Source organism: Pseudophryne corroboree, chromosome 6, assembly GCF_028390025.1.
Source record: "Pseudophryne corroboree isolate aPseCor3 chromosome 6, aPseCor3.hap2, whole genome shotgun sequence".
Taxonomy (NCBI): Eukaryota; Metazoa; Chordata; class Amphibia; order Anura; family Myobatrachidae; genus Pseudophryne; species Pseudophryne corroboree.
The window spans coordinates 685447933-685592111 of NC_086449.1; positions in this window are offsets into that span (position 1 = coordinate 685447933).

The window sequence follows — 144179 nt, forward strand, 5'->3', positions numbered from 1 at the left end:
TGGTTGCTTTCCCTTTCCCTTAGGAGGATAGAAAGAAATGGGAAAACTCACCCATAGTGGACGCGTCTGTATCCAGACTCTCAAAAAAGGTATTTTTACCTGTCCCAGGATCTACCGCCTTAAAGGAGCCGGCTGATCGCAAAATTAATACGCTCAAATCCATATACACGGCTTCAGGGGCGATACTACGTCCTACTATTGCCTGTGCATGGATTTCCAAAGCTATAGTAAAGTGGTCAGGCACATTACTTGAGGATTTGGATGCATTAGATAAAAGTTTTTACGTAACATTCAGGATTCTGCAGGTTTTATGGTGGAATCCATGAAAGACCTGGGTTCAATGGCTGCAGAAATGGCTGTGCGCTCCAGCAATTGGGTGGTCACAAGAGTGACCTCAATTAACTTGCAGTTAACCGCAGACCGCAAAGTTCCCATCATTGGTTACAATAGAGCGCCGCTACGCTACATTGTAACCAGTGCGCTCCTTTGACAGTGCAGGAGCGCAAAACCAATCAGGAGAGTGTCATGACGTGGCGCTCCCTGATTGGCTGGTGGGACCTTCACTGACAGCAGTCACGGGGGGTCCCTCCAGTCGGGGAAAGGGGTTCCATGTGCAAACATGGGACCCCTTTCAGTTCGTGGTTCGGGTTCTTCATTTTATTATTTTACACAAGTCCCTGGATTACAATGTTAAAGAAGAGGACCGATATACACCGGATTGTTTGTAAGTATATTTTTTATTTACAGATACCCCGTGGAGGACCGAGGGGCTCCATGTCAACATAGGTAAGTATGTATGTATGTAAGTGTGCATGTATGTAAATTAAAGTTGTAATATCACGATGTGTGTGTTGTGTTATTTTGGGGGTATTTTTTTTGTAGTAGAACTGCAGGTACCAGTGGGCCCGTTATTCTCCCGCATGCTGGTACTTGTGGTTCTCCAAGTACCAGCTTGCAGGGGAGGCTTTCTGGGACTTGTAGTTCTTCTAAAAAAAACAATATTCTTTAATTTTACACTATAGCTATCAGCCTCCCATCCACCACCCACGGATGGGCGGGACAGCCTCGGGCTTCACTCCTGGTCCTTGGGTGGCTGGAGGGGGGGAACACTTTATTTAAGGGGTCCCCACTCCTCCAGGGTACCCCGGCCATGGATGACTAGTAGGAGATGTATGCCAGGGCCGCAGGGACCAATATAAAAGTGTCCCCCGGCTGTGGCATTATCTCTCTGACTAGTGGAGCCCAGTGCTGGTTTAAAAAATACGGGGGGCCCCTACGTGTTTTGTCCACCGTATTTTTTGAACCAGGACCAGACACAGAGCCCGGTGCTGGTTGTATAAATATGGGGGACGCCTACACAATTTTTTCCCTGTATTTTTAAAACCAGGACCAGCTCAAAGAGCCCGAGGCTGGTTATGCCTAGGAAGGTGGACCCCACACAATTTTTATTTTTATTTTTAACCCTTTCAACACTTAGTAGAATGTACACAATGAAGCCCTGCACGGATCGCACTGAATCGGCCGGGCTTCATTGTGTTATGTCCGGCAGTGTTTTACTAATCATTCTCGTAAAACACTGCCCGACAATACGAATCACACTGACCTGCCCGACAATAGGAATCACACCGACATCGGAAAATACGAAACTAGAAAACTCGGCAGCTTAGTAAATTACCGTATATGGATTCAAAAAGTTGCAGTAAATTACGTCCAATAAAATTCGAGATCAAACTCCCTTAAAAATGGCACAAACATGAATATTAGTAAATAAACCCCAAGGTAATAGCATGCAAGTGAATGGGAGCCATAAATACTTTGTCTGGCTAATTAAATATTCTCACTGATAGTATGAGTCAATAATATCATCTTAACTATATTTGTCGTCTTAATCACTGAAAATGTATTTCTGAGGAGCACAATATTATGGATGTAATGCATACATGTCAACATGAATTTCTGAAGTTGCATCTTTAAATTGCAAGCTTGATTTCTCAATTGCTTGGTGGCTTTTTATCTCTTAACGTTAATATTTGGTGATGCAGTCAATCATGTCCAACATGTATATCGTGCTGTCAAATCAATTAATTTAAAGCTGAGATATATGTTACCACTACTAGCCAGTTTAATGCATCATCCTGTCATCTTCTTTTCTCTATTAGCTTAATCCATTTTTCATTAGGTTCTGGAATGACCCATAACACAACCACATAGGAAAAGTGCTGTATTTTAAATCTAATCTGAAGCTGATCCTATGAGTGCTGGATAAGAATGCCAAAGAACGCTGGTTTTTGCGCTCCAAGTGATTACATGACTTTCAATTTTAAGTTAATTATTTGTCTTTAGTCAAAGAACCATTCGTTGTGGGGACTTCATTATGCAAATACCTTGACTAATGTTGGCTTCAGCAATGGTTATATTATAAACACATGAATTATTATTTTGGCTCTAGTGTTAACCTGTTGGTGTACGAAAAAGGTAAATCTTTTAAAAATATTCCTTATGGTACACTCTCCTAGATGTTGATGTTGTGGCCAAGTAAAATGCACCCCCTGCATTACTTGGCAACACCCATTAAGCATGTACTCCTACCACTGCATTCCCTGGTGAGCACTTCATTCTCCAGTCTCACAGTGGAAGGAAAGAATAGTATATAAAGTGTTAGGGGACTAGACAGAGGAGGTTAGGTGGTTGTGTAAGGTTATACAGTTACATTGCAGTGTTAAATATGTCTTTAGGATTTCTTTGCATTGGTTAAACTTTGGAAAATAATAATAGACTACAATGGGATATGTTTCATTTGGCGGCTTTCGGGATCCCGGCGGTCAGAATACCGATGGCAGAATCCCAACAGCCAGAAATGCCGCCAGCTGGAATACCGGCGCTACAGGACTATTCCCACTCATGGGTGTGTTGCATATCCATGCCCTTTCATGCTTCTTGATGACATTTACATCATCAAATAAGCCCTGCAACCATAGTCAGATTAAGGGGGGTCACAGGGCATACCGTAACCCGGGGCCCCCTTTGTTAGAGGCCACAACACACCAACATTGCTAGCTTTCCCTCTAATACAGTAGCAGAACCAGACAGCCAAAATGTGAGCAGGGCAGTATGCATTGCAGGCAGAGTATCAGGTTTTATGAGCTTACCGACCAGAGGAGAGGTAGGAGGGTGACACAGGGATCCCAGCTTCTGCTCCTCCCCGACTGGGTGTCTGAGTCCTGTGTAATCTGTTATCTAATGAGGGCCTAGAGAGAGACACACACACACACACACACACACACACACACACACACACACACACACACACACATAGGGGTACATTTACTAAGGTGGGAGTTTTTAGAACTGTTGATGTTGCCCATAGCAACCAATCAGATTCTATCTATTATCTTCTAGAATAAACTAGATAAATGTTAAGTAGAATCTGATTGGTTGCTATGAGAAACATCACCAGTTCTAAAAAACTTCCACCTTACTAAATTTACCTCACAGAGTCCTCCTGAGTCCTGTACCAGTGTGTAAGTAGTACATAGGCTGCTGTTGCTATTCTTGCATGTGACAAGATAAATTATAGATTTTGTTTCTATATGTATTCTAAGGTTGTTTAAATTGTCTTTGTTCCACTACTAGAAAATTTTATAAAACAGTTTAGGTGGAGCTATAAACAGTAAACAGGCATTATTAAACTATTAGTTTAAATCTAATATACCACATTGGGTTCAATTTAATATACACAATCCATACATCCTAACATGACCCAGTCCTTGAGGAATAACATGCTGTCTTAAGTTATGATTGCAATCACTTGTGTTGAAATACCTTTCTTACAGTATCTAATAAATAGTTCAAACACAGGTGACACCAATTAGTGTTCATTCTAGCACCCTGCACCTTTCAAATCCTATGCAGTTCCTCTTTCCTGCCTGGGGTGTCACTCTCTGCTCTGGTGCTTCTCAGTACACACAGGTCTGTATCACAGCACTGAGTGATAGATCAGAGTGTGCTGAGAAGCATCACAGCAGAGAGTGACACCCCAGGCAGGAAAGAGAAACTGCACAGATTTTGAAAGGTGCAGGGTGCTAGAATGAACACTAACCATTCATATATTAAGAGGGATGTCCAGATAGAGAGCATTTTGTCCCACCTGGAATGGGTCATGTTGGAAAGTATTCACAATCTAAAATGCACTTCCCCACCCACCTTCCATCGGGGGCACCCTTGTCTTAAGTGCCCCGGACACCCCCAAGACTTAATCCGGCCCTGCCTGCAGTGTATGATGGTGCAATTTGCACGGGATGTCACTTCCCTCTGTGCAAGCCGGTAAGCACTCATCTAGGAGATGATTCTGCTCTCCAGGAAGCAGGATTTCTCTTTAGGGCCCAGATTTTTCAAGCCTTGGGGGGTCTATTTATTAACATTATTTTTACTAAAATAATGCGAAAAAGGGGTGTTTTCACACCCTTTTCACATTATTTTAGTATCACCTGAATGTATTAAAGGCCATTTGGTGCAGTTTTCATGATAAACTGCTCCAAACCCTTTAATTCACTTTATTTTTAGTAACCCACATCGCATTCCCCATACTTATAATGGGAAATGTGATGTGGGAAAATTTACTAAAAATTTTTTTAAAAACTACTGCAGTGTGCCCAGTGATAATCTCACCAGCTCAGGCTGGTGAGTTCACAGGGCAAAACTGCTGAGCGGGGACTGGGCAGAGTGATCAGCTATGTGTGTCCAATGAACACACAAGCTGATCACAGTGTAAAAAGAAAAGAAAAAGAAAAAACCCAAAAACTATATTCACCTGTCCAGGGAGCTGGTGTCTGCTGCTATGGTGAGCGCTGCCTGGCGCCAGGTCGCCCATATGCTGCAAAGTGACCCCGGTGCAGTAAAGTGATGTTGCAAAGCGGCAGCGCACTTTACAGCACCGGGGGTCACCACAGCACACAGGATCCGGCGCCGGGCAGCCCAGCAGAAGCAGCGTGGACCGCAGGGCCGGCTCCAGGCATGTTCGAATAGAGTGGCCGCGCGGAGCGCCACCCTTATTGGGCGCCGCATGCTGGCGCCGCCATATTCGTGCCTGGAGCCAGCCTGCATTGTCCCGGCCCCGGCCTAAACTCTTGTGTGCGTTCTATGCGGCGCGCTGTGTGGTGCCGGCGTCTGACGTTAAACGCCGGCATCGCGCAGCGTGCATAGCGCACACACAAGAGTTTTTAAGAGTCTGCCCGCGCCCTCAACAGCACTCCCACTCCCGGCTCCCAGCACCGCAGGTATTGGGCATTTATGGATCGGGCACTGGGGGCATTTATGTATCTGTCACTGTGGGGGCATATCTGCACTGTGGGGGCATTTATGTATCTTGAACTGTGGGGGCATTTATGTATCTGGCACTGTGGGGGCATATCTGGCACTGGGGGCATTTATGTATCTGGCACTGTGGGGGCATTTATGTATCTGGCACTGTGGGGGCATTTATGTATCTGGCACTATGGGGGCATTTATGTATCTGACACTGTGGGGGCATTTGTGTATCTGGCACTGTGGGGGCATTTATGTATCTGGCACTGTGGGGGCATTTATGTATCTGGCACTGTGGGGGCATTTATGTATATGGCACTGTGGGGGCACTTATGTATCTTGCACTGTGGGGGGCATTTATGTATCTGTCACTGTGGGGGCACTTATGTATCTGGCACTGTGGGGGCATTTATGTATCTGGCACTGTGGGGGCATTTATGTATCTGGCATTGTAGGGGCATATCTGCACTGTGGGGGCATTTATGTATCTGGCACTGTAGGGACATTTATGTATCTGGAACTGTGGGGACATATCTGGCACTGTGTGGCCATTTATTTATCTGGCACTGCTGGGGGGCATGTCATGTGTATCTGGCACTGCTGGGGGGCATGTCATGTGTAGCTGGCACTGCTCGGGGGCATGTCATGTAGTGTTCCCGCTAGGCGTCTGGCTAGGCAATGTGTCTCAGTGCTCTACCTGGCACAAAGTGTCTCAGTGCTCTACTTGGCGCAAAGTGTCTCGGTGCTCTACCTGGCGCAAAGTGTCTAACGTGCTCGGCCTGGCGCAAAGTGTCTAACATTCTCTGCTGGCGCAAAGTGGCTAACGTGCTCTGCCTGGCACAAAGTGTCTAGGAGGTTCTACCTGGTGCAATGTGTATTAGCTGCACTACTGTGTGGTGTAATGTGAAATGCCACAATTATGTGGCCACGCACCTTCCCCACGAAGCAACGCAACTAAATTTTTGCTGCGCGCCTTCGGTGCGCACTGTCCATGCTTTGGCATGTAGGTAGGGGAGCACCAAGCATTACAGTATGTACATAATTTTGCTCTCCTAACTTAAAAATGTGCCCTCCCTGTGATCAACACCCTGCCCTAAAAAGTGAACACTATCATGTGTAGCTGGCACTGCTGGGGGGCATATTGTGTGTAGCTGGCACTGCTGGGGGGCATGTCATGTGTAGCTGCCACTGCTGCAGGGGATGTCATGTGTAGCTGGCACTGCTGTGGGGCATGTCAAGTGTAGCTGGCACTGCTGGGGGGCATATCATGTCTATCTGGCATTGCACATTATGTGTATCTGGCACTATACTGGAGACATTATGTGTATCTGACACTATACTGTAGACATTGTGTGTAAGGAACACTACTGTGGCTGTTATGTGTAAGGCTGCTAATTGTCTGCGTAGAGGGTGTGTGAAAATATATATATTTATAGCGTGATAATATGAAGCTATGAGGGTACGCCCACTTTTCCAGGAGTCCACGTCCACTTTTCCAGGAGTCCACGCCCACTTTTCCAGGAGTGCGCGCCATAAAGTGGTGGTGGGGGGGGGGGGGGGCGGCACTTTTACATTTTCTCGCTCAGGGTGCTAGTAGGTCTGGAGACGGCCCTGGCGGACCGGCTCCCTGGACTAGTGAGTATCATCGCAGGGACAGAACTTGACCGCAAGCTCTGTCCCTGCATGCGATAATTGATACATCCCTGCAATGTAATCAATTATCGCAGTGCGAGTTTGGGTGATTTGTTCACCTGTCATCCACATCCTGGATGTGGATGGTGATAAATAGGCCCCTTGGAGAGTGATAAATTGCATGGTGATAAAGTACCAACTAGTCAACTCCTGTCATTTTTCAAACACAGGCTGTGACATGAAAGTTAGGAGCTGATTGGTTGGTACTTTATCACCATGCTATTTATCACTCTCCCAGACTTGATAAATGGGGGCCTTTGTAAAAACAATAGTACATGGATGCAACAATTGTGGTGAATCCAGACTCCAGATAGCTAGGAACAATAGAGTTCCACCTGTCATGCTGCAAGGTTTATTCAAAACATTTAATGCACAGCTTACTGTGTAAACTTACTGTGAAAACTATGCACCTTTCTGGAAACAGACTGATTTTCTAGATATATAGTAACATGTGGGTGTTGGGTAGCTATTTTTGTAATTATTAACTTCTGTTTTCCTTATTAAGATGCTGTACTGCCTCTTGCTTATCATGTCATATCTATATTGAGAAATATTTGAAACGATATACAGAACATAAAAAAACAGACACTTCATTAATGGATTGTCATAACACCGGTCTGGGGCTGTCATTCATTAGCCTCTAGCACTAAAAAAAAATATAGTGCCAGATAAAGTGAAAGGTTGCAGGATGTTTCCTACTGGGAACAGATATTACATTTAGCGAGATATCTTCCCAGTGGGAAATGCATTTCTACAAAAAATAGTATATATATATATATATATTGATACCCAGTCGCTTTAAAAACATAGGTGGAAGCAGTGGCATAACTACCATTGGTGCAGCTGCTATGGGGCCCCACCTGCCTCTAACACCTGCAGCTCCCCTGCACCCAGTCATACCGCACTCTAATCCACAGAAGGGACCCTGACGCACCCCGCTAGTAGCCACTGAAGCCAAACACACATATCCTGGCAGGGTTCAGTATGGTATGCCGGCGGTCGGGCTACCGGCGACCAGCATACCGGCGCCGGGAGCCCCACCGCCGGCTTAACGACAGTGTGGCGAGCGCAATTGAGCCCCTTGCGGGCTCGCTGCACTCGCCACGCTATGGGCACGGTGGCGCGCTACGCCAGTGTGGAGTTGTCATGATAACAGAGGGAGTTATCATGGCAAATTTCTGGGACACAATTAGAGCAGATACTTACTGTGCTATAAAGCATCATCGTTAGATTACTTACTAGTCCATAAGCTTGCCCATAAATTGGTCCATGATGTCAGAAAATAATATTTGTGCTTTGGGATTGTAAATTTACACTTTCAGAATTGGGCTTTGTTACTGTATGTAGTCTATAGGACTAGCTCAGAAAGTCTTATACTGTACTTATACTACATGACAGTGCATTTATGGTGTGGGCGAGAATGTTAACTATAGTGAGATGGTATTGAGTGGGTCTTGCAATGAACTTTGGTGAAGGCAGTGTAACACATAAAAGTGTTCCAGAGAGGATAGTAAATGGTCAGACACATAATATAGTAAAGTGTAGCTATGGGTAAACAGCCTAGCGTAAAAAAAAACACCCAGGATCAAAATCAATCACTTCATAGAAAAACAGCATGGCTTGACTCATGTACAATTGTATATGTTATGACTGCAGCAGTTATTAAACTATAATTATCACAATATTCTGACGTGGCAATATCTATATATTAATTCTGTACGTTTTTTTTGGGGGGGAGAGCTCTATTTCGAGAGAATGTCTGAACGTAAAAATATAGAGGTATCAAAATAAAGGTATTACCATGTAGATGGACCAGTCAAAGAGAAAACTGAGCTTGGAGCAAGGGTTCAGGTGTTGCTGAGTGTCAAAGTTCCCGTGTAAAGTCTATGGGAGAATCATGCACCAGCAATGTAAACATTTGCTCTACCACTAGATCCAAAATATCCACTTTAATTGTTTACCTTGCGAAGGGGATTATTGCACTTATCTACATAAGGCACTAAGTTCAGTGTCAGACTTGGTGTGTGCATGGTGTTCTATGATCATTCCTAAAGTAAGTACAACCTCTCCCCCCAAAAATAAATAAATACTTAAATAAGAGCCTTACTGGAAGGTGTGAGCCGATTTCGATGGGTTTCCACTACAGATATATAAACAAAATAGCTATAAAAAAAAAAGTCTGTAAAATCATACAACTTCTCAAGCAATGAATTATAATAATAATGATAGTATCTAATGTAACAAATTAAATAACACAACCTAATGGTAGGTAAATGTGTGTTTGGCAGAGAACTTATAGGGCTTAGCCTTAATCCAATTACTTGTGAAGGGGGTGAGTTGCTGTTGAAGTGGCGTGTAAATGTTGGCAGTGGCACCGCAACTCACTCCCTTCGCAGCCCAATCTCACTCCGGACTCGCAGATTTTTTGTATGCAGCGCTATAGGGCTGCAAAAAAAAATATATCTGTGAATCTGGAAGTACTGTAAATGCGGCGTACAGCGAGTAATTGCATTGGGGGTAATTCAGAGTTGATCACAACAGTAAATTTGTTAGCAGTTGGGCAAAACCATGTGCACTGCAGGTGTGGCAGATATAATATGTGCAGAAAGAGTAAGATTTGGGTGGGTTATATTGTTTCTGTGCAGGGCAAACACTGGCTGCTTTATTTTTACACTGCAACTTAGATTTCAATTTGAACACACCCCACCCAAATCTAACTCTCTCTGCACATGTTATATCTGGACCCCCCCCCCTCCTGCAGTGCACATGGTTTTGCCCAACTGCTAACAAATTTGCTGCTGCAATCAACTCTGAATTAGGCCCATTGTCCGCTTAGACTGTATGTAGAGAATGATTAAAACATTATATTAAGTATAAATAAATCTGATCAGAATAAACATAATGAAAACATGTATAATAACAAAACACTATAGAGCAAAAGAAATGTTACAAAGGTCAATACTCAGTTACAGTTTAAAAAGTAAATGGCATTGTGAAATGAAGGTTTATGTAACATGTCTCTAGCTCTTCATGCTTTTTTATTGCTATAATCTGAGGGAACAGAAAAGCTCAGGACCTCTCCAGTAATGCACAGTACGAGAGTGCTACTTGTATAAATACCACTTGTATAACACTATAAGTGTGATTTCTCTTTTGTAACAGATGTTAACTCATTATTTATTGGCTGTCACAGTTCAAGTGTTATATGTAACTTGAAAGTCTTAAATACAGTAATGCTTGATTGGTGCCTTTGAAACATTAAAAATTGATTTGTCTAATACATTCGCTCTACTCCCTAAATATATACCTGGGCTTTTTTTTTTTCTCTAACTACCAGAATCAACTTTTCTCCTCTACCCAACTGCAATGTATTTTAATTTCACTTGAGGATTATACTTATTTTAAATATTTATATATTATAGGTAGCTCAATTTTTTTTTTTTTTTTTAGAAAAAAAGAAACCTCACCTACCATACTCTGTAATGTATTTAATGTTTATCTATTTTGCATATGTTTCTCCTGTGTCTTTATTAAAATCCTGATTCCAAATTACATGGTATTACACAGCCACAGAGAAGCAGCTGACATCTATAGTGGGGGAAATACTAGAAGGTATATTAAGGGATAGCATTCTAGAGTACTTGGATACCTCCAAGGTTATTACTAGGAATCAACATGGATTTGTGAAGGACAGGTCATGTCAAACTAACTTAATAAGCTTCTACGAGAAAGTGAGCGATAATATTGATAAGGGTCAAGCAGTGGATGTGATCTTTTTAGACTTCTCTAAGGCTTTTGACAAAGTTCCACACAGGAGACTAATCCTCAAACTAAGAGAGCTTGGGGTCGGAAATACTATCTGTACTTGGGTGAGTAATTGGCTGTTTAATAGGGAACAGCGAGTGAATGGGCTTCAGTACTCAGTGGAATACCGCAGGGCTCAGTACTCGGGCCATTGCTGTTTAGTATATTCATTAATGACCTAGGAGAGGGACTGGAAAACACAGTGTCAATTTTTGCAGATGACACTAAATTATGTAGAATAATTCAGACAAGGATGTTGAGTCTCTACAGAATGACTTAACTGGACTGGAGGCCTGGGCAGACAAATGAGGAATGAGGTTCAATATAGACAAATGTAAAGTTATGCACCTTGGGACTAAGAACAATCAGGCAGCCTATAAACTAAATGGGGAAAATGTAGGGATAACGGTAGTTGAAAAGGATCTGGGTGTGCTCATCAATAATAAACTTGGTAGCAGTTTGCAATGTCAAAATGCAGCAGCAAAGGCTAATAAGGTGTTATCATGCATAAAATGGGGTATGGAGACAAGGGGGTAAATTTACTAAGGTGGGAGATTTTTAGAACTGGTGATATTGCCCATAGCAACCAATCAGATTATATTTATTATCTGCTAGAAGAAGCTAGATAAATGGTAAGTAGAATCTGATTGGTTGCCATGGGCAACATCACCAGTTCTAAAATATCCCACCTTAGTAAATTTACCCCAAGGGATGAGAGTGTAATCCTGCCACTGTATAAATCATTGGTGCGACCACACCTTTAATATTGTGTACAGTTTTGGGCACCATACTATAAAAAAGATATCTTGGAACTCGAAAGGGTTCAGAGGCGAGCCACCAAACTGGTTAAGAGGTTAGAGGCATTGGACTATGAGGAAAGGCTTAAAAGGCTCGATATGTTAAAACTGGAAAAGAGGCAACTGAGAGGGGACATCATTAATATTTATAAATACATTAAGAGGCAATACAAGGATCTATCAAACGATTTGTTTACCAAAAAAACACTACATAGGACACGAGGACACCCACTGAGGTTAGGGGAGAAAAAATTCCATACACAACGGAGAAAAGGATTCTTCACAGTAAGAGCAGTAAGGATTTGGAATTCTTTTCCAGAGAAGGTAGTAATGGTGAACACAATCAATAAGTTTAAAAATGGATTAGATAAATTCCTAGCTGAAAAAAATATCCAGGGATACAGCATTTAATTAATATTTAAAGAAAAAATAATGAAATAAAATAATGTAATGTACAATAGGTTGAACTCGATGGACATCTTTTTTCAACCTCAACAACTATGTAACTATGTAGCTGTACAATACCGTACAACTAAAATGCAAATGCTGCAGGATGTGTCTGTATTATATAGACAGCTCCTGCATGCATCTGTGATCCGATTGCTGCATCCGAAGATGTAGCATCGGATCACCATCGTGACCACCTTCACTATAGTTGCAGCCCTCGGCCATTCTATTTAAGATGAAGCTTACTCAGACTGGTCATGAGAACTGGTCAGCTGGGTCCAGGTACTCTTTAACTGATGTGTTACCCCTGTTTTTTTTAAAACTCTTTATTTGTGCAGAGTAATGTACAAAATAGACGTAAGTGCACAATAAAAGGTACAAACAGTTCTCTTTGGTGTTTTTCATTTTTAACAATAGACAGAGATGTCCCACGGAAGGGGGGGGGGAGGGGGAGGAGAAACACAATACAGGGGCAAGAGAGAAATAGAGAGAAACAGAGGACAAGGGAAAGTGGGGAAAGAAGAAAGAGCAAAGACAAACGAAAAGAACAGGGTCGGTCTAAGTTATGGGATGTAGAAGGTACACAGTGTACAGGGCCGGCGCTACCACTAGGCAGCTTTAGGCAGCTGCCTATGGGCGGCGACCACTGGAGGACGGCACCGCACAGTCAGTTCATGAGAGAACGCTTTCTTTATCATCCTGCCGTCCCCCCACCTCCGCGATAACAGCACCCGGCATAGATATATCGCCGCCCCGCATTGTGGAATGTTCAGTCAGCTGCCGCATGTGCCCACGGTTCCCCTGCGATTGACTCCAGCATCATGATGCCGCTCCCCCCCACAACCCCCCCAGCGATTGGGCCTCCGAGTCCTGTCACTTACTCGCTTCGCTGCTGCCCGCATCTCGTTATCCCCCCCCCCCCCCGCGCGCGCGATCGCCTTCCACCCGCAATTCGGCTCTCGCTCCAGAGTGTTGGCAGATGCTGCCGCCTCCCCCCGTCCTTGCATCTTGGTACTAGCTCCGCCTAAGGCACGGACTTCTGCTATCAGGGATAGCAGAAATGGAAAGTGTCTCTCTCCCTGCACTCTCGTTTCTCCCTCTACATGCACGGGATCTCCACTGTGCTCAGGGCTTGGTGAGTCAAGTCTCTGAAACCCATCTTAGCCCTAATACCCTAACCCCAACCCCGAAACTAACCATAATACCCAAACCACAAAATTATCAGGCGGTGGCTTTGAAACTTGTAAGAGATGCCGTGTCTGAACATTTTCTCCTGAGGGGCTCCATATTTTGCTGAGTAGTGTGTAGGGGGGGGTTTGCTGTTGATTTGCCTAGGGTGCTGATAAACCTTGCACCGGCCCTGACAGTGTAATATTATGTACTGTATGATATAATCATAACAGTGTAAATATAGAGCAAAGGACAATATTTCAATAAAACTGAAGGATAACAGGAGGTTAGGAGGTCATCCGGAGGGAAGGCCCAAGGACGACATCTTCAACAAGTCCAAAGGATTTAGGACAGATACTAATTGAAAATCAGTGTGAGGGAGACCTTTCAAGCAACCAGGGACCCCAAACCAGTTCAAATTTGTGGGGACAGTTATGTAGATAATAAGTAATTTTCTCCATATTCGCGACAAACCAAACATAATTATTCAGTGCGGGGATACTTCCAATTAGAGCAGCGGGAGACTTCCAATTCCCAGCAATTAAGGATTTAGTGGCCACTAAGATATGGGAAAACAATTTAGTCAGGAGTGGGTCTAGATTCTGGAAATGGACCGGCTAATAAAAATATCCACGGGTCCATCGTGAGTTGGAGGTCGGAAAGGGATTTAAATATATTGAGGACCTTATTCCAAAAGTGATCTACAGTATAGTTGGACAAGTTCACTATATATGGAAAAGAGTTCCCCTTTGGCCATATCCACGCCAACAAACAGGAGTAGCAGAAGGGAATATCCTAGACAGTTTGTCCGGGGTGTAGTACCACCTATAATATAATTTATAAGATGTTTCCTTGAGTTGGGTGGATATAGAACTTTTGGCTATGCCCTCTCGCACTTCCTCCCAACAAGAATACCTCTGCCACTCCCGTTCATGGCGTGTCTGCTCCAACTAACATAGGATATGTTAGCGAGATGAGCTTATTAAGTAAGGTATTTTTGGTACATAAGAGTTCAAAGGGAGTAAGATCCCGCTTAACATCATTCTGAGTAAATAGAGGAGGTTGTGGCGTATCTGAAAGTATTCAAAGAAGGGCGTGGATAAGGAGGAGAACTTGCGTTTAAGATCATCGTCATCCAGGAGCCTTGGAAGCATAAATCATGTACTAAACGGACCCCCGCTCTGTGCCAAAGTATAAATCAAAGGGGAGAAACACCAGCAGGAAAAGCAAGGTTGTCCCAAAGGGGGGTGAGGTGAGAGTAGGAGGAGGACAGTTTATATTTCACTAGAGAGTTAGCCCAGATGGAAAGATGGAATTTAAGAGAAGGAAAGGAATTAGTCAGAGTGAGTTAATAAGGTTTGCCCAGACTCCACAGAAAAGCCATTGAACGAAGGCCCAAGGAAAAGGCTTTCAAGTCCACCCAGGCAATAGAGCCCTGGGGTGCAAAAGATGCAACAATTTGGCTCAAATGACAAGTCAGATAATAAAGTTTCACATCTGGATAACCCCAACCACCCTCTAATCGAGGGAGCCTAAGTACAATAAAAGCTATTCTTGGGGGTTTATCGTTTCATACAAACTTCACAAAAGAGGTCTGGGTGTCCCTAAAAACTCTCTCTGGAACTCTGATAGGTAGTGTCAAGAATCGACTTACCACAGCTGCATCTGTCCGTCGGTGCGGTCTCCGTCCGGGGTCCCTACGTTTTGCTGTCGCTAGTCTCCCTGTCGCTGGATGTCATCCTGGGCCTAGGAACGCTCCTGTTGTCAGCGGGCGTGCAAGCATGCCGCGTTCCCGCCGGGCCGCGGAATGGGCGACGCCATGACAGTTTTCCTCAGACTAGTGTGGCAGCCAATCCGGAGCTTGGCCGCACCTCCTCGTTTCCACTTCAGCCAATGCCTGCAGACCAAGAGGTATATCAGGAGCAGCAGGGTGAGTCAGTCCTTGTCCTGGACTTTGTGTCACTCCTGCGACTCGTGTGTCTGGATCCGCTCTCCAGTTCCCCTGTGTTCCTGTTTGCCTTCCAGCCTGTTCCGATACCACCGTGGAACTACAAGCACCAGCAATCCCTGCATCTGTTATCATGCTCCACACCTTTTACAGCTACAGTATGCTCCAGCCCTCTGCAGTAGAGACTCTCTCTCCAGGTGCATCTCATCATCTCCACCTGTGCATCAGCCTGCAAGCTGCCAGTGTATTTCCAACAGCACTGTGAACTTTACACCTGTCTCCTGCATTTGCTACCAGGCTTGCTACCATTATTACCATCTCTGCTGGCTCCACGGTCTAACTATCTCTGGTTCCCATACCAACATATCGATCCCTTGATCGATTATACAGCCATACTGTTATTGCCATAGACTCTCAGCTTCCACGCTGCACCATACCCATTGCATTTATTGTTTATTATTGCAAGTATTCCTGCTGCCATATTGTTTAACCTTTCGCTTAATAAAACAACATTGCGCACATGCGCAGAAATCCAATCCAGCCTCCTCATTTCTTCCATCCTACCTCCACTGACCCACTAGCGCCCCCTCCGGGGACACAAACCAAACCAAACCTGACAGGTAGAGTCTGAAAGAGGTAAATAAGTTGTGGCATAAGTGTCATTTTGATAGCAATGATACTACCCAGCCAGGAAAGGATGCAGGCCCTCCATTTTGCTAGTTCAGATTTAATCTTATTACAAAGGCATGGAAAATTCTCAGAGTACAAAGAGCTATAGTGGGATGTAATATAGACCCCTAAGTACTTAATCTTATTGAAAGAATGCAAGGAGCGTTGTATGTCGTCTGAGCTATGTAATATCATGGTTTCGGATTTAGTAAAATTGATTTTATAGCCCGAGAGGGAGCCATATTATCTATCATTATTATTATTACCGATTATCTGATACAAGACTGGAAGAGAAGATTGCGGCTGAGTAAGGGATATCAATACATCGTCTGCAAATAGCGAGATCTTAAATTCCTGCGGGCCTACTTTCACCCCCCTTATCCTGTCATAATGTCTTATCATAGCAGCCAAAGGTTCTATGACCCAAACACCAGGGGGAAGAGAGGGCATCCCTGTCTCGTACCATTAGATAATGGGAAGGGGGTGGATAGGATCCTATTAGTAAGAACTTTAGCTATGAGGGAGGAATATAGAGCTGAGACTCCCGTTAGGAATTCTGCTGATAGACCAAACGCCTGCAAGGTTTGAAATAAGAAGGGCCGTGAGATGCGGTCAAATACCTTTTCGGCATAGAGCGAGAGCATAATAGATGGCGTATGTCTGCGGTTCAAAATTTTAATAAGATCTAATGGAGACAGATTATCGGACGTAAAAGTGGGTGAAAACCTGGGATCCAGTGATCATCAAGCAGTATGGTTCAGCATTAAGACAGAGACTGACTCGTCCCATACAAAAACAAAGGTGTTGGATTTTAGGAAGGCTGATTTTGTAGGGATGGGAAAATGTGTAAGCAATTCTTTGGCAGTGGAGGATCTTGGAAGCAGTGCAGGAGAGGTGGGAAACATTAAAATGTGCAATCTTGAAGGCAACAGACCTTTGTATCAAAACTGTTAGGAAAAACACAAGGAAAAGGAAGCCAGTGTGGTTTGCAAAAGAAGTAGCAAATATTGTGAGAGCAAAAAAGATAGCTTTTAGGGAATATAAGCAGACACAAAACAATGGAGACAAAGAGATATATCTTGTTAGACAGAAGGAGACTAAGAAGGTAATCAGATGTGCAAAGGCACAAGCTGAGGAGAAAATGGCCCAGTCAGTGGGTAAAGGAGGCAAAACTTTTTTAGGTATATAAGCGAAAGGAGAAAAACAAAAAGCGGAATTATAAAACTAAAGACGGACACTGGGAGTCTTGTTGAAGGAAACAATTTAATAGCAGATCATCTTAATGATTATTTTTGCTCAGTATTTACTCCTGAAAGAGAGGGGAAGGGGCCACAGTTAAGTTGCAGGGATATTCAGGAAAATGAAACAAGTACATTTACAGAGGAGAAGGTCCTAACAGAACTCTCAAAGCTGAAAGTGGACAAATCTATGGGGCCAGATGGGATACATCCAAGGATACTAAAATAACTTAAAGAGGTGCTGGTAGCACCATTGACAGAATTATTCAACCAGTCATTAGCTACAGAAGTAATTCCAGAGGACTGGAAAAGAGCAAACGTAGTCCCACTGCACAAAAGTGGAAGCAAAGAAGAGGCAAACAACTACAGACCAGTGAGTCTTACATCAGTAGTAGGGAAATTGATGGAAACACTCTTAAAAGAAAGAGTTGTAGATTATCTAAAATCCGGCAATTTACAGGATCCCAAACAGCATGGATTCACTGGGGGGAGATCATGTCAAACAAATCTTATTGACTTTTTTGATTGTGTGACTAAAGTGATGGATAAAGGTGGAGCCATGGATATAGCTTATCTAGACTTTAGTAAGGCTTTTGACACTGTTCCACATCGCAGACTGCTAAATAAACTTGAAAGTTTGGGATTGGATATTAGGATTATTGAATGGATAAGATCTTGGTGAAGGATAGAAAACAGAGAGTTGTGGTAAATGGAGTGCATTCACAGGAGGGAAATGTTACCAGTGGAGTACCCCAGGGATCTGTACTTGGACCAGTGCTTTTTAATATCTTTATTGGTGACATTGAAAATGGCATTAAAGGAAAAGTATGCCTTTTTGCAGATGACACAAAGGTATGCAACAGGGTAGACACACCAGGTGGGGTAAAACAAATGATTGAGGATCTAGGTAGACTAGAGGAATGGTCAAGAGTCTGGCAATTACAGTTTAATGGCAAAAAATGCAAAATCATGCACTTGGGTCTCAAAAATCCAAAAGCTAAACATAGTATTAATGGCACTATACTGGAAACTACTGAGAAGGAAAGGGATCTAGGAGTCACTATTTCAGATGACTTAAAGGCAGGTAAGAAATGTAACAAGGCAATGAGGAAGGCTAGTCAGATGCTTGGCTGCATTGGGAGAGGAATCAGCAGCAGAAAGAAAGAAGTAATAATGCCACTGTATAGGTCATTGGTACGGCCTCATCTAGAATACTGTATTCAGTTCTGAAGGCCATATCTTCAAAAGGATATTAATACATTAGAAACTGTACAAAGGAGGGCAACTAAAATGGTGCATGGCCTACATCACAAAACATACCCAGAAAGACTAAGAAATCTCAATATGTATAGTTTGGAGCAGAGAAGGGAAAGGGGGGACATGATAGAAACTTTCAAATATATCAAGGGTTTTAACAAAGTCCAGGAGGGAAACATTCTCCAAATGAAGAGAAGCAATAGGACACGAGGACATGCACTGAGACTGGAGGGAGGGAGGTTCAGGGGAAATTTGCGGAAAAATTATTTTGCAGAAAGGGTAGTGGACAAGTGGAATAGCCTCCCATTAGAGGTGGTAGAGGCTAAGACAGCAGAGCAATTTAAACATGCATGGGATAGACATAAGGATATCCTTACAAAGAAATAAGGATCAAATAAGGTTAGAGATAAAAATAATGTAAAAAAAAAAGCGGCAGACTAGATGGGCCAAGTGGTTCTTATCTGTTGACAAATTCTATCTATTGCTCTTCTAGTGTTGTCCCTGGTCTGATGTCCAGGCATAAAACCAACCTAATCATAATGTATTAGACCAGGGTGTACACTTGTAAGACGAGTAGCTAGAATTTTTGCGTAAAGTTTAATATCCAAATTCAATAGGGATATTGGCCTGTAATTAGCGCAATCTCGGGGGTTTCTGCCTTCCTTGTGTATTACGATCACTCTAGCCTCCAGCATAGTGCTGGGGAATGGGGTGCCATGAATTACAGCGTTAAACAATATTCTGAGATGAGGGATCAAGATAGAAGTGAATTTCTTATAGTATGAAGCTGAAAAGCCATCAGGGCCCAGAGCTTTGGAGGACTTAAAGTTCTTCAATACCGCAGCAATTTCCTCATCTGTGATATCGCTATTCAACTCTGAAGAGGCGGGTTCAGACAGTCTAGAGAGGAGAGCTTGTTATAATAATTCTACAAACAAAATAGCTGGGGGACCAGGACTCAAATTAGTAGAGTTTAAATTATAAAGTTTAGTATAGTAGTCCTGGAACGCCCTATTTATGACATTGGGAGCATAAGTCACCTCACCGGAGTCAGTATGCACAGCAAAAATATTGTTCTGAGAGCGATGTGCCCTAAGGCGGGATGCCAGAATTCTATCTGCTTTGTCCCCCCTCTCATAGAAAGTCTATTTAAGCCTCTGAATAGTCTTCGCTGTGCATTCCGAAAAAAAAAGCGAAGTCTCGAATTTCGCCTTAAGCAAAAGTTCTAAGTTTGTAGGGGTGTGGGAAAGTTTATGTTGCCTTTCAAGTGTATGAAGTCTAGTAGATAAAGAGAGGAAGTGGGATTCCTTTGATTTTTTGAACCTGGAGGCCTAACATATCAAATGGCCGCGTAGAACAGCCTTATGAGCTTCCCATAAAGTAATAGGAGATATCTCTGGGAGATCATTAAGTAAGAAATAGTCAGTGAGACATTGTTTCAATTGTTCAGTAAGTTCTGGACTATGAAAAAAGGAGTCATTTAACCTCCAAGAGGCAGGAGGGAAATGAGGGACTATAGAAAGGAGATCAACAGTGACCGGGCAATGGTTGGACCATATCATAGAGAGTATACATGTAGAGGCAAGTTTAGAGGATAGGTCTCGGCTGAGCAGGATCATATCAATCCTAGAGTAGGAAGTATGGACAGAGGAGTAGAACATATAGTCCCTAGTCAGAGGTTCCGTTAATCTATATGAGTCATATTGCTGCTGGTGTTTCAAGAGACTGAGCAAGGCCAAAGATGCAGAAGATGGAGGTTTGGCAGTAGAAGGGAGAGGAAAGGAAGTGGATGATCTATCTAGGGAGGCGTCAAAGACTTTGTTAAAGTCACCTGCTACAATGAGTTCCCCTTTTTGGAGTCTAGTCACACGGGAATTCAGAGTCCTAAAAAAGGAGGCCTGGTTTTGGTTCGGAGCATATATATTAACCAGGGTATATAGGGTGTCATTGAGTTTCCCAACAAGAATGAGCCATCTACCTGACCTGTCCACATGACTGTCTACTATTAGGTCAAATGTAAGGTGAGCAGCCAACAAAATGGAACCCCCCCATTTTTTATGTGTGACATCACAGGCATGAAATGTGAGCAGGTAGGATTTAAATTTTAGGTCAGGGTGAATGGATTTCTTAAAATGGATTTCTTGTAAAATGACTATATTGCTCCTGGCCCATTTAAGTGAGAGAAAGAGCTTGGTGCGTTTGGAAGGGCTGTTCAAACCTTTAACGTTGTGTGAATATAGCCTAAGAGCCATGACATTCGACTCTTCGGGTCACCTCATGTCCTCCCTCCATACTCCACACCTCTTTAACAAACCAAACGAGAAAAATTATAAACGGAAATAGCAGTTCGCATACATCTTTACACATTTTACTGAGAGAAGAAGGAAAGAAGAACAAAGGAAACAGAATTTGGGGAAAGTGGGGTAGAAGGAAATGTTGGGGACCAGAAGAAAGCACATCTCGTCTAACTTGCCGGTCAGAAAACGGCATAAAAGAGTCACTGACAGCAACCCGACTCAAGTATAAGACCCTACTAAAGGGACGTGGCCTAGTCGGCCCAGGGGCATCAGGTATAGTGGATACCTAACATTGTGAGTCCTAAGTCTAGGGACCAGTATCAATGGGAGAGAGAAAGGAACTAAGTGCTCCAATCCCTACTACCTTGTAAGGTAGGCAGTATTTAACATGGAATCTCCCGAGGTCCAACCAGAGATTGTATGGAACTGGTGAGGACCATAATAGGTGAGAAAGTGGGGAGTGCCAGTGCTATAACATGAGAGTATATTACCATTAGGGGGAACTGCAACTATGAACAAACCTAACAGGTATTCAAACAGTGCAAAGAACTTAATGTCGGCACATATAAGTATGGTGATGAGAGACGAAGGCTAGAAGACAACATGTAAATAAGAAAATATTACATTACCAAATCATATAAGTATTCCAAAATGGAAGACAACAGGATCAAACAGCCTAAATACACATAAAACATCAGGACGGAGGACCGCCCAAAGCAGATTTCCTTGCAGAGGGTACTCTTGTCCAATCTCGATTTAGGGAGCGTTGAGGCATAACATTCACTTCCGAGGATGCATCAACATGCACCCGCTGTGGTGAATCAGAAGAGGACAGCGGAAGAGAGAGAACCAAGGTGTCCAGGAGTCGGTGAGCTTCAACCATGTCTTTAGCCAAATTAAGTCGGTTATGGTGCCAAACCAGGATGCAGAAGGGGAAACTCCATCTGTAGTGTATGCCATTGTCTCTAAGAACTGAGGTAATAGGCCTGAAGCCCTTTCTCTTGAGCAAGGTCGCAGGTGCAGTGTCCTGGAATATTTGGAGTGAATGACCTTGAACCTATACGTTGGTGGTCTTCCTAGCTTTCCTGAATATATCTTCTTTGGCCGTGTAGTAACGCCAGCGCAGAATAACATCTCTAGGCTGAGCAAAATCCTATAAACGAGGACGGAGATCCTTATGGGCCCTATCTAACAATAGGCGGTCCTCCGGCGTTGTCTGTGAAAGGTGCAAAACAGTTTTTTAAGGTAGTCAACTAGAGACATCATATCAACGGGTACGGGTCGTTGGGTCGACTCAACTTAGATCGACAGTCATTAGGTTGACCACCGAAGGTCGACATGGGCATTAGGTCGACATGCACTAGGTCGACATGGGCATTAGGTCAACATGTACTAGGTTGTTTTTTTCGGAAAGTGACAGGGAACCAAAATTAGTGCACCCTGTCCCCTCACATGGCGAGCGAAGGCAAAGTGCCTTGCTCCATTATCGCTGCACTCGGCACAGGTTACCATTCCCAATTGTAGTCCACGTAGATTGTCAAGTATGAAAAAGTCTGCCACCCTGAAGTTTTAGCAGCTGAGAAGGCAAATTTTTTTCTTGGGTCAGGTTTGATTCATTTTGTTTTTTATTGCCTTTGGACATGATGGAGCCACGAAGTCAATATGAGTAAATCACTGTAATTCGTAGTTAGCTAATTTGCCATAGCAGGGAAATGGCACTGTAATTATGGTATCATAAGTAGTATAAAATGAAGTCCAGAGACTCAGGACATCATCTACAAATTCACATTGTGTAAAAATTGGACTCCCACAGGCCGATTAAATCCAACAAGAAAGCTCACCACTAGATGGAGCTCTGGCTCTATTCATCAGATGTGATACAGGCAGGGTTCTGATGAAATGGTGTTTAATAGTAGAGGCCTACAACAAACGTAAAACGCAGTCCAAAGGGGGTCCCCACCAGAGTCTGATCACTGGGACTTGGAAAGAGTATTTATCCATCAGTGGTGATCGGTAGTAGGGATCACAGGCAGAAATGACACAGGGTTGTGGGCTGAAGATGTTGCCTTTCTGCACACCACCATCACACAGCACATCAGGGACTACCAGTTAGTGTGTGGTAGGTACCAGGGGTGGTGGGCCCTAGTCACAGACCAGCCAGTGACCAGGGTGCTCCACAATTACCTTCTGTAGCAGACAGTGTCAGCTGAGGGTCAGAGGATAAGGGTTCTCCATTTCCAAGATGGCCGCCAGGAGCTGGAGAGAAGCTGGTGCTTCTCCTCTCTCATGCAGTGTCAGCGTGGCTAATGTGGCTCCCAGGGGTGTGGAGGTAAGGAGGCAGGTGGCGCTTGGAAGGAGGCCACTCAGGCCAGTTTACCAGTGCACAGCTCATTTCCCGGGCGTCCAGCGGTGTGCGGCGGCTGCAGGTGTAAATCCAGTCCCCGACTCCACAGGATGAAGTAGGCCGCGGGCTGGAGGGACAGAGTGGAGTCCACCACAGCATCCCAGAGCTTCAGCGGGAGTGCATGGACGGCGGTGATCTGCAAGACAGGGCTACAGGGGTGTCTAGGAGGGGGGAAAGAAGGCAAATTGTGTGTCTCTGTCGGGAGCCCAGATGGAACCTGATCTCCCTGAATGCCAACCAGGCCACGCCCTCCGTGCTACCCCTGTTTTGAAGAATGGCCCCAAGTCACCACTCCCCAAATTCAGCAGCATATCAATCATTCTGCTGCTAAATGGGAACTGCTAGCGATCAAGCAGGACCTACGCTGCACATAAGCAGAACTGGTCATGCACATGCAGATCCCCAACCATTGGATTTGTACGTAAACCAGTGGCGGTTCAGGACTTTTGCCCGGGGCGCCGCCTTCCGGAGGGCGCCGCACCGTGGCAAGATCCGCCACTGCTGCCCGCTGTGTCCCCCGTCCGCCTCCGCTGCCCGCTGCCGTCCCCGTCCTCGGCGCCTCCTGTGAAGGGAACTAGACGCTATGCGTCTAGTTTCCCTTCGTGGAGAGTAACTGCTGAGCGGTGCGCGATGACGTCATCGGGCACCGCACTTTAAAGGTTCTCTCCACGAAGGGAACTAGACGCATAGCGTCTAGTTTCTCTTCGTGGAGAGGACCTTTTGCTGTGCGGTGCGCGATGATGTCATCGCGCACCGCTCAGCATTCAAGCGGCGCTTTCAATGTACAGGGGGCGTGACTCACCACGCCCCCTGTATTAGGCCACGCCCCTTTCCTGCCCGGGGCGCTCTGCGCCCTTGAACCGGCCCTGACGTAAACCATGAGGTTTGAGTACAAATCCGAATAAGGCCCTAAGCACATGAAGCACACCTTATCCACTAAGTCACTTGTTAGTGTTTCAGCCCAGTGCAAGTACTTTTATAACCCAATAAATAAAAATTATTTTGTGTTTTCTGATGTTTATATTTTTTATAGTTTGGCTTTTGTTTTATAATAATTTATATCTAAAGTTATCTTATGTGTGTCTGAACCCAAAAGGAAATATATACTTATTATTGAAAAAAAAAATCTTCCAACTGATTAAAATGGTGGTGATTTATTTCATTGGCACTGTAGCTGGGTCAGCACATCACAGGTAGTACAGAGCACACATTATGTCGAAACAAAACTTGAACAGAGGGCAAGATCATAAAACAATCATATTGGCGTAAAAACAGTAATGTTTCAGAAAAATCACAACTGAAGAATTACTTTTCCTATATTTGTATTCTAAAATGAGGTCGTATGGAAATATATTGTACATACCACATAAACAGGTCTGGACCAATGCTGAGAACAAGGTGGCTTTAATTTTTGAATATTTTGTCAACCCCTGCATATATGAGGATGCAAAATGTTCTTTCATATCACGAAAACTCATAATTAATCATAATGTTCATTCAAATGTGAATAGAACTCTAACATAATTTAATGACACACTCTCTTGGATAATGGTGCTGCTAATTAAATGACATTTTTAAAAACGTAAAGAGTAAAACTGAAAAATGCTTTAAGATAGGATGACATTAGGTTAAAGACATTACCTTAGGTAATGATGTGTCCAATGAATGTCCTTTTCTAAGAAACCTTATGAAGTAAAATATATTTATATAAGTGCCTTATGTACTTTAACACCCTTCAAACAGTATAAAGGAGCAAAGGTTATTTTTAAAAGGGGACTAACATATTTTAATATATTATAATTTAATATTTATATATATTTAGTTATAATTTGTAACCATAATTAATCAGGCTAGTTAGAGCCTTGACTGAAATATGAATAAATAATGCTACCGTAAAGATAGTTTGGGGAAAGCAATTTCAGTTTAAATTGATACGGGAAGCGGTTAAGATGCCGCCGCACGATATTGCGGAGATCACAATGCCAACGTCGGAATCCCGCACAGCAGTACAATGCCGACACCGGAATATCGACACAGACTAGTCTCCATCTGTGGGTGTCCACGACACCCATAGAGGGAGAATAGAACCTGTGGCAAGCGCAGCGAGCCACTGTGCCCGCAGCGTGGTGAGCGCAACAAGCCCCCAAGGGGCTTTCTATTGCTCGCCCCGCTGCCGGCATACTACTGGCTGGGATGCTGCTGTCAGTATACTGATGGCTGGCATCCCGGCCAGTAGTCATTCATACTGTACCCATTAATACAGATGGGTCCACGGTTATCTTGGCTAGTTTCCTGCGCCTAGGCACAACATGGTTTATTAACATAAATCCTTCATCTATTGTTCTCAGATGCAATACAATACAGAGAACAATACAGCAGGGGATTAAGTCATTACAGCAGGGGATTAAGTCCGATTGGCCAGTCTCAGTTAATCCTATTAAAGGTCAAGATAAACATGGACCCATCTGTACAATCTTAAAGCTGCACTACCAACTATTATATAAATATTACTAATTATCTCTATCCAGACTTTTACCTGGGGCTGTGTCACCATTTACAGATATGTCCTCATACATCTTTGCTGCAGTTATGCCAAACAGCTGCTCATGGCACACTAGGTCGCATGAGACTCTTATAGCGTTAAGCATCTTATTGCTTCTTTTTTGTGTGAAAGAAATCGCAACATAATGTAACTAGAACACACAAGGAGACAGTGCTGATGTTTTTGATATATGACACTTGCATATCTGTGTGCAATTGAGTCTCTGAATCTGTATATGAAGTACTACAAAGTAGAAGCCACAGCTTTTTCCAATACAAGTTCTGTCACACACAGATATACAAGTGTCAAATATCAAATTTATCAGCAGTACAGTCTCCTTGTGTGTCCTAGTCACATTGCTGCATAGGACCTGACAGCTCACTCACGCCAGGCATCTTGTCAGTGGCGTAACTACCGTGGTGCAGGGGGGGGGGCAGCTGCTACGGAGCCTCAACTACCTCTGGGGCCGGCAACTCCCCCTGCACCCAGTCACACCGCACTCTCATCTAGAGAAGGGCCCCTGACGCACCTTGCCAGTGGACACTGAAGCCCAACACACATTCCCCCACTAACGATGGGGCCACGGCCGCCGGGCTGCTGCCCTGGGCTGAAGTCTTTAATAGACATAGCCAGGCAGCAGCAGCATAGTTGTCTCCTCCTCCCTCCCTGTGCATACCATGCATTCCTCTTCCCTTTCACATGCCTACTGCAGCCAGTGCGTTGGGGCTCTCCTGCACCCTGTCACCTGACTAACATCAGCTGGCTCTGCCTCCTACCCCTGCTGCAATTGGAGCATCGTGGAGGAACAGCAACAGACACAATCAGGTCCAAAAAGTAAGTTAAAGTGCATGGACAAATGTGTGGGGAATGGAACTGATGTGATAGGCATAAAGAATAGGAGGAGGGGGGCGTTGATTGGCATAAGGAGATATGGGGAGGGGATAAAAAGTCTGTCCGCCAGCCTGCTGCAACTCCACCGGTAACAACACCAACCAGTCCTCTGTATGTGACACCCTGTACCCACCTACACCTGTGTGTGTGTTTGTGATGCCTTGTAGCCCCACTCTACCTGTGTGTCAACCTGTAGCCCCACTCTTACCCCATGTGTCACCGTGTACCTCCCCTTACTGTAGAAGGGGGGCCCTTTCAAAATTTAGCTATAGGACCCACAAAGCTCTAGTTATGTTCCTGCATCCTGCGATGCATGCCGTATTGAGGTTAGATGCATGAGGATACATCTGTATAAATGGAGGCAGAGGATGGGTGTGAATGTGAGGACCAATTAGTACCCCCAACATACTGTATTTATTGCAGCCCCTGATTAGTCTTACCACTGAGCCAATTATGTTCTTGAGATGCCAGTGTGCAGTAAGTAGTTTAAGGATTTTCAGAGTACTTACAACTGCTCTGATCAATAATAAAGGATCAAGAGTAGTTTCCTCTGCCCTACAAAATGTCTAAATATTATATATTGGGTTCAGTTACAGTTTATCTACCCTTTCATTTATACCTGCCTGTGAAGATGAATCTGTCTCCTGGTTCTTCCACAGAAAATAGTTCTGTCAGCTCTTTATCTGCTGTGGGTACTTTGACACTACCCATGTCAATCAATGTCACATTAAAGTGAAAAGAGGAGGCAGTATAAAGTGAGTACCCCCTATAATTTTAAAAGTTAGCTCCTATGGGTATAGTACATAATACATTGTACTATAGGCCTGTTTCAGAGTTGTGCACAAACCCAATGATTTGCATACAAGTGTGATGGTGGGATCTGTTGGGAGGACTGCGCATGTGTAGAATGGGTCCTGCATTATCGCAAGACATACTCCCCAAGTTGCTGTCTGATTGACAGAATGTGGCTATTTGGGGTTGGAGAGGGAGTGTTCCTGAAATTGGGGGCCCCCATTTCCTGGTAGTGTTGAGACACAGATTTACTGACCTTGGCTATAGATCTGAGTAACCTGAGGTTTACTTAGATGGCCGATGTTCGTGTAGTGATCCAATGTTGCAACATTGGACACAGCTGCAGCTCACAGAAGCTGTAAGGAGTCATCTATTTCCACAAGACTCCTCATGCGGCATTAGTATAATTTAGCAGTAGCATTGGGTCCATCTCTGAGTCGGCCTTATATAGAAAAAAGTGAATCATTTCTACTAAATTTAGAGTGACTTGTCCTATGCAACATAAAGTCACCTGTCATTTAGTGGGGGGAATGAATAAGGGCAGATCCTAGTAGTGATAAGCCGACACATAATACTAATTGCTGCTGCTTTTTAATAGCTAAAAATATACACAGTGCTTTTGTATTTTATGGCAGTTACTGTATTTTATTCACTATTGAATATTAACAGGGTATAAACATACAGCATGTCATATAGAAGCATATTCATCATCCTTTAATTGTCAACATTTCTATACTCCCCAGGGGATGTAGAAATTGGGACATTCATCAATCTCCGAAAATGCATTATATTCGGAGTTTGATAGTGAAACTGTTCACCATCCTGAGATGGCGAACAGCCCCTGAATCTCTGCACAAGCTGCCGTTAACACAGCAGCTTGTGCAGCATGGGTGGTGGGGAGGAGGGGGGCCGCGGCGCAGCATGACCACGTTGTCATCAGGGAGAGGATCCATAGCAGGCACAGGGGCAGAGGCTGTGGACAGCTGCTGCAAGAAACGGAGACACAGCAGAAGCTGACATCCGCCGCAGTGACCTCTGCTGCCGTGACCTCCGCTGCCTGCTACCCTCTTCTGTCTGTAGGGACAGCATCAGCCTGCCACACTGGGGACAGTGAACAGGAGTGAAAGCCGGAGGGGAGGAGCCTTCACATCGGCGGTGAGGTGAGGTGGGGGGTATGGGGCTATGTAGACACTGGGTAGAGGATCCCGGGTGTCAGCTATGTCCCCTGTCTGGGTGCGGGCATGGGGAGCAGAGGCTGTGGGAGAACAGGGGGAGGCAGGAACACCTAGGAGAGGCTGCATGAAGCACTGGACATCAGGGGGAGGAAAGCAGGCACTGGGGGTGAGAATGCAGGGAGGGAGAGCAGATGGGCAGTGGAGCTGCTCTCCCTCCCTGTAAGGGAACAGCTCAGAGAATGGGGAAAATAATTTTCTGACAAATTGTCTTCACAAAAAGACCAGTTTTTCAGAAGTGATAATTTTATGATGGGGGCATAATGAATACTGAAAAAATTGTGAGAGAAATACAAAGAGAATTGAAAACGAAATATTCTCATTGCACAATTTTTTCATGATGAATATGCCCCATAATGACTTATACAAATCAATATACTGAGCGTGACAATAACACCTATTGCATGACTTAAAAGCGGTATAAAAAAATACAATAACAACATTTACAATACAGGCCATCTGCCTAGTGCCAAATTAACATGAAAACATGAACTAGACGCAGAGCAAACACTCACGTTGTGAGCTTGACCACTATTTATAAGACTGAAGTCAGTTTATCGTCATGAATATTGACATCCTAAAGTTATGGTTCACAACCAGTTCAGCAACACTCCTATAACACACCCATAAGAAGGAATATCTCCGCATATTTGTATATCTACCTCCTGGCCACCGCCCATGCATGCCCAGCGTATTTCCAATACATTTCTGTAACCATGCGACTAAATCACAATTGCATTCCTGTGTGTACACTCTGCAACGCACGATCTGTATAAGGTATTTAGGAATTTTGCACAGTGCACAGTAAAAAAAACCTCTGAACTCCGTAAACATCGGCATGCGACTCAGGATTTAAGTCTATATTAACTATTTTGTCTGGCAGTAGTTATTACCGGCACCTACATTCCGCACCCCCCTAATCCCGACCGTCGGCACGCCGACTAGCAGGGACTATTCCCACTTGTGGGTGTGTACGACACCCATAGAGTGGGACACACTGAGTCTGCAAGGGGACTCGTTGCGCTCGCCCCCGCATTCCGGCGTTGGGATGCTGAACAACGGGATCCCGGCTGCCGGTAACCCATACCCGACCCATTTTGTCCACTGCTTTGATCGCTTATTTCAGAGCATGTTTTCTTAACCCTTGTTGGGGGCTGGGGAATGGAATAGGGTATGAACATCAAGGAGTAAGAGATTTTCTGAGAGTTCTCCTGGTTTTTGTTTTTTTAAAGTGCCAATCATTTACATAGCAAGAATGCTCACAAAATCTCTCACTTCCTGATTCTCATACCCTATTACATTCCCCATACAATGTAATTAAAGAATGAGGTTACTGTACCTTTTACTATCTACCAGAACATATTAATCTCACTGTTAGCAGTAACTGAAAGAATCCAGCAAAATAGACACAGTTCAGTTCATTTGCTGGTTTGGTAGCATATCAAAAGTGTATGTAAAAGGTAAAACAGCATATACTGTAGACAGTTACAACTTACTTTGCTTAACTTAAATGTCACTATGAATTGTCAGACACTGGAGTGGGACATCTAGCCATAAGTTCATATTCTGACCTACTCATTTCCCCTAATGACAAGTTTGCTTCAGGCATTAATTGATATGAACTGCAAAGAAACTGTATTTCCAGTTTCAAAGAGCATAGTTTCTCAATGTCAATGGTAGATGGTGTCTGAAGAAATAGGAAAGTGTTGTAATAATGAAGCTAATCAATAATGTTTTTATATCTTAACACATTTTTTGAAGGACCATAACTATTATAAAATGAAGATATGCATTCTAATGTTCTGTAGTCGTGAAATGAATTCTAACATTCACCTAATACCTTTACATACTTTATATTTTATTGGAATTGGGTAGAATAAAGAGAACACAAATCCTTTACTTTATTCTATAGTCATATTTTCTATGTAGATATACTAAAGTATAGTTCCATTTCAAATTAAAAATCCATATCCCCTTAATGTAACTCTACCCAAAATATAAAATTTAGTTTTTGATTTATTAGGTGAGATTGAACTGTTACTTCCCTGCACTTTATCTTGTCTGTATGGCTCTAATAATAATGCATGGCGTACAGTAGCTGATTCAGTTAATCTGATGCATGTTACTGTGCATGTAGGACTGCAGGATTTTTTACGTGCTGCATCCACTCTGTGGAATGCCCTCCCACAGCAAGAATCTCCTCTAGTCTCTAAACCTTCAAGCTTTCCCTGAAAACTCACTCCTTAATACACGTTTATTAAATTCTGGAACCGCCCACATAACCTTCAGAAACTTTCCTATCCAATTACTCCACCACTGTAGAGACCACTCATATCCTCACATATTTTCTATTTCTTCAGTTTCCCATCCACCTAAACAGGGCCGGTTCCGGGGCTTCTGGCGCCTCGGGCGGCATTAGAGGGCGTGGCTCCATACAGGAGGCGTGGTCATTTACGCCCCCTGTACAGACTGAAATGATGCGCGGTGCACGATGACGTCATCGCGCACCGCACATCAAAGGTCCTTTCCACGAAGGGAAACTAGACGTGTAGCGTCTAGTTCCCTTCGTGGAGAGGACCTTGGCTGTGCGGTGCGCGATGACGTCATCGCGCACCGCACAGTAAAATACCTCTCCACGAAGGGAAACTAGACGCGTACGCGTCTAGTTTCCCTTCCCAGCGGCCAGCGGCAGCAGGGGGACAGCGGGCAGCGGGGGCCGGGAAGCACACAGCAGCAGCGGATCTTGCCCTGGTGCGGCGCCCTCCGGATGGCGCCCTGCGCCCTCCGGAAGGCGGCGCCCTGGGCAAAAGTCCTGCTTGCCCGTGGCAAGATCCGCTACTGCACCTAAACCCAGGCCAACATTGCTGTGTGACCATTTCACACAGCCCACGAGAACCTTTGCAATCTGGTGGACCTTTATGCAATAGTTAATTCCTATCCTTGTGTATCAGTGCCAACTCCCTTTAGATTGTAAGCGTGCAACCAGGGCCTTCCTACCTCTATGACTGTGTGTTACTACATAGTCTTGTTTTTTGTCAATGTTCTTTCTGTCACGATCCGGGTAACTGGACACCATTATTTACCCTTCAAGTGTCTCCTGAGACTGGCCCATCATTCCAGGACGGGATCCGAGCTGCGTTGTCAGCATATAGTATGCTGATATCTTCACTTCACATCTCCTCCCTGTGATCCCGCAGCGCTGTCAACAGCTTCATAAGTTTAATTTATTAGTTCCAAGAATGGCGTCTCCTGCCCTCTGCGGCCTCTGCCGCCATTAGTGCCGTTTTCCACATGGAATTACAAACAGACTTTCCCTCCAAAGGCTAACATGGGCGCAGCCATGTTTTTCCATTCACATGCTGTTGTTTCAACCTATTTGCTGCGCTCTGGACACTGCTTAATCAGCCAGCCAATGCCTGCTTCCCAGCAGGTATAAATATCCTGTTCTTGGGCTGGAAAGACGTCAGTGCTTTGGTTGTCAAACCCAGTGATACAAGTCTCTCCTACTTGTGGTTGTTCTGCTATTGTTCCAGGTATTCCAACTCCTGTGTTCAGCTCCACTAGAGACCCGCACCAGCTACCACCTTGCGGTGCAGCCTGACTCTGCAGTGTCCCAGCTTTACATCCTGTAACCGGCAGTTCCCCGACACCGGCTTCCAGCTTCCAGCGGTGTTCTGCCTCCAGTCACCATCGGTGTCCCGCCATTGATCTCCAGTCACCATCGGTGTTCCACCATCGATCTCCAGTAATCATTGGTGTTCCGCAATTCATCTCCAGTAACCATCGGTGTTCCGCCATCAATCTCCAGTTACCATCGGTGTTCCGCCATCGATCTCCAGCAAACATCGGTATTCCGCCATCGATCTCCAGCATCACTAGTGTTTCCTCATTTATTCTCCTGCTATATTGGTGCTCCAACATCCTCTCACAGTTCAACCACGGTGCTCCTGTCATCTAACCATCACTTCATCAAGTGAGTTCCGTTGCACCCTCACCACCTGGGCAGGTTCCACCCGGCATCCCCGGCAGTTCATTAGTGCTCACCCTATTACAGCGCTTCATCAGTACCTCCAGCTTCCAGTGCGTCATCTGCTGGTCAGTTCCTATTTTATTCCATTTATTTAGCGGATGGGTGTTGGTTATGGACTTACCATCTCCAGGTCTTCCACACCTAACGGCATCCTAACCTCTGCTGCATTCTAGGAACTGTGCACTACTTCTATGCTTTTAATTCATATTGCTGAACACTGCTATTCCTACCAACTGCCGATGTATAATCGGAACTGTGCTTAATAAAACACATTGACTTTTACTCTGTTGTCTTGGTCACACCTTCGGGCATTGGTACTACAAGGTTCCCTGCATGTCAAAGAATCCTATACTGCCTCCCAGGTTCATGTACACCTCAGCCCCTACAACTGAGGCTTCCCCTGGTCAGCACCAGCCCTCAGTTGTGACACTTTCCAATTGTATTGCTTTATATTAAATATATTTATATCACGGTTTCCAATTGTAAAGTGCAATGGACTTTGCTGCTTATATAAGAAATTGTTAAATAAATAATTGACTCATAGGAAGGAATTTATAGTGATGTCACACCGTGATGTTACTGTTTTTTCCTTTGACAAAACTACAGTACTTTTATCCAGGAACAGTATTCAGTATTGAATACTGTTTGTTTACATCTTGAGCCAAATTTCTTGCTCCATTTCTGAACCCAATGATGGTTTTAGTAACTGTGGTCTGGAGAATGAGAGTTATGCTAATGCACAATCGTGTATCACTGATATAGATAACGAGACTTCACCTGTATGCAGTCTTTATAAGAATGTTATTATGTCTGCATGTTTATCACCTTTTACAGCTTTCCTTGTGCTTCTAAATCATCCCACAAACTGACTTTCCCTTTGTACCTGAGGTCTAAGTAACTTAGGGTCTGATTCATAGTTGGATGTATCATATAACCGCTACTTCTTTGTACAAAGTGTGGCTATTAAATAATAAATCTGATGCTATAATTTAGGTTTAATTATATTAAGTACTTTTTCCCACGTTCCCCTTCTCTGTACTCCCCTTCTGCATTCACAACCTGCTGCATTCTTATTTTCCATTGGTCAAAGCTGTGCTGTAGCTCATTATCTGTCAGTTGTCTCAATAGCTCCATTGTTTTCTTCTTTCCCTCAGTAACTGATACAAAACGGGTTCCATTGAGAACAGATTTGAGTTTGGGGAAAAGAAAGATGTTACACGGTGCTAGGTCTGGCGAGTAAGAAGGGTGTTCAAGCACTCCAATCTGTTTCTTCTTCAAAAGCTACTTCACAGAGAGAGCTGTGTGGGCTGGTGCTTTGTACTGATGGAGGATGAAACCATTTTCCACAACTCTGGCCTCTTTATTCTGATTCGTTACTGCAAAGTTTCTAGAAAATTATGATTCACTGTTGCGCCTTCTGGTGCCCAGTCTGCCAAATAACACCTTTGATATCAAAGAAAACAATTAACATGGCTTTCAAATTTGGATTTGTTTTGATGAGCTTTTTTCATTCTTGGTGATGATAGTATGGTAGAGTGCATGGACTTGCGTTTTGTCTCAGGATCGTACTAGAAGATCCATGTTTCATCACAGGTAATAAATTTATCTAAAAAATTTGAATTTGCAAGAATTTGTTCCAAAATGTCTGTACAAATTCGCTTTCGGCTTTCTTTCTGCTCAGCAGTGAGAAACTTTGGAACCACCTTAGCACAAACATTTGTCATGTTACGATTTTGATGCAAAACTTTCCTAACAGTTTTTTTGTTGATGGTTACCATCTCCATCATTTGGATGCTGAGTCAACGGTCAAATGTAAACATTTTTCGAATTTTGTTTCACATTTTCATTGGTTTTGATGTGCAAGGCCATCCAGGACATTCATCATCCTCACAACCATAAGCCTTCGTTAGCATATGGAAAGATTCAGTGGGAGGTTTGTTTATTTTAACTAAAAAATTTTTTACTCTTGGATCCCTGTAATTACTACCTTAGATCTGTATTAAGGGCCTCTGTGTAGGAAAGGCTGATCTCAATGTAATATCTCTTTGCCAGGGACTCTGATGCCACTTTGGCTGTATTTAGAACAAAATGTTACACAGACTTGGGCCCACTTACAGATATGGACTCAGATCTAATACTGAGCAATTCTGTAATTGCCACTTGATACCAGCAGATATAGATTTTTTTATCCTGATCTCTCCTCTCAATTACTGGGTCAATTTGTGAAGTGTGCCCCATGTGTTTGCCCCAAATGCACTGACCCCTTGGCCTCTTACTGGCACCTCCTTTGGCTTTGCCCAAAGATTTTATAATTGAGGTGGGATCACCAGATGTACAGTACTGTATAGCCAAATCTGGTGGGAGAATTCCATTATTTCCCCCAGGCACTGTCCGTTTAGTTTTGGGCTCAGGAAAAGAGTCCATAAAGTTACAGCTCAGTATACGCTCAATTCTCTGGCATTTGCCAGGGTCTGTATTGCTCAAACTGGATGGCCCAGGGATCGCCTACTTTAAATAACTGTGTTGGTTGATGCCCAAGATGGCTGACTTTGAGAGTGTTCTGTTTATATGGTTTATGCACTCACTGCGCTCACCACAGGTTATATTCCCCATCTATGGGTGTCGTGGACACTCACAGAGGGAGAATAGCGTGTGGCACCGGTATTCCGGACGTGCTATTTCTCAGCTAGTTGGGTTTCTGATGTCAGCATTGTAACCGCCGGGATCCCGACTAGCCGTATTGTAACCGCTTCCCATTAGAACAACTTCGTTCACAGACATATTGGGTGTACACACCCATTGAGACCACTACCAATATATCATTTGTCACTTGAAGAAACAATATATCATTCTACTGTGTACCCAGCTTTTCAATGACACCTCAGTTCTCGTGTAATAGTTTAAGTATAGGTGGGAACTCTCAAATCCAGAAATATCAGCAGTGTAAGCAGGGGTGGATTTAGGGGTGAGGGCAACGCTAGGCAGAATAGTAATGGCTGCCTGCCACCTACCTAATTTTATTATTTTTATTGATTGGTGTAAACCCTCATTTGATCATAGCCAAATTAACAGAATAATAATAATAATAAAAAAGCCGCTATGACATTTTATTTTTTATTTTTAATTACGTATACATACATTTCCATTAAAGACCGGCACTCCAATTAAAGCAAGCAGGGTACCTTGGTGCCTTGCCTTGGACATAGAAATCCCAATAATACAGCAAGAAGATAGAGGTGTGCGGCACTCCACGGATTTCAATAAGTCATAGCATACATTGCTTGAATATCAACTTTTCAGATGCCCTTATTCAGCACCTTTAGTCAGGATAATGATTATCTTGATGAAAGGTGCTCAGTAAAGGCATCTGAAACGTTGATATTCAAGCAATGTATGCAGTAACTTATTGGAATCCATGGAGTGCCGCCCACCTCTATTTTCTTGCTGTAATTATATATACATATTTATTTTCTGTTTCTGGAGTTAGGGCCAGGTACTACATAGCCCTGAGTATCACCACTGTATTGAATACAAAACATCTCAGAATGGAGCCAATTCTGAGCTGCCTGCAAAGTGCAGTAGCTGTAGTTGTGGGCAGATACAGAAGCCAGATTTTCTACCTTATACTAATGCAAAAATCTGTTCAACTAATGCAGGTTTGTGTTTGTGCAAGATACACAAGCACAACATTGATTTTAAGCTGGCCACCGTAACCACCATCATGCTAGGTGCAAGAGATCCATCAGAAACAGGCTCACTACAGAGGCAGCTTAGGGGGGGGGGGGCGAACAGTACCACGGGCCCCCTATCTTAAGGGACCCTCACTCTCTGCACCACTCTGGAGCTGCTGTCTCCACTCTCCAGTTGCAAGGAGATTGCAATGATCAGTTCCCGACGATGCTGCCGGAGAGGAGGGGAAAGGAAGCGGCATGCAGTATGGGACATACCGTACTCCTTCCCCAGCAGCATGGAACCCTCCCTCGCTGGCAGCCTGAAGTCTGCTCTCCCTGCTGCAGCGTGGGGGCCCCTCCCTATGATGGCTCCTGTTTCCAGTGGTTGGCCTTGTTGGGGTGGAGAGGGGCCGAGCAGCGGGTGCAAGGGGTGGTAGTTGCTGGGGGGCCCTGTCTTGGGTGCCCTGGGCCCACTGAGAACTTAAGCCGGCCTGCTTCACTATCCAGTACACATATTTCAGAATCGTGCTGAGATTTTGATATATACTCACAATACTCCCATGACATGCCTACAAGTCAGGATGGTTACATGCTTTGCCACTGCCCCTTTCCTGTCCCGAAATGCCCTATTTCATGGAAAGACAGATTTGGCCAACTTGTGTCTGACTCAAAATAGGACAGATGTAAAAAAAATGAGTACATTCACTTCTGCACATCTGCTGTATGCGAAAACCATGCTAAGAGATCCACCCAACTCGGAACCAGGCTAAATGGGAACCAGTGTCACAAATATTTTTTTCTCTAGTTACATTTAATTCCATATTGCAGAGAGATTTTGTGAACTCCTGAGAAGATTTTGTGTTATTGGGTTTCACACGTTGAACCTATTAACAGTCCAACCACTTGTGCATAAATGACGAATGCAGAGATGGAATATTTTATACATGCTATAAATAATACTGTTTTACTGTCAGTTAAAATAAACTTAAGTTTTATCTTTAAATTCCTAGCACTGTGCAGCTCTTATGGCTAAAATTCCTATGTGCCAAAAAATCATTCTCTATGATTGAAGACAGTTTTGCCTTTATGTTAGATTCCATTAAAATGATGGGTGTGTGTTACTCTGAGACAGCATTACATTGATTAATGATATAATTATTTTAACCTGCCAGGGATTCTTGACAATATGTATTCTATCTTTTTCAATGGCTGTTTTTACTTACTTAGTTATCAGAATACAAATTTATTACTCCAATATTTCTTACAATTGGCACATCACTTCATTATGTCGAAAGCAAGGAAATATTACAGCTATCAAAAGTTATGAGTGCCTTTAAAATTGATATTCCACATAGAAGTCAGCAGTGTGAACATAAACCCATACATATTTAGATTAAAATATTAAAGTAAAGGGTATAGTACACTGTAAAGACTTTTTCTTTATTATAAACTATTTGAACTTATTACCATAAGTTGAAGCACAATAGTCCAACAATCTGCATTATAGTTCATACTGGAGAATTCTTGTCCAAATGGAAATGTAATTAATAAGTGAACTTAAGATAAAGTTATAAGCATTATAAAGGGCCGTATTCACGGCACGATTTGGGGAGAGATGTGTGCTGAGCTAGCACACATCTCTCCCCCCACTCAGCACAGCGCGATGTGTGCTGAGCATGTGGGGGGAGATGGGGGGGCCGCTCATTTCACCCAGCGGGTGAAGTGAGCGACCTGCTAGATTGGCCTGCATGTAGCGAGCGGGGCTGCGCATCGCTATCGCTGTGAGGGGTACACACGGAGTGATCACTGCTTAAAATCTAAGCAATCTAATCATATTGCTTAGATTTTAAGCAGCGATTGCTCCGTGAGTACCCCCCTTAAGTTCTGAGCGGACATTAATGAATCTCAAGTGCTCCAATGACTGTTCAGGCATGGAAAATATATTAAGTGGCAGCCCATGACTTGTACAATGCTTGAGGTCCATTAATTTATCACGGACTCAGCCCATTAGAATGAAGTAACCCCACACTTCATACATTTGTGGTATTTGACTTCTTTTTCTATTTTATTGATTTTGATCTTGGCTAATGGTTAAGCCAATATTTAATTGACATACTTTCAAATACAGCTAGAGAATATGTAATCCAGTGACTTTGGAAAACCAGCTTTGTAAAAATAAGTAAATATTTACTGCTGTATGCTTTTTGGGGGTCATTCTGAGTTGATCGCTCGCTAGCAGTTTTTAGCAGCCGTGCAAACGCATAGTCGCCGCCCACGGGGGAGTGTATTTTCGCTTTGCAGAAGTGCGAACGCCTGTGCAGCAGAGCGCCTGCAAACACATTTTGTGCAGAACAAGACCAGCCCTGTAGTTACTTATCCGGTGTGATGATTGCTGCGATGAGTGACACGGTAATGATGTCAGATACCCACCCTGCAAACGCCCGGCCACGCCTGCGTTTTTCCTAACACTCCCAGAAAATGGTCAGTTGCCACCCAGAAACTCCACTTCCTGTCAATCTCCTTGCGTTCGGCTGTGCGATTGGAATCATCGCTAGAAGCAGTGCAAAACCATAAAGGACTTCATACCCGTACAAAGCGCGTGCACATTGCGGTGCATACGTATGCGCAGATTAGCTGTTTTTTTCACTGATCGCTACGCGGTGAACAATGGCAGCTAGCGATCAACTCAGAATGACCCCCATAATGTCAACCAAACAGACATAGGGCCTTATTCACACCCGGACGCAGCTGTGTGTTTGTCGCAGCGGCCGCATCCAGAGGGTCTGCGGCCGCGCACTGGGTACACGTGGAGTGCCATGACATGGGTGTGACTTAACACGCTAGGCTGTGACTAGCCGCAGCCCGATGTATTCCCATCATAGGACACACTAGCCGCACCAGCTTTCCCGTGAGTAGGACGCTCGGCGGCAAAGCTGAGCGCGGCTACATCTGTAGCTTTAATTTATCTAGCACAGTCTATAAAATGACAGAAGGTGATTGCAATGTCTCCACTTTTTCTCTTTAGAAAACTTATCTAATGTTATTTTGTTTTTAATTTAGGCTTCTAAAGTGTGAAAGAAAATTCCTTATATAACCATGACTAAATCATTTATATTGAAATAAAAGTAGCAAATAGGAACATATGAAAAAAGGGGAATAGGGAATGGATGGGTAAAATGGAAAGCAAAAAAACAGTCAGGTCATATTTTAATGTCCACCAGTGATTAAAAATATCCCACCAGTTGTGGAAATATTATGAGGTGAAGATAGGTGGTGGCTTATGGGGTTGTGACCCTGTTGATGAGTGTTGAGAAGCACCAGCAAAGGGAAGAAATATCTAAGCTTATATATGATTCTCCAGATTGCTGTCTAAGGGGCCTATTTATTAACATTAAAATGGCATTAAAAGGAGAGGTAGTAATCATGGGAGACTTTAATCTTCCTGATGTAAACTGGCAGGTGTCTGTTGCTAGTTCCACTAGAAATAGGGACATTTCAAATTCCCTGCAGAGAGCATCCCTCCACCAATTGGTGAGGGAGCCCACACAGAAAGATGCAATATTAGACTTAATACTTACAAATGGAGACAGAATATGTGACGTAAAAGTGGGTGAAAACCTGGGATCCAGTGATAACCAAGCAGTATGGTAAAGTAAAGACAGAGACTGACTCATCCCATAAAAAAAAAGGTGTTAGATAGGAAGGCTGATTTTGTAGGGATGGAAAAACGTGAAAGCAATTCTTTGGCAGATTGAAGGAACTTGGAAGCAGTGCAGGAGAGGTGGGAAACTTAAAAAAGTGCAATATTAAAGGCAACAGACCTTTGTTTCATAAGTACAGGTTGAGTATCCCATATCCAAATATTCCGAAATACGGAATATTCCGAAATACGGACTTTTTTGAGTGAGAGTGAAATAGTGAAACCTTTGTTTTTTGATGGCTCAATGTACACAACCTTTGTTTAATACACAAAGTTATTAAAAATATTGTTTTAAATGACCTTTAGGCTGTGTGTATAAGGTGTATATGAAACATAAATGAATTGTGTGAATGTAGACACACTTTGTTTAATGCACAAAGTTATAAAAAATATTGGCTAAAATTACCTTCAGGCTGTGTGTATAAGGTGTATATGAAACATAAATGCATTCTGTGCTTAGATTTAGGTCCCATCGCAATGATATCTCATTATGGTAGGCAATTATTCCAAAATGCGGAAAAATCCGATATCCAAAATACCTCTGGTCCCAAGCATTTTGGATAAGGGATACTCAACCTGTATTAGGAAAAACACAAGGAAAAGGAAGCCAGTGTGGTTTGCGAAAGAATTAGCAGCTATTGTGAAAGCAAAAAAGATGGCTTTTAGGGAATATAAGCAGACACAAAATAATGAAGACAAAAAGATATATCTTGTTAGACAGAAGAAGACTAAGAAGGTATTCAGATGTACAAAGGCACAAGCTGAGGAGAAAATGGCCCAGTACAGTGGGTAAAGGAGGAAAAACTTTTTTTTAGGTATATTAGCGAAAGGAGAAAAACAAAAGGTGGAATAATAAAACTAAAGACAGAGACTGGTAGTCTTGTTGAGGGAGACAATGTAATAGCAGATCATCTTACTAATTATCTTTGCTCAGTAGTCACTACTGAAAGAAAGGGGAAGGTCCTAACAGAACTCTCAAAGCTGAAAGTGGTGAATCTATGGGGCCAGATGGGATACATCCAAGGATACTAAAAGAGCTTAAAAAGGTGCTGGTATAACATTAACATAATTATTCAACTAGTCATTAGCTACAGGAGTAGTTCCAGAGGACTGGAAAATTTTAGGAAAATGTTCTTCACAGAAAAGATAGTGGACAAGTGGAATTGCCTCCCATCAGAGGTGGTACAGGCTAAGTCAGCAGAGCAATTAAACATGCATGGCGTAGATATAAGGATATCCTTACAAAGAAATAAGGATCAAATAAGGTTTGAGATAAAAAATAGGGTTAAAAAAAGGGGGGGGCAGACTAGATTGGCCAAGTGGTTCTTATCTGTCATCAAATTCTATGTTTCTATGTTTGTGCACGCCATCAGTAAAAATTCAATCAAATTTGCTCTTTAAGTAGTAAGAGATATCTGTAAGTAAATACACAGAACACGTAAGCAGTAATGGATTTTACCTAGGGCCCCAACCAACACCCCAGGAAGCCCCCAGTTAGTGCACTGGCTTGAAATTAGAAACCCTTTCAACTGCTAACGTTTTCTCCCCCAGGGACTGTCAATCCAGATGACCATTAGCAGAAAGTGCTTCCGATATGAAGTCCCTAGTAGTTGGGTTTTGTGTGCATTTCTTTCATTTTCTTCTCTGGGTATATTTTCTGCACATGCACAATAGAGGATTATGGAATCCAGGCTGGCATTACCACTGTTCTACACTTCAGCCTGGGCAGCCCCCCAGGACTAAACAATGGTAGGAATGGCCACAGCATATTATACAGTGTAGTGAGTGCATATGGTATATAACTGCTTAGGGAGGAGGGGCTTATTTTATACTAAACGGAAGATGATCAGATAAGTGACTCCAGTAAAACTAGAATGCTGCTCTCCATCAGTGTGTAGTCAGCTTGTCAACATTCAGAATGTTGACATTGCTTCTGAGTATGCCCCTCACATTCTCCTACCCACCCGTACTAAGATCTGATCAAAATGTTATCCCAATCCTACTTCTGCCACTAGTTACCTGCTATTGTGTCTTTTTTTTTCTCTTCATTGCTCGCTTCCACCCCACCATGTGTAATTCCTGTAATGTATACCTTCACTGATTGCACACCTTTCCTTTGTGCCCTACATGCAGGGTACATCATACTACTACATATGCATCAGTCTTCCCATATATGAACTTGGCCCTTTTATGGCTCACCTTCCACAGTGTAACATTCAAAGTGCGCCCAACATGGCTGCCCCATATGGTACACTTGTGGATGGGATGAAAAATACATAGGCCTGATGGTTTTGATGGAACCCTACTCTGAACTGTAGGACTCTGAAATCACCCCCATTTTGTGTCATCTCTTCTAGGGGTGGACTATTCCACCCTGGGTAATCCTACGCTGAACGCCCAAGATGGCTGCCGCACCTGGTACCTTGTGAGGGTGGAATACACAACCCTTGGAAGTTATTACCCAAAATGCCTACACCAATCCTGCATTATGCTTTCTGTGTGCTTAAGGTTTTCTTTTATGTCTGTGTTGCTTGTCTATTGTTGTATTACTCAAATCCTCTGTATCATGTGCATTGTTTTTGATATCTGTAAAGCGCCTTGAGTCCTGTTGGAGAAAGAGCGCTATATAAATAAAATTATTATTATTATTATTATTATTATTATCCCATTGTGGTTATTTGACATGTTGACATTCTGCTAACATTAACATTCTGAATATCAACAAAATATACCACATCCCTCTCCATCTGTAATTTATTCATGCTTGCCAAAAACACTGCGTAATGGGAGAGGAGACCATGATAGAATAAGAGGGACTTGCATTTCCATATTAAAATGTTATTAGACCTTCACAAACACTCTGTAAATAGGGGGAAGAATAGTTTTTGTTTGTTTTTTAATTATTATATTTCTAATTCTGTGGAATATAAACAGACAGACAAAAGAAAATATCTTTGCCCTCTCCCCAACTGTATTCAGCTAACATTATGTTGTAAACATACAGTAAACTTGCCCAGCGGCTGATCACACAATGTTTATCTTTGTCATCAGTAATTAAATATTTAAGATAAGCTGCAAGCTTCATATCTTCACATATCAAAGTGAAAACACCAGTACTCAAAATAACGAGATAAAATTGCTGTTATACTTCAAATGTAATTTATACTAATAGATGAGCATGACAATTATATATATCTATAAATGGTTTTAGAATATACTAATGTTTGTCAAAATCCATTAATATATTAGATTTAAGCTATTAAACTTTATCGCTGCAGTTTAGTAGAATTAGCATGGATCTTCTGCATTAGTTGCGTATACAAATGGTTAGGTTCATTATTTAACAATTACCATTGGGTCACTTTTCAATGCATGTGAATGATGTTACAGTGCCAAATTTGTCAATAGCCCCAGGTGTTCTATTCAGAAGCTTTAATCAGGGATGAAAGTAATATGGATCAACAACAGTGTGTGACGGTCATAGGAGAATGTCAAAATTGACTTAACATTGAATGCTTCATGTGATTCTTTATTTTACTTTGCTGTTACTGAATGTATTGCTTACATTTTATGTTTAACTACACAATCACACAAAGTTTTGCATTGTCACAAAATACTGATTTTATTTGTTCATATATGATAATCATTATTAAAATTTGAGGAATAAATGTAGTGTCTGGCTATGGTTATGTAGTTTTTCTTCATTTTATATCAACAATGCTGACTATAGAAGCAGGCTCCCACATGCCTCCAAAAAGGGCGGAGCAGCACTGGATTGGAGCTTCATAGGAAAAGGGAGTAGAACTTGTAGCACTCCCATTTGTGTCACTGTGGAGGAGTGCCTAGCACGTTCTGGAACGCTGGGCTGCCCGAAAGCCCTGTATACACTGTGAATAGGCATCTATTCACCCACCGCATGTGATCACTCAGAAGTTACAGTGCTTCCCCACAACATTCCCCCAGGAGGGAACACTGCGACCCATGGGTGGGATTGCAGGACAGTCCCAGAAAAATGGAACTGTCCCACTGAAAGAGGAGCATTTGGGAGGTATGCTGTAAGTGTTATTGAGACCCATGGGTACACATGCAACAATTATTTGTTGCCTACTCTTTGCCTTCAGCAGTCATTCACCAATGCAGACAAATATACAAAACTCAAAAACAGCACCATAGCTGAGTGACTTTGTGCCATGGCCCTTCCCATCCCCTGCCTACTGTCATCCATGATGTCACACAAGCATCTGGGAAGCTGCGGAGAAGCATGAAGCTGCCAGCTGTGTCCTAATGATGTGCCCTAAAACAGTATGGCAGAGTGACGTTGGGGTAGTAACTGTGAAACCCCGTCAACCTTGCACATGGGCTGGCGGCACTGGTTGAACACACCTCACTACAGCCCAACACAAAAGAAAACTACAGCACATAGAAATCAGACAAAGTGGTAGGTACACAAGTTCACAGGTTTGCTCAAAGCATGCACAGGGAGATCATAAAACTATTTTTAACTCCTGCATTTACAGATCACAGAAAATGGTTGAGACTAGTGTCCTTTAACATGATTATTTAGTTCAAGCCTGGTGTCTAAATATAAAAAGAGTGACTGCGTGGGGCGTGGCCTGACTAGTGACATGGAAGGCTTCAGATCCCATGGCACTGGCTGTAATATTATTTAGTTTGCTCCAAAGCAGCCCAAATCCTCTCTCTCAGGCTCCTGCAGCTGAAACCATTAGTGGGGACACTGCGGGGACAGTTACCTGAGGTCCCCTGCATCTGCAGCAGTGCCCTCAACAGCTTCAGTGTCTGGGCCTTCACTCCTTCCAGAGCTGTGACCATGAGTGGACGCTGCTCCCCGTAACCTCCATGAGTGGCACTGACCCCTTACCCTACTACTCACCCGGCAGGGCAGGAGTCACGGATCCAGGCTGACACCCGCTGACCCTCCGGCAGTAAGAGATATCGGAGCTGCAGCTTGGCGCTCCCTCCATGGGCTGCTGCACTATTCTTCTGCCTGGTGGTCGCCATCTCTACACTCTGCTCCCTGCATACATTAATCCCCACTACTGGGATAGCACTGTAATAGTCCCTAACCTGGCCCTGTAATCTCCTCCAGCGTCCACCTATGCAGCCCTGAGGTCTCAGTGCATAAACTTGTTGTGCCTAAAAGCAAATGCTCCTCCATTTCGTAGAATATAAACTGAAGGTCCCCCATTACTGACTGTGATACCTCCTGGGCTCCACTGCCTCTATGTTTTATGCTTCTTGATTACTCCACTATTCCAGTGCTCCGATTAATATGCAGCAAGAGCAGTTAGCCCTGTACATTGGTGATCCTGTTTCACTCCCAACCATTGCAGAATGGTGTCAACGGATGGACTTCTATATGTCCATGGACGACATAACCTTCTCTACGGCAGCTCAACATGCTGTCTTCAATACAACCTGGTTTGGCTAGAATTTAAAACCTCACAAAAATATATTTAGCTTTGTGCAGTTTGAGTGCTATAGGACAGTTCTCTAACAGCTGACTATCTGCCTTAGCTATTTGAACACCTTATTTGAATGCCTGTGCACTGATTTCTTTTGGTAGCTACCAGGTACCTTCCCCACCCCCATCCCCTTCCCTCTTCCCGCCTCCTTTCTTCCAAATTACTCTTTCTTCCTTCTCTCCTTTCCTTTGTGTACTTTTAATTCTAAACATTTGTTTTCTTAAGGCTATGCCTATGACCACGCAAAACGTGAATCATTTTGTTATGTGCCTCAGGCCTTGATACGTGATTTTTTTCTTGTTCTGTATACATATCGGCCTTTTCATTCTTTTGTAATTTTTGCAAAAACTGATAAAGAATTTATAAAATAAATAAATAAAAGAGTGACTGCAGGAAAAAGGGTACATCCTGATTTAATTTGAACCCTGGTAACACATTCTCTGGCAATCATAGACAATTAACATGTGTGGATACGGGTGTAGTATGGGTGACCGGCGGTCTCCTGACCGCCGGTCACCTTACCGACGCCGGGATCCCGGCAGCATACCGACGCCGGGATCCCAGCGGGGAGGGGCGAGTGCAGCAAGCCCCTTGCGGGCTCGCTGCGCTCGCCACGCTGCGGGCTCGGTGGCGGCCTGCGGTCGCCACGGGTTCTATTCCCACTCTATGGGTGTCGTGGACACCCACGAGTGGAAATAGTCCCCGTTGGTCGGCATGCCGACCATCGGGATAGTGAGCCGTCGGGCTCACGGAGGAGGTCATGTGACTGTCGGTCAGCCGACCGGCGGTCACATGACTACCACCCGTGGATACAAACAAAGCTAAATGCATGAAAGTATTCCAATCAAAATTGATTAACACTATAGAACTGCATTAGCTTGGGTTATCTTTCAACCACACTTAAGGGGGGTACTCACGGAGCGGTATTCTAAGCAATCTGACTAGATTGCTTAGAATTTGAGCATTATCGCTCCATGTGTACCCGCTACAGCAATAGTGATGCACAGCCCCGCGCATCGCTATAGCTGGTGCTAGATTGGCCTGCCGTGCAGGCCAATCTAGCGGGTCACTCACTTCACCCGCTGGGTGAAATGAGCGCCCCCCGTCTCCCCCCGCACGCTTAGCACAGATCGCGCTGTGCTGAGCTGCGGGAGAGATGTGTGCTGAGCGATTCGCTCAGCACACATCTCTCCCGCATCGGCCCGTCTAATATGGCCTTAAGAGGTTATCAGTATAAATTGGTCATGATAAGGGCTGCTAGGCCTGGCTAGCTGGATCTCACGAGATGTAATTGTTCCCTTTTGTCATTGTCACTTGCCACTCAAGACAAATGTCAGTATCAGCCGCTGTATATCGATCTTAGTAGTTGGAAAAAACTGCCACTCATCTAATTATCTACAGTACTCCTACTGTATTTTAATTTTAGTAGTCAAGAGTTGCCAGTAATGGTTTATTGTACCTCACAAAAATGCCCATATTCAATGCTCTGCAATGTTTGACTGCAACTGTACCCCAACATTGCCAATAATTCTGCACAGCACAATAGGATGTGAAGGAAAATTGGCTCCTAATTAGCCCCGATAAGCCGACACGAGACGTGGCGAAACCATATCCCCGGAAACAGACCCATTTTCGTGTGAAAACAGGCCTGTTTCTACCGAAAACACACAGGTGTCACTGTGTGTCGGGAGAAAGGACATTCTTGATCAGCTGAAGCCGATCAAGGGCATTTTTTTTTACAATCGGGATAGCCTGTAAAAAACATACGTTTTTCGCACCAGATGTTTTACTGGGGCTAATAGGATATCCCCCATACAGTAATCTACAATTGAAATCATTGTTATCACCTCTAAAGGGGGGTACACACAGGGAGATGTGTGCCGAGCAATCTTATCACAGACCACTCAGCACACATCTCTCCCGCCGCTCAGCACACAGCGCGATGTGTGCTGAGCGGAGGGGGGGGGGGGGGGCTCACTTCACACAGCGTTGAAGTGAGCAACCTGACTAGATCGTGTTTCCATGCAGGACAATCTAGTGTCAGCGATAGCGATGTGCTGGGCCACGCATCGCTATCGCTATGGGGCATACACACGGAGCAATGTATGCTTCTTTTCTAAGCAATCTAGTCAGTTTGCTTAGAAATTAAGCAAAAATCGCTCCGTGTGTACCCCCCTTAAGAATACACATTTATTTTATTCTTCTTAGATTTATCCTTCAAGCTGCTAGTAATGATTTACGGGGAGATGTATCATTCCTTCTTAAGAGGACAAGTGGAGAAGATGCAACTAATTATATTTTAGCTATCATTTGCCTAGTACATTCTATAAAATGATAAGTAGAACCTGATTGATTTGTATGGGAAACATCTCCACTTGTCCTCTTAAGAAGGTTAGATACTGTACATCTTTTCCATAGTTTGCTGAATGTCATGTGATTACCACAGCAACCCGAGTAACATGACATATGATGTACAAATTGCTTTTCTAATAAATAAAAAAAGTATATTTGGTATTGCATCTTTAATAAATACTAGCATATTTCAACACACCAAACACACACACGGAAAGTGAGCAAGACATCTTTACCTCGTCTCACCCTTTCACTCTATCCTCTGCAGTGGTAGCGGGTGGTTGGGAGAGTAGGGGGCGGCTCTCATTGCGCATGTCTGATTTTGGATTATTATACATATTCTTGAAATCTCTCAATTAAAATCTATACAGCAAAAAAATTAAAGGAAATCACTTCAATGTTAAATTGTCCTTCTTTTATCAAGGTGAGGGCCATACAAAACTTTGCTGTTTAACATCTGTGAAATATATTCAAGACTATTTAATTTTTATCTGTATTTTAACTAATGTATTAAAACCAGCATCTGCCAAATTGAACTTTACATTAATTCCAGAAGAAAAATTAATGATCACATTATATATAGTTTTTGTAAGTAGCTCATCTAGTGGTATATGATAGCGCTCAAGCTGCAAAATGCAATATACTACTAAATACAATGAGCTTTGGTTTTCCATGAGATTGCACCATGTGCCCAACACCGATAGCTACTATGCGCATTTGCCAATTGCTGTGTTGGGCTCACTTGCAGATATTCTGTAAAGTGCATCCACACAAAAACTTGACACTTATACACAGATTATCATGTACGCATAACTGTGTGCTAATGCACTAAGCCCCGGCCACCGGGACAGCGCCGCGGAGGGGAATGCCAGCTTTTGCTGGTTATACCCTATAGAAGCCTATGGGATTCTCTTCGCATTGCTGGTGTAAAGGGTTCTGATCAGATCCCTCCCTGCATGCCCACGGCCACCCCGTCACTCTGCGCATGGGCAGAATGACTCCCAGGGCCGAAACTTGGAAGGCAGGGACCCGCTGGAGATCGTGATGGACAGCTCTTATCAGAAGAGCTGTCCTTTGCAATACCAATCGCATATTCAACTGAAATCAGTGCGATAGGCAGCGATATCGTTTAGTACATCCCGCCCTCTATCTCTCTCACACACAAACACGAGGATAAGCAGCAAGAGAGGCAGAAAAGTTCTCTGAAGTGGTTAACAAAGCGTACAGGGGGTGCACTTGCTATGAGGCCTGGCCATTTCGGGGACCCACAGGCCCAGCAAGCAACCCCACTACCATGCTACTTTTTTTTAACTTTGATCAAACTGTATCAACCCTGCTACAGGTGGACGGAGCAGCCACACCTAGCAGCAGTACCGAGCCGGCCAGATCGCTGGCGGCACCATAGAGCTGCATGGATCTGGCATCAGCAACAGGGACCCCCCCCTCCCCCCCGCAAAAGCACCAAGCCAGCCAGCGCACCGGCTGCACCAACAAGAAGCAAAGAGCTGGCGGCAGCAACAGGAAGTAGTTCCCCTAAGCAGCAGTGCCAAACCGCAACTCCACCAGCAGCACCATGGGGAAGAGACAGCAGCTGCAACAGGGAGCAGTGCCCTCCTCCAATGGCAGCACCAAACGAGAGACGGAGGCAGCAACCAGCCCCCAGCAGCAGCGCCAACTCGGCCATTGGTAAAATGCATTTTGATTTCACAAGGTGGTGTCCGGAGCATGCCTGGGGTCACTTCCAAAGGAAAAGTGATAGTGGTTAGTGTGCCCTGGCCTGGGAGTGGGATTTATATATGTATGAGGGAGGCAATGGATGCATGTGTTAAAGCGACAGTAAGAATGTATACATGTATGAATGTATGGATATATGTATGAGGGAGGCAGTGAATGCATATATGAGAGCGACAGTGTATGGCTGTACACATGTATGTATGTGGGAGGCAGTATATGCATGTATCCTCCAGGAAATCTCTGCGGCCTTCGACACTATGGATCATCCTCTCCTCAGCATCCTCCAGTCAATTAACCTCTCTAACACTGTCCCTGCCTGGTTCATCTCTTACCTTGCTAACCGGTCAATCTAGGTGTCTGCCTCTGGCTCCACCTCACCACCTTCCACCCTCCCTGTTGGTGTCCCACAGAGTTCTGTCCTTGGCACCCTTCTCTTCTCCATGTGCACTTTTTCCCTGGGTGTGCTCATAAGCTCCTTTGGCCTCCAATACCACCTCAATGCGGATGATACGCAATTATACCTCTCCTGATTTCTCTCCCTCTGTACTCTATCGGGTATCCAGCTGCCTCTCTGCCATCTCCTCCTGGATGTCTAAGCGCTCCCTGAAGCTCAACTTGGACAAAACCGAACTCATCATCTTTCCCCCATCAGGGCCGAAACCAGGATTTTTGTCACCCGGGGCAAGGTAGTCATTTGACAACCCCCCCCCCCCCCCCCCCCGGCAAAAATAAATAAATTTATTTTACAATAAATAAATAAAAATAATAATAATAAAAATTAAAATAAATAAATACATGAATAAAAATATTATATATATATATATATATATATATATATATATATATATATATATATCTCTTTCAGAACTTTTTTATCTGAAAAATTGCCTTTTCTAACATGAATTTCATATCCAGGAAAAAGTGTCCCCATTTTACACAGTACGACAGGCAAGTGTCCCCATTCCCCATTTTACACATTGCGGCAGACAGGTGACCCCATTTTACACATTGCGGCAGACAGGTGTCCCCATTTTACACATTGCGGCAGGAAAAAGTGTCCCCATTTTACACATTGCGGCAGACAGGTGACCCCATTTTACACATTGCGGCAGACAGGTGTCCCCATTTTACACATTGCGGCAGGAAAAAGTGTCCCCATTTTACACATTGCGGCAGGCACGTGTCCCCATTTTACACAGTACGCTGGCAAGTGTCCCCATTTGACACATTGCGGCAGGAAAAAGTGTCCCCATTTGACACATTGCGGCAGGCACGTGTCCCCATTTTACACAGTACGCTGGCAAGTGTCCCCATTTTACACATTGCGGCAGGAAAGTGTCCCCATTTTACACATTGCGGCAGGAAAAAGTGTCACCATTTTACACATTGCGGCAGGAAAAAGTGTCCCCATTTTACACATTGCGGCAGGCACAGGTCCCCATTTTACACATTGCGGCAGGAAAAAGTGTCCCCATTTTACACATTGCGGCAGGCACAGGTCCCCATTTTACACATTGCGGCAGGAAAAAGTGTCCCCATTTTACACATTGCGGCAGGCACAGGTCCCCATTTTACACAGTACGCTGGCAAGTGTCCCCATTTTACACATTGCGGCAGGCACAGGTCCCCATTTTACACAGTACGCTGGCAAGTGTCCCCATTTTACACATTGCGGCAGGCACAGGTCCCCATTTCACACAGTACGCTGGCAAGTGTCCCCATTTTACACAGTACGCTGGCAAGTGTCCCCATTTTACACATTGTGGCAGGAAAAAGTGTCCCCATTTTACACATTGAGGCAGGCACAGGTCCCCATTTTACACAGTACGCTGGCAAGTGTCCCCATTTTACACATTGTGGCAGGAAAAAGTGTCCCCATTTTACACATTGAGGCAGGCACAGGTCCCCATTTTACACATTGCGGCAGGCACAGGTCCCCATTTTACACATTGCGGCAGGACGGTGGTGGAGGGAGAGAGAGAGAGAGGAAGGGAGAGGGGCTGACTTACATTTGAAGCGGTTCTCGCCGCTCTTCAGCCGCCTCTCCCTCCTCGTCCGGTCTGCGCGGCTCCCCCTTCTCCCTCCTCCGGCGGGGTTTCGTGGAATGACGCGTTTGCGCCGTGACGTCACGACGCAATCGCGTCATTCCGCGAAACCCCGCCCCCCGAGCTGGGCACTCGGGAGAAGGGGGTTTCAACGTTATAAAAGTGCCGCGGCGGGTGTTAGGGGGTCTCGGCGCCCCCTCCAATCCGGCGCCCAGGTCGCCTGCCCCCCTAGCCCCCCCCCTAGTTTCGGCCCTGCCCCCATCCAGAGTCTCCACCCCCCCAAACATTTCTATTACTGTTGGCAACATATTATCTTCCCCGTTCCCCAACTCTGCAACCTGGGCGTCACTCTTGACTGCTCCCTCTCCTTCACCCCCATATCCAGTCTCTGGCTCAATCCTGTTAATTCTGGCTATGCAACATAGCTCGTATCAGGCCATTTCTTTCTCAGAGTGAGGCTAAACTTCAAAACGACAAAACAGGCAGAGGCAGTCGCTGGGCAGGAGGGGGCGGCCAGCGGTGTTTAGCTGCTGTGAAGGGGGCGTGGTCCAGGTAACGCAGGTGTGCCCGGACCGCGGGGGGGGGGGGGCGACCCGCGGTGGTTGCGTGACGTCACAAAAGCATCACCGTTGTGCAATGCTTTTGTACTTGTACGATGGGGTAGGGCCTGACATGCGGGGCAGACTAGCCCTGTGCTGGGTGTCCCCCTGTGGGGGAGTGCCAACGGCGAGGTGCGGTCCGGACAATGGCAGAGAGCTACTCGATGGGTGCAAAAGCATCACTGCCGTGCAATGCTTTTGCACCCTTGCGGGGATGAAGGGGACAGAGCCAGACATGCGAGGTGGACAAGCACTGTGCTGTGCGTTCCCCCGCGTGCCATAGTAAGTGATAGTAGATGTGCTAAATTTAGCACATCTACGATCAGATCTGAATTACCCCCTAAGCCTTAATAAGAGATAAAGTTAAGACGCATAAGGAGTGATAAATGAGCAGCCAACCAGCTCCTAACTGTCATTTTTTCAAACAAGGCCGTGACATGGCAGGAAGCGGATTGGCTGGTCATTTGTCACTCTTTATCCGTCTCCCCTTTATCTCTTTTTAAGGTTTAATACATTTGGGCTTAAGTGCCAAACTCCACCTTGCTGCACTGCTGACTCCAGAACCATCCTTTCCAGTCTGACATCCTGAACCATCCTTTCCAGTCCAACATCCTGAACCATGGGTTCCAGTCCGGCATCCTGAACCATCTGTTCCAGTCCGAATTCTCTCTTATCATCGGACCCATTTCATTACCAGTTACCATCGTTCCACCCGATATGTATCTTTATCAGTTCCAGTCCACCATTCGATGCCAGTTCTAGTTCTCTGACCCTGCTGTACAGAATCCTGTTTCAACTCCAAACCTGTACTGACCATTCCTGTGGCTGCACAGGTACAGTAATTACAGCTTGTTCCTGGTTCCTGATTCTGCTTCATACCTGTGTAAACCATTCCATGGGCTAGGCAGGTGGTTACAGTCCATACTCGCATCCTGGTTCCGTTCCAGATTATCCACTACTATCTATTCCAATGTTGTTCTGCATTCCGGTTCTGCTTCAATCTGTGTGCTGCCAGATCTTGGACTACAGCAACAACCCAGTACAACCCTGATCAATACCCTGGCAAGTTTGCCACTTCAGTTATTTGTCATACTGTACCGACAGTATCAATCCAGTATCCACCCTGGTTAATCTACTGCCACAATCTTCTCAGCAACATATACCATCCTATCACCTAGACTGTCGTCCCTGGTGGTCTACTGGCTACGATCTGGCATTCTCCACTGAGACCTGGGTTTGATTCCTGCCTGGGAAGCATTAGTACAGGTAATTGTCATGTCTTCTCAGGGTTGTCATCTTCACCTACGCTCCTCCAGAGACATATATAAACTTTTCCATGACCCCGGTTCCACTAACAAACACAAATGTGACACAGTGGTTTAAAAACTTGGTCCTCAAGGGCCCCCCAACAGTTCATGTTTTCCAGGTAACCTAGCAGGCGAACAGGTGTATTCATTACTCACTGACACATTTTAAAAGATCCACAGGTGGATGTATTAATTTCACTTGTGATTCTGTGAGGAAACCTGGAAAACTGCTCCCTACATCTCCAACCTCCTTTCCCTTCATACTCCTTCCCGCCCCCTACGGTCGACCAATGACCGTTGCCTCTCCACAGCCCTGGTCACTGCTTACATGCTCATGTTCAAGACTATGCCCGTGCTGCACCCCTTCAGTGGAACTCACTCCCCGCTCCATCAGACTCTCCCCTACCTTGCAAAGCTTCAAACGGGCACTAAAAACACACCTATTCATCAAAGCATACCCTCCCGATGCATAACCGAGTCCTGAGGCCACGCCTCCACCCCACTGCCTCATGCTGTGAACATCTCAGCTTTGCTTGCATACTGCCATCACACTACATCCCGCTTGCCTGCACCTCTTGTCATCTGTCTGTCGCCCCTCCCCAATAGATTGTTAGCTCTTCAGAGCAGGGCCCTCGTTCCTCTTGTTATCTAAGCCCTTGTCTCGACACATTTCACTCGCAGCTCTCCCCTACTCAACGACCATCTTTACCCTGCTAGTAAAGGCTCATCTCCATCTATGGCCACCAGCCCCTAGTAGTACAATGATCACTCCCTCAATTCTTACATCTTAGCTGTATTATGTCTTGAGAATGTATGGTGCTCTATGTTACCTGTACTCTATTTCTGTTATTTATTTACTGTAATGCTATGTTTTGTCTCCCTGTACTGTCCTTTGTACGGTGCTGCGAAACACATGTGGCGCCTTATATATAAAATGTAATAATAATTATAAAAACGTGAACTGTTGTGGGTCCTTGATGACAAAGTTTGGGAACAACTAAGATCGAGTAACAGATATAAGTAATGCTGTACAACTGAACAGGTTAACAGCTAAAACAAGCTACAGTATTAGTTCAGTTGAATCATTGATATTGTAATGCTTTGGAATCTGTTCAGGACTATAGAAACTTGATAAAAGAAAAGCAGATCCATTTACTGTAGTATGCCATTTTTTTTGCTTTTTTTTACTGGGGATGTTTGGTGCAGATTCTTTTCATATCTTATCATATTCTTACTTACTATATTAATGATCATTCTTCTCTACTACATTAGCTATCATATTCATTCCTACTATATTAGCTACCATTCTCCTCTACTACATTACATGTAGTTATCATATTCTTCTGTACTATGGGGTCTATTTACTAAGCCTTGGATGGAGATAAATTGGACGGAGATAAAGTACCAGCCAACCAACTACTAACTGCCATGTCACAGGCTGGGTTTGAAAAATGACAGGAGCTGGTTGGCTAGTACTTTGGGGTCTATTTACTAAGCCTTGGATGGAAATAAAGTCAACGGAGATAAAGTACCAGCCGATCCGCTCCTAACTGACATCTCACTGGCTGTGTTTGAAATATGGCAGTTTTAGTAGCTGATTTGCTGGTAATTAATCTCCGTTGACTTTATCTCCATCCAAGTCTTAGTAAATAGACCCCTAAATTAGCTACCTTATTCTACTCTACTACATAAGCTATTGTATCTTTCCCTACAACATCAGCTATAATATTCTTCTCTACTACATTAGTTACCATATTCTTCTTTATTACATTAGCTAGAGGGTCACAGTAGCTAACTCTGTGAGCCAGCTTGGACTGGCTCACAGAGGAAACCCCCGGTAGGCCCCACAATCTTCTCTAGGGATCAGGATCCAGACTGTGAATTTGATTATACATTAAACATATGTTACCGTATTCTCTACAGATCATTGCTGTTATGAATCTGGTACATTATCATGATGAACTAGCAGCATTTACTATATATATTTATCAAAGGGCCCAGTCCATACACTCTGTAATGGTTAGCCAAGCATCAGTGACAGCTGGTCACACCTGTAAACATGGGCCCCTACCCCTGCATTCCCCTGGAGGCCCTTCGTGCCCCAGTCCAACACTTGTTAGCTATCATATTCTACTACTGTATAAAAAAAATAGTATATTTCACTACAACATTACCTATCATATCATATGCGCACGCAGGTAAGGGGGGAGGTTCTGAGAACCTGGAAACCCTCCCTGTGCGACGATCTATTGGCGCAGATGACCAATGTTATCCTGGAGACGGAGGAGATGCAGGGCAGGCTGTGTTTGTAATGCGCAGCTGCATCACATCCTCATTATATTTACTTGGAGGCTGGGCTCGCTGAACATAGGGGGAGCTGCAGAGTTACTTCTTCACGCTGCCAGCTCCTTCTGGCAGTTCCCATGGACCTTTGAAACCGAGCTGGCCGGGTGAGGAAGAGACTATGCAAGAGGTTTGTGACTTGCATGCTGGAGGGGGGCAGGATGATCAGGTGATGCTGATGTTGATCAGGTGAGTACGCACTGTCTTCCCTCCTCATCTCTCTGTTTCTCTCTCTCTCCATGTCTCCTTCCCCATTTCTGTTTCTCTCTCTACCCATGCCACTCACTCTCGCCGTATGTCTGTCTCTCCCTGTTTCTGTCTCTCTACATGTTTCCTCCCTCTCCATGTCTGTGTCTAACTCTCTCTCCCTATATCTCTCCTTCCCTTTCCTTTATCTGCCTGTCTCATTCCCTGTGTCTGTCTCTCTCCATGTCTCCTCCATTCCTGTGTCTGTTTTATTCCCTGTGTCTATCTCCCACCCAATGTCTGTCTCCCTCTCCCCCCTGTGTGTCTTTATCGCTCCCCATGTATGTCTCCATGTCTGTCTGTCTTGCGGTCTCTGTCCCTTTCTCCCCACGTCTGTATCTTTCTCTCTCACGATGTCACTCTCTCTCTCTGTCCCTGTCTTTCTCTTGCTGCATATCTGTCTGTCTCTCCGCCTGTCTGTCACACTCGCTCTCTCTTCCCATGTCTGCCTGACTCTCCCTCCCTGCCCATGTCTACTTGGCTCTCTTACACACATACATACACACTTGCAGTTGGTTGGAGGTTTCCATGTATGTGCACTCTCTCTAATTTTATCGCTCTCTCTCATATCTGGAACACCTCCCCCCCTCCCCCCCTAAAATTTCTGGTTAGCCCTGAATATTGTTCCCTACAACAATATCTACATTATTATATTCTTTCCTACTACGTTAGCTACCGTGTGGTTCCCTATTATATTAGATACTATATTGGTGTATATTATTATTAAACACACACACACACACACACACACACACACACACACACACACACATGGTATATGGAGGACAAAAGAATTTGGCCGCACATGTTAATTATCGAATTCAGATGTTTTATTCAGACGTACCCATTGGCACAGGTGTATATAATTAAGCAAGTAGCCATGCAGTCTCCATTTGCAAGCATTTGTGATACAAAATGGGTCATTCTGAAGAGCTCGGTGACTTCAAGCGTGGTACTGTGATAGGATGGCATCTTTACAATAAGACGGTTTGTGAAATTTCATCCCTGCTGGATATTCCACAGTCAACTGTAAGTGATATTATTAGAAAGTGGAAGCATTTAAGAACAATAGCAACTCAGCCAAGAAGCGGAAGACCACGTAAAATCACAGAGTGGAGTCAAAGACTGCAAAAGGTGCATGGTACATAAAAGTCGCCAATGCTTTGCTGAATTCATAGCTGAAGAGTTTAGAACTTATATACACACACCCCAATTTCAACCATGCAAGTTAAATGTGTATAAATATCTACTGTATTACAGGTTGAGTCTCCCTTATCCAAAATGCTTGGGACCAGAGGTATTTTGGATATGGGATTTTTCCGTATTTTGGAATAATTGCATATCATAATGAGATATCATGGTGATGGGACCTAAATCTAAGCACAGAATGTATTTATGTTTCATATACACCTTATACACACAGCCTGAAGGTAATTTTAGCCAATATTTTTTATAACTTTGTGCATTAAACAAAGTGTGTATACATTCACACAATTCATTTATGTTTCATATACACCTTATATACACAGCCTGAAGGTCATTTAATACAATATTTTTAATAACTTTGTGTATTAAACAAAGTTTGTGTACATTGAGTCACCAGAAAACAAAGGTTTCACTATCTCAATCTTACTCGAAAAAGTCCGTATTTCGGAATATTCCGTATTTCGGAATATTTGGATATGGGATACTCAACCTGTATATGCATATAATAGCCTTAATTTATAATTTTGGTTATCACTTGGAGCATAAAAGCTACATTTGTGCATATGACATTTCATGTGTAAATGCAACAATTACCTGTAATGTTTATGTTTGGTCCAATATGTGACTTGGACATACTGCGAAACAGAGGGTTAAAAACTTCATCAGATGGTGCAAATTGTATGACATATAATACAATTTTGGTTGATAAAATCAGAATTATACTGCAAATTCTGCTGATTGATTATTCTTTGTTTATATTTTGATTATATCTTTGTTAATACCTGTGTGGATAAACTGTGTGTAATAGAGGAGAAATACTAATACAGATTCATATATAACATTTAGATATGCAGTACTGGTACACATACACCGTCTTATTCTCATCTGCGAGACCTTTATATAATTTTTTTTCAATCACCACAAACTATATAATTGATGATTTCTACTTTATGTAGATTTCTACTTTATACTGAATACAAGAATGTTCTTGAGAGCACACTAAATTAATATTATGTGCTATCTATTTTATACTAAGATAAGTATAATAAAAGTGAAGTTTAAATATTCTAATTTTCAACCTACATATTTACAAAAAATAAATAAAAAAAAGAGTGCTCCCAAAAGGGATTTTCTTTCTGTGAAAAATTCTTCCCTTAGTCTTGGTCTCATTTTGTTCAGAGTTTAGAACTTCCACTGACATTAATGTAAGCACAACAACTGTGCAGTGGAGCTTTATGGAATGGTTTACATGGCTGAGTAGCTGCATACAAGCCTCACTTAACCAAGTCCAATGCCAAACATTGGATGGAGTGGTGTATAGCACCCTGACACTGGAGTGTGGGAACAGTGGAAATGTGTTCTATGGAGTGACGAATCACTCTTCTCTAGCAGTCAGATGGCCGAGTCTGGGTTTGTCAGATGCCGGAAGAACGTTACCTGTCTGACTACATTGTGCCAACTGTGAAGTTTGGTGGAGGAGGGATAATGATATGGGGCTGTTTTTCAGGATTTTGGGCCAGGTCCCTTATTTCCAGTCAAGGGCAATTTTAATGCTTCAGCATACCAAGACATTTTGGATAATGCTATACTTTCAACTTTGTGCAACATAAATCTACTGGAAAAGCTAGTGAGTCACAATGACGCCACCTATTAATACCAAGTGTGATTTAAATGCTAAAGAATAAATTGCTTACACTTAGATTCCGTTTCTATCAGAACAATAGGTATTGATAATCCACTTCGACAGTTTACTAAACTTAGAAGAAAGAAATATATGGTGCAATATTGTTTTATATAGTGATATAGTCATATGCACATGTTGCACTCACATTTAAAAGAATATAGATAGCACGTAACACCTAGTGGCGTACTCTCACTGGAAAATTCTTCACTTTCCAGGTTGTCAATCTCTATGTGGTGTACTTTTCACTCTAAAACTCAAAGGGGAAAAAGCACATAGTACAACACTGGCTAAATTTGCCCCAAATATGTATTTTTACAAATGCACTCACAATAAAAAGATAAAAGACAGCATGTAACACCAGAAGGTGTAATCTCACTGAATGGATGCCACAACAGGGATCCACATCACAATTCCACCCAGATGGAAACAATGGAATGGCCCTCCAGCTTCCGATGCTGACTGGCTGATGGCAGGTGATCCCCAGTGATGCGTCCAGTGAGGTGATGTACTTATGTTTAACGTGTTTTGTTATATATACACCCTTAAATTACAATGTAATAACAAGATTGAAAGCTGCTGCGGCGATTACCACCGTTTCTCGGAACTGCATCACCGAATGTGACATTTTGCGGTACACCGAACAGGAAGTCTATACCACTTGAGTCCAAGTCACAAGTGTCAGATGCGGAACTTCCCCACTGATTATGGTGTACACACAAAAGCACAAATGGGGACACATAGACTGATAAAATACATACAAAATATAAATATTTATAATATATATATATATATATATATATATGAAACGAAATAGAGGAGATGGCGCCAAGGGAGTTATATCAACGCCCTACCTAAAAACGGACCCTTACAGTACTCTCCGGATAAATTACGTTAGATAATAAATACTAACATAAAAATTTATTAAAACAACATATAAACTCAGGTAGGGCGTTGATATAACTCCCTTGGCGCCATCTCCTCTATTTCGTTTCATATTTTCACATATTTAGTTCCTCCTAACAGGGAACTTAGAGGATACAGGCAGCCATATAATTAATTAATTTTTAGTGTTTTATTTGAAATAGCGCAGTGGGAGAGTAATTCTTGTCATATATATATATATATATATATATATATATATACACACACAGTATATATATATATATATAGATATATATACACACAGTATATATATATATATATATATATATATATGTTAAAGACACTGTACCCCAATTGCCCTATCAAACCAAATTGAATCCTATTCCTTAAAACCACCTAGGATAGTTTAGTCCTTGGAGGAGTCGGCAGCTGTCCCAAAACAGGTCCTCTTGCCAGTAAAGAACCAACAGACAAAAATATTTATATTTTGTATGTATTTTATCAATCTATGCGTCCCCATTCGTGTTTTTGTGTTTTGACAACTCTGTCATTCACAACCCCAGACTGGACTGCAGGGGAGGCAGGGTGGCCCAATGGAAATTATTCATTTGAGTTCATCGCTGCCCGGAGTTATACAGAATTAGGTTTCAGAGTACTTTCCATTTACCGTCCCCCCTGGAGATGGAAAGAAGAGTTTGCAGATATTGTTGCTGGACTAGTTCTGGAGCACCAAAGATGGCTCATCCTCGGGAATTTCAATGAATGGGTCGATGATGAACTCTCACACTTTGGAAAAAATCTCATGTGCACAAAGAATGCTCTGGGGCTCACAGAAATCATTTCATCTGCTACACGTAAAAGTGGTCACACTCTTGATCTTAGCTTCCAGACTGGATTAGAAGTCTCTGACCTAAAAATAAACCCAGTCACATGGTCAGACCACCACTCAATATGATTCTCAGTGATAACCCCTCGAAATAGATCTTTTCCATGGAATTGACCTTGTTTCGTCCAAGGAGGGGTATAACTCATCAGGCTCATGCAGGTAACTTGGACCTCTCTGCAGTAATGGGGGCGTGTGAACATCCTTGTTTCCTAGTCTGTTATTATAACAGGGATGTGATAGCTGCAATGGATACTATCGCACCTGTGCTTATACGACCCTGCAAACCACACTGTCAAGCACCTTGGTTTGACAACAGTATTTGTGATCTTAAGAAAAGGTGTCTTAGACTTGAAAGACCATGGACCAAGACAAAACTACTAGAGCATAGGTACTCAAACTCGGTCCTAGGGACCCCACACAGTGCATGTTTTGCAGGTAACCTAGCAGGTGCACAGGTGAATTCATTACTCACTGACACATTTTAAAAGTTCCACAGGTGGAACTAATTATTTCACTTGTGATTCTGTGAGGAGACCTGCAAAACATGCACCGTGTGGGGTCCTGAGGACCGAGTTTGAGAACCTGTGTACTAGAGGATAAATTAAATCTAATCAAGCCCATTGGAAAATATCAATCAACAATAACCCACAATAAAAAAAATAGAGTTTCTTTCAAATGAGATCATGGCAGCAAAAAATAGGCCAGCTCAGCCTTTCTGTACAGTAGAGATGCTTTGCAAACCAGCATGCCTGGAGCCTGACGAAACCCTCTCGCAGTCAAGATGCAATAAGTTTGCAATATTCTTTGCAGATAAAGTATCCTCCATCCAGTCTGAAATCCCCTAAAAGGAGTACCAATATTGCAAGCCTGCCAATGTAAGCCACCTGAGTTCATGGAATGACTTTGACCAAGTGGTAGTACAAAACATTGCTGAAATTACCCAAATGTTGCGTCCCTCCACCTGTGATCTGGACCCTGCCTCAATCAAGCTTCTATGGGTGTATGTAAATAATTGGCTTTTTATTTGCAAAAATAGTTCAATGCTCTTTGCAGACAGGCATTTTTCCTAAACCACTAATAGAAGCAATAGTCAGACCACTTCAAATCTAATTTAGACCCTGACTGCACGACCAACTACAGGCCATTATCAAACCTTCCTTTTCTAAGAAAAGTTATTGAGAAAGTGGTTGCAACTCAACTAGAAACCCGCGTGTCAACCCAGGACATTTATGATCTATTCCAGTCAGGATTCAGGAGAAGACATAGCACTGAAACAGCCGTGGTATATGTGCTTAATGATCTATTAATGACAAGAGACAGAGGTGACTATTCAATCTTAATCCTTCTGGATCTCTCTGCAGCATTTGACACCATGGGCCATGGGATTCTAATTGAGCACTTGAAGAATTTATTTGGGCTGGATGGCACAGTCCTTAGCTGTTTTAAATTATTTCTCACTGGCAAGTCACAAAGATTTTTGTCTGGAGTATACACTTCACCACCATTGCCATTGACTTGTGGTGTCCCACAGGGTTCTATACTATCTCCCATGCTTTTGCAGTATACATGCTGCCACTGGGTAAAATAAACAGAAGTCATGGCCTGGTCTACCACTGTTATGCAGATGATACACAACTGTACCTGTCCTTTACTCCAGGTACTGATAACCCAATAACAACCCTAAATGGGTGCCTAGTTGAGCTCCAGCAGTGGATGAGTGACAGTTGGCCAAGACTGAACCCTGATAAAACAGTCCTGATGATAGGTCACAAAACAAGATTGCAGCATAGACAACTGACAAGATATACGCTTGGGGGATCAGAACTACAAAACACTGAACATGTTCAGAATCTTGGTTTCGTCCTGGATAGTGGTCTGACACTTTAACATCAGGTGTCAGTAACAATTAATTCCGCATTCATCCATCTGAGGAACGCAGCCAGAATCAAGCACTTAATTTCCTCAGACCTGCATAAAGTCATACATGCATTTGTATCATCTCGCCTAGACTAATGCAATGCCCTCTACCTTGGTCTCCCAGCAAAACAATTGCACCCCTTGCAGGTGGTACAAAATGCAGCTGCGAGACTATCAACTAACCAGCCTTAATCCAGCCACATAACACCCATTCTCTACTCTCTTCACTAGCTACCTGTAAAATGGCGAATTGTTCTCAAGATTGGCTTACTCACTTTCAAAGTCCTACATGACCAAGGCCCAACTTACTTGAAGCAGTTTCTGATTTCTTGCTGTCCCACTTGACTACTGCGATCTGTAGATGAAGGACTACTAACAGTACCTAGTATCTTTCTGAATTCATCTGGGGTTGAGCCTTCAACTTTGTGGCTCCGACTCTATGGAACTCTCTTGCCCACACTGTGCGAGAAGCTTCCACTCTAGAATCCTTAAAAAAGACTAAAAACTTTTCTATGTATTTAAGCATTTCACTAATATCTACTTTTAAACTTGTTTTGTATTTTGAGCTGTACAAACAAATGTAAAGCACTTTGATTCCTATTAGGAGAAAAGTGCTATACAAATATAATAATTATTATTATTATTATTAATCACAATGAATAATTACAGTATATCAAAAATTAATTTAAAACTGTCTAGCAGTTTTTGGTGGTTGTAAAGTGCAATTTGTCACATGGTATTTTACAAATAATGTATGTTGTCCTGTACTGGTATTGTAAACAAACTTTAATACCCTGGATATTGTTGCAATTTGTTTTATTTTTATACTGTACTTTCATTTGCCTGCATATATGTCCATTGAATTCATGGATATCTTGAGTTTCACATCACATACTTTTATAATGATTTCACAAAACCAATGCTCATTGCCTCTAAGGGACATAAACATTTATCTAAATAATATTTTTCAGATTCATACTAAACAGAGAAAGGCACTGTGGTATTTAGTCATCCTCAGTAATAAATGATAGCACAACTGAGCTCGATCCATAATAGCTCCAAGAGTCTTACCATCTATTCACGGCAGCAGACTCTAATATATTATGAGAACATATCTTCTTGGCCACCACAGTAGTTGATCACATTTGTATAAACATTATACCACACACTTCAAGTTGTTTGCTGCCTATAAATACTAAAATAATCATATTATTATTATTATTATTATTATTATTAATAATAACAACAACAAGCAATCTAAAATGAAATATGAGATTGAAGTGAAAAAACAAGACAAAAAATAAAATCATACTAATGTCGATGCCGAAAATATTATACCCACATGCATCACGTACACACATCACACAGAGTGGCCTCCGTGCGTGTGCTCGTTCTGCCGTGAGTGCGCATACCCGCACACTGCGTACATTGGCTCACGAAGCCCTGAGTATTAGCTCGTGGTATGAGTAAATACGGAAGCATACGCATTCGCATGGAAAAGCCACAAAGACTTATCTGATATTTAATCCACTTAGTGCATAATTTACACATAGTCTACACGCACCACACCAGCAAGTTACATTTGTTTCAGAAATGGAACAATAGAGATATTCAACTTAACAGGATGTGAGGGGACAGAATTAGGTTAGAACATGGTGTTTGATATCCAGATGTACAGTATTTCAAGGGCAATATTCCGATTGCAGTTTGCAGAATATAGCATGCTCCTGCACATAGATATGCGCAGGAATACAATATTAATATCTCACTGTAATTACTGTACTCCTGATATTCGGCGGGAACCCAGTGGAGGACATCTGCAAGTACACCTGGACCACGCATCGCCAACCTATTCAAACCGACCTATGACCCCTCATGTACTGTAAATTACCAGCCCTTTGACCTATGGAAGAAGAGCTTACAGTTTCCTTTGTACTATGTTTTGGACAAATGTATAAAACCCAGGCCTCCTGGCCGGTCCCAGTCTAATTCTCTGAAGGTCATCTTGCTAGACTGACTGAGGACCGGATTCAGGTGGCGCAGGCGAACAAACGTATGTACTCTTGGTTGTAGCTGTTCTTTTGTATTATTGTTGTATCTCTGTTGTACCCTCCTTTTAAGTAAATATTAGTTGCTGCCACATAACATATACAATTGGTGTCGCATTCCATTCCTGTTAGGGGTTTAAAGTGTGTTCAGCCACACATGTAGCTACAGTGTGCTCACAGCGCGTCGGCGTGCCTACGCAACGTGTACGCATTCATAGAGGTTTATCGCACACACTTAGCGATCGCAGCGGCCTGAACACTTGTGTAATAAGGTACTGCTTTTTCCTGAAAGTTAAACGAACTTAACACTAAGCAGAAAGCACTTTCACTAGCAGAAAGAAAAAGAAACAGTAAAGAAGAAAAAAACATAACACAAAAGAGGGGGGAGGGGGATAAAAACGTAAGGATAATCAGACAGCTTGAACAGAGGAAACACTGTAATAGATGAAGAATAAAAAGACAGATACTAATAGAAAAAGCACTTTCACTATAACAGCCAGAAATGTAGTGTACAAGGGGTGTGCACTAAGTTGCTGGATGTGCAGTGCATAGGTAGAGTACACACAACCTGACTATATATGGTTGTGAACTGTAATCTCTGACTAAAGTTCTTGTGAAATATAAAGGCACAGAACCGTGTATAAGCAGCACTTTATTCACAAACTCATCATGGAAATCACAGGCCACTTGTGACATGCTCCCATATTTCTAAGAGACAGGCATTATGGGCGGCGGGTGGGGACAATCAGAGAGTCGGTAGCTGCACTGTGTGCGGCTTTAACAGCTCTCTGTGTTACCAGACCACCAGCCCATCAGCCCTTGTGACATTTGCCATAAGTGCCAGATGGCCAGTCCAGCCCTGCCCTCCTTGACATCTCTTATATACATTCTACAGCAAACTTTGTGGTAAACTATGCTATTACAAGTAAATCTTAGAAATGGTGTTTCACAGTAGGATTACACCTGCAGAAGTAGTGCTCCATAAGATTTGTGGTGGCAGAATTAGCCATGTTTAAAAATATAAAAAATCAGAGTGTGCTGTGATGTGTAGTATTGAATTGTTCCAAAGATTTATTGGTACCAATCTATTTACTGCTTTGCACATTGCTACAGTACTTAATGTGTGCATAGTTTATTAATGTTGCAAACAAAAAACATTCTGTTTGGAGATAGCATTGTGATGAGCATGCTTTGAAAATTTGGTTGTGGGGTCTAAGTGATATTCATCAACCCTGAACAAGTTGGTAAATATAGCAGTAACTGCATTGCAGTATAACCACATTGTACAGCTGTTTACTCTGCAGTATGGCGACAGTGCACTTAATCACAGCTTAGTAACAGGATATATTTTATTTTGTACCTTAACTTTCACATTAGAAGAAATTTATTTCTGGGATAAGGGAGAGAGCAGTGTATCTACATACAGAGATTTACATTGCTCTCATTGCACGTTATCCTTCAAAGTGAATTTAAATGAGTATTATTCAAGTCACACACATAAGCTGATGGTTAAAGGTTAAGGTATGAACGTATTTACATAAAACATGCAACAATTCTTAAATGTATAGGTATTCTGTGAGAGCCATTATGAATATTGTATGAAAATGACTAAATAATGTTATAGAAAATGTCCACTTTACTATGTCCTTCATCAGTGGTGTGCATATAAATTCCATCTGCCATTGCAATAAAAAAAAATACAGGTTTAACAATAAAATTGACTTGTCTTGATTCTAGAAAACAGTGCTCCAAATATAAATATTTAATATCTTGTTATAACGTGTTACAAATGCCGAGTTAATGAAAAAAATACATTGTAGAATGTTAAAAAAAATGTCATGATCTTCATTCTTGGAACTGATTGGTTGTTACTCACTCCATGCTTTGATATATATATATATATAGCAAAGTTTTTGTGGTAGCTGCACTCAGATGTAAGGAGTGCCAAGTGTTTGCATGAAACATAGAGTCAACACTCCAGTAATAATCACATACTCTGTCCGGTACCTTCCTAGGTGCCCCCGTACGAGACCCAACATATGCAGTGTCGAAGGCGGCGCTCGGAAATCAAAGAATCAGTTTGGTAAGTAAATAAACGTTTCAAGACTTTATTGTCTTGTCATCAGGATATTATATCTCTGAAGACGGATTAAAATCCGAAATGTTAGAAACTCCCACCTGTTGCCGCAGTGTGTTTCTTTTGTTTACAAGTCCCTGTGAGTACAACCTATCTACACTTCATATATATATATATATATATATATATATAGAGCCACATTCTGGTTATTATTACTATAAAAAAATCATTACCCTATTCTGGAGAGTTGTATACCATATAGGGCACAATCTGCTGACTGTTATACATTATATTGCTTACATATATAATACAGAGCTCACAGGATTACAGAGATTACAGAAATTAATTGCACCCACCAAGCACAGGAACTATAAGTAATTGTCTGCTGATAGCATCTTGATTGCTTTCCAACAGTGATTTTGAAGAGGCAACAAAAGCTCTATCACACAAAGAAAGCATACATTGCTTGACATTCCTGCAGCTGTTAACAAGCAGCAGATTGATGTGTGAGAGCCTGTATGAAAAACTGGACTGTCAGAGAGACATCAACAATTTGGATTTGGAGAGATCCAACAGAATTTTGGAGTTTGGAGTTGAGCTAACCCACGGTTCCGGTTGTGCACTCCAAAATAATATATTAACATTAGGCAAAACATAATTTTAATCGTAACCTTGGATCTCATGACTCATGCATGTTGGTGGGACTTGAAACTGCTTTTCCATTTGCCTGGCATGCTTCCCATGTAATTTATCAGAAACAGTCGGTGGTGTAAAGATACCTTTATGTGTGGAACCCACTCCACTTAGGTGTAAGTAGGGTACAATATACTTATTCCACGATGGAGGAGTTATATATGTGAAATACTGTATCGGTCATTCATCTAAGACCTACAACACATTTTCTCTTTTCTGCATTTTCTCCCGATTCTGCTGTTATCTCGAGAAACTAAATGAGATTACTGAAAAAGGATTCTAAGGACAACTAAGTACAGTAGGAAAAGAAACCAGTGTAATAGGTTGTGGTTTCTAATCTTGGATGTGATACTTGTAAAATGTGTATATTCCGTATAACAAAGAGGGTGTGACTTGTAAGGTGCAGGGACCAGTATGGAAGTCAGCCACTGAAAAGACAGCGACAGCTATCAATTAACTTAATTCAATGGTGTCACAGAATGGGAGGAGAGGTGCCCCCTTCAGAGCAGGAGCCCGGCGGCAGATGACTCCGTTGCCTCCCAGAGTTCTGCCTCTGATCTCACTACACCTGGGTGTAAGTATGGTACCCCAATTGGAACTTACATATATGGCGAGGGAGGAATCTACTTTGGGAATAGCACCTTAGAAGTTTGGGACATTTGTGTGGGACATATTACATTATATTTTCACTCTCTTCATTCTTTGTGTACCTTAAATACATGTTCCAAGGTATTATAAAAATTGTAGGACTGAATGAGAAGCAACATACTCACGTTCAATACATCACTCTGGAAGGAATTTTGATATGAACTCCTTTATTCACGTATTGTATAATATCCATACACGGTATTAGTGGTTTAATATATTTGTTTAGCTACTGTGCAGAATGGGGACTCTGCCTGCTTAATGTGTAAAAAGGGGGACTCTGCTGCTGCAATGTGTAAAAAAGAGGGACTCTGCCTGCCTAATGTGATAAAAGTGGACTCTGCTGCTGTATTGTGTAAAAAGGAGACTCTACCTGTCGTAATGTGTAAAAAGGGGGACTCTGCCTGCCATAATGTGTAAAAGGGAGCTCTGTGGCCACGTCCCTTCCCCGTGAAGCCACACCCCTATATTTTTTGTTGTGCACTTATCGCACACACTGGCTTTATTTTATATATGGGGTGGTGCCGATGCTATTTCTTGCACACAGCGCTAAAATGTCTAGTTATGGCACTGTCTGCCTGCTTAATGTGTAAAAAGGGGGACTCTGCTGCTGCAATGTGTAAAAAAGAGGGACTCTGCCTGCCTAATGTGATAAAAGTGGACTCTGCTGCTCTAATGTGTAAAAAGGGGACTCTACCTGTCGTAATGTGTAAAAAGGGGGACTCTGCCTGCCATAATGTGTAAAAGGGAGCTCTGTGGCCACGTCCCTTCCCCATGAAGCCACACCCCTATATTTTTGTTGCGCACTTATGGCACACACTGGCTTTATTTTATATATGGGGGGGGTGCTGATGCTATTTCTTGCACACAGCGCTAAAATGTCTTGTTACGGCACTGGTACTGTTCCTCCGAGCCCAGAGGTTATCCCCAGTTAGGGGTGTCTTTTATGTTTATTCTTCTTAGTATTAACCTCTCCCTTGCTTGGCAGTCCCTTATCCCCTCAGTACTTTAGTTCTAGCTACATACCCATTTTTTGCCTTCATTTCTCCCCGTTCATCTCTGCTGCCCACTAAGTTATCTTAGGGATCAGTTCCTGCTGGCTTTGATTCAGGTCACCCAGGGGTTGAGCTCATATTCCAGTGGCATAAGTCCTGGTGGGCATCCCAGTACCAGTAGACACAAAGGGCGATATGTATTAAAATGCATTGCCACCGCTTGCTGTCCACTGCAGCAATGCTAATTGCATATGTACTAACATATGCGATTAACATTGCAATGTGGTGACAGAGGCCCCCTGTGATACCTGTCAGAAGGTGTGCATGGGGGCTCTGTGGGGTTCATCACCTTCCACCACCAAGAGGTGACATGTGCTGGGAGTACCCGGGCTCCTCCTCCCCCTGCAGCCAGAAGCAGAAATGGCTCTGCTGTGGGGGAGGAGCTGGGGGATCGTGGAGCACTGCCCCTGGACACAGGTGAGGGGGGGGGGTCAGCAGGTGCGGCACTGGTTGGTGGGTGCAGCGCTGGGCGGCGGGTGCGATGCTCAGTGGCAGGATGCAGTGGCAGGTGCGAGAAAAGCCCATAGGCTTCTATAGAGTATCGCAAAACCCAGAGTCTGAAAATGGGTGTTTTACTGCATTTTCCCTTTAGTACATCCCACTAAAAGTCTTATGGTAAAAGTGGCTCTTACAGGCAAGAAGACCTGCCATGTGCTTTCTATGAGTTTGATCCCCGGGTGTACAGGGGTCACTTCCTGAAGACCTGCAAGCAATTCTTAATCCTGAAGGAAGAACTCCATTCCACCGTAACATTTATAACCAGCCAAAACATACTGGAGTTTGGTAAGATGGATCCTGCTTTGCAAGATCTAGTCCAGTCCTCTATCGAAAGCCAGAATCTGGATGAGGATCCAGTTCCAGTCCTGTCCAACAGGCTGAAGTTGTGTGAGGATATGCAAAATTTTGACATCACAAGCTTTTCGAGGGCTATCAATTTGTGTGGATGCTCCGCAGCAGCAGATTTCTGCACACAATTTTTTTTTCTAATCTTTGCTATTCGTGTGGGCAAAGAATAAATGACACCTCTTAAAACAGGGATGGGGAACCTTCGGCCCTCTGGCTGTTGTTGAACTACACATCCCAGAATGCCCTGCAACAGTTTTAGCACGGCCAAATAGCAAAACTGTAGCAAGGCATGCTGGTATGTGTAGTTCAACAACAGCTGGAGAGCCAAAGGTTCCCCACCCCTGTCTTAAAATGACTGTTCACCGCCTCCTCAGTTTGACAACACAGGAAGTCCTGAATCTGCAGTCTCTATGTGAGTAGTTGTTAAAGCCATTTTCAGGAAATTATGTTCTAATTCCTGAAGCACTTGATAATTCCTTGGATGCTAGAAGCATCGCTTCTCAATCTGCTATGGCAGAAAAGACAGCATACTTCGGATTCCCTATGTCAGGGGTGACCCCTCCTATGTCTTAAGAAAGGAGATTCGAGATTTCCCAAAATTGTTCCAAACTTTCCAAGGCTGAGTGCCAGCTACAAAAGGATAATTTGCTTTCTATGTATTGTGGAAGTCCAAGTCACTTTATTAAAGACTGCTTTCTCCGCAAGTCGGGTAAAAGTGACACTCAACATCTCGAGGTACAGACTTCATGAATCCCAAGGAAGGTGTCAAGGGTTCCCAAAAGGAGGGTCAGGTCTATTACTGGGGGCCTTTGACTCAAACTCCCCAGTTTAGGCACTTGAATCCCTCATTCCCAGAGTAACCCTTGGTCCTGTAGCCCTAGGAAATGCTTTTAACTCTTCTACCCCTGAAGAGCCCTCTAGCCCTGCACCCCATTGAGGGCATTCTCAGGAGTTGTAACTAATATTCTGACTCTAAAGGAGGGATCTGATGTTGTGGTCGATGGCTTGGCCCCAGCAGGGTAAGCTTATGGTCTATCTTTGGGATGTGAGTCCGATGATCTGGTCCCAGTGGGAGAGTCCGATGATCCGGTCCCAGGGGGAGATTCCAGTGATCCGGTCCCAGGAAGAGAGACCGGTCTCATCAAGGGAATCCGATGTTCCGGTCCCATCAAGGGAATCCGATGTTCTAGTATCATCAGGGGGGTCCAATGTTACGGTCTCATCAATGGTGTCTGATGTTTGGAATCCAGGAGCCACATCTGATGTGCTAACCCCAGGAGCCATGTCCAATGTGTTGACCCCAGGAGCCGTGTCCAATGTGCCGACCCTGAAAGGGGAGTCCATAGTGCCAACCCCAGGAGGGGAGTCCAAGGTACCGACCCCAGGAAGGGAGTCCGAGGTGCCGACCCCAGGAGGGGAGTCCGAGGTGCTGCCCTTAAGAGAGGCATCAAATATAATGGCTTATGGGTCAGTTCCAGAAGAATGTTCTGTTTCTGTAGCCTTAGAAAGGTCATCTGAGTCTGCAACCCCTTAAGAGTCATCTGACTCCAAAGCCTCAAAAGAGTCATCTGTCTTAGTCTCTAGTCTTGTAGCCCCATGTGGGGTGTCTGTCCCAGTTTCATGTCCTGTAGCCTCAGGAGGGGCGTCCGTCTGTGTTTCAATTCCTGTAGCTTTTTGTGGAGCTTCAGATCCTGCCGAGTTCCCAGCAGGGGAAATTCTGGTCGAGACCCCGGGAGGGGTAGATCCTGTCGAGTCCCCAGAAGGGGAGACTCCAGCCATGACCTCAGATAGAGTAGTTAATGCCTTATCTCCTAAAGAGACTTCTAGACACTCAGCTTCTGAAATAGCTTCTGACCCTGTAAGATCTGGGGAGCAATCCCAACAAGTTACTGTAACAGGGAATTCACAGTCTCTTCCCACAGACCAAGATCCAGAGCTAGTCCTCCTCTATGGGAAACTGGAGAAATTCCATGAACTCATGTTATAGTCCTTAGATGCGGCTTCACTCTGTACTCCATCAGACATTGGCCCTCATTCCGAGTTGTTCGCTCGCAAGCTGCTTTTAGCAGCTTTGCACACGCTAAGCCGCCGCCTACTGGGAGTGAATCTTAGCTTATCAAAATTGCGAACGAAAGATTAGCAAAATTGCGAACAGACACTTCTTAGCAGTTTCTGAGTAGCTCCACACTTACTCGGCATCTGCGATCAGTTCAGTGCTTGTCGTTCCTGGTTTGAAGTCACAAACACACTCAGCGTTCGCCCAGACACTCCTCCGTTTCTTCAGCCACTCCCGCGTTTTTCCCAGAAACGGTAGCGTTTTTTCGCACACACCCATAAAGCGGCCAGTTTCCGCCTAGAAACACCCACTTCCTGTCAATCACACTCCGATCACCAGAATGAAGAAAAAAACCTCGTAATGCCGTGAGTGAAATACCTAACTGCATAGCAAATTTACTTGGCGCAGTCGCACTGCGGACATTGCGCATGCGCATTAGCGACTAATCGCTCCGTTGCGAGAAAAAAATAATGAGCGAACAACTCGGAATGAGGGCCATTGTGTTGCTTCTTTCCTCGAGGCACTGAATTCTAATGTTGTTCCTACGCCCCTATTGTCCAAATCATTCAATCTATTTTGCATGGCCTTCATATCCAGAGACTGTTGAGTGATTGTCTCATGAAGGACGGATAACTGGGAGTGCACTGCGTCTCGGCTCTCTTCCACGGTAAGCACATTGGAACCCAAATTAATGATATTAGTCTGCACCACAGAGATTTAAGTTTGCACATATTCATGGAGTCTAATTTTGAACGCTTATATATTCTGTTAGGAAGGGAGCAACTTGATGTGAGGCACAATTTACACAATTTCACCCCTCAGTTGAGACATTTGATATGGAAAAACACTGGAGGTAGGAGTAGCGGCTATGGTAGGGGGGGGAATCAATAATAACCTCAGGGAACACCTCAGAGGAGTCTGTAGTGTGTGATACAGATACTATAGGAGCGCAAGTTCTGATAAGAGGTATTATCATGTAATAACTGGGGAGTCTTCTTATGAGATCCTTTACCTGTTTTGCCCATTAGAGAATGAAGCAGTAAAAGTTACATAGAAAGAGAGCACTGCAAACAAAATGGATGATGAAGATCACATCCCCCTATTAGTGGAGCAGCATAGTGAGCAGAAAGTGCCTACGTGAGACCAGAGCCGGCCCTAACCAATATGATGCCCTAGGCAAGATTTTGGCTGGTGCCCCCCTAGCACCACCGCTGGTTCCGCCTCTGACCTTGCACCTCTTTCCCAGCACCATCACCCCTCACCCATAGCAGTCCTTATTTTGGGGTTTGTACCCCCTATATTTTAATTAGGAACAGTTCGCACATTTGGCGCACAGCCCAAAAAGGGGTGTGATTTTGATGGCAAGGGGCATGGCCACACAATAGTAACCCCAATTCCAATTACGCCACACAGTACTGCAACTTTATTCACATTTTATCATGCAATAGTGTCCATAATTCATATTACATCCCACAGTAGTATCACTTTACCTTATAAACGTTACTCCTCACAGTAGAGCCCCTTATTCACATTACATCACACTGAATTGCTCCTTATTCACATTACACCACACCCTATTGCTCTTTATTCACATTAGATGACACAGTAGTGTCCTTTCTATACGCAACGCCACATAGTAGAGCACCTTATACACATAATGCCACACATTAGTAATGCATTTATACACATAATTCCACACAGTAATGCCCCTTACACATATGAGACACATTATTAATGTCCTTATAAACATAATGCGCCTTAAACATTATGACAACCATTATTAATGCCCTTTTACACATAATGTCCCTTACACATATGCCGCACATTATTAATGCTCTTATACACATAATGACATGTATAGTGCCCCCTACACATTTGCTGCACATTATTAGTGCCCCTATACACATAATGACACACATACAGTAGTACCCTGTTACACATATGCTGCACATTATTAATGCCCTTATACACGTAATGACACACAGTGCCCCTTACACATATGTTGCACATTATTAATGCATTTTTACATGACACACATAATGCTCCTTACACATATTCCGAACACTACTGCACAACCAACCCACTCACATGCACACAGCACTCACACTGCCACTAACACTGTGACCTCTGCCTCTGCTTGGACACAGATGTGTCCTCACAAATCTTGCATCAATGCTAACGTCGGGCACCTTTTTTATGAAAATGCATCTTATTTGCAATGCATTGGTATGTGGCTAGGATGCACAAGCAGCTTCTGCTGATTAAAATGATATGCTGCATGCCTATATACTGTGTGAGACTGTGGCTGTATCTGCATATGAAATGCTACACACAGAATATAGGCATGCCGCATATCATTTTAATCAGCAGAAGCTGCTGATGCCCCTAGGCATATCAAATGCCCTAGGCAATTGCCTAGTTTGCCTATAGCTATGGCCGGCTCTGCGTGAGACCCTAAATGGTTTGAGGTCCAATCAGGGTTGAGGTCATGATAAATGCTTCCAACTAGGTCTGTCTACAGTAAAGCTGCATAACAAATCAAAATAAAGGAATTTCTGAAATCGGCCACTGGAGGGAGTTCCAGCTTAAACTCGAGGAAAGGAACAGTAAACAGGCACAGTAATCTTCAGACATAGGGAGTAAATCTACTGCTCTTATTGTAGAAGTGCAAAAACACAGGAGGCAGTGTAGAAGCTAGGCATCCCTGTCCCTGGTTATCAAAATGTACAGTAGTCACAAGTCAGGAGTGTCAGAGTAATTCATTGCAGCCAGTAAAGGGGGTCATGTAGAAGTGAGGCTACTATGGGACAGCTATGTCCAGATGCAGGAAGCAGGAAAAAAGGGATTCACCCTCCAGAAGGGCTGGCATGAAGGGTATGTTAGTAGTTGGCCTTGAGAAAGGATCCCATGTAAGTAAAACTTTGATCAGGGAGGCGATGTAAAGACTGTGCAGACCCCTCTTCCCTGCAGAAATCTCCATGGTCCAAATCTAAGATGGGGGAATGGGACCCCCTCAATGGGACTTGTGCAGCCAGCTGTGGTCTCCGGACACCGGCACACCGGCGAGGTGAGAGAGCTCGGGGTCAGTGGCAGGAGGTGGTGGTGTCTCCAGAAGTTGAGGAATAAAACGCGGGCCTCATGCAGCGAGATTCTCCAGAGATGTGGCGGGGGTGGCAGTAATTGAGGATGTGGCTTCATACTGCTACAGGTCACAGCTGTATGGAGGGCTGCAGAGTGGTCTGGGCAGTAGCGGGAAGGAGCCAGATCGGGAAAGCACCCAGGTAGGAAGAGACAAGTGGATGGCAAAATCCCCCAAAAAAACTATTTTTATGGCAAGACTGCGGGAGTCAGTGTGATACATGTCTGCTCACCCTGCCAGCCAAGTCACTCCCCCATTTTCTTTTTTAATTATGTGTACATAGTTACTAAGTAGGACAGCCTTAAGGGGCAGTATATCCATGTCCTACACTTCCTTCAAGATGGCTTATGGTACAGTACAGTGGAAATATTTAGCAGTTACTGGTACTTTTTGAGCTGACAGTACCAACACAAGCATCCAAGTGCTGCCCCCAAACAAGTGCCACTCCTAGGCATGTAACTTGCATGCCTAATTGGAAATTCACCACTACAGATTGGTGGATAACCCCAGCCTTCCATCAGTTAGTGTTTAGAGACTCCCACAGCTGTGATTGGTGGATGGACAGCTCCATCAAGAGTGGGATCATAAAATCCCTCTTCTGCGAGTAAGCCCCCGCAGGCTAAAAGTGGTTTATGCCATCTGAAGATGGTGTAAATCTATGGGGCCTATGGTATGGGGACTGCAGTATACAGCACTAATTAGGCTTCTGCAGGAGATTTCTGTGAAATCTCCTTCATTAGGCTGTTAGTACATAGCATAAATTATGTAGAAACTACTGTTACTGAATAATTTTATGAAAAGGACTTGATAAATAGACCACTTAGTCTCACACACACAGGAGTAGCATAATAACTATCTAAAGTAGTCATATAACTTTAAACCTTTGAGAATTGTTAATACTGTTATTATAAGGGAAATAATTGCAGCTCCCAATCTACTAATCTGGTCTATATTTACATCTGGTGGGCTAAGGACATACAGGTTCTAACTAGGAGAGCGCAATTTAATATACAGATGAGCCCTGCTACAGCCTTACCAGCATACCAGTGCCGGGATCACAGCCGCCAGAACACAAGCAGGGGGCAAGCGCAATGAAGCCCCTTGCAAGCTCTTTGCTCGCCACTCTGCAGGCACGGTGGCTCGCTGCTCTTGCCACAGGTTCTATTACCACTCTATGGGAATAGGATAGTTCTGGGTCCCCTGCCGGCATTCTGGCAGCTGGGATCCAAGCGTCGGTATGCTGACAGCCGAGATTCCAACCTCCGGGATCATACTACATCCCGTGGTGCTGGGAGAGGATTGTGTAGTAGACAAAGCAGCTAGCAAGCAGCGTTCAGTTATCAGTCTTCCCAATGGGAGTTGAGAAGAAAACAGCTCTGCTCTCAATCCAGAGGAGTAAACTTCTCAAGCCTGCTGCCCCACCGCTCCTTCATGCTCTTTATGTCTGACTTCTGCCAGTGATAAGTGTGCACCAGGAGATCTAGACTTCCTCTGCTGCTGTCATTAATGTGTTCTGCATCCAACCCTGGATAAAGCGCAAAGGCAACGGTCCAATCCCAATTTCCTGCTGGGCCATAAGTTGATTACCCCTGGGATAAAGGAAATCCCTGAATTTGGAAGATCAATCTTTCTCCTTGCTGCCACTCCCAGCAGCTGTCCCTGCTATGCTCTCACCCATACGTATTTTAAGAGAAAGACAGTGGAACCTGCTGGCCCCCTACAGCATATAAGGGAAGGTGGAGGTACTCATCCCTAGCTGCCTGGGGAGGAGGGGAAGGAACCATGCTGCTGCACACCCACTACAGACTTTCCGCAGGACAAGGCAGCAACCACACATGGACAGCCCAAAGCAGAGGTGGAGGCGGAGCAGTGGGACACTGGGAAGTGGGAGCACTTTCATAACTGTGAGGGAAAGAGGAGGTACCCATCCCTAGCTGCCTGAGGAGAAAGGGAGAGGATCATGCTGCTGCCTGCCCACTACAGTACAGATTTTCTGCAGGACAAGACAGCAGTCACTGAGCTGCAGACTGACCTAGCCAGGCAGATAAGTCTGATGGCCCAAAATGCTAAAAAGTTTACTGGCCGGGGAGGCAGATGCCACCCGGCCTCCCCAGCCTAGCCCACCACTGGAGATAGGATTTGACATGTGAAAAAGAGAGAGGATGAGGTAGAATGAATGTGTTGTATACTGGACCAATGTGTTGTATACTGGACTGATTTTTCAAAAAGCTGGGGGGGGGGAGGGGGGGGTGTTTGTGTGTTTCCAAAAAATGAGAGGCTGTCAACTGTATTTGACTGGACAGGATCGACAAAAATATAAACAAAATGATGGTTATAGTTGCGTATTTTTGATTGAAGGGCATTATAAGAACGGGTGGTCTTCTGTATGTCGAATGTCGGGATCCCGGTGCACAGTATACCGGCGCCGGAATCCCAACACCCGGCATACCGACAGATATTCTCCCTCGTGGGGGGTCCATGACCACCCTGGAGGGAGAATAAATAGCGCGGCGAGCGCAGCGAGCCCGCAAGGGGCTCCATTGCGCTCGCCACGCTGTTGGTATCCCGGCGGTCGGAGTCCCAGCATGGTATGCTGGTCGCCGGGAGCCCGGCCGCCAGCATACCATACTACACCCATAATAACATCACTGATCACAAAAGGCTGCTGCGGATGAGTCACTGTGCGCATTAATTCACCACAATAAATTTATTTCAAAAATTGCAAATTTATTATATTCTTGTAAAAAGCTATTATTATCTATTTTTTATTCAGATTATCCAACACAAAGGTGATGTCCAAAAATTTTTCATCAACACCAGAATATAACATGGCCAAGCTGATGATCCGAAGAGAGTAAGTAGAAAGTATAATTGGGATGAAAAAAATAAGATTTTACTTACCGGTAAATCTATTTCTCGTAGTCCGTAGTGGATGCTGGGGACTCCGTAAGGGCCATGGGGAATAGACGGGCTCCGCAGGAGACAGGGCACTTTAAGAAAGAATTTGGATTCTGGTGTGTTCTGGCTCCTCCCTCTATGTCCCTCCTCCAGACCTCAGTTAGAGAAACTGTGCCCGGGAGAGCTGACAGTACAAGGAAAGGATTTTGGAATCCGGGGCAAGACTCATACCAGTCACACCAATCACACCGTATAACTTGTGATAACCTTACCCAGTTAACAGTATGAACAACAACGGAGCATCAGAACAACCCTGATGCAACCATAACATAACCCTTATTTAAGCAATAACTATATACAAGTATTGCAGAAGAAGTCCGCACTTGGGACGGGCGCCCAGCATCCACTACGGACTACGAGAAATTGATTTACCGGTAAGTAAAATCTTATTTTCTCTAACGTCCTAGTGGATGCTGGGGACTCCGTAAGGACCATGGGGATTATACCAAAGCTCCCAAACGGGCAGGAGAGTGCGGATGACTCTGCAGCACCGAATGAGCAAACACAAGGTACTCCTCAGCCAGGGTATCAAACTTGTAGAACTTTGCAAAGGTGTTTGAACCTGACCAAGTAGCTGCTCGGCAAAGCTGTAATGCCGAGACCCCTCGGGCAGCCGCCCAAGAAGAGCCCACCTTCCTTGTGGAATGGGCCTTAACTGATTTAGGCAGCGGCAACCCAGCCGCAGAATGAGCCTGCTGAATCGTGTTGCAGATCCAGCGAGCAATAGTTTGCTTTGAAGCAGGCGCCCCAAGCTTGTTGGAAGCATACAGGATAAACAAAGATTCTGTTTTCCTGACCTTAGCCGTTCTGGCTACATAAACCTTCAAAGCCCCGACTACATCCAGTGACTCGGAATCCTCCAAGTCAGTAGTAGCCACAGGCACCACAATAGGTTGGTTTATATCAGGGGTGGGGAACCTTTTTTCTACCGAGGGCCATTTGGATATTTATAAAATCCTTCGGGGGCCATACAAAAATTCTCAACTTAAAAAATTACCCTGCCCCCCAGTAGGTCTGCCCGCGCACGCGCCCAAAAAATGGGTGTGGCCAGTTAAAATGGGACGTGATACACATATGCCCCCAATAGTGCGGTGCCAGATCCACAATTGCCCATACAGTGCCAGGTATACAAATGCCCCCACAGTGCCAGGTATACAAATGCCCCTCACAGTGCCAGGTATACAGATGTCCCCACAGTGCCAGGTATACAGATGCCCCACAGTGCCAGGTATACAAATGCCCCCCACAGTGCCAGGTATACAAATGCCCCCCACAGTGCCAGGTATACAAATGCCCCCACAGTGCCAGGTATACAGATGCCCCTCACAGTGCCAGGTATACAAATGCCCCTCACAGTGCCAGGTATACAGATGTCCCCACAGTGCCAGGTATACAGATGCCCCCACAGTGCCAGGTATACAGATGCCCCCACAGTGCTAGGTATACAGATGTCCCCACAGTACCAGGTATACAGATGCCCCCACAGCGCCAGGTATACATATGCCCCCACAGTGCCAGGTATACAGATGCCCCCACAGTGCCAGGTATACAAATGCCCCTCACAGTGCCAGTTATACAAATGCCCCCACAGTACCAGGTATACAAATGCCCCTCACAGTGCCAGGTATACAGATGTCCTCACAGTGCCAGGTATACAGATGCCCCCACAGTGCCAGGTATACAGATGTCCCCACAGTACCAGGTATACAGATGCCCCCACAGTGCCAGGTATACAGATGCCCCCACAGTGCCAGGTATACAGATGCCCCTCACAGTGCCAGTTATACAGATGCCCCCACAGTGCCAGGTATACAAATGCCCCTCGCAGTGCCAGGTATACAGATGTCCCCACAGTGCCAGGTATACAGATGCCCCCACAGTGCCAGGTATACAAATGCCCCCACAGTGCCAGGTATACAGATGCCCTACCCCTCCCCTCCGTGCTGCTTACCGTGGGACACGGAGGAGAGCGCGGCTGTCGGGTGGGAGCGGCGGCGTGTAGTACTTCAAACCAGCCGCCGGTTCGAGAGCCAATCAGAGCTCGCGGACCGGCAGCCGCGGCTCCTGATTGGCTACCGGTCCACGAGCTCTGATTGTCTCACGGACCGGCGGCTGGTTTGAAGTACTACACGCCGCCGCTCCCACCCGACAGCCGCGCTCTCCTCCCTGTTCTGACAGCTGAGACACGCTGCCGCCGGACTGAGCGGCAGCGTGTCTCACTGACACAAGCTGGTGGGCCGGACCAAATGGCTTCGCGGGCCGTATACGGCCCGCGGGCCGGAGGTTTCCCACCCCTGGTTTATATGAAAGGATGAAACCACTTTAGGCAGAAATTGTGGGCGGTCCGCAATTCTGCTCTATCCGCATGGAAAACCAGATAAGGGCTTTTATGTGACAAAGCTGCCAATTCTGACACACGCCTAGCCAAAGCCAAGGCTAATAGCATGACCACCTTCCACGTGAGATATTTTACTTCCATCGTTTTGAGTGGTTCAAACCAGTGTGATTTCAGGAAACTCAACACCACGTTAAGATCCCAAGGTGCCACTGGAGGCACAAAAGGGGGCTGAATATGCAGCACTCCCTTTACAAACGTCTGAACTTCAGGCAGAGAAGCCAGTTCTTTTTGAAAGAAAAGGGATAAGGCCGAAATCTGAACCTTAATGGAACCCAATTTTAGGCCCAAAGTCACTCCCGACTGTAGGAAGTGAAGGAAAAGGCCCAGCTGGAATTCCTCCGTAGGGGCATTCCTGGCCTCACACCAAGCCACATATTTTCGCCATATACGGTGATAATGTTGAGCCGTCACATCCTTCCTAGTCTCTATCAGCGTAGGAATGACCTCATCCGGAATGCCTTTTTCTGCTAGGATCCGGCGTTCAACCGCCATGCCATCAAATGCAGCCGCGGTAAGTCTTGGAACAGACAGGGCCCCTGTTGCACAAGTCCTGTCCTAGAGGCAGAGGCCACGGGTCCTCTGTGAGCATTTCTGGCAGATCTGGATACCAAGTCCTTCTTGGCCAATCCGGAACAATGAGTATTGTTCTCACTCCTCGTTTCCTTATGATTCTCAGCACCTTGGGTATGAGAGGAATAGGAGGAAATACATAGACCGACGGGAACACCCACGGTGTCACCAGTGCGTCCACAGTTATCGCCTGAGGGTCTCTTGACCTGGCGCAATATCTCTGCAGCTTTTTGTTGGGGCGGGATGCCATCATGTCCACCTGTGGCAGTTCCCACCGACTTGCAATCTGCGTGAAGACTTCTTGATGAAGTCCCCACTCTCCCGGGTGGAGGTCGTGCCTGCTGAGGAAGTCTGCTTCCCAGTTGTCCACTCCCGGAATGAACACTGCTGACAGTGCGCTTACGTGATTCTCCGCCCAGCGAAGAATTCTGGTGGCTTCTACCATCGCCACCCTGCTCCTTGTGCCGCCTTGGCGGTTTACATGAGCCACTGCGGTGATGGTGTCTGACTGAATCAGAACCAGTTGGTCGCGAAGCAGGGACTCCGCTTGACGTAGGGCGTTGTATATGGCCCTTAGTTCCAGGATGTTGATGTGAAGGCAAGTCTCCTGACTTGACCAAAGCCCTTGGAAATTTCTTCCCTGTGTGACTGCCCCCCACCCTCGAAGGCTTGCATCCGTGGTCACCAGGACCCAGTCCTGAATGCCGAATCTGCGACCTTCGAGAAGGTGAGCACTCTGCAGCCACCACAGGAGAGACACCCTGGCCCTGGGGGATAGGGTGATTAACCGATGCATCTGAAGATGTGATCCGGACCACTTGTCCAGTAAGTCCCATTGGAAGGTCCTCGCATGGAACCTGCCGAAGGGAATGGCCTCGTATGATGCCACCATCCTTCCCAGGACTCGAGTGCAGTGATGCACTGACACCTGTTTTTTTAATAGATTTCTGACCAGTGTCACGAGCTCCTGAGCTCTCTCTATCGGGAGATAAACCCTTTTCTGGTCTGTGTCTAGGATCATGCCTAGGAGAGGCAGATGAGCTGTAGGAACCAACTGCGACTTTGGAATATATAGACTCCAGCCGAGTTTCCGTTACACTTCCAGAGAAAGTGATACACTGTTCAGCAACTGCTCTCTTGATCTCGCTTTTATGAGGAGATCGTCCAAGTACGTGATAATAGTGACACCTTGCTTCCGCAGGAGCACCATCATTTCCGCCATTACCTTGGTGAATATTCTCGGGGCCGTGGAGAGACCAAACGGCAACGTCTGAAATTGGTAATGACAATCCCGTACCGCAATTCTGAGGTACGCCTGATGAGGTGGATAAATGGGGACATGAAGGTATGCATCCTTTATGTCCAGAGTCACCATAAAATCTCCCCCTTTCAGGCTTGCAATGACCGCTCTTAGCGATTCCATCTTGAACTTGAACCTTTTCAGGTATATGTTCAGGGATTTTAAATTCAATATGGGTCTGACCGAACCGTCTAGTTTCGGGACTACAACATGGTCGAATAATAACCCCCTCCTTGTTGAAGGAGGGAAACCTTGACCACCACCTGTTGAAGATACAATTTGTGAATTGCAGTTAACACTGTTTCCCTCTCATGGGGGGAAGACGGCAGGGCCGTCGGTGAGGGGGCATCTCCTCAAAGTCCAGCATGTATCCCTGAGACACAATATCTATTGCCCAGGGATCTAACAGGAAGTCAACCCACTTGTGGCTGAACTTACGAAGGCGTGCCCCCTCACCGGGCCCAGCTCCGCCTGTGGAGCCCCAGCGACATACGGTGGATTTTGTAGAGGCCGGGGAGGACTTCTGTTCCTGGGAACTAGCTGTGTTGTGCAGCTTCTTTCCTCTGCCCCCGCCTCTGGCAAGAAAGGATGCACCTCAGACTTTCTTGTTTCTTTGTTCGAAAGGCTGCATTTAGTAATGTCGTGCTTTCCTAGGCTGTGCAGGAATATAAGGCAAAATATCAGAATTACCAGCTATAGCTGTGGAGACCATGTCCGAGAACCCTTCTGCACCCAATCCTCAGCCTTCCATATGCCTCTTAAGTCGGCATCATCTGTCCATTGCATATTCTACAGGACACGTCAAGCAGAAATCGACATAGCTTTGCCTCTAGGACCCAGTAGACTCATGTCTCTTTGGGCATGTTTTATATATATATATATTGCTCTTAAGACAGCATCTTTAATATATATATATATCTCTATATATACATATATATATATATATATATACATACTAGGGTCTCAATCTCTGCTGATAAGGTACCTGTCCACGCTGCCACAGCGCTATAAACCCATGCCGACACAATCGCCAGTCTGAGTAGTGTACCAGAATGTCCACGCTATCTGCAGGATCCCTGAGAATAGCTGTTACGTCAGGGCTACCTTTTGGGCAAACGTGACACCCTAGGGGAAGATTCCCATCATATCCTGGCCCTAGTAGGGAAAGGATACTCCCTGAGAATTCTTTTTGGGAAGCTGCAGCTTCTTGTCTGGAGATTCCCGCTCTTTTTCTTCATGAGAGGAGGGAAATTTACCTCAGCTTTCTTCCCCTTAAACATGTGTACCCTTGTGTCAGGAACAGATGAGTCATCAGTGATATGCAAAACATCTTTTATTACAATAATCATATATTGAATACTTTCCTGCCATTTTGGCTGTAACTTTGCATTATCGTAGTCGACACTGGAGTCAGACTCAGTGTCGATATCAGTGTCTATTATTTTGGATAGTGAGCATTGAGAGACTCTGAAGGTCTCTGCGACATAGGGACAGACCTGTGTAGATTCACTGTCTGTTCTCTAATCTTTTGTGCAATAAATTCACCTTAGCAATTAATTACACATATCCAAACAGGTGTCGGCGTTGTCGACGGAGACACCCTCTCACACACATATTTGCTCCATCTCCTCCTTAGGGGAGCCTTTTACCTCAGACATGTCGACACACACGTACCGACACACCACACACTCAGGGAATGCTCATCTGAAGACAATTCCCCCATAAGGCCCTTTGGAGAGACAGAGAGAGAGTATGCCAGCACACCCCAGCGCTATTAACCCAGGAATAACACAGTAACTTAATTTTAACCCAGTAGCTGCTGTTTATATTGATTTTTGCGCCTAATTATGTGCCTCCCCTCTCTTTTTACCCTCTTCTACCGTGTAACTGCAGGGGAGAGGCTGGGGAGCTTCCTCTCAGCGGTGTTGTGGAGAAAAAACATGGCGCTGGTGAGTGCTGAGGAAGAAGCCCCGCCCCCTCGACGGCGGGCTTCTGTCCCGCTTTCATGTACAATTTTTGGCGGGGGCTCATGCATATATACAGTGCCCAACTGTATATATGCCCACTTTTGCCAAGAGGTCCTAATTGCTGCCCAGGGCGCCCCACCCTGCGCCCTGCACCCTACAGTGACCGGAGTATGTGGGTGTAGTGTGGGAGCAATGGCGCACAGCTGCAGTGCTGTGCGCTACCTCAGTTTGAAGACTGGAGTCTTCTGCCGCCGATTTCGACGTCTTCTTGCTTCTTTCACCCGGCTTCTGTCTTCCAGCTCTGCGAGGGGGACGGCGGCGCGGCTCCGGGATCGGACGACAAAGGGTGAGATCCTGTGTACGATCCCTCTGGAGCTAATGGTGTCCAGTAGCCTAAGAAGCAGGACCTATCTGCAGAGAGTAGGGCTGCTTCTCTCCCCTCAGTCCCACGATGCAGAGAGTCTGTTGCCAGCAGAGCTCCCTGAAAATAAAAAACCTAACAAAATACTTTCTTATAGTAAGCTCAGGAGAGCTCACTAAGTAGCACCCAGCTCGTCCGGGCACAGATTCAAACTGAGGTCTGGAGGAGGGACATAGAGGGAGGAGCCAGAACACACCAGAATCCAAATTCTTTCTTAAAGTGCCCTGTCTCCTGCGGAGCCCGTCTATTCCCCATGGTCCTTACGGAGTCCCCAGCATCCACTAGGACGTTAGAGAAAATGGAACTGCTGTGCCAGAGAGCTTTTGTTTACTTCACTTACTGTATGAGGAGATTTATCAAATCTTTGAGAGAGATACAATGGAAAAGTTGCCCAGAGCCCACAGTTTCTGTAATTTCATAAACTGTGTTAGATAAATGATAGCTAGAAGCTGATTTATATTAGTAACTTCCCCACTTTATAGATTTGATATATCTTGGAAAGCAACTGTGAGTCAATCAATTGGAAATCTCAGAATGCATTTCTTTTATAGTTAATTGCTATAGTTTTATGGATTTTATTTAGCTGCAAACACAATACCCTGGGCCACCACAATATGAACAAAGATTTTCAACACTATTTTTTTCATGAAAACCGAGATAATAAGAACATTAATCTGCATAGGTAAACTGAGGTATTAGAATTGTCTTGGGTCTTATGGTAGTTTGAAGACCTGATTTGCTATAGGACTGCTGCCAAATACTGTACAAATGTTCTTAATTTTCTTTATTGATTAATATAAATGCATAGTTAGATATCAAGGTACTCAGAGGTTTTAAGATTGGCCAGAAAATCGTTCATTTGCTTATGAAAAAAATACCCGGGACTGACATTTTTGAGAAGACATGTTTCATGTGGGTCAGCAATTTTTACAATTAATAAAATCTTTATCTTGTAATTTAAAAAACATGAATTGCATTTGAAAATATATGCAGCATTAATTGAAAAAACAATGTATGTATTGTTGACATTTCCCAATAATTTTGAAGGCAATAGAAATGTGAAACGTGCATTATTTCTTAAGCATCCAGTCATCTTACTGTAAATATGTTTTTTTTCACTTGCTGAAAATTGTGTTTTTCCGGCAAGTAATTTTAGCTTGATAACAGCAGGCAAACATTTCAACCTCAATGATGCTTCAGTGTAACTTGCTCCGGTAAACTCCATGTGTGTCCCAGGTTATTCTATAATGGTCTGATGAGAAATTCAGCATCCAGAAGCTGAGGCAGAGGGCAAGTTACTGTATGTTCACAGTTAAGTCTGGGGGCTAGAATGCTGAAATGCAACCTAGTCAGACTGAAACTGGAGAAGGCAGAAGCAACATCAGTAATAAGTTGGATCCGGTACATAGGCAAACAACCATATCTTGGCAGGATACATCATATGTGATAGAAACATACCAGAAAAACACATAGTTATTGGCATACTGTATATATATAATGGCTGCAGGTTGTGCAGTGCACATGGAACCCTGGTTTCATTGGAGCCCACATCACACACCCTGCACCCATAATTATACTTACTGCTCTGGAGTCCTGCATTGACCGGTTGTTGCAGAACAGCCGAAATCACTTGTAAAATGGCACAGCCCTTTCCCCTGTGTTTTGCACATGCGCAATAGAGAAGTCTCAGAGAACATGGTAAGGATGCCATGTTCCCAAACACCTATGCATGCACAGTAGACTCTGGAACAAAGCCAGAGTCTACCACACTACCAAAGAGGAGGGGGCCTGCATGACATTCTCCTATCTCAAATCACCTCTGGACAAAGTCATAATAATGATTATGTAGAGGAGTCTGCTTTAAGTAAGGGGTCACGAGTCTGAGCTAAAAGACCTGGGACTGCAAAATATTAGTCATGATAAACTAGACAAAAGTGTATGAAGGTAGGAGCTGTCAACCACTAAAAGCTAACTTGTCAAGGTGTACAGTGATAATAACATGGAAACAGGTTTGAGTTTGGTGTACTGACTGTGGTTGACATGCTTAGGCCAGCCAGATCGCTATTCATCTTGAACATCTGTCCTGCCATTATCAAAGGCAGTGCACCAAATCCAAACTTGTTTCTGTGACATAAGGATACTTATGGTAACTCTCTTTCTGCAAGGTACATTGGGTTCCACAGGGAAACATTGGGGCGTAACATGGATCTTGATCCAGAGGCACCAACAGGATAAAGCTTTAGGCTGTCCCAGGATGCATTGTGACCTCCTCTATAACTCCGCCTCCAGGCACTGTGAGCTCAGTTTCATTAACCAGTCCAATGCAGGAGCAGGTAAGAGAGAAGATAGATGGTGGTCACAGATGTAGAACCACTTTCTCAAGACAGGTGAAGGGACCAGCAGCTAATGCCATATAAACCCATAGAAGCTAGGTGCGTCAGGGTGGGCGCCCTGCGGAACCTAATGTGCCTTGCAGAAAGAGAGTTAACAATGATAAGTCTACCATAACTCTACTTTTCTGCAGCAGGCTACATTGGTTTCCTCAAGGAAACATCGGGGATGTCCTAAAGCAGTTCCTCAAGCGAGGGGATGTACCTTAGTGGGTATGAGAACCTGGCGTCCAAAGGAAGCATCCTGGGACGTGGAAGTATCAAAAGCATAGAACCTAATAAACGTGTTCACAGAGGACCATGTAGCCGCCTTGTACAATTGTTCTGTGGACGCGCCACAGCGAGCCACCCAAGAAGGTCCAACAGACAGAGTAGAATAGGCATTAATAGCAGCAGGGGCTGGGAGACCAGCCTGCGCATAAACTTATGCAATCACCATTCTAATCCATCTAGCCAAGGTTTACCTATTCGCAGGACAGCCACATTTGTGAAAACCAAACAAGACAAAAAGGGAGTCTGACCTCCTGATAGAGGCAGTCCTTTCCACATATATACAGAGAGCCCGTACCACATCCAAAGACCAATCTTTGGAGGACAAAATCAGAAAAGAAAAAGGACGGAACCACAATCTCTTGGTTAAGGTAAAAAGATGACACCACCTTAGGTAAATAACCTGGGTGAGTTCTAAGAACTGCCCGGTCATGATGAAATATCAGAAAGGGTGGACGTCAGGACAATGCGCCTAAGTCTGACACCCTTCTAGCAGAGGCAGTAGCCAGTAAAAAAAAACTTTGTCCGTAAGCCGTTTAAGGTCCACCATCTCAAGAGGTTCAAATAAAGACTCTTGCAGGGCATTCAAGACAACAGCCAGATCCCATGGCTGTTGTCCTGAATGCCCTGCAACAGCCAGATCCCATGGCACCACAGGAGGGACATAAGGAGGCTGAATGTGAAAGACAACCCGAGTGAATGTATGAACGTCAGGTATAGACGCAATTTTTCTCTGAAACCATACTGACAAGGCAGATATGTGAACCTTGAGGGAGGCCAGACGAAGGCCTAAGTCCAGGCCTCTTTGCAGAAAAGCCAGAATTCTGGAAGTTCTGAATCTGTATGCATCATAATTCTGATCAGCACACCAGGTGAAGTAAGAATTCCAGCTGAAGCCAGTTTATGGGCTTTTAACATAGTTTGAATGACCACCTCAGAGAATCCTTTGGCTCTCAGGAGTGATGCTTCAAGAGCCACGACGTCAAAGCCAGACTGGCCAAGTCCGGATAAAGACAAGGGCCCTGTACAAGGAGGTCTGGGCGCTGAGGAAGTAGAAGAGGACGCTCTGTCGGTAGACCCTGCAGGTCTGAGAACCAATGCCATCTGAGCCACGCTGGAGCGACTAGAAGTAGAACTCCTTCTTGCTTGAACTTCCACAGGACCCTGGGCAGGAGTGACACTGGAGGGAACATGTTGGGCAGCCGAAAATTCCATGGAGTTGCTAGTGCTTCCACGAATGCTGCTTGAGGATCCCTGGTACTTGGTACTTGATCCAAAGACCGTAACCTTGTGATTGTGTTGAGATGCCATAAGGTCTACATTTGGTAGGCCCCAATTGTCCACTAGGAGTTGAAAGATTTCTGGATGAAGACTCCACTCTCCGGCATGCACATCCTGGCGACTGAGGAAGTCTGCTTCCCAGTTTAGGATGCCCGGAATGAACACTGCCGCCCAACTAAGTATTTTTGACACTTCCATCATAGCCATGCGGCTTCGAGTGCTGCCTTGATGGTTTATGTGTGCCACCTTAGTGGCATTGTCTGACCGTACTTGAACTGGCCTGTTCTGTACCAGAGGCTGGGCGAGAGTCAATGCATTGAACACTGCCCGCAACTCCAGAATTTTTATTGGGAGGAGTGATTCCTCCTTTGTCCAGCGATCCTGAAAATAGCGTTGCTCCAACACCGCACCCCATCCCCTCAGACTGGCGTCGATTGTCAGCAGGACCTAGTTGGGGATCCAGAAAGGACGACCCCTGCTCAATTGCTGAACCTGTAGCCACCTGCTCAGTGACAGATTAACCTCCAGAGTCAAAGTGATCATGTGAGATCTGATTCGATAAGGTAGGCCATCCCATTCTGCAGAGAGCGAGAATGAAATTGAGCGTACTCTACCATGTTGAATGCTGACACCATCAGGCCAAGTACTTGCATCGCCGAGTTTATCGACGATCTAGGGTAACAAAGGAAGCTGGAGACAGAAACAGTCATTGACTGTGTGTGTCCAGGAGTGCCCCCAGGTGCACCATGCTCTGAGCTGGGACCAGCGAGGATTTCTTCCAATTGATGAGCCACCCATGGGCTTGTAGGAAGCTTACCGTCAGTTGCAGATGACTGAGGAGGACATTATGGGATTTTGCCAGAATCCGCAAGTGATCCAGATATGGCAGAATCTTGACTCCCTCGCGACGGAGAATGGCCGTCATTACGGCCATGACCTTGGTAAGGATCTGAGGAGTCATAGCCGGTCCAAATGGTAACGCCTGGAACTGATAGTGGAGGTTGCCAATAGCAAACCAAAAATACTGCTGATGCGCACCTGCATTTACCTATTGCCATGTTGCATCCTGTATATCCAGGCATACCATATACTGTAGTCCCCGGGTTCCATAGCCAGTACAATTGAGCGCAGTGCTTCCATATGGAACTTGGACACTCTCACAAACTTGTTCAGTGATTTGAGATTTAGTATAGGCCAGAAAGACCCATTGGGTTTCAGAACTTGAAACAGTGTCGAATTGTAACCTCAGCCTCTCTGGGCCAGAGGATCCGGCACTACCACTCCTGTATTCAGGAGGGAACCCACAACCTTTTGTAGAGCTTGCACCTTTTACAGATCTGAAGGGATAACCGTGGTGCAAAATTGGCGAGGGGGACGTATCTTGAAGGAGACTGTGTACCCGTGAGAGACAACTTCCCACACTCATGTGTCTGAAGTGGTCTTTAACCAGACCTGGGTGAACTGCAGAAGTTGGCCTCCCACCCAGGGGAAGGCCTGCCCCATCATGCGGAAAGCTTGTCTTGTTTAGAAGCAGGCTGACGGGCCGCCCAGGACTGCTTTGCCTTGGGCTTAGTGGTTTTGGGAGCACGAGATTGTCTTGGGTATGCCTGACCTTTTGCTTTCCCTTGAGGCCAAAAGGAATGAAAAGCGGTACCGTTAGCATTCTGTGCAGAAGGATTAGTATTTGGGAGAAAGGCAGTCTTAGCAGCCGCCAATTCAAACACAATTTTAGTTAGGTCTTCCCCAAACAAAATGTCCCCCTTAATGCGGAGTACATCCAAGGTCTTTTGGAGTCTAGGTCCACTTTCCATGACCTTAACCACAGAATACGGTGAGCCAGGACAGACTTAGTCGACGTCTTGGCTGCCAACACACCACTTCAGAGGATGCCTCCTAAATATAATCGGTGGCGGTGGTAATATGAAACAGGTATTGTCTGGCATCGTCAGATATATCCTCGGGAAGCTCTCCTTCTAATGCCTGAACCCATGCTTCAATTCCTTTTGCAGCCCAAGAGGCCGCAATAGTGGGTCTATTTACAGCACCTGTAAGGGAGTAAATAGACTTCAGGCATCCCTCCACACGCTTATATGTCGGTTCCTTCAGTGAAGTGACAGTGGATGACACTACTAGGCGAGTGACATGAGAATCCATCGGCGGTGAATTTTCCCACTTGTTACATAACTGCAGGGAGAGGATAGCGAGCTAAGGCCCGTTTAGACAGAGGGAATTTCTTCCCTGGATTAGACCAGGGCTCCTGCCTGATGTCCACCAAATGGTCAGAATGGAGTAATAGATTTTTAACCACCTACTGCCGTTTAAACATATCAGTTTTCTTAGCCACAGTAGTGGAATCCTCATCATCAGTGATTTGTAGGATTTGCAACAACAAGGGCAGGGACATCAATTTGCAATGGAGAATCCTTGTCAGAAACATCTGATTCAATGTCTGACAGGACGGTATGCTCCCCCTCCTCTTCAGATGAAACATCTGAGAGATTTGTGGATTGTGAGGAGGAAGCAGCCCACTTAGATGACCCAGAGACACGAGAGTGGCATGGAGTCAATTTTTGCCTGACCAAGAAATTATTTAATTGCTGCAGCTGGTTAGACAAGTTTTCCGCCCAAGGCAGATTAACAATAGGGACAATTTGTGGCTGTAATGGCCAGGTGGTCCCATAGGGGGCGCAAGGCGTTCCACTAGAGTACCCAGTAGGTTTGTGAATGCAGCGCAGGGTGGCTCCTGATTGGTTACACGAGCTGCGGACTGACTGGGAGATGTATGACACATAGTACACAGACCATCATACACAGCTTCCCCCTCTGGTAAATCTTTGGTGCATGCTCTGCATGATGCAGGAGCGTCCACAGACTTTTTTCCCTTCTTGTTAGACATTGTACACAAATGCAACAACAGAGCGACTTAGGGGCTAATTCAGACCTGATTGCTGCTGTGCGAGTTCACGAAGCAGTGATCAGGTCTGAATTGTGCATGCGCAGTGCAATGCTTTTGGATTTGTGCGACGGGGCAGGGCCTGACATGCGGGGCGGACTAGCCCTGTGCAGGGCATACCACTGCATGTCAGGGAAGCTGATCGTAGATGTGCTCAATTTAGACCCACTATTATGTAACTGAGTACACAGTAGAATACACGTAATAGGTAAATACTGTTACGCACTATATATTTGACCCTGGCGCACATAGGGGGTCATTCCAAGTTGTTTGCAGCGCATCGGTTAGGCTAAAAATCTGCGTTTCTGCACATGCATATGCACCGCAATGCGCAGGCGCGTCGTACGGGTACAATGAGCATCGTGGGTTTGCACAGAGTCTAACGAACATTCCAGTCGCACGGCCAAATGCAGGGAGATTTACATGAAGTGGGGTTTCTGGGTGGCAACTGACCGTTTTCTGGGAGTGTTTGGAAAAACGCAGGCGTGGCTGAAAAAACGCAGGCATGGCTGGGCGTTCGCTGGGTGGGTGTGTGACGTCAAAAGCCGTTCCTCCGTCGTTAGAATCAACGCACATGAAGAGTAACTGCAGGGCTGGTCTTGTTTTGCACAAAAAGATTTTGCAGGCGCTCTGCTGCACAAGCGTTCGCACTTCTGCAAAGTGAAAATACACTCCACAGTGGACGGCGACAATGAGTTTGCACAGCTGCTAAAAACTGCTAGTGAGCGATCAACTCGGAATGACCCCCGTAGTCCCTTAGGGTACAGAATATAGTGATAGATATATCTGGGAAACACTGAAAAGTGAAACCGCACAGCTGACACAGGCACACACAGTCACAGGCAATGCAGATAATTATTATGACAATAAAACTGCACTGGACTAGTATATGTACATATATACTTATACATACATATTATATATATAAATATATATATATAGATCAAAAAATGAGGCGGCACTCAGATATTTGTTGAAAAGCAAACAGGTGTGTATTCAAATCATCACATCACATCAACGTTTCGGGGAACAAATCCCCTTTATCAGGATGAACAAACAGTGCAGAAAGTGAAATATATAGACAGACTCACCCAAGGAGACTTCCCACTGCACATCACCGCAGTCCCAGCATACCTGGCTCCGCCTCCCTCACTTCTGGGTATGTCACTTCCTGCAGAAGTGACAAAATGGGTCTTACTCTAAATAAGCTTTTTTGATGAATTATAATTTAGAATAAGACATAATGTCTTGGAAATTTCTGTCACGGAGTGCTGATTATTGGTCCCATTGATGATCCTCTGATTTGTTTACAGAATCACCGCGGTTACCAGCCAGGGACCCGTTTTGTCACTTCTGCAGGAAGTGACATACCCGGAAGAGAAGGGAGGCGGAGCCAGGTATGCTGGGACTGCGGTGATGTGCAGTGGGAAGTCTCCTTGGGTGAGTCTGTCTATATATTTCACTTTCTGCACTGTTTGTTCATCCTGATGAAGGGGATTTGTTGCCCGAAACGTTGATGTGATGTGATGATTTGAATACACACCTGTTTGCTTTTCAACAAATCTTTGAGTGCCGCCTCATTTTTTGATCTACATATGGGGGTTGCCAAACCCAGATGGAGTGCACCAGAGTAAGCAAGCCCTAGGGGGCATCCAGAGTGCCTGCGTTACGCTGTATGGATATATATATATATATATATATATCTTGTATAGAGTGCACTCACCAGTCGAGTCATGCGGTCAATAGAGGTTTGATGTGGCATAGACATAATCATCACACCGACGTTTCGGTCCTTTGTCTTGCACTCTATACAAAATTTCTATGTACTCATGGAGAAAAGACTATGCCTTTTGCGCAGTGAATTTTGAGTGTCACCCCAGCAAGCTCTATTGATATGGAGAGTGCAGACAACCTTCGATATATATATATATATATATATATATATATATATATAATTAGATTTTAAACCTACCGGTAAATCTATTTCTCCTAGTCCGTAGAGGATGCTGGGGACTCCGTAAGGACCGTGGGGGTATAGACGGGCTCCGCAGGAGATAGAGCACCTAAAAGAACTTTGACTATGGGTGTGCACTGGCTCCTCCCTCTATGCCCCTCCTCCAGACCTCAGTTAGAGAACTGTGCCCAGAGGAGATGGACACTACAAGGCAGGATTTGGAAATCCAATGGCAAGATTCATACCAGCCCACACCAATCATACCATGTAACCTGGATCATACATAACCAGTTAACCGTATGAACAAAAAACAGCAACGGTCCAAGACCGATTCCAACTGTAACATAACCCTTATGTAATCAACAACTATATACAAGTCTTGCAGAGTTTCCGCACTGGGACGGGCGCCCAGCATCCTCTACGGACTAGGAGAAATAGATTTACCGGTAGGTTTAAAATCTTATTTTCTCTTACGTCCTAGAGGATGCTGGGGACTCCGTAAGGACCATAGGGTTTATACCAAAGCATCCAATCGGGCGGGAGAGTGCGTATGACTCTGCAGCACCGACTGAGCAAACGCTAGGTCCTCATCAGCCAGGGTATCAAACTTGTAGAATTTAGCAAAAGTGTTTGACCCCGACCAAGTCGCCGCTCGGCAAAGTTGTAATGCCGAGACGCCTCGGTCAGCCGCCCAAGAAGAGCCCACCTTCCTAGTGGAATGGGCCTTAACCGAATTTGGTACCGGCAATCCAGCCGTAGAGTGAGCCTGCTGAATCGTATTACAGATCCAGCGAGCAATAGTCTGCTTCGAAGCAGGTGCGCCAATCTTATTAGCCGCATACAGGACAAACAGGGCCTCTGTTTTCCTAATTCTAGCCGTCCTGGCTACATAAATCTTTAAGGCCCTGACTACGTCCAGGGATCTGGAATCCTCCAGGTCACTTGTAGCCACAGGCACCACATTAGATTGATTCACATGGAATGAAGAAACCACCTTAGGCAAAAAATTGCGGACATGTCCTCAATTCAGCTCGATCCACATGAAAAATCAAGTAGGGGCTTTTGTGTGACAAAGCCGCCAATTCTGATACTCGCCTTGCCGATGCCAAGGCCAACAACATGACCACCTTCCAAGTAAGAAATTTCAACTCAACCTTGTTAAGCGGTTCAAACCAGTGTGATTTTAGGAACTGCAACACCACGTTGAGGTCCCATGGTGCCACTGGAGGCACAAAAGGGTGCTGGATGTGCAACACTCCCTTTACAAAGGTCTGGATTCTGGAAGAGAAGCCAATTCCTTCTGAAAGAAAATCGAGAGGGCCGAAATCTGAACCTTAACAGAGCCTAATTTCAGGCCCATATCCACTCCTGTTTGTAGGAAGTGGAGAAAACGACCCAGATGAAAATCTTCCGTAGGTGCATTCTTGGTCTCACAATAATGCTTAACCGTCACCTCCTTCCTAGCCTTTATTAAAGTAGGGATGACCTCTTCTGGAATCCCCTTTTTTGCTAGGATTCGGCGTTCAACCGCCATGCCGTCAAACGTAACCGCGGTAAGTCTTGAAATACACAGGGCCCCTGTTGCAACAGGTCTTCCCTCAGTGGAAGAGGCCAGGGATCTCCTGTGAGCATCTCTTGTAGATCTGAGTACCAGGCCCTTCGAGGCCAGTCTGGGACAACGAGTATCGTCTGTACTCTTCTTTGTCTTATGATCCTCAACACTTTTGTGATGAGAGGAAGAGGAGGAAACACGTAGACCAATTTGAACACCCACGGTGTTATCAGAGTGTCTAATGCTACAGCCTGAGGGTCCCGAGACCTGGCACAATACCTCCGAAGTTTTTTGTTGAGGCGTGATGCCATCATGTCTATTTGAGGAGTTCCCCAAAGACGTATTATGTCTGCAAAGACTTCTTGATGAAGTCCCCACTCTCCTGGATGGAGATCGTGTCTGCTGAGGAAGTCTGCTTCCCAGTTGTCCACTCCCGAAATGAAGACAGCCGACAGAGCGCTCACGTGATTTTCCGCCCAGCGAAGAATCCTGGTGGCTTCCGCCATCGCGACTCTGCTTCTTGTCCCGCATTGGCGGTTCACATGAGCCACTGCTGTGACATTGTCTGACTGAATCAGAACCGGTAGGTTTCGAAGAAGACTCTCCGCTTGTCGAAGGCCGTTGTATATGGCCCTGAGTTCCAACACATTGATGTGTAGACATGACTCCTGGTCTGACCAAAGTCCCTGAAAATTTCTTCCTTGTGTGACTTCTCCTCATCCTCGGAGGCTCGCGTCCGTGGTAACCAGGATCCAATCCTGAATTCCGAATCTGCGACCCTCCAGAAGGTAAGCACTTTGCAACCACCACAGGAGAGACACCCTGGCCCCTGGGGACAGAGTAATTTTCCGAAGTAAGTGTAGGTGGGACCCGGACCACTTGTCCAGAAGGTCCCATTGAAAAGTCCTTGCATGCAACCTTCCGAATGGAATGGCCTCGTAGGCCGCCACCATCTTTCTCAGAACTCGAGTGCACTGGTGAACAGACACCCTTTTCGGTTTCAGCAGGTCTCTGACCATGTTCTGGATGTGCTGGGCTTTCTCCATTGGAAGGAAGACCTTCATTTGTTCCGTATCCAGTATCATACCTAGGAACGGTAGTCGAGTTGTCGGAATCAACTGTGACTTCGGTAGCTTTAGAATCCAACCGTGTTGCTGGAGCACTCTCAGAGAGAGCGCCACACTGCTCAGCAATTTTTCCCTTGATCTTGCTTTTATCAGGAGATCGTCCAAGTATGGGATAATTGTGACTCCATGCTTGCGCAGGACCACCATCATTTCCGCCATTATCTTGGTGAAAATCCTCGGGGCCGTGGAAAGTCCAAACGGCAATGTCTGAAATTGGTAATGACAATCCTGTACAGCGAATCTCAGGAATTCTTGATGGGGGGGATATATGGGGACATGAAGGTACGCATCCTTTATGTCCAGAGACACCATAAACTCCCCCTCCTCCATATTGGCTACTATCACTCTGAGCGATTCCATTTTGAATTTGAATCGTTTTATGTACAGGTTTAGGGATTTCAGATTCAAGATAGGTCTGACCAAACCATCCGGTTTCAAAGAGGGTTGAGTAGTAACCTCTTCCCTGCTGGTTCATGGGAACCCTGATTATCGCTTGCTGTATACACAGCGTTTGAATTGCAGCTAACACTACATCCCGTTCCGACGTGGAAACTGGTAGGGCCGACTTAAAAAATCGGCACGGGGGCACCTCTTCGAATTCCAGTTTGTAACCCTGGGAAACTATTTCTAACACCCAGGGATTCAGGTCTGAGCTGACCAAGACCTGGCTGAAAAGTCGAAGACGTGCGCCCACCGGTGCGGACTCCCTCAGGGGAGTCCCGGCGTCATGCTGTGGGTTTTGGAGTAGCCGGGGAGGACTTTTGTTCCAGGGCGCCTGCAGAAGCAGGTGCTCTTTTGCCTCTGCCCTTACCTCTGGCAAGGAAGGAGGATCCTCGACCTCTTCTGGACTTGTGCGGCCGAAAGGACTGCATCTGATAGGGTGGCATTTTCTTTTGCTGTTGGGGAATATATGGTAAAAAATTGATTTACCTGCTGTAGCTGTGGAAACCAGGTCCGTCAGCCCATCCCCAAACAATACATCACTCTTATAGGGTAGTACTTCCATATGCTTTTTGGAATCCGCATCACCCGTCCATTGGCGAGTCCATAAGGATCGTCTCGCTGAGATCGACATGGCATTGGCCTTAGAAGCCAGCAATCCAATGTCTCTTTGAGCATCCCTCATAAATAAGACTGCGTCTTTTATATGGGCTAGAGTTAAGAATATAGTATCCTTACCCATATTTTCAAAATTATCTGTCAGCTCATCTGCCCAAGCTGCAACTGCGCTACACACCCATACCTTCTTGGACAAGCGCGTCAGGGCCTTGTCCACAGTGGGAGGTGATTCCCAAATCTCCCTGTCCTGTTTAGGGAAGGGGTATGCCATATAAATTCTTTTGGGGATCTGCGGCCTCTTCTCCGGAGTCTCCCAAGCTTTTATAAAGAATTCATTTAATTCATGAGATGTGGGAAAATTAATAATCTGTTTCTTTTCCTTAAACATGTGTACCCTTGCGTCGGGGACCGAGGGTTCATCCTCAATATGCAAGACATCCCTAATAGCCACAATCCACCTCCTCCTTGGAGAAGCCTTCCGCTTCAGACATGTCGACACGACACACACTTACCGACACCCCCCACACACAGGGGGTTACCTATAAGGGGACAAAACCCCAACCAGGCCCTTAGGGGAGACAGAGAGAGAGCATGCCAGCACACACCCAGCGCCCAAACCCTGGAATATATGACCAGATAGCGCTTTTATATATTTATAATGTTAATCTCCACTCACTGCGTCGCCAATGTGCCCCCCTCCTCTTTTTTCCAGCCTGTGAAGCTCAGCAGGGGAGAGAACAGGGGGCCAGCGTTTTCTCATGCAGCCTCTGTGGAGAAAATGGCGCTGGTTAGTGCTGAGGATCAAGCCCCGCCCACCCGACGGCTGGCTTCGGTCCCCTCATGATATTGTAAGAAAATGGCGGGGGTCCGTGGATTTACTGTCCCACAGCCTAATCCAACATATTTATGCCCCACCCCCTGCGCCCTGCACCCTACAGTGCCTCTTGTGTGTGTGTGACTGGGAGCAATGGCGCACAGCTTACTTTATGAAGATCTGATGTCTTCTGCCGCCTGAAGTCTTTTCCTCAATACTCACCCGGCTTCTATCTTCGGCATCTGTGAAGAGGACGGCGGCGCGGCTCCGGGACGAACCCCAGGTGAGACCTGTGTTCCGACTCCCTCTGGAGCTAATGGTGTCCAGTAGCCTAGAAGCAGTGCCCAACCTTTCAAGCCAGCTCTGCTTCTCTCTCCTCAGTCCCTCAGTTGCCAACAGGACTCCCTGAAAATAAAAACCTAACAAAATTCTTTAAAACAGCAAACTCTTGAGAGCTCACTGCTTTGTACCCTTTGTCCTTTGGGCACAGAATCTAACTGAGGTCTGGAGGAGGGGCATAGAGGGAGGAGCCAGTGCACACCCATAGTCAAAGTTCTTTTAGGTGCCCTATCTCCTGCAGAGCCCGTCTATACCCCCATGGTCCTTACGGAGTCCCCAGCATCCACTAGGACGTAAGAGAAATATATAAAACACAGCGCGGTCCTAGACTGGAGGTATATATTAGAAAACTCCTACAATATATCCTGTAATAGATACACTTTTTCTAAACTAACGCTGTCTGTATAAAGACATGTAGAATACTCAAGTGTTTGTAAAGTCACAGTGCTGTATACAGGTGGCTTTACAAGGGAGACCTTGCCCTGCAGTCCCAGAGACCACTGGCGGATACAGACAGGTGTGAAAAGGGCGAACGCCCCCCCCCTACACATATTGCGGTGGGATAAATGGGCGGGACCGGTTACCGCGACGAGCAGCACCTGTGGGCTGCGGCAGCACTAACACAGCCCGCCGCTGATAGTCTGACTGGGATCAGTACTAAATGCCGCCGGTCGGAATCCCGGCGGTCGAAATACCGACGCCGGAATCCCGACCTCACAATCCCGACAGGGGTGGTGAGCGGAACGCAGCCCCTTGCGGGCTCGCTTCGCTCGCCACGCTGCGGGCACGGTGCCTCGCTACGCTCGGCACACTATTATATTCTCCCTCTATGGGTGTTGTGGACACCCACGGAGAATATGTCAGGATTGTGGCGGTCGGGATTCCGGCGTCGGTATTTTGACCGCCGGGATTCCGTCCGGCGGCATCTTGACCGCATCCCGTCTGACTGAGTGAGAGACTAGTAAGTGCAGGGGGCCGGAGACCGGAGCAAGCAGTGTGTTACTCACTGTCTTCTCCGCCGCGCCCGGAAGCGTCTAGTTTCCCTTCATGGAGAAGACCTTCCAGGTACTGATCACGAAGGGAGCATAGACACAACCCTGTCCCAGCAGCTCCAGGTCCTCCTCCTCCTCAGTGATATGATGCCTCGGTGCAATGATAAACACTGTCATGCGCAGCAGGTTTCATTCAGGGGCAGGCTGGTGCCATTTTTACAGCAGTGGAGGAGCAGGCATGGAGAGAGGAGCTAAAGTCTGTAATTGCCTCGTTGTTTGTGTAGGTGAGCTGTCTAGATCTGTCACTTTCCCTTTCACTCTGTCACTCTCCCTGTCCCTATGTCCGTGCTGTCTCATTCCATGTGGCATGATGTGAATTTCGGCTCATGCTGTGTGTTATAATGTCAATTTCGGCTCATGCTGTGTGCTATAATGTGAATTTCTGCTCATACAGTGTGCTATAATGTGAATTTCGTCTCATATAGTGTGCTATAATTTCGGCTCATGCTATGTGCTATAATGTGAATTTCAGCTCATGATGTATGCTATAATGTGAATTTCTGCTCATACAGTGCGCTATAATTTCGGCTCATGCTGTGTGCTATAATGTGAATTTTGGCTCATTCTGTGTGCTATAATGTGATTTTCGGCTCATTTTGTGTGTTATAATGTGAATTTCGGCTCATTCTGTGTGCTATAATGTAAATTTCGGCTCATTCTGTGTGCTATAATGTGAATTTCGGCTCATGTTGTGTCCTATAATGTGAATTTGTGCTCATACAATGTACTATAATGTGAATTTCTGCTCATTCTGTGTGCTATAATGTGAATTTCGGCTCATTCTGTGTGCTATAATGTGAATTTCGTCTCATTCTGTGTGCTATAATGTGAATTTCGGCTCATTCTGTGTGCTATAATGTGAATTTCTGCTCATACAGTGTACTATAATGCGAATCTCTGCTCATACAATGTGCTATAATGTGAATTTCTGCTCATACAGTGTTCTATAATGTGAATTTCGTCTAATTCTGTGTGGTATAATGTGAATTTCAGCTCATTCTGGGGGTCATTCTGAGTTGTTCGCTTGTTGCCGATTTTCACTATATTGCGATTAGTCGCTTACTGCGCATGCACAAGGTTGACAGAGCGCATGCGCTAAGTTATTTTACACACAAGTTAGGTATTTTACTCACGGCATAACAAGGAATTTTCATCGTTCTGGTGATCGGAGTGTGATTGACAGGAAGTGGGTGTTTCTGGGCGGAAACTTGCCATTTTCTGGCCGTGTGCGAAAAAACGCTGGCGTTTCTGGGAAAAACGCGGGAGTGTCTGAAGAAACGGGGGAGTGTCTGGGCGAACGCTTGGTGTGTTTGTGACGTCAAACCAGGAACGAAACTGACTGAACTGATCGCAATGGCTGAGTAAGTCTCGAGCTACTCAGAAACTGCTAAGAAATTTCTATTCGCAATTCTGCTAATCTTTCGTTCGCAATTCTGCTAAGCTAAGATACACTCCCAGAGGGCGGCGGCTTAGCGTGTGCAATGCTGCTAAAAGCAGCTAGCGAGCGAACAACTCGGAATGAGGGCCTCTGTGTGGTATATTGTGAATGTCAGCTCATACAGTGTGCTATAATGTGTACCATTGTTGTCCTATTACTTATGCCATCACAGGATCTATTAAAAGAAATTAGTGTTTATTTAAAGCATTTTTTCCTGCTAAAGAAAATTTCTTTCACTTTTTTTTCTCTCTGAAAGTGGACTGGTAGCCCAAATCTGGGCTGCATGATTGTGCATGTGTGATCTACTAATGTGCAGATGCATGCAGGAATGGCAATTCGCCAGTCTGTATCACCAGTGTGCAGGGTTCTCTCCAATAACTGGCAACAATAGGAAATTTTAGAAGCGAACGGGAGGGGCATTTCTAAGTGGGAGGAGCTATGAATAGGGCGAGGAGTCATCATTCTTAAACCGCCCCCCCAAAAAAGTTAAGTCTAGATCCACCACTGCCAGAGACTAGCCTCAACCAGGGCCGGCGACAGGGGAGGTCAAAGGGGACACCTTTACCGGGCCCCAAAGATCAGAGGGGCCCCAAGTATATGCCACTTAGTGTCCGGCAGGGATGTGAGCAGGGAATCATCATGGAGTTATTGAGGAGAGACAGACCATGGTGTGTATGGGGGAGGAAGGAGAGATATACATATTTACATATCTATATACTGTAGATAAATTTAAAAAGATATATTTATTTAATAACAGTTTATTATATAGCGCAGCAAATTCCGTTACTCTGAGGGGGCCCCAGAGATATCACTGTACCAGGCCCCAAGATGTCTGCTGCCGGCCCTGGCCACAACTATCCTTATAAGATGGTGCCCAGCATCTCAGTCAGGGAGTGAGGGAGAGTGTGAGGCAGCTCCAGGGCGGGAAAACTGCAGTAGATGTCGCCCTGGGCCGGGGAGAGGCTACAGGTCAAGCGCCAGCTCTCATATGCTGGTCTTCCATCCCAGGTACTATCAAGCCTTATTAAATGGGGCGTTAGTACACCCGACCTGTGCTCTGTTGCCCTGGTGGTCTAGTGGGGTCCCAGCTCGGTGACAGTGTCCACGTTAGCGCCGCTACCCGTCTCCATAGGTCGCGGACAAAACGAGATTTATTGGTGGGTCCTGCCTGGGGGACCCACTTACCTTCTCCCAGTAGCAGCCATGCGAACCAGGAAAGCGACTGCTACCGTGTGCCACAAGTACCCGGGAACAGGCCATGGGAATATGCTCCGCCCGCTTGGGAGGTGATGAAGCTGCAGCGCTGGAGTGTCACCATGACATACAGCGCTGACAGCCCAGTTTTGAAGAAATTTTCTGTCAGAAAAAGCTTTTTAGGGCTGCCCAGTGCAGCCCACCTGTTAAGTGACCTGCTGCACAGACTCCAACTGAAACTGAGCTCACAGTGCCTGGAGGCAGGGTTATAGAGGAGGCCTCATTGCATCCTGGGACAGCCTAAAGCTTTAGCCAGTTGGTGCCTCTGGATCATGTTCCACTCTACACCCTGATGTTTCCCTGTGGAAACCAATGAAACCTGCTGCAGAAATAATGATATCGCCGTACACCTCAACAAGTTGGCAAGGAAGTTTAGATGCTATGCCCTTTAGATGCAGAAATCTGATCACACTACCCGCCTCAATATTTTTCCATTTTTCCTGCAAGTCTTACCATCTTACTTCTGATGATGGGACAGTGTGACTGATATGATGCGCAAAGAATATGGAGTTTAGGAGAATCCATTGGCACTGATCTAAAGAAATGCAACACCTTCGAAATCAAGGTTACACCCCTCTAACCAAAATAGTGACACATATAAGAAAAAGCAGATCAGAAAGGTATGCTGTGGCTGTATTAAACTGATATAAAAAAAAAATAATTCCCTTAAAAGCTTCTGTGAGTCTCTGTTGTACTTTGTAGATTTCCTAACATATATATATTTTAATTGTTCATAATATATGGAGACAAAAGCATGAAGAGAATATAGTGTAATACGTAAGAAAATGAATTCTCTTCTGTTAAACATCTATCTTATTGGTATTGCCGAGGTGAGGATTTCTTCTTTTTTTGATAAGTGAATAGCTCCCATTTTTTTCTTTGTTTGATATGAACAAGATATTTTAACAGAAGAGATCCACCATATAGGAGAACGATGTTCAGGAATGATACATTATACCGAAGATTCCTGAAAAGAGGCTTAGAACATAGTTCAACAATTATAGTGAAGCATTTGAGAGAGATTGTGAGGACTCACCCGCATCAGAGAAATCAACTCAGAGAAGGAATATCCTGAGAGAAGTGGAAACTTCTGTGACAAGATTTGAACAGAGAGGTGAAAGTTATTCACCTTTTTTTTAGGGAAAAGACTAGGCTTCAACAATTGAATACATTAACTAAACAGAAACGAGGCAAAAGAGGGGTGCTAAAAAGCATTAAAAATAATAATAATAAATAAATCAAGGAATCTATAAATATGTCTCCAATCATAAAGGGAGAGAAACAACATTATCAACCTTTATTTATTGGTAATGGAGGAGAAATAAAAATAACAGAAATTTGACCCAACACGACTAATATCAATTATTTTGAGTTCTTTAGAGACTTAAAGAAATTTGTTAGAAAATGTAGAGGAATTTGTAAGGAAACATAAATTCTTCAAGATAAAAGACCCACATTCTACACCACTAGCAAATGATAATGCTAATAAATTTAAGAAGAAATTCACATTCTACCCCAAGCATCTTAAGGGTAATATTGAGAAATTGGAAAAAAACTGAGAATAAAGAAACACAATTTGACAAGGAAGGAATGCATGGCCTTGAGAGCACTAAAAAAAAAAAAAAAAAAAAAAGGATTAAGCCATGCAATAAAGAAGGAGGTGTGGCAGTGATGAACAGAGAAGATTACGTTAAAGAGATATATCGACAATTGGAAGATGGTAATACTTACATGACATTAAAGAACGACCCCACAGTAAAGATAAAGTCCAACATGATCAAGTGATTACAATTTTTTTTAGAAAAAGGCACCATTACTAAAAAAGAGTTTGAGTTCTTGAAAGTCACAGACCCAGTCGTATATACTATTTACATATACACTACAGAAGGATGCCTCGAAACCTCCAGGCAGACCCATTGTGGCAGGAGTGGGGAGTCTTACAGCTATTTTTTCAGAACATATTGATGCATAAGTACAGCCGCTTGTAAGCACAACCATACATCCAATCATCTTTCCAGCTAAGGAACTACCAAGAAAATCAATCTGCCTTTAACCGTCATGCAACTAATCTATGTATGTAATTGTATGTTCATATCTTTCAATCTGAAATCCTCATGTTGTCTGAGTGAGACACTATGCAAACAATTTGTATATATTAAAAAACAGTGTTGAAAAGCCTGTGTTTGAAATTTTGCTCAGTGATGCATAATTAATTGAAGACATACTGGGCTGGTGTTTGCATTATCAAATACAGTGTAATTTGACCCCTTTCATCAGTCAAACATTTGCCTCACTGGCAGCCTATATTAATTAGCCATAGTATTCCTTTAGATGCAATCTAGGGTCAGCTGCAGGGCTGCTATTCAGTGGCGGAACTAGCGAGCAGTGGGCCCAGGTGCAACAAAATGGTTTGGGCCCCCCTCATCCCGTCAAAAGCCACCCTCTCACCCCTGGAGAGGATCTGGTGAGGGTGACCTGTTCAGGGCCAGGGAAATCGATATCTAGCAACAGTGCCGTAACTAGACATTTTAGCGCTGTGTGCAAGAAACGGCATCGGAGCCCCTCCCTTTATGTAAAACAGGGGCAGTGCGCGCCTTAGGCGTGCACAAAAAATATAGGGGCGTGGTTCATGGGGAAGGGGTGTGGCCACAAAATAATACCAATTCATATAACGGTGCACAGTAGTTTCCATTATTCAAATTACACCACACAGTAGCACCACTACACCAGGTAGATCCCCTCTTACACATTATGGTGGACAGATTCCCCTTTTTACACATTATGGCAGACAGCATCCCCTTTTTACACATTACTGCAGAGTCCACCTTTTACACATTACGGCAGACAGAGTGGCCTTTTTACTCATTACGGCAGACAGCGTTCCCTTTTTACACATTACGGCAGACAGCGTCCTGTTTTTACACATTACGGCAGACAGCGTCCCCTTTTTACACATTACGGCAGACAGTGTCCTGTTTTTACACATTACGGCAGACAGCGTCCCCTTTTTTACACATTACGGCAGACAGTGTCCCCTTTTTTACACATTACGGCAGACAGTCCCCCTTTTTATACATTACAGCAGACATCTTCCCCTTTTTAGACATTACGGCAGACAGAGTCCACCTTTTACACATTACGGCAGACAGCGTGCCCTTTTTACATATTACGGCAGGCAGCGTCCCCTTTTTACACATTACGGCAGACAGCGTCCCGTTTTTACACATTAAAGCAGACAGCGTCCCCTTTTTTACACATTAAGGCAGACAGTGTCCCCTTTTTACACATTACGGCAGACAGCGTCCCCTTTTTTACAAATTACGGCAGACAGCGTCCCCTTTTTACACATTACGGCAGACAGCATCCCCTTTTTTACACATTACAGCAGACAGCGTCCCCTTATTACACATTACGGCAGACAGCGCCCTCTTATTACACATTACGGCAGACAGTGTCCCCTTTTTTACACATTACGGCAGGCAGCATCCCCTTTTTACACATTACGGCAGACAGACAAAATATCTAGAATATCGCTGTGGAACGTAGGCTGGAGCTTGCGTTCCATGCACAGAGCACCTGGCCGCTAAGGAAGTGGAATAACATCACTTCCTGTCATTGACTCCTGTAGTGCGTTCCACCGGCTGTGGAACGTACCGCACTTCCGGTCTGGCACTAGTTAGCGCTTAGGACCAGTTTAAATGGTTTTACAACGTACTGCATTGTTTACTTAAGTAGAGTTTAGGGCCCTGGTCATGCTATGATGTTTCCTAGTGTCTGCAATAACAAATTGGTGTAATTATAAGGTTTCAGTATGGACTTAACTGAGTGAGCAGGGACTTCCTGTGGGTGTGGCCTAATGGGCGTCTGATGGTATATTAGGCAATGTGGTGCAGCTCTTGGTGATATGGGCTTCAGGATGACTGCATAAACTTGTTTTGCTGGTCTTGACAAAGGTCCAACGGACCGAAACGTTGACAGCGACAGCTCTGCAAGATATTTTCTACATGATGAAGCATTTGTGAGTGATAATAAAAGCCTAAAATAATTTATTCGTGGTGAGTGCCTATACCCATTTTCTCTATATTGTTTGGCTTGATAGCCTTTATGGAGCACCGCCGATAGTGACTTGGAAACAGTGAATGTGGACACTACAATGTATGTTATGGAAAGGCTCTCATCATTGGGAACATTTCTTTAGTCCAGCACCCGTCCTATTAATCAGCATTAGATTGTATTCTACATATGAATTGAAGCATCTCATAGCTCTGATCATTGGTATTTTACCAACTGGAAGAAGTTAGCATATTTTGCAATTTTACCCAGATGTTTTTATATTTGTTTTTTTTCCTCTGGTGTCTGAAGCCCAACTGTGTTGGAATCTGCATCTGTGTTGGTCTTTGTGTATGTTTAATCCAGTTTTCCTATATATGATTATTGTGTTACCATTATATCTATTGATCTGAATCAATTTATGGATGATGCAGCCTTTCAACTTGTGCATAATACATGTATTTCTATGACCGATGACGATGCAGAGAATGTCCTCTTTGACCACACGGAATTTGCTAAATTACCTGCTGAAACCTCTTTAGACTTATACCATAAAATACTCAGATTAAGGAAACGTGAAATTGATCTTACACTTCATGGTCAATTCCTGTCTGACTATTTTAGGAATAAAAGAATACCCAGGGGTTTTCGAATCAATAACATTCCCACCATAGGCCGGAACAAGGGTTCTGTACCAAATGGTGTGGAATACTTAATAAATGTTCTTTGGACCTCATTCTCCTTGTGATCCAGGAGGTGGGGTCCGAGCTGAAACAAGTCAGAGAGGAATTGGCTGTGTTTTCTTCCATCCATTTACTCACTTTGACCAGTGACACCTCGGATAAATGGATTGATAAAATTTCAGAGCAAGTGAACACGTACCAACAAGACTTGATTGCATTTAAAAGGAAAAAATTGGTTACGGTAAATGCAGATTATTCTAATAATCAGGTTTATCGTTGGTTAAGAGGTGACACGAGGGGTACATTCCCTCGGAGGTATCCAACATATAATAGAACACGGTTTACTACTCCCCTTGATCGCTCATCCTCCCAGTCCAACTCTGAAAGTGAGGTGAGTGATTCCTGTCCACCTTCTGGTTCTTCTTTTTTAGGGAGGGTCACCAGGAATTCTGTCAATCCAAACAGAAACCAAGGGCGAGGTACCCCTCGAGGAGGGGCGGATTCAAAAAGCAGAGGGCGAACAAAGAAAAAACGTTAACAGCAGTGATTAATTTATCAAGTGTTCAACTTTCTCAGCCTGAAATGGAGTTATTAGCACTAGGACTTTCTTTTGTGCCCACGGTCAGACATAATAGATGCGGTTGGACGGTGGATCAATACAAGTTCGGTAGAAAATTGCGACTGAAGGAATTTTTTTCTAGTCGCAAGGAAGAGCTGGCGACCAGCTCCTTATTGTCCAGACCCAGCAGTTTTGATCCCCATCCTCAAATTATAGTATTAAGACTTTCCTCAGGATTACACAGTCACAATTTGAATCCCATGATGACAAGCCACGGTATGATAATCTATCTCCTGCACAAAGAGTTGCCCTTAAGTCTTTGACTGCAAATTAACATATCGTTCTACGTCAAGCAGACAAAGGAGGGGCTGTGGTGGTGCAGGATTGGTGTAAATACAATTCAGAAATCCATAGGCAATTGTCTGATATTGAGACTTATACCAAACTCTCCACCAATCCGATGTACCAAATAAAGAGACAGGTGGATGGGCTAATTGACATGGCCTTGTCCAGTGGATGGTTGGACGAACGTGTGGCTGGCTTCTTGAGGGTTGAGCACCCGGTTTTTCCAATCATCTACACTTTGCCAAAGATTCGCAAGACAATGGTCGACCCTCCTGGTCGACCGATTATTTCGGCCATGGGTTCGGTACTGCAGCCATTGGCTATTTTCACTGATACATTTTTACAGCCTGTAGTGAAGACTATGCCTAGTTATATCAGGGATACCCCCTATATTTTGGACAAGATTGGTTCCTTGGGGCTAATCCCTGATGAGGCATTCTTAGCTACCATGGACATTCAATCATTGTATACTGTGATACCTCAGGACTTAGGATTGTTGGCTATGAAGGAAGCATTGATTAGTGGTACACATGAGGGACCTCCAATTGATTTTCTTTTAGAATTGACAGAGGTTGTGTTACAAAAGAATCACTTCAGTTATGGCCCTGCGTACTATGTACAGCGGAAAGGAACCGCGATGGGTTCCAATCTGGCACCCTCATATGCCAATTTATTCATGCACAAATACGAGAGTGAATACAATTTCCCTAAGTTTGGTTCAAACATGTTATATTTCGGTAGATATATCGATGATATTTTTATTGTTTGGCTAGGCACAGACGCAGAGTTCCATGAAATGGTTGGTCTTCTGAACATTCTGAGCAGTCCTATTCGCTTCACATATCATATCAATAAAGATAGTGTAAATTTTTTAGACGTTACAGTTTTTCGACACAACGGGTCCTTGGCCACTACGCTCTACAAAAAGGACACTGACTACAATATGATGTTGCACGCTTCCAGTCACCATCCAGTTCATCTGAAAGAGAGCCTCCCGATATCACAATTTATGCAAGTATTACGGAATAACACGTTAAGTGAGAATGCAGAGGAACAGATTCAGCAGATGAAGGAAAGTTTTTTGGATCGTGGGTATTTGACCTGGACAATTAACAGATGTCTGTATAAGGCACGGTATAGGCACTCCCACAATATGAGTCAACAAATGTCCAAAACTAATATGAACCGTATGATCTTTGCATCAACCTATGATGTGTCCTCTATACGTTCTCAGCAGATAGTGCCCATAATTGCAAAAGACCAAGTCTTTAAGAAACTGGATCAGGCCCCCCCTATGTGTGCATACCGTTGGGGTAAGAACCTCAGACAATTTCTGATGAGACCGACCCTACAGCCTTCCAAGTTCTCGGAATCCTGGATGCCAAGAACAACGACTGGGTGCTATAGGTGTCCTGATTGTACCACCTACAGGTCCATGATGGCTGGGGACAGCTTTACACATCCACATAGTGGAGTAAGGATTAAAATCAGACATAGGTTACATTCCAGAATGGACCATGTAATTTATTTCATTATTTGTCCATGCGGTTACTATTATGTTGGTATGACTACCCGTAATTTCATGACCGTATGGCGAATCATCGTACATCGATTAGAGCTGTACTTGCTACAAAAACATCAGACAAACCGGTGGCGAAGCATTTTGCCATGGAGGGACATGCCATTTCAAGTTTGCGATGCATGATCATTGATCATATACCTAAACCTATTCGTGGTGGCGACCGGGAAAAGATGCTCAGACAACGTGAGGCCAAATGGATTTACGAACTTGATACGGTAGTGCCGCGTGGCCTTAATGAATGTAACCCGTACAATATTTTTTTGCGATAGGACTGCTAGGGATGAGAACCAGAGGTATTTTGGTAGCAGGCTAATTTCGCCTGATTACAATAAATTTGGATACTTTGCCGCCTCAGATTATCTGATGCGGTTTTATGTATTATCAAATTTTTAAATATTATATGTATGTTTGTATTGTCTAGTTTTTCTATGTTGGTGTAAATGCACCATATTGCCTATGTGCCTCTAATGCCCATAGAGATAAGGGATCATTTATTAGCATTTAGTTATTTGTTACTGTATTCTATTTAGGACTTGGTCTTATGTAATCTATATTATTTTTATATCCACATCTAAATACAGTGGAATGCAGGTTAAATATTTCCTGCATTCCATTTGAATGGATTCCGCCGCTGTGGAACGCAGGATGGAGCTTGCGTTCCATGCAGAGAGCACCTGGCCGCGAAGGAAGTGGAATAACATCACTTCCTGTAATTGACTCCCGGCGTGCGTTCCACCGGCTGTGGAATGCACTGCACTTCCGGTTCGGCGCTAATTAGCGCTTAGGACCAGTTGAAATGGTTTTACAACGTACTGCATTGTTTACTGAAGTAGCGTTTAGGTCCCTGGTCATGCTATGCTGTTCCCTAGTGTCTGCAATAACAAATTGGTGTAATTATAAGGTTTCAGTATGGACTTAACTGAGTGAGCAGGGACTTCCTGTGGGTGTGGCCTAATGGACATCTGATGGTATATAAGGCAATGTGGTGCAGCTCTTGGTGATATGGGCTTCAGGATGACTGCATAAACTTGACAAAGGTCCAACAGGGACCGAAACGTTGACAGCGACAGCTCTGCGAGATATTTTCTGCACGATGAAGCATTTGTGAGTGACAATAAAAGACTAAAATAATTTATTCGTGGTGAGTGCCTATACCCATTTTCTCTATATTGTTTGGCTTGATAGCCTTTATGGAGCACCGCCGATAGTGACTTGGAAACAGTGAATGTGGACACTACAATGTATGTAGATAGATAGATAGACAGACAGAGAGAAAGAATAGATTATACTTACTGTCTCCCTTGGCAGTCAGGCCCCTTGGTGCAGCAGCTTCTGGCAGATGATGATCCTGGGTAGGGGAGGAGGAGGAGGAGGAGGGAGGGAGAGGAGGGAGCCGCAGCAGCGCAATGTAAATGGTGGAGGCGCTGCTGCAGCTGTCCCTCTGCTCACAGATAGGCTGCCCGCCGCTGCTGTGATGAGGGAAGCGCATCCCAGCATTCACAGCGGTGGTCAGCCTACATTATGTGGAAGGAGAGGGGCAGCTGCAGCAGCACCTCCACCAATTATACTGCGCTGCTGCGGCTCCCTCCTCCACCTTCCTCCTCCTCCTTCTCCCCCGTGGCTGCTGCATCCATGCTGCTCCTCTCCTTCGGCTTGCGGCAGTGGCCCGCAGTACACAGCAGCATGTAATGATTCAGTTTGACTCATTACATGCTGCGCTGGCTTTGGGCCCCTTGACAGCGGCAGGCCCCTCCCAAAATGGCCACCACCTCTGAGGAGACAGTTATTAAAGATACTAAAGTCTCCTCTAGTATCTTTAATAACTGTCTCCTCCGAGGCAGCAGCCATTTTGAGAGGGACATTTTCATTAGGGAGCTGCAGGCAGACAGCGACGGCGATGGTGGCAGATGGCGGGGACCAACGGCAGTCGGACGGCAGGGCTACTGCTCACACCCCAAAAAAAATAAATTACACTGGGCATCCACCTCATGGGTGTGTTAGAAAAGCTACTAAAATACTAATTAGTTTTAATAAGTTGACAATTATATCCAACTAAAAAAAATTTTAAGCATTGATCAAGACTGGTGCCTGGTTGCTTCATTTTACAGCTCTCTATGGAGTAACATGAAGATATTTATCCACAGAGCTTAGTTCTTGGTTTCTTACCCCAACAGAAATGTAAGTATGTGTGCATGTATTATGTACCGTACATGTACACTGCTCATGTTCTCTTCAGCATAGGCGTGCGCAGCACATTTTATTAGGGGGTGCACCGTCGGAGAGGTGTGTCTAGCACCACGTACTGGGCGTGTCCAGCACCGCGTATTGGCATTCCTTTCTATTACATATGCACCTTACCTATATGGTGGTTTCTCACAATGGGGAACCTCTGCAAAAATGTATTCTCCCTGAGCAGAGAGCATCTTCAGTCAGTATTTACTATTCATGTGGGATATGACATGGTCCGGAAGATGCCTGTTTGTGTAGGAATATAACCAATGTCATCATCATACAACAGAGGTTCAACCAGACTTGTGTCACCTCCTTCTCTCTGCATCTCTCACCCACATTATCATCTTCCGCCTGTGTCTCTCAGCCACACCATCATCTCCCCCTGCATCATCTCTCAGCCACGCCATCATCTCCATCTATATCTCTCGCAATCCCTCACTTTGTCTATCATCCTTCCCCTTCACTCTGTCTCTGAGCCTCCCACCCTTTTCTCTGTGCCTCCCCCCTTCACTCTGTGTCTCTCAGCATCCCACCCTTCACTCTGTGCCACTCAGGAGTAGTGTGGAGCAAGGGGGCAGGATAGGAGTAGTAGTGTGGAGCAAGGGGGCAGGATAGGAGGAGTAGTGTGGAGTAGGGGGGGCAGGATAGGAGGAGGAGTAGTGTGGAGCATGGGGGCAAAATAGGAGAAGTAGTGCAGAGCAAGGGGTAAGATAGGAGAAGGAGTAATGCAGAGCAAGGGGGTAAGATAGGAGGAGGAGTAATGCAGAGCAAGGGGTAAGATAGGAGAAGGAGTAGTGCAGAGCAAGGGGTCAGGATAGGAGGAGTAGTTCGGAGCAGGGGGGCAGAAAAGGAGGAGGAATAGTGCATAGCAGAGGGGAGAATAGGAGGAGGAGGAGGAGTGTGGAGCAAGGGGTAGGATAGGAGGAGTAGTGATGCGGAGCAGGGTAGGAGAAGTGGTGTAGAGCGGGGGGTGGGGGATGGGGTTGGAGTAGTGGTGCAGAGCAGAGTGGCAGGATGGGAGGTGAGGTGCGATGTGGGGGGAGGGTTAAGATGGGAGTAGTGGTCCAAAGCATGGGGGGCAGGATGGAAGTAGTGGTGCAGAGCAGGGAGAATAGGAGTGGAGCAGTGTCGTGAAGGGGGTGGGGGGGGGGGCAGGATGGGAATAGTGGTGGGGAGCATGGGGGCGGCAGAATGGGAGCAGTGGGGGCAGGATGGGAGTAGTGCTGGGAAGAAGCTGGCAGAATGGTACTGAAAGGGACTCGCTCACTAAGTTAAACAACAATGTCACCTGCTCCCTGGAGCTCCCAGGTCCAGGCCATGTCGCTTTCTCTGTGGACAGTTCTCCTCATTGTTCCCATGTCCCAGCTGCCAACACTTCCTCTGTGGACTATTGCAGCAGCCTCACACGTGAGCTAGGACAGACAGCCGAAGCGAGTGTGTCTAGTTGAAAGCTCCCTGCCGTGTCCCGCTACTCTGGCTCCTACTCGTGACTCACGAGTACCATCAGCAAAGCCTTTCCTCTGCTCCAGCAGCCTCATACGTGTAGAGGCTGAGGAAAGCGAGACACTGCACAGCACACGCTGGTTCTGGACTGGAGATGACTGACGTGACGTGCGTTCCACAGAAGCACGCAATACCGGAAGCGCGGCAGCCAGGAAACAGCGCAGAGAAATGTGAAGCAGGTGCAGTGTCCTCCGGTCCAGCAAAGGCATGTATGGAAGCCGCCGGCCGGGCATAATGCAGTCCTGACTGGGTGCCACGGCTGGGGGACAGTAATCGACAGCAGGCGTGTGTGAGTGGGGGTGCCGGATATTTGGGGGTGCCTGTGCGCACCAGGCACCCCCCCTGCGCATTCCTATGCTCTTCAGATAGAATCAAGCATTAAAGAAGCAAATCAGACTAATCATTCCTTTTGCACATTTTCTTACTGTAACAGCAATTTGTATAATAAGGAATGTTAGAACAAGGCGCTAATTGCCAACCTGTGGTCACCTTCAACCCACCACCCTGTGTTTTAGCCTAAAAACAGTAAAACACATTAAAGGATAAACACAAATATAATTGATTTAACATCCCACCTTTTCCAAATAAGAGAACTGCAGGGGTTAAAATAAAAAAATACATAAAAAAATTATAATAAATAAATAAATATATATGTGAAGCCAGTTTGAGTCAGGGCGGACGCGACTGTCCTGATCTGTCCGTGACTTCCGGCGGTCACGACAGATAGGGACATAACAACCGCTCGAAACATGCCAACACGAAACATGCCAACATGAAACATCTGGCCAAACACATTGACTTGAGAGGCATGTGTTTGGCACAATACTCATTCTGAAAAGAATGTAAATAGATAAGTTTTATTCCGGATGGAAATGACGTCACTTCCGGTAAAACGGGAAGATCGTCAATCTCTTGTACAATTAAATTAATTAAGAGGGGTATAAATATGTGTCCATATATTCACCATTATCACACTCCTGAGGAAGTCCAGGCTGTTTGCATAGGACGAAACGCGTTGAGTGTTCACACGTATGGACGACTAAATTTACAGATAAGCTGTTTTCTCTGACGTCCTAGTGGATGCTGGGTACTCCGTAAGGACCATGGGGTATAGACGGGCTCCACAGGAGACTGGGCACTCTTAAAAGAAAGATTAGGTACTATATCTGGTGTGCACTGGCTCCTCCCTCTATGCCCCTCCTCCAGACCTCAGTTAGTATCTGTGCCCGGCCAGAGCTGGATGCACCCTAGGGGCTCTCCTGAGCTTCCTAGAAAAGAAAGTATTTGTTAGGTTTTTTATTTTCAGTGAGATCTGCTGGCAACAGACTCACTGCTTCGTGGGACTGAGGGGAGAGAAGCGAACCTACCTGCTTGCAGCTATCTTGGGCTTCTAAGGCTACTGGACACCATTAGCTCCAGAGGGATCGAACACAGGCCCAGCCTCGGTCGTCCGGTCCCGGAGCCGCGCCGCCGTCCCTCTCGCAGAGCCAGAAGAACGAAGAGAAGTGGAAAAGCGGCGGCTGAAGACTCCGGTCTTCATTAAGGTAGCGCACAGCACTGCAGCTGTGCGCCATTGCTCCCTCTGCACACCACACACTCCGGTCACTGATGGGTGCAGGGCGCTGGGGGGGGCGCCCTGGGCAGCAATTAGAGTACCTTACATGGCTAAATAGCACATAATACAGCTATTAAACTGTATATGTGCATAATCCCCCGCCATAAAACATATAAAAAAGCGGGAGAAGTCCGTCGAGAAAGGGGCGGGGCTATCTTCCTCAGCACACCAGTGCCATTTTCTCTTCACAGCTCCGCTGGAAGGACGCTCCCCAGGCTCTCCCCTGCAGTTCCAGACTTCTAGGGTAAAAAAGAGAGGGGGGGCACATAAATTTAGGCGCATAACTGTATATATAAGCTGCTATAGGGGAAAAAATCACTCTGTATAGTGTGCATCCCTGCATTATATAGCGCTGTGGTGTGTGCTGGCATACTCTCTCTCTGTCTCCCCAAAGGACTTGGTGGGGTCCTGTCCTCACTCAGAGCATTCCCTGTGTGTGTGCGGTGTGTCGGTACGGCTGTGTCACCATGTTTGATGAGGAAACTGATGTGGAGGCGGAGCAGGTGCCGATAAGTGTGATGTCACCCCCGGCGGGGCCGACACCACAGTGGGTGGATATGTGGAAGGTATTACACGACAGTGTCAGCTCCTTGCATAAAAGGTTCGATGACATAACAGCTGTGGGACAGCCGGCTTCTCAGCCAGTGCCTGCCCAGGCGTCTCAAAGGCCATCAGGGGCTCAAAAACGCCCGCTACCTCAGATGGCAGACACAGATGTCGACACGGAGTCTGACTCCAGTGTCGACGAGGACGAGACTAATGTACAATCCACAAGGGCCATCCGTTGCATGATTACGGCAATGAAAAATGTGTTGCACATTTCTGACATTAACCCAGGTACCACTAAAAAGGGTATTATGTTTGGGGAGAAAAAGCAACCAGTGGTTTTTCCCCCATCAGATGAGTTGAATGAAGTGTGTGAAGAAGCGTGGGCTTCCCCCGATAAGAAACTAGTGATTTCAAAAAAGTTACTGATGGCGTACCCTTTCCCGCCAGAGGACAGGTTACGTTGGGAGACATCCCCTAGGGTGGATAAGGCGCTCACACGCTTGTCAAAAAAGGTGGCACTGCCGTCTCGGGATACGGCCGCCTTAAAGGAGCCTGCGGATAGAAAGCAGGAGGCTATCCTGAAGTCTGTATATACACACTCAGGTACTATACTGAGACCTGCAATTGCTTCAGCATGGATGTGTAGTGCTGCAGCAGCTTGGTCCGATACCCTGTCAGATAATATTGATACCCTCGTCAGGGATACGATTTTGCTAACCATAGAGCATATTAATGACGTCGTCTTATATATGAGAGATGCACAGAGGGATATTTGCCGGCTGGCATCTACAATTAATGCAATGTCCATTTCTGCCAGGAGAGTATTATGGACTCGGCAGTGGACAGGTGATGCTGATTCTAAAAGGCACATGGAGGTTTTGCCTTACAAGGGTGAGGAATTGTTTGGGGATGGTCTCTCGGACCTCGTATCCACAGCAACAGCTGGGAAGTCCACATTTTTACCTCAGGTTTCCTCACAGCCTAAGAAAGCACCGTATTATCAGGTACAGTCCTTTCGGCCCCAGAAAGGCAAGCGGGTCAGAGGCGCTTCCTTTCTGCCCAGAGGCAAGGGAAGAGGGAAAAAGCTGCACCAGACAGCCAGTTCCCAGGAACAAAAATCCTCCCCCGCTTCCTCTAAGTCCACCGCATGACGCTGGGGCTCCACAGGCGGAGCCAGGTGTGGTGGGGGCGCGTCTCCGGAACTTCAGCGACCAGTGGGTTAGCTCACAGGTGGATCTCTGGGTTCTGCAAGTGGTATCTCAGGGATACAAGCTGGAGTTCGAGGCCACTCCCCCTCGCCGTTACCTCAAATCAGCCTTGCCAGCTGCTCCCAAAGAAAGGGAGGTAGTACTGGCAGCCATTCACAAGCTGTAGCTCCAGCAGGTGATAATCAAGGTACCCCCCCTTCAACAGGGGCGGGGTTACTATTCCACAATGTTTGTGGTACCGAAACCAGACGGTTCGGTGAGACCCATCCTAAATTTAAAATCCTTGAACACTTATATAAGGAAGTTCAAGTTCAAGATGGAATCGCTCAGGGCGGTTATTGCAAGCCTGGAAGAGGGGGATTTTATGGTGTCATTGGACATCAAGGATGCATACCTCCATGTCCCCATTTACCCACCTCACCAGGAGTACCTCAGGTTTGTGGTACAGGACTGTCATTACCAATTCCAGACGTTGCCGTTTGGTCTATCCACGGCACAGAGGGTATTTACCAAGGTAATGGCCGAAATGATGATACTTCTCAGAAAGAAGGGAGTTATAATTATCCCGTACTTGGACGATCTCCTGATAAAGGCGAGGTCCAAAGAGCAGTTGCTAGTCAGTGTAGCACTATCTCAGGAAGTGCTGCATCAGCACGGCTGGATTCTGAATATCCCAAAGTCACAGCTGATTCCTGCGACGCGTCTGCTGTTCCTGGGCATGATTCTAGACACAGAACAGAAGAAGGTGTTTCTCCCGGAGGAGAAGGCCCAGGAATTATCATCTCTGGTCAGGGACCTCCTGAAACCAAAACAGGTGTCAGTGCATCACTGCACGCGAATCCTGGGAAAGATAGTAGCTTCTTACGAAGCAATTCCCTTCGGCAGGTTCCATGCAAGGATCTTCCAGTGGGATCTGTTGGACAAGTGGTCCGGATCGCATCTTCAGATGCATCGGTTGATCACCCTGTCACTGAGGGCCAGGGTGTCTCTGCTGTGGTAGCTGCAGAGTGCTCATCTGCTCGAAGGGCAAGCCTCCGAGGTTGGGGGGCAGTCACCCAGGGAAGAAACTTCCAAGGACAATGGTCGAGTCAGGAAACTTCCCTACCCATAAATATTCTGGAACTAAGGGCAATTTACAACGCCCTGAGTCAAGCAGAACCCCTGCTTCAAAACCAACCAGTTCTGATTCAGTCAGACAACATCACAGCGGTCGCCCATGTAAACCGCCAGGGCGGCACAAGAAGCAGGATGGCAATGGCAGAAGCCACAAGGATTCTTCGATGGGCGGAGAATCACGTACTAGCACTGTCAGCAGTGTTCATTCCGGGAGTGGACAACTGGGAAGCAGACTTCCTCAGCAGACACGACCTCCACCCGGGAGAGTGGGGACTTCATCCAGAAGTCTTCAAGCTGATTGTAAACCATTGGGAACGGCCACAGGTGGACATGATGGTGTCCCGCCTCAACAAAAAGCTAAAAAGATATTGCGCCAGGTCAAGGGACCCTCAGGCGATAGCTGTGGATGCTCTAGTGACACCGTGGGTGTACCAGTCGGTGTATGTGTTCCCTCCTCTTCCTCTCATACCCAAGGTACTGAGGATAATAAGAAAAAGGGGAGTAAGAACTATACTCATTGTTCCGGATTGGCCAAGAAGAACTTGGTACCCAAAATTTCAGGAAATGATCTCAGAGGACCCATGGCCTCTGCCGCTCAGACAGGACCTGCTACAGCAGGGGCCCTGTCTGTTCCAAGACTTTCCGCGGCTGCGTTTGACGGCATGGCGGTTGAACGCCGGATCCTAAAGGAAAAGGGCATTCCAGATGAAGTCATTCCTACGCTGATAAAAGCTAGGAAGGATGTGACAGCAAAACATTATCACCGCATATGGCGAAAATATGTTGCTTGGTGTGAGGCCAGGAAGGCCCCAACGGAGGAATTTCAGCTGGGTCGATTTCTGCACTTCCTACAGTCAGGAGTGACTATGGGCCTTAAATTGGGTTCCATAAAAGTCCAGATTTCGGCCCTGTCTATTTTCTTTCAAAAAAGAACTGGCTTCACTGCCTGAAGTTCAGACGTTTGTTAAGGGAGTGCTCCATATTCAGCCCCTTTTGTGCCTCCAGTGGCACCTTGGGATCTCAATGTTGTGTTGGATTTCCTAAAATCACATTGGTTTGAACCACTTAAAACCGTGGAGCTAAAATATCTCACGTGGAAAGTGGTCATGCTGTTGGCCTTGGCTTCGGCCAGGCGTGTGTCAGAATTGGCAGCTTTGTCGTGTAAAAGCCCATATCTGATTTTCCATATGGACAGGGCAGAATTGAGGACTCATCCCCAATTTCGTCCAAAGGTGGTATCAGCTTTTCATTTGAACCAACCTATTGTGGTGCCTGCGGCTACTCGTGACTTGGAGGATTCCACGTTGCTGGATGTTGTCCGGGCCCTGAAAATTTATGTTTCCAGGACAGCTAGAGTCAGAAAAACTGACTCGCTATTTATCCTGCATGCACCCAACAAGCTGGGTACTCCTGCTTCAAAGCAGACTATTGCTCGCTGGATCTGTAGCACGATTCTGCGGCTGGACTGCCGCATCCTAAATCAGTAAAAGCCCATTCCACGAGGAAGGTGGTCTCTTCTTGGGCGGCTGCCCGAGGGGTCTCGGCTTTACAACTTTGCCGAGCAGCTACTTGGTCGGGTTCAAACACATTTGCAAAATTCTACAAGTTTGATACACTGGCTGAGGAGGACCTTGAGTTTGCTCATTCGGTGCTGCAGAGTCATCCGCACTCTCCCGCCCGTTTGGGAGCTTTGGTATAATCCCCATGGTCCTTACGGAGTACCCAGCATCCACTAGGACGTCAGAGAAAATAAGAATTTACTCACCGGTAATTCTATTTCTCGTAGTCCGTAGTGGATGCTGGGAGCCCGTCCCAAGTGCGGACTCTCTGCAATACGTGTATATAGTTATTGCTTAACTAAAGGGTTTTGTTATGAGCCATCTGTTAATGAGGCTCATTTGTTGTTCATACTGTTAACTGGGTATAGTTATCACAAGTTATACGGTGTGATTGGTGTGGCTGGTATGAGTCTTACCCTGGATTCCAAATCCTTTCCTAGTAATGTCAGCTCTTCCGGGCACAGTTTCCCTAACTGAGGTCTGGAGGAGGGGCATATAGGGAGGAGCCAGTGCACACCAGATATAGTACCTAATCTTTCTTTTAAGAGTGCCCAGTCTCCTGCGGAGCCCATCTATACCCCATGGTCCTTACGGAGTACCCAGCATCCACTACGGACTACGAGAAATAGAATTACCGGTGAGTAAATTCTTATTTTTAATTTTCTATATGGTACGGGCAATGTTTTTTCTGTTGGACTAGTTCGAAATAAATGTGTGTTTTGTGTAAAACATATTACACTATTGGTCCTCTTTTCTACTCTTATCCTGACTATGTGAGTTACAAGAGGGAGGAACACTACCAGGATACCATTGATGACGTCGCTTAGATTGTGACCTTATGCTATTTAAAAAGGTGGTTGGAATTCCACCATATACGGTACACTTCCATTTTACAGGGTGATACTAAGGGTGACGGTCACATCCTATACATAATACTACACTAGGAGGCGCCTATTCTCACCTTTTGTTTTTCAGATTCATAATAGGTGTGCCTGAACAGCTAACCACTGGAGGAAAGGGCTGCCACCCCATGAAATAGAACATTGGGGGAGTGTACTCTAGACATAGGATAACATATTACCGTGAAAGAAATAGGTCGTTTTAAGAAGGGTTCAGCGCAATTCAGCGCAATTTACCACCACCACTGTTAGTATATATATATATATATATATATATTCACACACTTGGTGATGTTCTCTATGAGCGACATCGCCTAGTGTTTCCTCCTCCCAGCCGGCCGGTCGGTGGCAGTACATATACACTGAGCAATAGGATGACCATATCGCTCAGTGATGTCATGCTGCGGCCGGGCAGGCAGCTCTTGGACGACAGTCTAAACTGAGCTGCATGTACAGCTGACAACGAGGGTCATTAACGACCCGCGATGCCGTGCATCGCTCGGCGGCAGCAACATACACACTTGCCGCAAGTAAATGATGTTTCTCAGGAAGGATGAAGATGAGCAAATTCTCGACAAGTGTGTATGCACCTTATATATAAAAAAATTATTCATTTATTTTTTAAATATAGAAAACTTTTTTACCCCTCTCTTCCCAATAACAATATTTGAGTCCATTCACTGTAATATAATAATATGTATTATTCTCTTTTTAGAAACTCTAACCGCTTTTATGAAACACCATCTACTCCAATACTGGAGAAATAAATGAGATTTGAAGTATTCTAGTGTTGGATTATTTATATCCAGAAAGACTCTTGTGGTAATTCTAACAGCATACCTGTGCATATGAGATTCCCGGACTGGCAGAACACCTTGCTGCATTAGAATTTTCTATTACTTTAATGATTGTGGGAGTGGCAATACAGTACAATATAGTTTGTGCAATATTTATACCACATAACTATTCCTGTTGATCAGCCGCAGTATACTGCAGAGTACTCAATAATTACTCAGTTTGGTTCTACATAATCCCCAATTTACTGCAGAGCTACTGTACTTGCAGTGTAAACAACAACATGGAAAGGAAAAAGAGCACAAATTAATGAGTAACAGTCTAATGAGACATTGAGGCTGGTAAGTCCAGGGAGGCCTCCCATCGCACATACTGCACCCATTTTTTTTTTAATACTGACCCTCCAGGGTCACACGAGACTGCACTAGTGGTGTTAAATCTCTAAACTCTGTCCCCCGAGTGCCCCCCCCCGAGTGGAGTACTACGGGTGGGAGGAGGGGGAGCTGGTAACAGTAACAGCTAGGACGGGCCATGCCAATGAGCTTTAAACCACTGTCAATGAACATTACACCCCCCTAGCATAAGCATGAGTCCCAGCGCATGAAACCCCTGCAACAAGCATGACACCCAGCGCATGAAACCCTGGCAACGAGCATTACACCCCTGGTAATGAGCATGACACTGAGTGTTAGGTTCCTGGTGCTCAGAACAAGGGAGATGTTGCGTAGTGAGTCCAGAGCACCAGAACGTGACGCTGAAATAAGGTGTGGCGTGGAAATAGCCCCTAGCACCCTACCTCCATTGTTTCACCCGTGTGGTCAGTTCACACCTGAGTGACTATGGTTTCTTGGGCCCACAGCAGCCGCGTTTGAAGGGCGGATTAGGTCTGCCCAACTCCGATGCCCCCAGGTCTTAGAGTGAGACAAGCCGTGAACCGAGACAGGATAATAACAAGGGGACCTCTAACTAAAACAAACAGAAGGCTAGGGGCTACTAACAACCCTAAAACTAAATATATGTGCGGCACGCCGCCAAAGGAAAAGAACAGCAAAGGAAATGTTGTCCACTCGCCGACACAATACTGTTGTGTACCGGCGGTGACAGCATAAGCAGAACCCTCTGCAAAACACCAGTAACAAAATGTAACCAAAGAATACTGCGGCCTAGGCAGACGGACGCGGCAAAGCCGCTACTCACGGAACCGGTACAAATACTGGCAAACGGACAGGAACCCCCAATGTAGCCGACACAGACTCTCAGAACCGGAGGAGAGGCAGAATCCCAAACGACAGACCGGTGGACACCAAGAAGCCAGACACTCGACCAGGCACAGACAAAGCCATAGGACTTCTGGACAGGAACGCTTCACGGCAGGACACGGGATCAGACACTGGAACCGACACTGGAACCGACACTGGGACCGACACTGGAAGCAGCTAGACAGACACTGCTAGACAGGAGCTCAGGAACTGGCAGGGACTAGCTCAGAACTCAAGCACTCTGGAAATATCACCAGCCTCTGTGTATTGCACTCAGCCAGAATACAACAGAGAGTCCTAATTAATTATGTCGTGCAGCTGCCCTGCTGCACAACTGAGAGGTGCAATCAACAGACAGGTCAGTCTGAACACATGGGAACAAGCTGCAATCACACAGACTCACCACCGGCAGCAAACAAGAGTCTTCTCAAACCAGAGCAAAGGGAAATCCTGGCCTGCAAGACAACTATAAACATAGAATAGGAATGAACCACTACCTGTGGTTCATAACAGTACTCTCTCCTTAAGGGTGAGCTCCGAACACCCCATGACACCCACGGGGAACATAAACAGAAGTATAACATAAAATACATAACCAAAATGCAAAACAGGAATGAGCCACAGCCGTGGCTCAAAACACTGAGAGTATGAGAGCTCCCGCTGGGAGCCAAATGGTCTAGAAAGAGCCCTGCTCTTCATGCTGACTATAATCAATATTTCTGTTGCCAAAGATGACACATTTATTAACAATGTACAAAAATAATTGTTCATTTTTTTTTAATTAAAATGCTGCATATACATCATCACTGTGTTTTTGCCTTTGATGATAAGACATAGAAGCACTATTCTATAAAAAAAAATCCTTGACATTCAAAATTACACTTACAGAACAAAAGAGAATACCTATCAAAATGTTGATACTAAAGACTGCAGTGATTGGATATTAAACAAGTATGTTGTTCTAAATGTAATGATTATCATTGTGGTAGTAAACTTGAAGAGAAAATGAGATTCAGTTGATTTTAAGCACTGCTCAGTGTACCTGTCTCACTTAAGACAGCAATGCATTAAGTGAATAAGGAGAACGAAATGACAGGCATAGGAATGGAGAGAGTTAAACCTCCTGTGATGGGTGTGGACCAAATTGTTATGAAAAGTACAGCCAATGGTAGATAGGGGAGGGATCAGCATATATAGGGATGTATAGGTCATCTAGGGGTCTCTCTCCTTTAGTTTGCTTTCTGGTGAGTGATATAAAAAATGTTTGTGCTTCATTAGCAGGTTAGTCAGTTTAGTTAACTTACTATTTACTTTGTGGGTGACAGATATAGGCTATAGGTAGCTTGGTAAATTACCCTTCTTTTTTCCCCTCACCTTCAAGTATACTAGAAGGGTGCTGACTTCATGGCCGCCTCTCGACCTCTCCGTTCGGCCAGGGCCCCGGCTCGTTACCGCTCTGAAGGCGGGGGGGGATGGAGCCTCGGCTGGGCCTGCTTGTCCCGTTGGTCTTTCCCCGCACACTGGCGCCGGCGCGCGTGCACGCGCGGTGTTAGCTGTGTGGACCCGGTCTCCCCTGCCCCAGGAGTCGGGACCGGAGTTAATCTCCGGCCGCGGGTGGCGGATGAGGCATGAGATGCGGGGGAGGTGAGGTGGCCGGGCATCGGCCTTCACCTCCACCTCAGGAGATACAAGAAGCAGGGACCCGCGGGCGCGCGCGTGCGCACCAGAACGGGCGACTTCCAGAGGCTCCCATCCCGTGTCCCCACCCGTCTACCTTGTCAAGGCCGCGGACGGATGCCGGCCAAGGGAGACGGGGTGGGCGGAGAGCGGCGGCGGGTCAAGCGAGGCCTGTCGCAGGAGCTTGGCCGGCAGTGCTCCCCACCGCTGGCCGGAGAGTGGCTGGAAGCGGCGGTGTGCGCACACTGGGGTCGCGCGCGGCCGCTCGCACAGCCAATGGGGCCGACCGTGCACGTGTGTGCGCGCAGCGGCGCCGCAAGCTTATGAGTTTTCCCTGATTCCTCCCTTGCACAGCGGCCCCACAAGGACATGAGTCTCCCCTGCTGCCTCCCTTACAGCCGGAGTCCGGTGGGGAGCGGCAGGGGGGGGGCATAGAAGGGACTATACAAATGAAAGGGTAGAGCCCCGCTGGTGTGCCTTCCCTGTTGCCGGAGGGAGCTCTGGGCTGCAGGAGGAGGGCACGCACGCCGGGAGCGGCAGCAGGCACAGTGTAGTTAGTGCGGGCCCGCACAGAGCAGATGGGGGAGTTCATGGGAGAAGGACCAGGCAGGTTAGGGCTAGGGGGGCCAGCGGGTCACAAAAGGGCAGGCGGCTTATTTGCCGGTGGGTCCCTTCTCTGCGCCTGCCGGCCGACGAGCCAGTATACGGACGTCGGCGTCCGTGGGGGCTGCCACCGGTAATGACTGCGATTTTTGGGGCAGACAAGAGGCCTCCGGGGAGTTAGCCTCAGCACTGTCAACGGTGGTGGCGGCATTGGGCCCATTGGTTGCAGCCGCATCTCCGGGGACAGCGAGGCGTTCAGGCGCGCGCACAGAAACAGGGGCGTCCGTCACGCCATCGGGGTCGGCAGTTCAGCGGATAGCACGCTTGCCATGACCTGGGGGCGGCCGCGGCGCAGTTAGGCAACCACCTAGTAGGGACGGAGCGCGGAAGCGAGGCAGGAGTGGATGTATCCCGGAATACTATGTATTCCCCAGGAGTGGTTTCCGGGTCCCGAACTTTGCAGTCTTTTTCAGGTGATCGTGGTGAGGTTGCGGTGGACGTGAGCGATGAAGAGGATTTTGAGGTTTCCACACCGAGGGAGTCCAAATCCGAGCAGTCGGCAACGTCAGGTGAGGTTGAGGATTCGCCTTCGTGCTCCAGCGCACGCTCTAGTTCGGTTAGTTCCTCCTCTTCTTCATCCCTATCGTCGCAAGCGTCCGAGGTTAGTAGCACGACTAGAGCGAAAAAGAGGGCGGCGAAGTACGCTAAAAAAGCGGCAGGGCATCGGGAGAGGCGGAAGAGGCGCAAGCGGCTTAGCGAGAACGCTCACAGGGCCAAGAGGCGCCGTAATTTGCCCGGAGTAGTCCATTGTGACTATACGGCAGTGTTGAGGGGGTTGCGGGATAGCTGCCAGAAGAAGATCTGTAGAGGCGATTACGTGGATATGTTCGCGCTGACTAAGGACACAAAAAAGGAGTATAAGGCAGCGAAGGCTAAGAAGGGCATAGGAGCTGAGGCTTTCCGTACGTTTGACAACTGGCTGGCTGGTTTCTGCATCTTTGCGGCATGTTATCTGGAGGAGAGGCCGGATGAACACATGAACGTCATCCGGTACCTGCACTTGATACATGACATGCAACGAACATCAACGGGTGTAGAATGGCGAATGTATGACAAGAAGTTCCGGTAAAAGCAGGACTACTTGCAGATAAATGATTTTGGATGCAAAGACGTAGAGGTCTGGCTCCAGGTCTCCCGGGCTTCTCAAGCTGCGAAGGACCCCCGGAATGCGGGGGCGGATGGGCAGCGCCCTGGGTCATCCGCCCAGGAGGGTAGCGCGGAGGGGGGGCCGGGCAGAAAAGGAAGATCAGCTAATCGCGCGGGCGGAGAGGCCTCCGCGAGGGGAAAGTGCTTCGCATTTAACAATGCGACCTGTTCCTTCGGCAGGCAGTGTCGTTTTCGACATTCATGCTTGCAATGTGGCGGCCTCCACCCGGCCTCCAACTGTTTTAAGGGCAATCGGCAAGGTCAAAGGGGTAAGCAAGGCTATGCGAAACCCACCGGGAGCGGGATCGCTCAACAGGGCCCCAACGCCAATTAATTTGGATGCCATGTCCAAGTGGCTGGGATGGTATCCAAATATGCCGGATGCCAATTTTTTGTTTCAGGGTTTCAAGTTTGGTTTCTGCCTGCCGGTTGCGGGCGAGGTATCGGTTAGGGCCCTCAAAAATCTTCAATCCGCTCGCACCTTCCCGTTAGTTTTGCGTGAGAAAGTTGGAAAAGAGGTGCGACTGGGTAGGATGGAGGGCCCGTTTAGCTTGCCTCCATTGGATGACCTGGTCATTTCCCCAGTGGAGGTAGTCCCCAAGAAGACTCCGGGTGCCTTTAGGCTCATTCAGCAACTTTCTTACCCGTCAGGGTCGTCGGTCAACGACGCAATACCGCCAGAACAATGTTCGGTGGTGTACCAGTCGTTTGACGAGGCTCTGGAGATGGTTTGTACTTACGGCCCGGGAGCTCTGATGGCTAAGATCGATGTTGAATCCGCGTTTTGGTTGCTCCCGTTGCACCCGGACTCATTCCGTTTTATGGGGTTTTCGGATCGGAACGGAATATTTCATTGACAAATGTTTGACGATGGGGTGTTCCGTTTCCTGCTCATTCTTTGAAAAGTTAAGCACATTTTTACACTGGTGCGTGGAGTCTTCTACGGGAGGTCATGGGGTTGCGCATTACCTCGATGATTTCCTGTGTGTGGGACCGGCGAATTCGCCGCGCTGCAGCGACTTGTTTTTCAGCATCCTAGCCTTGTTTTATCACTTTGGCGTTCCTGTGGCCGAGGATAAAACGGAGGGGCCGGTTTCCTGTTTGTCGTTCCTGGGGATTGAAATCGACACGGTGGCAGGCTCATGTCGCCTTCCTCAGGCCAAAGTCGCGAAACTTCGCGAGGTCATCGGGCAGTTCGTGGCGTCGCACAAAGTTACGCTGCGGCAGGCGCAGTCTTTGCTGGGCCTCTTGAACTTTGCTTGACGGGTCATCCCGAGGGGCAGGGTTTTCTGCCGAAAGCTGGAGAGGTCGACGGCGGGGTGTGCCAGGCCGCATCATTTCATTCGCTTGTCCTCCGAGATTAAGAGCGATTTGGCCATCTGGGCCTCGTTCCTGGAGGACTTCAATGGGGTGCGTATCTGGTTGGCCCCAACGGTTGACAATGCTAGATTACAGCTTCTTACCGATGCGGCGGGTTCCCCTGGGTTCGGTTGCTACCTAGAGGGATCTTGGTGCGTGGCCCCTTGGCCGGAGGAATGGTGTTGCGAAGGTTTCACTAAGGACCTTTTGCTGCTAACGCTTTTTCCCGTTATGGTAGCCCTGGAGGTTTGGGGCGAACGTCTGGCTGATCGCAGCATTTTGTTCAGGTGCGACAATCTGGGCGTGGTGCATGCGATCAATAATCAGAGGGCGAAGTTGCTGGTGGTTTTGAGGGTGCTTGCGCAATTGTTGCTGACATGCTTGCGTAGGAATGTATGGTTCCACGCGCAGCATGTTCCAGGAATTGAGAACGGAATTGCCGACGCGTTGTCCCATGGACAGTGGGAAAGATTTTGGCTGTTGGCACCTGAGGCCGATGAGCCGGGTTTTCAATGTCCCGGTTATGTCTTGCAGGTGATCGGACCGGACTGGAGGGCTTAGCGATGCGATCAGTGGCTCCGAACATGCTCAAGGCTTACGGTCAAGCTTGGAGCGAGTGGGAAGAGTTTGTCCAAGGACGGAGTCAAGAAGGTAAGAGCGGGCATCGGCTGATGCTTTCTTTTATTTGGCAGCTTTTTGTCACGGGTAGGTCCAGAGCAGTGGTATCCCGGTACTTAGCTGGGATTTCATTTTTTAATAAAATCAAAGGTGTTCCTGACGTGACAAAGAGCGGGCTTCTTGTAAAGGCGATGAAAGGGTGGGCGCGTGTTGCGCCAGTGCAGCCAGATAGGCAGCGCCCCATTGATGGGGCCTTGCTCCCAGCTGTCATCGGTGCTGTAGTCGGTGTCGCATCGTCACTTTTTGAGTCGCTGTTGTTCCAGTTGGCGTTCTCCATGGCTTATCACGGAGCCTTTCGGGTTTCGGAGCTGGTAGCGCCATCTAAATGGGCAGATTCGCGCATGCTTCAAGATGACGTGGTAGTGGGTGAGAGGTCTTTGCTGTGCAGACTGCGTTGCTCTAAGATGGACCAAGTAGGTAGAGGGCGATGGGTCACTTTGGTACCGTCTCTGGAGGGGATCATTTGCCCGGTGAGATTGGCATTGAAATATGCAGCAGTTCGGCCCGACGTGAGGGGGTCATGGTTGCTTCACTATGACGGTTTACCATTGACGAAATATCAATTTCGTTGGATGCTAAGTCGCTGTCTAGCAGGCTTGGGCCTTTCACCCGCTGCTTTCGGTACGCATTCTTTCCGAATCGGGGCGGCAACGTCGGCTGCGTCAGAGGGTTTTTCCATTGCGGAGATTCATGCGGTGGGGTGATGGAAGTCTTCCAGTTACAAACGTTATATTCGCCCGGTTTCAGGAGTTTTTTCAGTTTTAATAAACGTTAATTAAGTTAATGTTGGAAGGTTAAGTACGTCATTGTGCTGTTTGTGTCTGTTTGTCTCCCCTGTTCATCCTACTCAGGGATTAGCTACTCGCTGCTGCTGGCAGCGGGGGTCTGGAGTTCTTTTGCGATTTTTTGCCTGACTTGACGGACTGAATTTCAATTTACACAATTCGGCTGATCAGTTACAATACAAAGTCCCTCAGCAGGTTTTTTATGCTTTCACCTCCAGCTGAGTTCTCACATGTTTTTCCCATTTAATCCTCCCCCCCCCCTCAAACCCCCCTTTTATTTTGCCTTATTATAATTTGATCTTTCCCGTTGTGTTTTTATGTTATGCTTCGATTGGCCTGAAGCTTGTTTAGAACGGCTAGGCCGTGACTCATTAAGAAACGAAAACCTTTTTCTTTTGGCAGATCCTTCAGGTTAATGCATGCAATAAGCTCATATTAGGATATTTACTAATCAATTTTTATTCCTTTCCTTCACTTCAGGTTGGGTAGAGGACGAATTGCCAATATGGGTAGTTGGCCACTTTTATGTTTACTGGGCAGCCAGGTTTTTGGCCTCGGATGGGGCGCAGTTTTTTCCCTGGGCTTATGGTGTTCGTTGGCTTGGTTGGCGTGGGATGATGTGGCAAGATCTGAAGAGTAGATTGGTCAGTCAGGTCAGGGAGCATGGAGTCCCTAGGGTGCTGGTTGTCCACTTGGGTGGCAACGATCTGGGGAAGAGGACATCTTTAGAGCTGAGATGGGCCATGATGGGAGATCTGGCCAGCGTGGCCACATCTTGGCCCAGCTGTGTTTTGGTGTTCTCCATGATGGTGCCAAGGTTGCATTGGCAAGGAGTGGCGGATGGTCACCCTATTGATGAGGCCAGGCAAAAGGTGAACAGCAGCGGTGGCGAAGTGGGTATTGGCTCACGGAGGGAAAGTGGTTCGCCACCCTAGGATCCGGTTCCGTGAAAGTCACCTTTTTCGGCCTGATGGTGTTCAACTGTCCAAGGAAGGGATGATGTTTTTACTGGAGGATCTGTTTCAGGTGTTGCAGGAGTTAGGTTGAGGGTATGGCGGCGGCGCGAAGACTCTGTGGAAGAGTCTTTCGCTGTTGGCGGAAAAGAACGGCAGGTTATAGTTTGACTTGTTAGTCACAGTTTTTACAATATTGGTGTTCTTTAGGTGCACTCACCTCCATTGACTTTTAAGGCCGCTAGATCACCCAACAGGGGGCAGCGTCATCACCCATCAGGGTGTTATGAGCCACGGCTGTGGCTCATTCCTGTTTTATGTTTATAGTTCTCTTGCAGGCCAGGATTTCCCTTTGCTCTGGTTTAGAAGATTATTGTTTGCTGTCAGTGGTGAGTCTGTGAATTGTAGCCTGTTTCCATGTGGTTGGTCTCACCTGTCTGCTAATTGCATCTTGTCAGTTTGGAGTCATGTAACAGGGCAGCTGCACGACATAATTAATTAGGCCTCTCTGTTATATGCTGGCTCAGTGCAATTCCCAGACGCTGGTGATATATCTAGGTTTCCAGTCTTCCAGAGTGCTTGAGTTCTGAGCTTGTTCCTGCCAGTTCCTGAGCTCCTGTCTAGCAGTGTCTGTCTTGCTGCTTCCTGTGTCGATTCCTGTGTCAGTTCCTGTGTCGATTCCTGTGTCAGTTCCTGTGTCTGATCCCGTGTCCTGCCGTGAAGCGTTCCTGTCCAGAAGTCCTGTGGCTTTGCATGTGCCTGGTCGAGTTTCTAGCTTCTTGGTGTCCACCGGTCTGTCGTTTGGGATTCTGCCTGTCCTCCAGTTCTGAGAGTCTGTGTCGGCAGCATTGGGGGTTCCTGTCCGTTTGCCAGTATTTGTACCGGTTCCGTGAGTAGCGGCTCTGCCGCGTCCGTCAGCCTAGGCCGCTGTATTCCTTGGTTATATATGTAATTGGTGTTTTGCAGAGGGTTCTGCTTATGCTGTCACCGCCGGTACACAAAAGTATTGTGTCGGCGTGTGGACAGCATTTCCTTTGTTGTTCTTTTCCTTTGGCGGCAAGCCGCACATACATTTAGTTTTAGGTTAGCCAGTAGCCCCTGGCCTTGTTGTTTCAGTTAGAGGGCCCCTTGTTATTACCCTGTCTCAGTTCACTCTTTGTCTCTCCTTAAGACCTGAGGGGGCATCGGAGTTGGGCAGACTTAATCCGCCCTTCAAACGCGGCTGCCATGGGCCCAAGAAACCATAGTCTCGCAAGAGTGAATTGACAGCACGGGTAAAACAACGGAGGTAGGGTGCCAGGGGCTATTCCCGTTCCATTTCACCGAATCCAGCATTACGTCCTGGTGCTCTGGACTCTCTTCATAACATCTCCCTTGTTCTGAGCACCAGGAACCTAACACAGGGTGGGTAGTCAGCGTGGAGGTCTGAGTCGGGCACCTATTACCTATGTATGGTTTGTGGTAGATTAGGATTGTTTGGGTTTTTAATGTTTCTGAGGTTATCTTCAGTGGGTTATAGCCGTTCTTTTTTCTGCCACCATATGTCGGTTGATTCGGCATGTTAACTTAATATTTACTTTACAGGTTTTTTCTAATGGTTAGGGTACAATAAATAGCTAACAATTTTCTGCCAAATTCATGTCTCCGTGTCATTATTTCATGGTATTAAGGGTATAGAATGTTTTACTTTTAGAATGGAGGTCCACACATTATCATTAGGAGGTTTAGTTAATTTCCCATCATTGAGAACATCATGTACAGTATTTTACTGTTTGCTAAGAATAGAAGTATATTATTAAAGTTGAAGTCTGTTCGCTCATTCTCAATCATATTAATTTTTCTGAACATCCCTTAGGGTTTTATCTGTCAAAATAAAGGTGATTGAATATGGATATGGAATTTAACAATTTGATGGAAATGTTATAACGACATATTATCATATTAGTATCTTCTTCCTTTTATACTCAACATTGTATGCTGTTTTTTTCCCATTTACAGGTATCTCAATGCGTAATGCTGCTTAGGTACAGTATGTGTTCCGAGAAACGCGTTGTGTTCTCCACTATTTTATAGTACTGTTTTTTTTTTATGGTTTCTGTTCTTTCCTGGTGTATATTATTGTTTTTTTCTTCACGGTTTCTGTTCTTCCCTGGTTTATATTACTGTTTTTTTTTTCTTTCTATAGAATCAATAGAATCATCTGTGGACAGTATCTTACCTCTGTACAGTATATCGCCTAAATAAAATTACATTCAAGCTCAATTTTACTATTTTATTTAAGATATTTATATTGTAGGTTTGCCCCAATGTGCTCCAATGTACCAAGCTCCACAATGTCCTACTGTAACTTAGAAAAAATTAATTCTTATATCCCTGTAGATTGTAAGCTTGCGAGAAGGGACACATTACAGTACCTTAGCTCTGACTTTTATCACAGTCTTGTTTTATTGCTGTTCTGTTCCCAAGTGCAAATGTACAGATGTGTCCACTATTACCTTTCTGAAAAGAGTGCAATGGCAGTAAATTTGGCATGACATGAATTCCTTTTGTTGTTGGGCCATCATGTTGTGCAATGACAATTCATGACAATTCATAGTTTCACCACTGGGTGTCCAGTGCATCACGTAACGTAGCTTTCCACCAACATTGCTGTTAAATAGACACTGTAATCAGGTCGTTCTGATTTATGGCCAGCTTTAGAGTCTAATTGCTAATTGTGTAGGTGTGAAAATCTCAGTATGAGAGGCCTTTGAAGTAGACTCCTTGGTGGGTACAGATTTTATCCTGGCTGGGGGATGTTACTATACAGTATGTTGCTCAGAGCACAGAGGTGAATTAAGTTTAAAGTGAAATTAAATAATAAGTTAAGAAAAACCTTAGTGCTATAGAGTAAAAGAACATATAAGATTTTGCAATGATAAAATATTTCCAAATAAAGGGCCTCATTACGAGTTGATCGCACGAAGCTGCTTTTTGCAGCCCGTATCTCCGCCTATGAGGGTTGTTTCTTCCCCATAGCAAGGCTGCAATCGCTTGTGCAGGCCTGCTATGGTAAAAAATGTTGTGCAGTTTCTAAGTAGGTCTGGACTTAAGCTAGCCATACATCAGACCAACTTTTCTCCAACACTCCAAACTTCCAACCATCCAACTTGTCTGTTCAACTAAAACAGTGCCCCACACATCTCACCAACTTTTTACCAGTGCTCCACACATCTAACCAACTTTTCATCAGACCAATCAACCTTCCAACTTCTGTCCAACTTGAGATGTCACCGAAGTAGGCGGACAGTGCCTTCCTACAGTTCTTCAGTTTTGTTTTGTTTTTTAATTTCAAAACATGCAGAAGTGTCTTTTTTTCAGTGAAACTGGGCTTTTCTTTCACCACCATACATTTATTAGATTTACTTATTTTTATACTGAACTATGGATACCAGCATGGTTGGGCTGCCAAGGCAAATAATATATATATATATATATATATATATATATATATACCAGATGTAGATATTCGGCACTCCCAATGTAGTAAAATGTACAGCTTGCCTGGTGCCCTCCTGAGCTTCAAAAAGCAAACATATCACAAACGATAGGCGGCACTCTAGGACTTTTCAATAATCAAGAACATACGTGACCCTGTTCTGCCAGCTTAACGTTTCGGTTTCGGTCATTTTCAATCCGCCACACTTTGCTGGCGGAATCTAATAAAAAAATTTAAAAACATGTTTTTTTTGGTGTGTTTTTTTTGGGTAATAGCATATCTATTTATATTAGAAGGGATTAGGTACTTGGTTTGTCTTTTTTGGAGGCACAAGTATTATTTATATATTTTTAAAAAGATTATTATTATTTTTTTTTTGTTCAAATGGAATGGGAAAAAGCCGAAAAAAAATTGCGTGGGGTCCCCCCTCCAAAGCATAACCAGCCTCGGGCTCTTCGAGCCGGTCCTGGTTCTAAAAATCCAGGGGAAAAATGGACAGGGGATCCCCCGTATTTTTAAAACCAGCACCGTGCTCTGCGCCTGGTGCTGGTGCAAAAAATACGGGGGACAAAAAGTGTAGGGGTCCCCCGTATTTTTTACACCAGCATCGGGCTCCACTAGCTGGACAGATAATGCCACAGCCGGGGGTCACTTTTATACAGTGCCCTGCGGCCGTGGCATTAAATATCCAACTAGTCACCCCTGGCCGGGGTACCCTGGGGGAGTGGGGACCCCTTCAATCAAGGGGTCCCCCCCCAGCCACCCAAGGGCCAGGGGTGAAGCCCGAGGCTGTCCCCCCCGTCCAAAGGCTGCGGATGGGGGGCTGATAGCCTTGAGAAAATTGAAAGAATATTGTTTTTTCCAGCAGTACTACAAGTCCCAGCAAGCCTCCCCGCAAGCTGGTACTTGGAGAACCACAAGTACCAGCATGCGGGAGAAAAACGGGCCCGCTGGTACCTGTAGTTCTAATGGAAAAAAAATACCCAAATAAAAACAGGAGACACACACCGTGACAGTAAAACTTTATTTCACACATGTCGACACACACATACTTACCAATGTTGACACAAAGCAGTCGGTCCTCTTCTCCAAGTAGAATCCACGGGTACCTGAAAATAAAAGATAATTATACTCACCTGATCCAGGGTCCAGATTATAATCCACGTACTTGGCAAAACAACAAACCGAACACCCGGACCAAACGGACTGAAAGGGGTCCCATGCTGTCACAGAAGTGTCTCTTCAGCCAATCAGGAAGCGCCACTCCGTGGCACTCACCTGATTAGCTCTGTGCGCGTCTGAAGTGACAGAAGGCTGGCGCGGGGGGGGGGAATTAGCGGTGCGGGAGCCGGTGCGGGTGGAGGTAGGCTGGCGGACGGGTTGGGGGGGTGAATTAGCGGTGCGGGAGCCGGTGCGGGCGGAGGGAGGCTGGCGGGCGCGGGGGGGGGGGGGTGAATTACCGGTGCGGGAGCCGGTGCGGGCTGGAGCTGGCCCTGGTGGTGGCGAGGGGGAAGGGGTGCCGCGATCTTGGGGGGGCAGTGACTGCAGGAGGGGAGCAGAGGTGCTGCGATCGTGGGTGATATGCGGGGGGTGCCGCGATCGTGGGTGATATGCGGGGGGTGCCGCGATCGCGGGTGATATGCGGGGGGTGCCGCGATCGTGGGTGGGGTGCGGGGGTACCGCGATCATGGGTGGGGTGCGGGGGGTGCAGCGATCGCGGTTGGGGTGCGGGGGTGCCGCGATCGCGGGTGGGGTGCGGGGGCTGCCGACACTCCTGCACTGAGGATACCGCCGGCACAACTGCACTGGGGATACTGCCAGCACTCCGCCGGCATCCGTGATTCTGCTGACCGGAAGTTGGACCCGGTCACATGCTCATTGCCAGGGGTTACATGCTCGTTGCCAGGGGTTACATATGCTTGTTGCTATAGGGGTTACATGCTCAGTGCCAGGGGGTTACATGCTCAGTGCCAGGGGGTTACATGCTCATTCCGGGTAGCGCTGGGTAATGGTCTAGTAATACCTCTAGTATATGTTTCCTAGAAGGCAGCTGCCATTTTTAAAGGGCCATCTTCCATGCTGTCTGCATGGAATCTGCAGCTTCCAGTAGTAGGTAGAGCCTAAGCATCTATTGTGCCGGTGCTGCGCCCCCCCCAGGACTCAGACATCCAGGCTGATCAGGCCCTGGGTCTCATGTTTCTTCACCCGCTTGTATGGCAGACAGAGCACTGAGTGACTTATTATCGAGCACAGCTACAGCACTGGACTGATTTATGCAGACAGACGCAGCCCCCACTTGTATGGCAGACAGAGCACTCAGTGACTTATTATGGCAGCATAGCCCCAGCACTGGACTGATTTGTGGCAGACAGACACAGCACCCATGTGTATGGCACACAGAGCACCCAGTGACTTATTATGGAGCACAGCCACAGCACTGGACTGATTTATGGCAGACAGATGCAGCCCCCACTTGTATGGCAGACAGAGCACCCAGTGACTTATTATGGCAGCATAGCCCAAGCACTGGACTGATTTGTAACAGCACCGACAGCAGAACCAGCACCCACCCCACGCCACCCTTCCCGCCACCCTCCCACAGACAGACAACAGACATGTCCGTCCTGCTCCCTCTGCAATGCTGGAGTGATAATTGCAGCAAGAAGTGTGGAATAGCATATAGTCCAGATCTCGCGAGAATCCGACAGCGGGATGATGACGTTTTGACTTGTTCCGGGATCTGAGTCTGGAAGGAAAACCCGAGCCGGACTCTGATCCCGGCTCGGATCGGGAAGTTCGGATGGGCTCGGATCTTGTAGATCTGAGCCCGCTCATCCCTACCTACTATAAGTATGAACAGCATTTGATGATGAAAGAGGGAGAGAACGCAGTTATTTTTTTCTCAATTCAGTGTGTAATCCAGAGATTATTATGGGTTCATGAACAAAGCCTAAATTGTCTCAGTTACTGTATTGCTATAACCTATTGCTTCTCTTTAATCCAATGGATATATTATACTTTTCTTTTCTGCTGCTGAATAATGGGGCCTACACACGGGGTATTAGATTGCTCAGATCGCTCAGCACACAGCGCTGCACCAACAATGTGTGCTGAGCGATCTGTCACTGCACGAGTTCTCAATAGAGAAAACACGGGAGATGACTAGATCTTTCACACATGCTTGAACTAACTAGATGGGCGATAGTGAAGCGCGGGGATGCGCATCACTATTGCTATAGTCCACGCACAGAGCAATTTGTGCTGAATTTCTAAGCGATTCACTCAAATCACTTAGAAAAGCAGCCTAAATCGCTACGTGTGTAGGTCCCAGTAGTCAATTTTTCCAGGCACGTCGTATGGGTACAAAGCGGATCGTTGCTGTGCACTGGTTCTAGCGAAGAATCCATTCGCACAGCCGATCGCAAAGAGATTGATAGGAAGAGCGCGATTGTGGGTGTCAACTGACCATTTTCTGGGAGTGTCTGGAAAAACGCAGGCGTGTTGAGGCATTTGCAGGGTGGGTGTCTGATGTCAATTCCGGGCTTGAATAGGCTGAAGGGATCGCTGCGGCTGAGTTAGGTCAGAGCAACTCAGAAACTGCACAAGCTGTTTTTGTACAGGGCGGATGCACACGCGTTCGCACACTTGCAAAGCTAAAGTACACTCCCCTATAGGTGGCGTCTATCTGTTCGCAGCGCTGCAAAAAATAGCTAGCAAGTGAATAGATCTGAATTAGAGAAAAAAACAATCGAGAGAGCGCTATACACATCTGTTGTGGATATTTAAAAAATATTTTTATTTCTATCAATATTCCTTTTCACAATTATACTTAGAGCCGGCCGGCATCACATAAAAAATAAAAAAATTGAGGAAGCGGCCGATGCTATTGAGTAGGCTGGGAAACGCGTCTGTCACCATCTCCATACACAGACTGCAGCGGATCATTATCCATCAGCTGGCTGGCTGAATCACATCCCCAAAGCAGGGAAATGGCTGTGTAACCATCTGCCCATTGACTCCGGATAAGGCCAGGAGTGAAAGTACCGGCCGGGAGGACAAGCGGTCACATTGCGGTTAAAGCGAATAAGATGTCCACTCCAACTAAAAGGCTACCGGTAGGAGCATTAGCCAGGAGGATGACCGCAAATACTGTGACTTCAACAGAGGCATCTATATGGTATGCTTTTCAACATTATTCACAAAAGCAGCTCAAACAACCAAAAGGGAGCTGCTTTCAGCTCAAAATCGCTGGAGGAGAGAGCACCGATACACAGAGCTAGATTAAAGGGGGGGGGGGAGTACGTACCCCGGGCCCCCCTTTCCAAAGGGCCCCCTGCCACACCACAGATCGGATCTCTCTTCCGATCCAATCTGCGGTGCTGGGCTCCCGGCTCACGTCCTCGCTGCATAGGCGGCCGCACAGGTAGGACAGCTGAGCTGAGCGACAGCTCAGCTGTCCAATAATATATGAATGAAGCAGCCAGTCCCTGCAGCCTGCGTGCCCATCCAATGACTGGCTACTTCATTCATACATTATTGGACAGCTGAGCCGTCGCTCAGCTCAGCTGTCCTGTCTGTGTGGCCACTGCTGCAGTGGGGACGGTAGTGCAGGGCAGGTCAGGAGGTCCGCCGTGTGCTGCTTGGGGAGCACATTAAGCTGCTGCATATATATATATATATATATATATATATTCAGCTGCCTTCTTTTTATTAGAGGCTCCACAGTATTAAGAGCCACAGGCCCCCCATGGTCTTAATCCGGCTCTGCCGATACACATACAGTACGATACACCCTTGTTATTTGTTTTTATTTAAACTCTTTGACAATACTGTATTCTTGCTGATATGGCATAGATATACTATAGATAGTACTTTACATTTTGATTATAATCTCTAATTTTTCATCGACTGTACTTTAGGAGAGTCAAGAAAATAGTAGATGAGCTGACTGCTGATAATGATGAGCTTACTGCCATAGAACTCCGTCGTATTCTGCAAGCTGAGTATGGCCTTGACATCTCCTGTAGTAGCATAAAAAGAATGCGGAGGCAACTTGGTTGGACTTATGCCGGTGCTAGGTACTGTACAGTAAATTGAAATTTCAATTACAATTATAATACAATTTCTATACAGTTTGTATACAGTGCGGTAAACTAATTACATCTCTGAAATCAGCATCTGATTTTTCTTTAACATTATCTTAGTTTGGACGCTCAATTATCCTATTCCCACTGTAAACTGTATCCCATTTTACATTCCTTTCACAGGATGACTCACATGATTAGAGATGTTAACAAGGAAAAGAGAGTTCAACAGGCTCGTCAATGGATTGCTATTGGAGAAAATTTTGACAATGTCATATTTACAGATGAAACTTCTGTAGCACTTGAGAGGTTTACAAGGAGGTCCTTCCGCAAACGTGGCCATTTATCATTTAAGCCATCTCCAAAGCACCCATTAAAAGTACATGTGTGGGGTGGTATCTCCCGCAGAGGCCCAGGACCAATTTTAATTTTTGAAGGTACATATAAAGTACAGTAGTAATGTACATTACTATGTTGTTTTTCAATATTTTCTATTTAGAACTACTGTCCAGTGACTACTGTAAGTCTATGGACTACGAGAAAAGGATTTACTGGTAGGTATATAAAATCCTGTTTTTTTTATTGTTCTACGTCAGGTATCATGGATAAAACATTCTTCCAGTCCATGATAATTAATGATACTTTAGTGCCGTATGTAAGAAAGTATTGGTCATCTGGACATCGAATGTTCCAGGACAATGATCCAAAACATAGTGCTTCGGCCAAATTCATAGAGGAAAAAGACATCATTTGGTAACGCACACCACCAGAGTAAGTACAGTTTTGCCCTGTAGACTGATGCTTCCTGTAAAGCATGAAATGCCAAATATTCCATATTTAAATTCTCTCCCTTTATTGACTTTTCACAGATCACCGGACATGAATCCTATCGAGCTAGTGTGGTCTCAAATGAAAAGTTATATTCGTTCTCAATGTAAGCCAAGGACAAAAGAGCAACTGATTGATGGCATCAATACATTTTGGAAAAACGTACTTACATTGGAGACCTGTAATAATTATGTAGACCATTTATTTTCTGTGCTGCCAGTGATTATAGAAAGAAATGGACAAGCCAGCTGCATGTAATTGGAATGGATCATATTGTCGACAAAAAGAAGGTCAACAGTCATTAGGTCGACCAATATTGGTCGACAGGCCATATGTCGACACATCAAAAAAGACAGTACGCAAACGAATAATGCATAGAATTTGCATAAAGGGCCCTTTACCTATCGTACTCATCCTTTCTGCAAATGCTTGAAATATCAAAATTAGACTACCTGCTTAAATTAATTAATTTGTTATATTTTATCTGTAACATGTACTTCACCCTAGTATTACATTTGTTATGCAATCTTGAAAATTGTTTAAAAAAAAAAAGTAGTCACCTCTGCAACACTGTATTTTGTAATTGTGTATGGATTGTACAAAGCATCCAAGTGATTGCATTCAGTTTTGTCTAACTTACAGTATATTTATACTATTTAGTTGGAATTATTTTATCATTGCAAAGTCTTATAATATGTTCCATTACCTTGTAGCACTATTAGGTTTTAATTAACTTATTCTTTAATGTCACTTTAGACTTCATTCACCTCTGTGCTCTGAGTAACAAATAACCCCAATTTTTGCATTAATAAACTGAGGCTCTGAATTGCTAAAAGTTCACTGTTTATTTCAAATTCCAGGACAGCAGCCCTTCCCCCACCCAGAATACACGTTACTGTGCTGTAACTCTATTCCCCAAGGAATCTACTTCAAAGGCCTCTCACACTGAGATTTTCACACCTACACAATTAAGAACTGGACTCTAAAGCTGGCAATACTGTACATCAGAATGACCTGAATACGATCACACACACATAGCGATTTGGGCTGCTTTTCTAATTGATTTGCTGAGTCACTTAGAAATACAGCACAAATCTCTATGTGTGTATGGACTATAGCGATAGTGATGTGCGTCCCTGCATGCTTGAAAGATCTAGTCATCACCCATGTTTTCTCTATTGCAAACACGGGCAGTGACAGATCGCTCAGCACACATCGCTGGTGCAGCTCTGTGTGCTGAGTGATCTTGCTGAGCCCGTGTGATCACCGATATCGCTGGGCAGAAAACAGTCAACATACAGTGGCGTAACTACTGCCCCCGCAGCCCTCGCGGTGGCTTGGGGGGCGAGGGGCTGCGGGGGCGCCACTGATTTAGTGCAGACTGACATGCGGACGAGCGTCCGCATGTCAGTCTGCGGTCTCGTTTCCTCCCTGCTGTTAGGAGGGACACAGAGGGCACAGTGCGCGCCTCTCCTGTGTCCCTCCTGGGTCTCCGGCGGCCGCGGGTCTCATAAAGGAAGTGCCGTTCGTGAGCACTTCCTTTATTACAATGACCCGCGGCCGCCGGAGACACAGGAGAGGCGCGCACTGTGCCCTCTGTGTCCCTCCTAACAGCAGGGGAGCGGCGGCGGCTGCGGCGGCGGAGGAGGAAGGGGGGGGGGGACGACGCACTGAGGGGGCATATCTGGCACTGAGGGGGCATATCTGGCAATGGGGGAATATCTGGCACTGGGGACATTTATGGCACTGGGGGGAATATCTGGCACTGGGGACATTTATGGCACTGGGGGGAATATCTGGCACTGGGGGCATATTTGGCAGGGAGGGGGGGGAGAGAATATCTGGCACTGGGGACATTTATGGCACTGGGGGGAATATCTGGCACTGGGGCATATGTGGCACGGGGGGGGATATCTGGCACTGGGGCATATGTGGCACTGGGGGGGGCAATATGTGGCACTGGGGGGGAATATCTGGCACGGGGCATATGTGGCACTGGGGGGGAATATCTGGAACTGGGGCATATGTGGCACGGGGGGGGATATCTGGCACTGGGGCATATGTGGCACTGGGGGGGGCAATATGTGGCACTGGGGGGGAATATCTGGCACGGGGCATATGTGGCACTGGGGGGGGAATATCTGGAACTGGGGCATATGTGGCACGGGGGGGGATATCTGGCACTGGGGCATATGTGGCACTGGGGGGGGGGGGCAATATGTGGCACTGGGGGGGAATATCTGGCACGGGGCATATGTGGCACTGGGGGGGAATATCTGGCACTGGGGCATATTTTGGCACTGGGGGCAAATGTGGCACTGTGGGGGAATATCTGGCACTGGGGATAATGTGGCACTGGGGAGGTATATGTGTACCTGGCACATGGGGGGGGCTATATTTGGCACTGGGGGCATGTGAGTACCTGGCACCGTGGGGGAATATCTGGCACTGGAGACATATGTGGCACTGGGAGCACAGCCCTAGCAACAAGGACTACCTCCTAGCAACGAGCATGACACCCAGTGCTTGAAACCCCTGGCAACAAGCATGACACCCAGTGCATGAAACCCCTGGCAACGAGCATGACACCCAGTGCATGAAACCCCTGGCAACGAGCATGACACCCTGAGCATGAAAACCCCTGGTACCGTGCATGGAACCAAGAGCATAAAACCCCTGGCAACGAGCATGACACCCAGTGCATGAAACCCCTGACAACGAGCAGGTAATTGAAAAGTAATTAGAAGCCTTACTGTAGGACTTAATGTGTAATGGGCATTACGGTGTGTGGCATAATGTATCACGGACATTGCGGTGTGTGTCATAATGTGTCACAGGCATTACGGTGTATGGTATATTATATCGCGGGCATTGTGATATGTGGTATAATGTCTCAGGGTCATTGCAGTGTGTGGCATAATGTATCACGGACATTGCGGTGTGTGTCATAATGTGTCAGGCATTACGGTGTGTGGTATACTATATCACGGGCATTGTGGTATGTGGTATAATGTCTCAGGGTCATTGCAGTGTGGCATAATATATAACGGACATTGCGGTGTGTGGCATAGGGTATAACGGGCATTGCGATGTGTCACAGGCATTACGGTGTATGGTATACTATATCACGGGCATTGTGGTATAATGTCTCAAGGTCATTGCAGTGTGTGGCATAATGTGTCACAGGCATTGTATGTGCTATAATGTATCGGGCATTGCAGTGTGTGGTATAATGTATCACGGACATTGCAGTGTGTGTCATAATGTGTCACAGACATTGTATGTGCTATAATGTATCAGGGGCAGTGCAGTGTGTAGCATAATGTATAACGGGCATTGCGATTCCTGTCATAATGTGTCACAGGCATTACGGTGTGTGGCATAATGTGTCAGGGGCATTATGGTGTGTACATACTGTGTCATGTGCATTATTGTGTGTGGCATACTGTCTAAGGGCCATTGCAGTATGTGGCATAATGTATACTGGGCATTACTATAAGGAGGAAAAATTACAAATAATGTAAGGGGCATGAATCAGGATTATTTTTCTTTCCTGTGGTGGCCAACGTCTGGGCGTGCAGGTTGCAAAACTGGGGTATAAGGTAGTCTTTTCCTGCAATGCCACGCCCATTCCAACGAAACCACGCCCATCCCAACGAATCCACGCCCCCTTTTTTGCTGGCGCGCGCATATTTACCCCTTTATTCCTCCCAATTATGGGGGATGGGGGGGGGGGCGCCGAAGAAGTTTTTGGCTTGGGGGAGATAAATTTCTAGTTACGCCACTGTCAACATAGGTAAGTATGTGTGTGTCGACATGTGTGAAATAAAGTTTTACTGTCACGGTGTGTGTCTCCTGTTTTTATTTGGGTATTTTTTTTCCATTAGAACTACAGGTACCAGCGGGCACGTTTTTCTCCCGCATGCTGGTACTTGTGGTTCTCCAAGTACCAGCTTGCGGGGGAGGCTTGCTGGGACTTGTAGTACTACTGGAAAAAACAATATTCTTTCAATTTTCTCAAGGCTATCAGCCCCCCATCCGCAGCCTTTGGATGGGGGGACAGCCTCGGGCTTCACCCCTGGCCCTTGGGTGGCTGGGGGGTGGACCCCTTGATTGAAGGGGTCCCCACTCCCCCAGGGTACCCTGGCCAGGGGTGACTAGTTGGATATTTAATGCCATGGCCGCAGGGCACTGTATAAAAGTGACCCCTGGCTGTGGCATTATCTGTCCAGCTAGTGGAGCCCGATGCTGGTGTAAAAAATACGGGGGACCCCTACTCTTTTTGTCCCCCGTATTTTTTGCACCAGCACCAGGCACAGAGCCCGGTGCTGGTTTTAAAAATACAGGGGATGCCCTGTCCATTTTCCCCCTGGATTTTTAGAACCAGGACTGGCTCGAAGAGCCCGAGGCTGGTTATGCTTTGGAGGGGGGACCCCACGCAATTTTTGGGGTTTTTTTTCCCATCCCATTAAAAAAAAAATATATATATATAATAATAATCTTTTTAAAAATATATAAATAATACTTGTGCCTCCAAAAAAGAGGGCAGTGGGGTGCTGGCAGTGCGGGAGTGCCAGAAGTGTCCACTGTACCATCAACCAAGTGCAAGGAGGACATCTCCCGCACTACTGACACTCCTGCACTGGGGATACTGCCAGCCCTCCTGCACTGATTACACCACCTACACCTCTGCACCGAGGACACTACTGGCACTCCCACATGTATTGGAGATATATTAATACTTCACAATTAGCTGCCACTGCTGATATTCCCGTGTGCCTGATGGATAAATTGCCCTGCACATACAGATGTCCATGTTGCTGCCCACGGTGCTGTTGGTGGCTAGAGGTGGGAGGAGAAGCCACCGGCATCCTTGACTCTGCTGACCGGAAGTCTGACCCGGTCACATGCTCGTGGCCAGGGGTTACATGCTCGTTGCCAGGGGTTACATATGCTTTTTGCCATAGGGGTTATATGCTTAGAGCCAGGGGGTTACATGCTCATTCTGGGTAGCGCTGGGTAATGGTCTAGTAATACCCCTGGCATCTGTCTCCTATAAGGGCCGTCTTCCAATGCGATCTGCATGGAATCTGCAGCTTCCAGTAGTAGGTAGAGCCTAAGCATCTATTGTGCCAGTGCTGCGCCCCCCCAGGACTCAGCTATCCAGGCTGCAGCCTTATGGCTGATCAGGCCCTGGGTCTCATGTTTCTTCACCCACTTGTATGGCAGGCAGAGCACCCAGTGACTTATTATGGAGCACAGCCCAAGCACTGGACTGATTTGTGGCAGACAGGCACAGCACCCACTTGTATGGCAGACAGAGCACCCAGTGATTTATTATGGAGCACA